The sequence below is a fragment of the Cryptomeria japonica genome, chromosome 8, assembly GCF_030272615.1.
Source record: "Cryptomeria japonica chromosome 8, Sugi_1.0, whole genome shotgun sequence".
NCBI classification, from domain to species: domain Eukaryota; kingdom Viridiplantae; phylum Streptophyta; class Pinopsida; order Cupressales; family Cupressaceae; genus Cryptomeria; species Cryptomeria japonica.
This window is the reverse complement of record NC_081412.1, coordinates 295295569-295439747: the sequence shown is the minus strand read 5'-3', so window position 1 is coordinate 295439747 and position 144179 is coordinate 295295569.

The following is a 144179-nucleotide window of genomic DNA, read 5'->3' as shown; positions in this document are numbered from 1 at the left end:
GGCGATCATTTTCACCTATGAAGAAGGAACAATTGTAGGTCTGCATTTTCTTCTTCATAGATTATCAGTATGTTTGACACCTTTTCTAGTATGGTACACATGTTGGTGATGGTTTTTACATATTTCTATTGGAGGATGTGTTAATGTTATCCTTGCGAGTAGTCATGAAGGGCAATGGAAAGAGAATGTGTGGTTTCTAAGTTTTCTAATTGTATTTCAAGGTGTTGCAATTTAAGTATTAAAACCCTTATGTACTGTTAAGATGAGGGCATACATCTCACCTTCCTCTGAAGTGTGCGTTGGAGAATTCCATCTTTATTCATGTCATTACTTGCATGTAATGCCCCACTAGGAAACCTCGAAGGGATAAAGCTAAAACATACCAATGGAGTGCAATAATTTTTTTTTTTTTTAAAGATAAACACAACATTAAGATACAACAAGATATCAAAGTTTCAGATTACATAGCGGAAGACATCAACTAACACCTAAAGAGTTTCCCAACGTGATTACTTAATTTCACATTAAACTTAACTCGCACAATTAATCCAATAAGCTAATTATCTTAAAAATGAGATAATTCTTAAATAAGAATAATTTCTTTCAAAAGATGAAAATATAAATCACATGCTAATGTTTATCCATTATGATTCATTCATACCTTACATTCAAGCTTTTCATTAAAATATAAGTCATGCATCTAATATTCTAACACGCAAGAATTTCATCATAAACTTATGAGATCTTTCCATGCATACTTAATTTCCTTAACAACAACTGAATATATTCCATTATACTAAGCTACATTCATTCATGATCCAATTTTAGCATTTAAAAGATGACTGCATACATGCATTTAAGATTAATTTCATCTTATCCACTTATACATTCTATCAAAATGTCATTCATACATGCTAACACTAAACATGAAACATAAGAACAAAAGCATCACATAACACCAAGATGATCTCGGAGTTCACCCCTAAAGGGCTACATCTCTGGGTCTGCTCAACTGCAAGACCCCTTTGATAATTAATAAAGTTAAGAATACATGAGGTTCTCATTATTTACAATCCTTCCATCAAGGTGAAACATAACCAATATACAAACGACCACATCGGTCAATAAATACATAAATGATCCCTGAAAAGGAAAGGATCCATCTAAAACATAAACGAAGCAAATACAAAGGTCCACTAGAGCATTCGCAAACTAAGTCATCGCAACCCAAGGTATAGCATGGAACTTGGTACTCACAAGGGCATAAACAATAGGACGAATCCACAAACATGCTCCTATCAAGACAATACAACAACACACTAGCGAACGTAGGGACAAGTGTCATCACACGACTTGGTATGGTTACCATGGTAGGTCTTCATAGGTTCCAGCCCCATGCACTGGGTTACCCTGGCAACCTAATCCGAACCTCCGGCCCATCCAAGCCTCATGTGGACCCAGACATCCTTTCGTGAAGACAAGGATGATGGTTTGCCATTTCAGGCCTTCTCACAGCATGTCGAGTCTATGTTAGCACTCGTCCCATGTGTGAGGCACAATTATCTTACTTAGAGATTAACATTCTAATCTACTGTTAGGTTATCACTTATTAGACTCACTTTCGATGGGTTACCCAGCAGCCACTTTGGGCGTGGCCCCCAATCGAAAGCCACTTTCCCATACGACACTAGAATAAACTAAGACGAACTCAAAAACCAAGGGACACAAATAGTCAAGCAAACAGAGTTCAAAAAGGAGGGAACAACCATTTGGTCAAACATGACTCAAAAGAGGTACACTTACTGACGGTACTCTAACCAGAGACCTGACCAACTATGGTCAACCACGAATCATCATTCGACACCCACATAAAGGATATGATCAATACAACATCACAACAAATAACAGTCAACTCGAGACCGAGGACAGAAACAGGTATCCAAGTCAACCATATGACAAGGTCCAATCAAACAAAGCAAGGCTTGCCATTACTTAAGCAAAAGCGAATACAAAAATTAAACTCGCATAGACAATAACCAGAGGATGCAATCTTTTCTGAATTGATTTAAATATTAAATGTCGATCAAGTTTTCTAAATGATCTAAGTTAGATTGCAGTTATCTACCTCATCTAAGTACAGGTTGTTCTTGGTTTTCTAATTCTCTAAGGTTCATTTGCATCGAACATACATAAATACGCCATTATGAGTTCTTAAACCAATTGCACATGAATATAATTAAACAACCATTAACCAACTAAATATGATATTTAATCTTCAATTAAAACATCATTGTCATACTGGTTCAAAAATAATTCCTCCAAATTCATCTTTTCAGAACCAAGTTAAACTATATGGATCAAGGAAACATAAACATATAAGGAATCCAATTAAAGATAGTCCATTCCTAACTTAACAATTATTTCCTTACACATATAGAAAATTACCAAAATTAAATATTAATGACTATATATTTATTAATTCACAATTAATAAAATATATACAATTGATAATAACAAAATAACCAATTAAGTATCTAATTAGAAATATGCATTAATAATAAAATACAATTTAAAAATTAATTAAAGTATATTGCTACTTATACAATTAATTAATTACAAATAATCATAATTTATTATTTAAATGCCATACTTAAACTTAATTAAAAACTTAATTTAAATTTACATTTAATAATATTAAATTATTATTATATATATATTTATTATTATTAAAAAAAAAATATTAAAAAAAACATTTTTATTTTTATTAAACAAAATAATAAAAAAAAACCATGGGGGGAGGGTACCCACGTGCCCCCCCCCCCCCCCCCCTTGGTAGCTCACGCTACTACCCAAAGGTAGCAGGCATTGTCCTTAGGCAATGTTGTTACCCAAAGGTAGTAGGCGCTGCTACCCTTGGAGCACGCCTCTCCCCTCCACGTGGTGGGGGAAACCTTGCCACGTGGGTGGGGGGGGTTAAGATTTTTTTTTTTTTAAATTGTTGTTAATTAAATGCCATACACAGCAAAATAAACAGCAGTCTCACAGAGACTTAAAAAGAAATTCCCAAAAGACCTGGTTTTTCACTTCTTCTTTTTTAATACTCAAATGAGGAAAAATTTCTTTCAATCAAACACCATCATGGCAAGGTAAGATTGATTTACAAAATTTTAACATTAAATCCGCCAAATCCTCAAACTAAAATTCAATTTAAAACTTATTTAAAAGAAGATTTATTGGAGTTTTAAACAAATTTCCTCAAGAACAGCCAAACCCCAATACTTGGTTTTAATTTTTGAGAACCAGTTTATACAAACACAACTGACATCTGGAGGTTTGATATGAGAGCAAGGAGAGTTTGAGTCTGTGATTTCAAGGCACTCTTCCATTTTCCACAAAATAAGAGATTATTTACAATCACAACCAGATTTCTACAAAACACCAAAACAGTCTTTTTAAAACAAAGAAACCAATGAGATTAACCAGAGGCCTACCTGGTTAAGCAATCCTAGCAAGATTGAAGAAGAGCCCAATTCTCCAGCTCAAGAATTTCCTTCTCCTCCCAAAACCCCCAAATTTTTCCATCCACAATATTTTCCAAAGAAATTCAACCTCCCATATTTTCCAAAAATCTAGGTTATATGGGAAATATTTGACCAAAAATTTTATTTTGGAATTAAAATTTTTATTTAAAATAATTCCTCAAAAATCATTATTTTCCAACTATATCAATAAATTAAATTTGCTTTTCAATTTAGAATTGATTTTTCCAAATAACTGAATTTAACCTTTCTATTTCCAAAATGCCAAGAAGATAAAATTAATTCTATTTCAATTAAATTTAAATCTTTCTTTTCATAAGCATAAACATAATAAATTTAACCATTTAATTGCACTTGCTACCAAACTGAATCGAGCACTTCAATTAATGATAATCGCATAAAGAAACCCTGTTTAAATTAGTTCATTAATCTTTAATGCACAAACACATATTTAATCGAATTAAATACTAAGGACTAATTGCTAAATTTAACCATACACACCAAACACGCAACCCAAGAAGCCAACCGGACAGACGACCCGCAAACCCAACCAAAGGGAATACCGATGATGACTGACGATGCTCACTTGAGCACGACTATGGTCAAACGAGGATATCACGACCACCTAATCCAACTCTAAGGATTAAAGAGGTACACTCAAACTTGCGAATCCAGGTGGAGACGAACCTCACACCCATGTGGTATTGTACCTGAAATCTCCTGCAACCAAGAGTCATACATGCATACATATATAAACTTAATGAAAGTGTTAGCCCGAGATAATAACATGAAATAAGAGAATTAATTAACTTGCATACAAACTGGTGCGAAAACCACAATAATAGGTATGCACTAAAATCAAAACATCTGACTATAACACTATAATATGTTAAACTAACTCAGGTCAAACCGAGATTAGAAATTGATTAGGGTAGGGGTACTACATTGCAATTGTTTGGATTTGAATATTCAAGGTTATTTTAGAGCCTTATGACATAGTTTCCATTCACCATGACAAGCATAAAACACTAGTGCTAAGAAGAATAATAGTGACAAAGGTTGACAATTCTAAACAAGAGAGAATGAAGATAGTAGAGGGGATAGTAAAGAGCACTATTATAAAAGGAAATAAAAGCATGATAGTGAAACCATAATCTGTCCTCAAGTATTGTCACAAGGAAAAGATGTGTCTCATGAAGACATAAAGGTAAGGACTTGTAGCTGCAAACTCAAGGAAATCATTGTTAAATTAGTCACCTTCATGAATATTATGTTTATGAATTGCCAAGATATGTCACGAGGAGATGTATATCATTTTTGGATAGCATTTAGAGGTTAAAGATTGTTAAGTTCAGTGAATAGTCTTAAGATTGTCCAAAACATAGTATGTTATCCCTTCTTTGCTACATCCTTATTGATCATGTAGTTGTCAAAGATAGTGAAAAAAGAAAATGACAATCAAAACTTTAAATATCATAGGTCCAATAAAAACGATAAGATATAGCCCTATGATTGTTGATAGCAACAAGAAGAAGACAAAATGAAGTTAACATATGGTTGTAAACATGTAGATAATAGTAATAGAGAACAAGAGGACAATCCTAGTAGACATGAGAGTTATTTTGCAAGATTCTATGAACCATTGAAATAGTGAATAGTGTCATGATAGAGATCATAATAATAACCATAGGCAACAAGGATAAATTTGTGATATTTAGAAACCATGAAATGCATGAGAGTCCATGAGTTAGTGGACAGTGAAGAAGAGTGACAATCATGGAATGTGAAGAAGTATCAGTCAAGGTAAGCCTATCACCCCAATGCACAAAGTACCTCATGTCAGATCTAAGAAAGTGACAACAAGCTCTCACAAGTATTATTATCATCCATGATAAAGATTAAAAGAAGTATCAATTTCACATAAAGGGGATAGCTCAAAGTTATAGACCAAACAAGGGCAAGACAAGGATAATTTTTTACACGAGAGAATGAAAAATCATAAGCATATAACACAAGGGCTATTGGCATTAAAAAGCATGGCTCTCTCCATAAGAAAAATTCACTAGTTTACTATAGGATCATTCTAGCTAACCAAATGAACAAAGGAATCTTAGAGGGAAAGTAAGGACAGAGAAATTTTCATTTTGTGGAATTCAATATTGGCTTGAAGGAAAAACACCTATACTACAAAATGGAATTGAACTTGAGGATGGTTTTCATAGTAAAATCGTGGCAATAACCCTAAAGCATAGACCCAAAGTACAAGGGAAAGCAGTAGCACCTCTAGAGCTACAAGAAAATGAGTTTCAACTAGAGGTTACAATTCTAAGAAAACATGAGACCATGAGAAGTACATGGCATGCCCATGAAAAAGGGAGCCAACAGTCAAGATGATTGTTATGAAATTTGCTATGAAGCATAAAGGACCTTCAGGTATGTTGATGACATAACACGTGGAAAGGTTGAAAGGATAATTAGAAGTAAAAGATGATAATTGACAGTCAAAGAAAGGTGAGATATCATGTAAATGCATGACACAGTGGATGGTATTGCAGGCATGTTGAGGAAAGACTCGATTAGAATGTATAGGGGCCCTAGCATTGATGAGAATGCAATTATGAGGAAGTGTATTCAAAAGGACAATATGCATAGTAGGTCAATAATTTTTAAGGTTTAAAATGGAGCATCACAATTCATAGAGGCCAATAAATTAATAAACTATTGTGTAGTAAATGACATCCCTTGGCTAGAATGAAGAATCATAGAACATAACATGATGCAAACATAACAAAGATATATTCCAAATGCATGAACAAAGCTTTAGATACTGATGCATGGAAATGTGGACAAGAGCCAAAAACAAAAATTCAATGTTAATATGTTAGTTTCTACCATAAAACCAAAACAAAGAACTAAAAACCATTCCAAAAACATATCAAAGGAGATTTAAAAGCATAAATGAAGCATGAACAAAACAAAAGAAAGGAGAAGTGTCTCCCTAAGATGCTTCCATGATGCCTTTGTTTCTCCTCCCTTGTTTCCCTCCTCTCCAAGTTTCGAATGAGTGTAGCTCTCAACTTTTAGCACTAACCATGGATGGCAAATGGAGATTCAAGATGGTTGAAAATGAAAACATATGCTATGCAAATGCAAAGAGTGATGCTATGAGAAATATCTAATTATCTATACAAATTTCACTATAATAACAATGCTCTAATGTTTCCTCCTTTGCTTAAGGAGAAGGTTTCTATTTATAGGCAAAATAGAAGATTGGATAGTCAAGATTGATCTAGTTTGTGGAGGGCCAAGATTGGATGATTCATGATCCATGTGATGTTTTTCAACCCAATCCCATGATGACAAGTGTCAGCATGAGATGGCTTGAGAGGACAGGGAAGGAGCATTTAATGTGTGAGAAGACATGAGGGTAACCTCATATGGGTTGGGTTATTGGATAAAGCTATTATCCAAGGGTAAGGTTATTATCCAATGGGTAAACTCGTATGCAAATTTTACCCATGGTTAAGCCTTGACTAAAGGGTCAAGACCCATGTGGATTAGTGTGTTGAATAAGGGAAGCATTTATGACTTTGTAAGAGTCTTAAATGGTTGAGATGATGGGTTGGGGGTTAATTTTGGTTTAGGATTGTGCAAATGATTAGAAGAGGGATTAGGATAATTTAGAAAGGCTTGGAAGAATCTAGAAGGGGATTAGTGAGCAAGTGAGCTTGGCAAGTGGGTAAGGATAAATAGGCCTTTTAATTAAATGTTTTATTTAATTAAAATAAGGAGTGCAACTTGCATTTGTAGGAGAATGCAAGTGGATGGTATTTTTAAATAAATATTGATTTACTTAAATAGGGGTTTGATGAGGGTTTTTAAATAAATATTTAATTTAATTAAATGAGAAGAAAGGGGAATTAAATAAATTTATTAATTTATTTAATAGATGGGACTATAGTTAGTAATTAAATAAATTTATTTAACTAGGATAGAAGAAGATGCTAATAGCAAATTAATTAAATATAAATTTAATTAATAGAGGAATATTAGTGTATTAAATAAATATTAAATGTTCATTTAATTCGTGGACATATTTATGTGTCTACAGATACTATAGTGTTGTAAATTGTACACCTTTATTAGTGTGTCCAATTTCTCACTTTGCTAGAACCTATTTTAGTATTTCCCATTCCTCTATTTATTATGGAGCCTCTATTGATTTAAATTAATATTTAAATCAATATTATGGGTCTTATTCTGCTTTATTACATCGTCACTATTATGGGATTTTTTCCCCAAAAGAGATAATAAAGTTATGAAATATCCCTTTTGAATTAAAAGGGAGATAAAAGTGTAATGCCATGCCAGGAAACCTCGAAAGGATTAAACTAAAACACTTGAAAAGAGTGTAAATAATTTATTTTTTTAAACTTTAACAAGTGTAATGATACATTGAGTTAACATTACATTTATATTACACAACGAAAGACTTAACTTAACACCTAAAGGGTTTCCCAACTTGGTTAACATGATTTAAACTAGCATTGCTTAGCACTAATTAATCCAATTAAGATTATTAAACATAAAAACTTAATTACATTTATCCAATAGTATACAATATTATTAACAAGTCTAGGTTTCATTCATGAGGATTCTTCTCATTACATTGCATCTGATAATCTAATAAAACATATGCATTTAACCATTTAGTTTCCATTCATACATTTGTTTTGCATCATAAGATAAAAATAACATTACATTTCCTTGAATCACTAAGTCTCAAAAGATCAGATAATGTTTACAATTTACATTTTGCCATGAAGGCATAAATATCATATAATTACAACTGACCATATAAGGTCCATGTTATACAAGGAATGATCCAAAATAACAAAAAGGATAAAACTGAATAACAAGACGCTCAAATCCAAGTGCAACTAGAACACCTATGAAGCCAACTCCTGCAAGAAGGAACAAACACACTCGATGGAAAGTGGCACTACCACCCGACCATGTGGCTCAAAAAGAACCACCCCACTGTGCTAGGAGATAGAAATAAGACCCACTAGCAACCTACAAGGTATGCACACACATGGTCGAAACACAACATCAGAAAGACTCACATGAAGTATAAAATCATAGAACATGACTTCATAACAAATTTCAGGTGATACCAACAAGGCTACACACTAGTGATCATAAGGGGAGAGTGTCATCACATAGCTTGGTATGGTTATACTGGAAATCCTCCATAGGTCCCAGCCCCCATCTTGGGTTATCCTGGTAACCTCTCACGAACCCCCAACTCCATCCAAGTCTCATGTGAACCCAAACAATCCTTTCGTGAGGACAAGGTTGTTGGTTTTCCATTCCAGGCCTTCTCACTGCATCTTGAGTCTGTACTATCACTCAACCGTGAGCGAGGTATAATTATCTTACTTAATGTTTCATCTAACCAATCCCCTAATATATTATTAAGTTATCACTTACTTATACAACTTTCGAGGGGTTATCCTGCTAACCTCTTTGGGAATGGCCCCCACTCGAAAGTCACTCTCCCTTATGGAACTAAACAAAAATGTCCCAACGAACTCCAAAACCAAAGTACCAAAATGAAGTTATACAATGGAGTTCAAGACAATAGAAAACACTTGGCCATACAAGCCCTTGCACGAAGGTTAAACCAATTGACAAAACTCAGCCAAGTCACACGACTGACCAACGAACAAGACCACATGGAAGCGTCTAATTTCATTAAACCAAGGACTTGCATTTTCCAAATTAAATGTAAAAATAGTCAAATTAAAACAAGCACCTTCGCTAATCTAGAATAACAATTCTTTTCTATTTCATTTAAACACAAAATTGACCAAGGTCTTCTTACTCCTCTAAGTTTCAAAATAAACCATTTAATAACAACCATTTCACTACAAATCCAAAGCCACAATTATATATATATATATATATATATATATATATATATATATATATATATTGTAGGTGTATAAAATGACCACTTTCCTAAGTGAATATTTAATATTCATTTAAACCTCATTCCTCTATTTAATTAAATTATTCACACTCATCTATTTGATTAGATTACTTAATTTATTTAATTAAGTTCGCCTAAGCCTTTCATAGCCTTTAATTAAATAAATCACTTTATTTAATTTATTCCCCTTTCTCCCTTTTTAATTAAATTTACATTTAATTAAATTGATCCTTGCAAGTAAATAAATCTAATTTATTTATTTAAATCCCCCACTTGTATTTATGCAAGTTGCATCTATTTTTGTTGAAATAAAGTAATTTATTTTAATTAAAATTCCCCTCCATCCACTTGTAAAATCCTACATCCCCCACTTTCCTCTCTAAACCCCCTTCTAGATTCTTCTAATCACTTCTAATTTACCCTAATCCATCTCTTAAATATTGTCACATCCCTAACCAAAGGGAAGTCACTTCTCAAACCCTCAAAGTCTTTGAAAACCATTAAAGGCTTTATGTATTCAACAAGTTAACCTCCAAAGTCTTCATAACCATTAATGGTTAACTCAACCTTCTTGCATGATTAGAGACTTTCTCTCTAACTCAACCCCCATCTAACCCAAGGGTCTCATCAAGCATTCATGGCTTTAGCCTTGGTTATCCCTTTAACCCTTGCACAAGAGTTTACCTCTTGGGTAAAATCTTTACCCAATGGATAACCCTAACTTAACCTTAACCCTTACCTCCTAGGGTAACCTTAATGTCTTCTCAAGCATTTAATGCTTCTTACATCTTCTCTCAAGCAATCTTTGCCGACAATTGTCACCATTTCATTGGTGAGAATTGTAAATATGGATTGATAACTTTCAATCTTGGCCCTTGTTAAGATTATCCAATCTTGACCATCCATCACCCTATTTTTCCTATAAATAGAGCTCTCATTCCTCATTTTCAATAAGGATATCTAAGTTTCATTCATCTAATCTATAGTCATTTTACTAAGGATTTAGCCTCTCTTTGATAAAATCATTTTAAATAAGCATTTTAGAAGTGAATTTAAATATCATAGCACACCCATGTTAGACTAGTATATATTGATAGGATAGGATTATACATCTTTATCATAACATCATATTCATGCTAGTTTAAATCTTTCTAGTTTTTGATGACTCAATGATGAACGGATAGTACCAAACTGGAACTGAGAGGGGGGGGGGGGGTGAATCAGTACAGACAAAAACACATTCCTAAAACTGGTTTATCAGCAGACAATGTGCTTTGGCAGACAAACAGTAACATCGGTCTTAAATAGAGTACAATCGGCAAAAACCCAGAGTAACTGAGACAAGCATTAACCGGTTGACACTTATCTTTTCATACAATCTAATACTTCATTTCCATTTCACCCTAGTGCATGAACAAGTAATCTATCATCAAAATGTATAAACAACTAGGTCGACATGATTTACCTTTAGACACAAATCACTTAAACCATCACATGTTTAACACCACACATGACACACATATTTTTCACATGGAAACCCAACTGGGAAAAGCCACGGTGGGGATGAATACCCAAAAGCTATTTTTGAACTCTTTAGAAGTCCGCAATGTTAGGAGCCTTGTCCGGTTAAAGACTGATACAATAGATTCTATTAGGAACCGATCCTGTTAGGGATCACCCGGTTAAGGGATGGCTGGAGTACTCGGTTAAGGGTTAAACCTTGTTAAAGGTTACCTTGTTAGAGGATTTCAAGAACTCAATGGTTTTGAGTCACCCTGTCAAAGGATTTATAGTAAGCCGGTTAAAGCTACCCTATTAAGGAATTTCCCAACTGTTGAAGTGGTTAAAGATCAATAGGTATTACAATGATCTAGTAACAACACTCAATGCCAATGCAGATCCGCTTTAGCTCCTCTTCACCTTCTGCACTTACACTCTGTAGGTATCACTTCTCTCCTCTGGTCTGGCAAGAATCACGTATCTCTTCACTTGGATACACACACACAACTTTTGCCAACAACCTCAGAAAGAAACACAACATCGACCTTATAGGAAACAGATAGGTCGGTAGCATAAACCCTAAACCCTAAACTTGTTAGGTTAAGCAATTCAAATAGTTCAATCCTGACTGTTGAGTACATTGCATTAAATGCAATAGTCTTAGACCAATCTCAAGACGTTCTCCATCATTTGTTTTCCACCGCTTTCATGGTGGCTGATAACCCATCACGCATTTTCATTGTTTACAGACTTCGCACATTCCCGAGGTAGACAGGAACAATCTCCTTCATGCAAGATCCTTCACGTGCACAAAGCTGACGTGGCAACATGATCTGTTCTTCGTTATAGTTCTAACTCATCACACAAAGTCACCAGTTGAGTCACACAGGCTTGAAGCACTTCAACCGGAAACCCTGAAGTTAAGACTACCAACCGGTAGTCATACAAAGCTTCCATGTACCAGTTCCCATAACCACATGTCGGTTCACCTTGAACAAACACACCGCTTCACTTTGGCACATATACCGGCTCATAATGTTATACCGGTTCTAACATATACTGGTTCTTGGTAACATACCGGTTCTCTCTTCTTCAGCATATTGACATCAATGACAACATACAATGTCATCATGTCCTCATACCGGTTCATATAATGCCAACAATCTCCCCCTTTGGCATTGATGGCAATATACAAAGATATCTCTCTGCTTCACATCTTCTCCCCCAATTTCTGCAGATATCTTCTCCACTTCACTTCTTCTCCCCCTTTGACAACAATGCCAAAGTGGAGGCACAAGATTCCCTATTCCATTATGCTACTCCCCCTGAGGAGTAGCATTCTTCAACACATCAATCCTCTTAAGTTCACCTCCTGAAGGGGCAGCACCCCTAATTCACCTCTTAAGTACATAAATGTAGCTTTTGGGAGAGGCTTGGTGAATATGTCTGCTAATTGCTTCTTACTAGAAACATGTTCCAGTGCAATCTCTTTGTCTTGAACCTTTTCCCTCAAGAAATGATACTTAAGCTCAAAGTGCTTGGTTCTAGAATGTAAAACCGGATTCTTGGAGATGTTAATTGCACTAGTATTGTCACAAAATATACTTACCGGTTCAAATATAGGAACTCTGAAGCCATTTAATACATGCTTCATCCAAATTGTCTGAGTGCAGTTCATGAAAGCTGCAACATACTCTGCTTCCGTTGTAGACTAAGAGATACAACTCTTCTTCTTACTCATCCATGAGACCAGTCTACCACCGAGAAAGAATGCACCACCGGTTGTGCTCTTCCGGTCGTCCACATTACCTACCCAATTAGCATCTGTGAATACTTTCAAGTTGAAATCCTTGCTATATGGATATCGCAATCCATAATCAATAGTTCCCTTCAGATACCTAAGAATCCGCTTGACTGCAACCAAGTGGGATTCTCTTGGAATTTTTTGGAACCTTGCAGTAATACCAACTGCATGTGCAATATCTAGTCTGCTATGCACTACATAATGCAACTTACCAATCATTGACCGGTATTCCTTCTCATTAACCAATACTGAGTCATCCTTTTTGGATAGTTTACAACCTGTCACCATCGGTGTACCAACCGATTTGCTATCTTCCATGCCAAAGGTTTTCAACACCTCTTTGACATACTTGGACCAAGTGATAAAGATTCCATATTTCATTTGCTGAATCTGTGGTCCAATGAAGAACTTAATCTCCCCTATGAGTGACATCTCAAACTCTTTCTTCATCTCATTTGCAAACTCATGACTCATCTTGTCATCTCCACCAAAGATAATGTCATCAACAAATACCTCACAGATCAGGATCTGATCTCCTTCAGATTTGAAGTAGATATTGCTATATTCGCTTGTTCTCTCAAATCCAATCTTCACAAGATGGGAGTGCAGGCGTTCATACCATGCTCTAGGTGCCTGCTTTAGACCATATAAGGCTTTATGTAGCCTACACACCATGTCACTGTCTTTAGATAGGGCAAACCCATCTGGTTGCTCTATATACACCTCCTCTTCAAGTACACCATTTAGGAATGCATATTTTACATCCATTTGATATACTTTTAATCCTTTAAAAGTTGCATATGCAAGAAGCATATGAACTCCTTCCAATTTGGCTACAGGAGCAAAGGTTTCTCCATAATCTTAGCCTTCTTCTTGGGCATATCCTTTACACACCGGCTTGGCTTTGTTTCTAATCACTATGCCATCCTCATTCAACTTATTTCTGAAAACCCATTTGGTACTTATGACATTTTTATGCTCCGGTCTGGGTACCAAAGACCATGTACCATTTCTCTCTATCTGGTCAAGTTCCTCTTCCATTTCCTTGATCCAATCTTCATCTTTATGTGCCTCTTTGAATGATTTAGGCTCAAATTCAGAGATCATACATGAGTTTTCTCTGACCTTTCTTCTTGTAAGGATTCCTACATCCTTATCTCCTATGATCTACTTAGGATCATGATTCAGCTTGACATACCAAGGAATGGTCTTAACAGGTTCCTCTTGATTTTCTTCTTCATCCTCATCTCCATCAGTATCAGCATCTACATCTTCTGGTGTAGGAACACTATTACTGGTACTTGGTTGACTGGCAACTAGTTCCCAGAAGGTTACAACCGGTTCATTTACCGCTCTCTTACTGCCGGTTTCTTCATTTTTCTCAGAGGTTTCATCAACTCTCACATTAATGCTTTCCATAATTCTCTGAGTCCTATTATTGAAACACTTGAGAGCTTTGCTCTTGGTGGAATACCCTAGGAATATTCCCTCATCACATTTCGCATCAAATTTGCTTTGGTGTTCGCTCCTCTTGATGTAACATTTGCTACCAAACACTCTAAAATAGCTAATCACAGGTGTCTTACCGGTCCAATACTCATAAGGAGTTTTATCCTTACCTTTCTTGATGAGTACCCGGTTCATTGTGTAGATTGCAGTGCTCACCGCTTCTCTCCAAAAGGTGTGCAACCTTTCCTTGAATTAGCATTATTCTTGTTGCTTCAAACACAGTCCAGTTATTCCTCTCTACTAGGCCATTCTGCTGTGGAGTCCGGGTGGTAGACAATTGCCTCTTGATGCCATGTTCTTCACAGTACTTGTTGAATTCACCGGAAGTGAATTCCCCTCCTTGATCAGTTCTAAGACACTTGATGATTTTACCGCTTTCCTTCTCCACTAATGCTCTGAAAGCTTTGAACTTTCCAAAATCTTCAGGCTTATCTTTCAAGAATGTGACCCACATCATTCTTGAGCAGTCATCAGTGAGAATCATGAAGTACCTATCACCCTGCACACTCCTAGTTTTCATAGGACCACACAAATCAGTATGCACAAGATCAAGTAAATTGTCAGCAGTGAAAGGTTTACCTTTAAAGGTTGAGGAAGATATTTTCCCCAGTTGACACTCTCTGCACAAGGTATTTTCTGGTTTGCTCAGCACCGGCAACCCTCTAACTGCCTTGATCTTACTGGTCTTCATAATGTTATCAAAATTTACATGGCAGAGTCTCCTATGCCATATCTAGTTGTCATCGAACTTGGCCATAAGACATGTATTGATATTTGCATTCAGCTGAAATAAATTACCTTTGGTCTGCATGCCAGTTGCCACCAATTCACCATTCTTTCCTTTGATTCTGCACACTCCATTCTTGAATTCCAGAGTGAGACCACTATCTTTCAACTGGGCAACACTTAGAAGGTTGTGTCTGAGACCATCAACCCAATACACATTGTCAGCACTACTCTTTCCATTCAGAGAGATGGACCCTCTACCTTTGACCATACATGGTGCATCATTACCAAAGCGAACCACACCACCATCATACTCTTCCAAGGATAGAAACTTGCTCTGGTCACTAGTCATATGGTGAGAACAGCTACTATTAATAATCCACTCATTGGAATTATCAAAGCAGGAGACAAGAGCCTTCTTGTCTGACACATCTTCCTTGACGGCAACAAACACAATATCTTCATTTTCTTCATCTTTTGATTCCTCATCTATGACACCTTCATCAACTGCCACAAAATAGTTTCTCCGGTTTCCTCCTTTGAATTTCTTGAACCTTTATGGTTTGTCCTTGTTGTCACCATTAGGACAGTTTATAGCAATATCTCATATCCGGTTACAAGAAAAGCCTTTCAAAGGGAGCTTACCTCTGCATTTACTAGTTCCTTTAGGAAGTTTCCTGGCAAGAAGAGTTTCAAATTCCATCAGAATCTCCTCATCATCCATTTCTCTGGTCTATCTTGGTTCACCACTAGTGCTTGCTTCTTTTCCTTTTCTGGATGGTACAACAGAAGCTTTAAAAGCTGATTCAGTCTTTTGAACACTGCCATCAAAACTATTTAGCTCATAGGCTGTCAACTTTGCAATGATGGAGTCTAGGGATACCTTAGTCTTGTTTATTGATCTCAACTCCTAAATTGCACCTTAGTCTTGTCTATTGATCTCAACTCCTGAATAGCATCAACCCTTATTGCATAGACCGGTAATAAGGATCTCAGAACTTTGCTTACCACAGTGAAATCTTCCATTTTACCACCTACACTCTTGATATCTCCGACAATAGTTTTGATTCTTATTCCATACTATTCAATGGTTTCACCTTCAACCATCCGTATGTCTTCAAACGTCCCTCTAAGCCTTTCTTCCTTAGCTTGTTTTACATGCTCATCACCACCATAGATATTTTCAAGAGTATCCCATACTTCTTTGGGATTTACTTTATCTTGGACATCAATAAACTCAATATCAGATAAACTACTAATTAGGGCTTCCATGACTTGCCCATTCTCCTGCATCTCTCTCTTTTGGTCATCGGTGAGAGTACCGGTAGGGGCAACATAAGCATTCTCAACATAGCTCCAGTGTTGAGCACCCATGCTTCTAATGTATATCTTCATTCTGTCTTTCCATATATTGAAATTATCTCTATTGAACTTTGGACCTTCCCTCTTCATCATTACACTGGGATCTTTTCCTCAAGCGGTTAAGCTTATAACACAGAGGACCTGGAGGACGCTCTGATACCAATTGATGAATCAATGATGAACGGATAGTACTAAACCGGTACTGAGAGGGGGGGGGGTGAATCAGTAAAGACAAAAACACATTCCTAAAATCGGTTTATCAACAGACACTGTGCTTTGGTAGACAAATAGTAACACCGGTCTTAAACAGAGTACAACCGGCAAAAACCCAGAGTAACTAAGACAAGCATAAACCGGTTGACACTTATCTTTTCATACAATCTAATACTTCATTTCCATTTCATCCTATTGCATGAACATGTAATCTATCATCAAAATGTATAAACAACTAGATCAACATGATTTACCTTCAGACACAAATCACTTAAACCATCACATGAATAACACCACACATGACACACAAATTTTTCATGTGGAAACCCAACTGGGAAAAACCACGGTGGGGATGAATATCCACAAATTGTTTTTGAACTCTTTAGAAGTCCGCTCTGTTAGGAGCCTTATCCGGTTAAAGATTGATACAATAGATTATGTTAGGAACCGATCCTGTTAGGGATCACCCAGTTAAGGGATGGCTAGAATACCCGGTTAAGGGTTAAACCCTGTTAAAGGTTACCTTGTTAGAGGATTTCAAGAACTCAATGGTTTTGAGTCACCCTGTTAAAGGATTTACAGTAAGCTGGTTAAAGCTACCCTGTTAAGGGATTTCCCAACTGTTGAAGTGGTTAGAGATCAACAGGTATTAGAATGATTTGGTAACAACACTCAATGCCAATGCAGATCTGCTTTAACTCCTCTTCACCTTCTGCACTTACACTCTGCAGGTATCACTTCTCTTCTCTGGTCTGGCAAGAATCATGTATCTCTTCACTTGGATACACACACACAACTTTTTTCAACAACCTCAGAAAGAAACACAACATCAACCTTATAGGAAACAAATAGGTCGGTAGCATAAACCCTAAACCCTAAACTTGTTAGGTTAAGCAATTCAAACGGTTCAATCCTGACCATTGAGTACATTGCATTAAATGCAACAGTCTTGAACCGATCTCAAGATGTTCTCCATTGTTTGTTTTCCATCGCTTTCATGGCGGCTGATAACCCATCACGCATTTTCACCGTTTACAAACTTCACACATTCTTGAGGTAGACAGGAACAATCTCCTTCATGCAAGATCCTTCATGCGCACAAGGATAACGTGACAACATGATCTGTTCTTCGTTATAATGCTAACTCATCACACAAAGTCACTAGTTGAGTCACACAGGCTTGAAGCACTTCAACCAGAAACCCTGAAGTTGAGACTACCAACCGGTAGTCATACAAAGCTTCCATGTACCGATTCCCATAACCACATGTCTATTCACCTTAAACAAACACACTGCTTCACTTTGGCACATATACCGGTTCTAACATATACCGATTTTTGGTAACATACCGGTTCTCTCTTCTTCAACATATTGACATCAATGACAACATACAATGTCATCATGTCCTCATACCGGTTCACATAATGCCAACAGTTTTAATATCATACACATCTAGGAATGCATTTATGATAAATAAATCAAACATCCCTCATTCTTGGAGTTGTCATTCCTAAGTCACTTTTCTCAGTGATATGAGAGCAAAGGAATTGACTTGAAGGATCCGGTGAGATAGAGAACAATGGAACATCCCTTGGGAAGTTGAGCTATTCAATATAGCTCCATAACTTGCACCAAGAGTTCCATTGGTGTGTGGACCCTTTTGAAACCAAATTTTTTGTTTCCTTGCACCACATTTCCCACACACATTTCTGGTGCCCACCGTGGGGAATAACCCCATAAAACATATTGTTTTTCAAGCAGGAGTAACATTGCAGGTATGTAGAAAAGCTGAGTTAGCGCATTGGAACATTTTGTTAGCGCATAGAAACCCTTGGCTCGCGCATCTGGTTTAATGTTAGCGCATAAGACTCTTTCATTAGCGCATTTGGCATTTTAGTTAGCACATAATATTCTGATTGTCAACTATAAAATTATAGCGCATTAAGAAAATAGACTAGTGTATCCAGTAATCAATTTAGCGCATATAGATCATTTTGTAGCGCTTCTGTGTGTTTCTGTAGCTTATAGGTGTAACAGTTTAGCGCATTAATGTAACACAAAGGCAAAATTTGTAAACGAAGGAAGATCACTTTAGGCTTGTATAAGCCTACACTAAAAATTTGATTGTTTTTGCTAACTGATTTTATGCACGTTCTAACCCTTTTGTGCAGGAGTGACATGAGTTAGTTTTTTGTTTTTTTTGCTTTCTTTCAAAAGTTGGTTAAAAAGAACTCGCTCTTTTTTTTTTTTGCAAAAGCTTAAAATAAACCTCATAATTTTGTTTGAATGCTTAAAACAAAATTCATACTTCCTTTTGGTGTTTAAAACAAAACTTCATCTTTTCCTCATTACATGGTAAAAAGAACAACTAAACAAACCTTTCATTCCTGCAAGTTAGGAAAAACATTTCATTTGGGGCTCTAAAAAGAATAAGCAAATTTACTTTTAGCAAGGTCAAAACAAACTTTGCCTTCCTTTGGTGCCTAAAATGATCAATTTCAATTCATTGCAAAATTAAAAGAACCCCATCTTTATTTTGTGCAAGGCAAATAAGGAAAGTTTTCGCTTATCGACTTTAATTTTGTTGACCAAACATCATGATTTATTTTGTTGACCAGGCTTGTTTTACAAAAGTTTTGGAAATACACACTTTGCTATGAAAGGTTAAAAATAACATCATGCTTGTTGGAGCAACATCTCCAAATAGAAGTTATCAAATCATTGCTTTAAAGGTTAAAAATAAGATTGTTTGCTTTGTCTCGAAAGTGAAAGGTATATGCTCTCCCCTTAACTAGGTGACAAAAAAGCCACACCATTCTTTCATGCTTTCTTCATTTCAAGTACTTAAAACCTTTAGAAGGCCTGCCCTCTCGAGTTGCTCTTAGAGCGCCATTTAAATGGTCAGTGAGAGGGGAACGACCTAAGTGGGAAACGACTTTATCGCCAAGTGTTCCAACCCACTATAATCAAAAGTGGAGGTTGACGAAAGTCCCTTCAACGGTTTTGCTCAACGATTAGCCTTCCCCCAGTATCTTTAAGATACGTAAAGCCTTTGTTCTAAAGGTTGGGAATCCTCCTGAGGGAGTTTATCACTGAAGACTGAGCGAAAGCTTGATTAAGAACTTTAGAAATAGAAACTTTGAGCTGAGTTAGTATCCAAACATCTTCAATATCATAGTGCAAGGGTGGGGAAGAATCCGCCCCCAAGATCACTCACCATATATCTCCCAACATAACTACTCAATTGTGAAACAATTCACTTTGAGTTAATTTCTAGCAAAAGGCAAAAAAATGAGTGCCCCCTAGGGGGTGACAAGGTTGTTTGAGCTGACGGAGTATCGAGACTAGTGGGCTATGATATTGATGATGACCCTTGAAGAAAGAGTCCATCTGATTCGTATTATTTGTTATCCAAACCTATGAAAACATTGGGGATTTGAACACATCCTCACAGAACATACACTATTTGTTTAACATAGACAAAATTGATTATCTCTTTTATGTCTTGTTTTCAAGTTATTTTCAGAAAATCATCCATCAAAACAAACAAGTGTTAAGATTTCTAAAAATAGCCAAAAACAAAGCAATTGATGCAGTTTAGCGTGTAGGAGCAACCTCCTAGCACGTCTCAACCATTTTATAGCGCATTCAAACCAGCCTATAACACTTTCATCAGTTAAACTAGTGCATAACCGATATCATAAAAGTTAGAATTTCAGTAGCACTTTGTGAGACCATACTAGCACTTTTGAGCATCAGAATAGCGCATTGGAGGCATAACTTAGCACCTTTAGTCTAAACTACAACGCGTAATCAGATCATATTAGCGCATAACCTTTCTAGTCAGAAACTGTTTTCAAAACTGAGTAGCGCGTAACATAGGCAACTTAGTGCATAGGGAATTTCCTGTGGTGCATCTAGATCATTAATTAGCGCATCCAGTCTTTGTTTTAGCGCAGGGTAAAAACACAAAAAATCAGAGAGTAAACTAGGCATTTTGGAAAAAAATTATCACCAGTCCTAAATACCCTTTTGGACCTTTTGTCAAACTCACCAGTCAAAATCCGAACCAGATCATCAGAGAAAACAAATCCAAAATCAAGCAAGCATCCTTAGAATGAATTTGTCGAATCTTAAACTAGCTCGAGATAAGACTTCATCCAACAAAAATCAGGCAATATCATCACATTGATCAAAGTTTCACCATCTAACGGATCCTATCACAAACAAAATACCGAGTTTAATCCTTAAAGCTATCAAATCGAGTTTCCATATCGGGAGACTCTTATCCATATCATTTGACACACTTTGTCATGGGGGTGAATCTAAACCTCTATTTGATAAAGTAAGCTTGATTTTTTTCAAACAAAGTATCACAATCCAACATCAAAGGAAATCATTGATCATTTGTGTATGACCACTCCTCATATTTTGAGAAGAACAAGTCTTCATCACAAAACTGAGTTGAAGAAGAGACAACCTAGTTCTAAAAATATCCAAGTTTCATGTATCTAATCTATAGTTATTTTACTAAGCATTTAGCCTCTCTTGATAAAATCATTTTAAATAAGCATTTTAGAAGCAAATTTAAATATCATAGCACAGCCATGTTAGACTAGTATATATTGTTAGGACAGGACTAGACATCTTTATCATAACATCATATTCATGATAGTTTAAATCTTTCTAGTTTCAATACCATACACATCTAGGAATGCATTCATGATAAATTAATCAAACATCCTTCATTCTTGGAGTTGTGATTCCTAAGTCACTTTTCTCAGTGATTTGAGTGTAAAGGCATTGAATTGAAGGATCCTGTGAGATAGAGAATAATGGAACATCCCTTGGAAAGTTGAGCTATTCAATATAGCTCCATAACTTGCACCAAGAGTCCCATTGGTGTGTGGACCCTTTTGAAACTGAATTTTCCATTTCCTTGCACCACATTTCTCTCACACACACATGTATATATATATATATACACATATATGTATACAGATATATACATATGTATGTATATATGTATATATGTATACATGTATACATATATACATATATGTATACATATACACATACATATGTATATATATGTGTATGCATATATACATATACATGTATGTATATATGTATATGTATATATGTGTATGTATATATATAAATCTATATATACATATATACATATATACATATACACACACACACATATATGTGTGTGTGTGTATATGTGTGTGTGTATATATATATATATACACACACACACATACATATATGTGTGTGTACACACACACACATGTATATGTACATACACACATATATATTCATTCATTTATTTACTAATCTAATATTTTCTTTCTTTTCCAAAATAAAATATTCATTCTTTTATTTCCCAAAATAAAATAACCCCCTATTTTTTATTTTCCGCATTTTCCAAAACACATTTTTTTTTAATCGTATAAAACACACACACACACACACACACACACACACAAATTAAATAATAAATAAATAAAACAATTTAAAAAAAATTCTTTTAAAAACATAACAAACCTTTTATAGGTGCTGCCACACAACCCCCTTTAAGGGAGGCAGTGGCTTGGGGGCCACGACGTGGTCCCCCACCCACAACCAAGGTTGTGGTGGGTGGCCACATTGTGGCTGACAACCATGGCGCGCCTCCCCCCCCCCCACCCCCCCCCCCCCCATGGGTTGGGGAAGCCACAACTCCCCACCCATGGGTACGTGGTGGCCCATGGCCCACCACGACACCCCAATAAAATATATTTTATTTTATTTATTTATTTTTTTTTAATAATAATTTTTTTATATAAAAAAACCCAGTTTAATAAGACATATGCACAGGTAACTTTAATTTTTTTACCAGTCACACCAAAAGACCCAAATGGAAATATTTTTTCAGCCACAAATAAAACTCAGTAGATATTCATTTTTAACCAGTAATTTAAAACAACCCCAACACAAGTTCAAATCCATTTTTTTTTAAACAACAGGGGTTTTAAAACACTAAATAGGGCATATGGTTATTTTTGTTTTCAATTTCTTTTCACAAACAATAATTTCCTATTTCCCCAATTTTCCTCGGTTTGCCCAAAATTAAAATTTTTGGCAGCATAACCCCCTATAAATCAATAATGGGAAATTTAAAAATAACAACTAATAGGGAATTTAAAATACACCAATTTAAATTTCTTGCAAAGATAACTTACAACTCAATAGAGAGCAGATTAAAACCAAAATTGTAATTACCCAAATAAAAAGAAACAATACACCAACTTGGTAAGCTTTTTAAGAAGACAGAGTTGAAGAAGAGAAAGCCTCAAAACACCAACTAGATTCTTCAACCAGTAATTTCCAGTCCAAAACCATACATAGAGGTTTGCAAATGTTTTTCCCAGAATGCATAATGAAATGTTTTTGAAAAATATTTCACATATAAAGAATTTTCTCCCCCCAAAAATATCTTTTAGGTTAAATTTTCATTTTTCGTCCAAGCAAAACTTTACAAATGAAAAATGAAAATATTTTTCCCCAAAATGAAATACTTTTTTAAAATTTTAACTTTTAAATTGAATTCAAATATTTTATAAAGCAAAAGTCCACATGAGTATATATTTCCTTTTCAAAAAATAAATTTATTGTTTTGACAACTAATTTAATTAGCTAGCTAGGGAAATTAATTTAATTGCTTTATAACATTTCATTATTTAACTTAACAATTCAATTTTAACTATTCAAATAGAATAATAGATAAATCTATTAAAACATTAAAATACACTTAATCATTTATTTTAAAATTAATTTTAAAAACGCATAACATGCAACAACAAAGCAAAACAGAAACATGATCTGCATACCAACAAAAGGGACGGTTGACCGATGACTGACACTGCTCAGTGACAAGCAAGGCTGAGGGTAAAACTCAGGGCCTTAAGACTATCTCCTCCACTTCCATTGAATTATTTAGGTACGCTAAGACCTGTGGGACCAGGTGAAGTTAGTACCTTGTACCTACAAATCCTGCATCACCAATTCTCCCATACATACATATATTCAAACACAGTAGACACACCGATGAAGGAGAATCATGACGTTCCATGTCTCACCGAAGTGAGTGAAGGAAAATCATCTCCTCACACCACATACACTTACAAACATGATAACATATACATAACGCATCTCACACAAAAGTAATTGTGTTAGTCCACGATCAGTAATCCAATAAAATAACATCTAACCATCAACGAGGAATAATGCATAAGCAACATACATTGAAACTCAAATCAAAGTATAACACATCATAGCATAATATCTGAGTAAAATATCACCATATAATGTATCCACTAATATCCACTGAAAAAGTCAACTATAGTCAAAATAAGTATCTAAAAAGTCTGATCGAAGGAGGGGTACTACAAAAAGTAAAAGATATTATAATCCTTTGATTTTAGGAAAGATTAATAAAGAATGTTTATGAGAAAACTCTCTTAAAAGATGAATAATTATATTTATTAAAAGATAATTAAAGGTGACCTTTTCGAAAGGGTGTGATGGTTTGGAAACTACCCCTTGAAAGGTTATATAATCATTTATGTGAGACTTGGAAGGGGGCATGAAGATCACTCAAGGAAGAAGAATAAGGTGGCTTGGTAGGTTATGGTCATGGGAGGAAATATAGGAATTCAAAGAGAACAAAGGAATGAAGGTTAAGGTCATTGGCTGGCATGGGCATTGGAGAAGGGGCACACATCGTGTGTCCAACTTGGGGTACGGTGTACACTCGGGAGTGTCCTAGGTAGGGCTATGTTTATTTCGTGTTGTGAAGGCATGCGAGGTTCCTGTGTAAGAACCTGTCCTCCTAGAGTGCTTACTTGCCATAAAAGATCCTAGACCTGTGACTATTCCTTTGGATTCTAGATAATATGTGAGGTTTTGTGTAAGAACTTGTTTCCTCCATGGAGTGCTATAGCCATAAAGGTCCCAAGGCCACTAGAATCTTCTTGAAGTGAGAATGACTATTCCAAGTGCTCGTGATTAAGATAAGTATTGGAAAACCTTGATGCTATAAGATATTGAGAATGCTTTATATATGACTTGCTGCTAATATGGTTGAATTAAGTGGTTATGTTATTCAATTTATTGTTTTATTAATTTACTTTGTAATTATTATCAAATTATTACATGTTATGATTACATTAGTTATTAATGCACGAACCCCTTAAAAAATGATTCCAACTCAAAGTAATGGAGTAATGGAGGAAGTACCCACTCTCAAAGGAATTATATAACCATGATAAGGTGTAGTGCTACAACAAATAATTCCAATCTCGCATTTAAGGCTTGGAGGGATTGCCAAAAGTAGTTTGGTCCACTGCAGAACCACCCACGTGCATGTAGCTATTGTACTGCACATTCACTGTGATCCATTGTGCACAATCAATGTTTTAGAAAACATGTATATACTTATCTTCTATGTGTTTCTTAGATTTTTAATAAATATTGGTATTGTAAAACTAAAAGGAAACCTTGCACCATCTGCACCACTGTTTTTTTTTTTTTATAGCATCTGTATGAACAACAATGTAACCCTGCATTCAAAAGAAGTCACCATTGTATATTAGGTGTCACTATTGTGCAAATAAGACCTTATAACATCAAGCTCCTTCATAACATTCTCATGTATCTGGAGTTATCGACAATTTAGTTAGTGAGGGGATTTGAACTTAGAACAATTATCCATTATTGTTACAACAAAACCACACCCTATGTCCTTTCTCATTTATTTCCATCTTATCATGGTGATTGAGTTCTAAATTTCAGTAATTCCCATACCACTATCTAGATTAACCTATTATGATGACACCACAGTCCCAGTTGTGTTCTTATTGAAATGAAGGAAATTGAACTTGGACAATTCTCATGGCTATCCCTTGAACAAAATCCAATGAAACTATACAAAAACTACACATATATCCCACTCGACAAAGACAATAATGGTGTCATTCCTTCTATTGTTAAAGACCTATACAAATGATGTGACTTTCTAATCAATGCTCAATTTTAAAGAACTAAAAAAGATGCATTTATAGATATAGGGAGACTACCACCTCAAGAAATAAATGACAAAAGGTAGAAGTCAACATGTTCACTTTGAATAAAATAAATATAAACCATGGTTTAAGATATGAAATTCCAAATTGTTCATAAAAGTATGTGCTTAAGATTTATAAAAATAATATTTTATAGCACTTTAAAATATTTTTGGAATTTGAAATAAATCTAGTAAGATGCCTTGAATTCCTTGATTTGCTTGAGATGCAAATATTTATAAAATTTTCAACATTGAGTCAATATAGGTCAATATTTATAAATCTCTCAAAAAGCTTGAAATAAAAAAGGATTATTCTAAACAAAAAAAAAAACATTTAGAATTATTTGGTTGTAGTTTAATTTGAATGATTCATATTTGTCTAGGTTAAGAGAGGTGTAGAAATCTTTTTTTCTTATAATTTTCAAATTCAATGGCGTTATATGTCACGAGCTTAGTGATTTTCTTATCTAAGTTTGATAGTACTAGCAAGGACCAAATTCTTCAATTTTATCTAAACATGTATTCCATATTTCGTTGTAGCATGGTGAATATTCACAAAGTTTCTATTCAAGAATATGAGTAAAATAATTATTTTATTCATTTATAAGACATTGAGTATATATTTAATGGACCATTTTAAGTTCTTTAGGATTCACATATTTGTATGAAGAATATTTTGGTGTAAACTTAATATACTCGAGTTAAATAGAAGACGTGTTCTTATTTGTTTAATTAAGCCTTAATATGACAAATTAGATGGTGTTCTAATAGGTTTAATCAAGAAAAAAGATAGATGAAAGGATGTTAGAGATTGTGAAGTGTAAGTCTCTCTCTTTAGAAAAACAATAATAGTAATAATCAATTTGTCAAAAAAAAAATAGTGTTATAAATGAGAATGATAGTTGTGCTTAAATCCAACCAAAGAAGAAAACTAACAACTCTAGTTGATGGTTCTAGGAATTATCATAGGATCAACTAATGAATTTAAGGAGGTTTATTTTCATATCAAATCAACCACACAAAAAGGGGAATGGTTTAAAAGTTATTTTATTTGTTCCATAGATAGTTGTTCACTAGCCATTTTGACTTCCCATCTAGAAGTGTGGATTAAAAGATATAGATAGAATCCTAAAAGGTAATTACATACATTACTAACTAATTTATTACACCATTTAAAATGTCATAAAAATAAAATTAAATAAATAAAATCTAATTTTGAATAATAGAATCCCAAAAATCAAATTTACATATATGCTTGGATAACTCACATAACTCTTAGAAGATAAATTTAGCTATGACAATATGTTCGAATAAGAGATGAAAACTTTTGTGGTATTAAGTTAGTATTTCTATTTTGATGCTACCCTCTTACATAGAAGTTGTCATGAGATAAGATTTAGTCTATTAGTACATTTATGATGAAATTTATACATCCATACTAATCTTCAATTGGTTTCATGTCCATTTTAGGTGGTTTTACTATGCTTATTATATTTATTTCAAACCAACATTGATATTTGTCTAACATAAGACATATTGTGAACCCATAACCCACAAGTCCGAAGATCAATTTCATAACTAACAAGATATCTAAATGAGTTAAAATATTTTAGGAGTAAACATGTGGACATGTTGAACTTTACAGGGGGAGAGATGACCTTTAAAATTTTATTTATTTTTAGACCAAAATTTAAGTTCAAATACCCTGGTTACTTAAACATAAGAAAGGTTAGAACCATTTTCTATGAAGTGCTTTGTGGGTTGTTATAATGCATTATTGCTTTCTTTTAAGATTTTGGTTACATTTTATTATTATTATTACTATCTTTATCTATTGTAATTTGTTATTGGACTTGATCAACCCAATAATTTTGTACGTGTGCTTTATTTTATACTAGAAAGGAGGATACTCATGTAGTCCGAAATGCATGCTTATCATCTTCGAATATATGTTAAATATATAATGATGAATGACTAGGTAAATGTTATGTCAACATAGGATGATACCTTTAAATTTAATGTTGAAGTTACATGTAATATCTATACTAAAGAAAATAGATTGCATAATAAGACAAAATGATGCAATTAAAATATATGAGAGAAAGCATCGCTAATTTTTACAAATTTATGATATATATTATAAGAAATATATGTGTTCTTGTCACAATTTTCATTGGCAAAATGATTCACTTGAAATTACTTTTTAATAAAGACATATCTATGAATTTAAAGAAAGGAAAAGATATATATGAAGTAAAATTAAAATATAAACATTATGAACAAATGTGTTCAATATAAGTTTCTTCAATTATTAATCATGTGTTTTTGAGTTGTGATGTAGATGCATCTCTTGCTACTAAGGACAACAAATAAATTACAGGGGGGACAAATGTTATGGGACTTTCTCCCCAAAAGAGATAATAAAGTTATGAAATATCCCTTTTGAATTAAAAGGGAGATAAAAGTAAAGGATATTATAATCCTTTGATTTTAGGAAAGATTAATAAAGAATGTTTATGAGAAAACTCTCTTAAAAGTGGAATAATTATATTTATTAAAAGTTAATTGAAGGTGACCTTTTCGAAAGGGTGTGATGGTTTGGAAACTACCCCTTGAAAGGTTATATAACCATTTATGTGAGACTTGGAAGGGGGAATGGAGATCACTCAAGGAAGAAGAAGAAGGTGGCTTGGTGGGTTATGGTTATGGGAGGAAATATAGGAATTCAGAGAGCACAAAGGAGTGAAGGTTAAGGTCAATGGTTGGCATTGGAATTGGAGAAGGGGCACACAAAGTGTGTCCAACTCAGGGTATGGTGTACACTTGGGAGTGTCTTGGGTAGGGCTGTGTTTATTTCGTGTTGTGAAGGCATGCGAGGTTCCTGTGTAAGAACCTGTCCTCCTGGAGTGCTTACTTGCCGTAAAAGATCCTAGACATGTGACTATTCCTTTAAATTCTAGATAATATGTGAGGTTTTGTGTAAGAACCTATTTCCTCCATGGAGTGCTATAGCCATAAAGGTCCCAAGGCCACTAGAATCTTCTTGGAGTGAGAATGACTATTCCAAGTGCTCACAATTACGATAAGTATTGGAAAACCTTGATGCTATAAGATATTGAGAATGCTTTATATATGATTTGATGCTAATATGGTTGAATTAAGTGGTTATGTTATTCCATTGATTGTGTTATTAATTTACTTTGTAATTATTATCAAATTATTACATGTTATGATTATGTTAGTTATTTACATCTAATTTAATGACAATTACCTTTAATAAATGAACTTAACATTAACATTTAATCTATCACTTCCATTGAAAATAATTAATTAAGTCTTGGAGAAAAGTGCCATTACAGTCACACTCTTATTTGAGTCCTTAATTCTAGGTGTGCCCTTTATCATTTTATCTCAATTTATCCTAAATCTGACCCCAATTTCAACTCTCGAAGCATATTTTGCATACCTATGCATTATGATTTGAGTCACTGAGATGGATTTGGCATTAGATCCTTGTTACCTCACATCCCTATAAATTCAACAAAAAGTTGATAGGACCAGGTGAATCTCTACTACCTAGTCGCGCACTTTTTTCCCCAAATTTCAGGAGGATAATTTGGCAGTCTTTTCTAATTCAAATCCTTCTCTCTGTCCAAATATATCAATTCTAAGTCGGCCTAAAGGTTATTTCAATTATGAAATATCTATATAAGGCATCCCTCTCAATTCATTTTCATAATCTTATCTTATGCTAACATTATCATCAATTCAAGAGCAAATCCGATTCAAGGAGTAGCAAACTACATCAAGGAATCTTTATATTATGTTTCAATAATGATTTCATGATGGATTTTATGTGATTTATCATCTTATTGCTTCAACACAGGAAATATAAATGGAATTGAAAGTGTTCCTTTTGAGGGAAGAGGCAAGACTTGGAATTAAAATGCTTGAATGTAGAAATGGAATTGAAAGGAAAACCCCTATACACAACCCACTTTCTTTCATTCTTGCGTGCAGTCATAGGTATCTGGAAAAGTGGGAAGATTTTGGGAAATCTCAAGAAATAGGTGCAAGTTTATTGTTATGAAAATCAGCTTGGCTTTTAGGGACCAATGTGCCCAATGGCCTGGTCCTCCCAGTTTAGTCTCATATTTTAGGGTTTCATCTCAATCTGCATCAAAGCCTAGACCCCATATCACAACTTAGCAGACCAGGGCATCCAATGCCCTAGTCCTATCATTTTTTCTCTAGATTTTGATCATGTGTACACTCAGATTCTCCTTTCATTTATGTACCTTTTGTCTTATTGTTGTTATTTGTTAGTCTATTACAATACCTTTACATTCACTTTTCTTTGTACTTTCATCATAATTTTACATTCTCCTATACTTTGCATATCCATTTCCATAGCAGCAAAGGAATATGAACCCTAGAAATATCCCTTGACTCTTTTTCACAAGAGTTAGTCAAGGACAATCACTCCTCTAGGTGATTTTGTATTTCAATGTTTGTGTGAAAGTGGTTTTAGGTCCTAATTATATCAGATTCCATCTGCATCCAATACATTTTGTTGAACTTGACTCTTCGTACACTTGCATATTTTTTATTTTGAGTTTAGATCTAGTTTTCAGTTTTAGATACATTCATTTCATAGTTTTAGATACATTCATTTTGTGTGTTTATATGTTTTATTACATTAGATCATTTCATTGCAATAGTTAGCATTTATTTTCAAAAATGTTAGATTACTCTTCACAATAATTTTGTTCCTTTGACAATCCATTTGCTTATGATGACTATCCTTTCAAAGAAGTATAGAGTAAATGAGGCTCATGATGGTTTCCTTTATCCTAAATCCTCTAAACAATCCTTTTGCCAAAGGTTAATTAACATAATGTGTATGTCATTTAGTAGTGATGACCTTGAGATGTTGGATGAAACTCTTGATGACTTCACCATTACCTCTTAATATCCCAAAAATCATAAGGATATTATCATGCATGACAATTCACTTTATGAATCTTTAACTTCTATCAATCCTATTTATGAAGAAGCTTTTGTGATAAAAGAATTTGATGTGGTTGACAATCCTCTTTATCACGCTTTACCTTCTAGAGATGAGGCCCTAATGAACCATGATAAATCCTCTTCTAAATCTTCTCTTGTTCATGATGATAATTTGGTGCAAGAAGAGATTATTAACACTTCTTTTACAAATCTTCTTCTTAGAGATGAAGTTTTGAAAATTGATGTTGATCTTTCTCCTACAATATGTCTCTCCCGTAAGGATATCCTAGGGGAAGAGGATAATATCAAAAACACCTCCCTTAATGTTACTTTACCTTCCATACATGGTACCTTTCCTAGAGAAGAAGTGTTGATGGACATTGCTAATCTTTCTCCCCAAGTTTGTCCTACCCATAGAGATGTTCATGATGTTCCCTTTTATGTATATGATGACAATTTAGCTATTTATTTCCTCCATAGCTATGATTTACCCTCTCCCAAATTTGTTCCTACTAATGAGGACACATTGGTGCAAGAAGAGGTTAAGAAGCACTTATTTCAAAGATCTCCTTCCTAAGGATGAATCTCTCAAGAATGATGTTTATCCTAAAATGTACCTCCCCACATTTTTTACAAGTGGATTTTATTGTAGCTAAATTTCCTAGTGATACCACACCCTCTTTTCATTTCAATGAAATTCCCCCTAGAGATGAAGCTTTAATGAGTTTTGTTTTTCCTTATCCTAAAGCTTGTCTTTACCATAAAGATACCTTGGAGAAAGAGGATAAAATCATTAGAAATTTCCTTGATGCTCTCCTTTCTAAAGATGATTCCTTGGAGAACAAAGAGTTTAAACAAGTCAATACCATTGATGTTTCTATTTACGAGAAGCCTAAGCCCAAGAAACCTCCTAATATACTCAAAGTTGAAAAATACATATGTGAAAGAGGTGATATGGAAAGACAACTAGAATAAAAATATGGTTCTAAAATACATCAAACATTTAATGCTTGTGTCAAAAAGGAAGATCCCAATATTCTTCTCACTTCTCTTCATTCTCCCCCTCATCCTAAGAAACATGTTGATAAGGAACCCAATCTTGTTGAGAAACTCCATGCCATCTCAGCTAAGATCTCCCTTTGGGATTTGATTCAAACTTCACCTTCATACCATAAGATTATCCACAAAGCTTTACAAAAGGTGGTTCATCATCCTTCTTTTAAACCAAATGATATTAAATTCTCACAAGATGAATTTCCTTCTATAGAGGTTAAAAATAGAGATGACCCCCTTATGATTACTCTATGCATTTATGAAAAAAACATAAGAGGCACCTTAAATGATAATGGAAGAGCCCTTAACATTTTTTGTGTTAACTTATTAGATAAGTTAAATTGGGATTACTCTTATATTCAACCCGATCCTCTATGTTCGTGTCTTTGATAATTTTCCTAGAGAGTCACTTGGTATAGTCATTTTACCTATCAAAGTAGGACCCGTGACTTTACCTACTCCTATTCATGTCATGCCCAACCATATTAATTATAATATTCTTCTAGGTAGACTATGGATTCATGCTATGAAAGCATTCCCTTCTATTCTTTATCACACAATCAAATTAATATATAACAATGAACTTCACACAATCAGGGTTGATCCTAACCCTTATGATTTTATTCGTGATGAAGTAGGATACATTTATCCCTTTAATACTATGATTAATTCAACAACATAATCTCCTATCAATGATACTTCCTTAGCAAATAATTGGGGTGCATTATACTTTGCACCTTCCTTCAAGGGGTATGAGATTCCTCAATCTAAGAATGAAGCCTTGAAGGAGACTTGTGTGTCATTTATCCAAACTTCTTCCAAATCCATTTCTACCTCTCCTTCCAACACATGTCTCAATGATGATGGGGGGATATTTAGACTTTGACACTAAGAATGGACCCTCTCCTCTAGACATTTCAACACATATATTTGATTCTAGACATGGATACAATGGACATGGATTAGGATGTGTACAACAGAGTTTTGACAGTTATGAGAAATTTACACCACACTTTTCCAAAGAAGGTCTAGGTTTCCAAAGTCCTCCTTTGTTAGCATCCCCTCCCCCATTGTCTAATACATCTATGTCTTCTTACAACTTCTCATCATAACAAGAGAGTATTTTGTATGAGTTTCTTAAAGCCAACTTTATTACTCTCCCGCTAAAAAATCAAAGAAAGAATCATAAGAAAAATCAACACAATCCTTCTTTTTGCAACTGTATCATCAAATCTATAGCCATTTCATAGATAAATGTCATGATTTAGCTGATAAAATTCATCAAATTATTGTAATTGGTATCATTCAAATACTCAATGATAATAAGTTGAACTCTCATCATATTCCTTTTACATAACATTTAAGTTCCTATTATATTGCTCCTCACTATGTGACATTAGTAGCTTACCTATTGGGGGTTCATTGTCATTCATGGTGGTACAATTTCATGTGCAATCATCCTTAGGTAGCAATATAATAGAATTTTTATTCTTATCTCCATACTTTGGGGGCAAGAATAGCCCTTCAATCCTTCTCTTTCTTAAGGACCCACTTTCCATTTATTAAGTGGTATCTTTTATAATGAACCCTTCTATATTTTGGACATGCATATAGATCTAATGAGGATATTTTCCTTATTCTAGAAGATTGTGTCTTTTATAAATGATCTCTCTTTGGTTTCCTTGTCTCCATGCTTGGGGGGAGGGATAATATTTTGATTATCTCTCCTTTTACAAATATTTCCTAAATAGAAATATGAGTAGAGATTTGATGAGCAGATTTTTCACTCAAAAATAGTTACTCTCGTCTCATTTTCATTCAATGAATATACATATTTATAGGATTTGAATCTCTTATTTGGTAGGAGTGATCCTATAACAACTCTCTAATATAGATGAGCTATTTTTAATAGCTCATAATACAACCAAATAATCATACTAACAAACCTAGCAAATAATAGAATATTCAACCACCCATAATTACGTGAGTTGTTAATACAACTCACCTTGCCATACCACATTATCATTTTAATGCATGTGAACACTAATTCCTAACACCTCCCCTTAGTGTGAACATGTGGAGAAAGAATATCACACAAGTTGAAAACAAAATTGTATGCCTATGCATACTTTTAGGTTTACATACTACTATCTGGATCTTGCTGCACATGATCACCTACTTACAATAACTTATCTCACTTTCATTTGCAATGAAATCATCAATGTCTGACTATACTTCCAAGAATTCTGATGGTCACGGGATCTCTATAGTCAGTGGTCCTCCTATACAACTATTTTTAATATTGATGATATCCATATTCTTCACTTCAGCACTTCCAATTGTAGTATGCCAACTCTTGTGGCTCATGATCTTGATTCAAATAAAAGTCTCTCTCCTTGAATGGTTTTAAATAGGCTTACCACAAACCTTGACATGAACAAGAACCCATCAATTGTTCACCTCGTGTGGTTTTTTAGATCCTCCAATAAACCCTTTCAAGATCCATGATTTATGGTGCTTTTGTTCACCACTATGCTTGTACATCAGGGAAATTATATAGAAATCAACATACATATTGCAAATGGGAATGGAACACTGGTTATATTCCCCCCCCTCCACAATGTGAAATTTCACTTATTCACATAACCAGGAACACTAAAAAATGAATCATATCATGCTACATAGTAGAAAATAAAATGCCACCAAATCTGATGAGTGGCTGCATCATTGGTGACTGATAGGAGGTCGCTAAATGCCCTCCAGCCTCCTGTACCTCCATCCTCCAATGAGTTTGCTACTTAAGTAGAAAATTTTCTTTGAGGCTCAATTTTCTAATGCATCCCTAATATGAACGTCGTGTACACGTGATAATGTGTCCAATGATAATTGAGGCAATTATAAATGACGACTCTTTTTTTATTGACATATTGTTGATGAGACAACAATTATTGACTCATAAAAAATGGACCCTAATCTAGACAAAATGATACAACTAGACTTTGATATAAAACAAGACAACTAAAACACTCTTTGAATTACCTAATTTGACCCTACCTTTTATAAAGGAATTGGAAGAAATTTTTTCCCAAGGCCAATCAAATTGTTTCTCAATAGAAGGCCTATCCATATGGACCCTGAATAATGATAAATGGCTAGGAATGAAACTGCACAAATAAAACTTAAACCATGTGAAAAACACTTCAATCGATGGAACTAGCCAAAACATAATGCATCCACTATTAAATAGATGTTTCCCATGTTTCACGTTCACCACACAGGTCTAATCTCGCTCACCCTAGATGAAAACGTCGATAAGGAGAAAAACCAATGTTGTTAGAACCTCAAAGACAATGAAGTCCACCACACAAGGAACAAAAACTCCACGCTACAAATGAAGATGTCGATGTATGTGATGGTCTTGCCAAGGGATTATAGGCCAAGCAACGAGGAATTTGATTGATGCACAAGATGGAAACAAAATAATATACCTCCTAACGAAGCTTTCAACTCGCAGGTGATGAATTGCACTTGGAGAACACTGGGTATGTGTACAACAAAAATGCCAATGAAAAAACTCTACTTACGATTTCCCAACCACTCTAATAATTAATTTGAATGAAAGACGAGAGATTTGTGTCCTTTCAAGGACAAGAGACTTCTGAAAAGTTAGAGAAAGAACTCAATACTATGCCAATAAAGAATGCTAATAAACAAGAGTATTATCGGGTTGATTGGAGTAATGACCTGAACATTGGTAAAAATAACTTGATCACACAATCCCAGTATCTTGAGAACAAAGTGTCGATATTCAAAGAAATCACCCCCCAATACAAAGTGAGGTTGCAATACAAATTGAGCAAGGAAATGCAGCCAGATCACTTTGCATAAAAGATGACTTCGAGCCTCTACAATCCACAAGGAGTAGTAGATTAGATGTCCATTCGATCAGATCAAATCTCCATCCTCCAGGAATGATGTGGGACTAACAATATAGATACGAATGGTCGAACACCTGGGGTATAGAATTCCAAATTGAGCATGGTCGAACACCTGGGGTATAGAATTCCAAATTATGCTCAATTTGCTCTATGTTTTTAACTAGGATGACCAAAAAAAAAGATTAAGAGCATAGGCTCCACGTTCTCCAAAGTAAATCCCATCATTGGCATCCCATTAAATGGCTTGCGTAAAATTATCTGATACCGATCAAAACCAAACTGAGACCGATCATTGAGTTATAGGCATAGAATTCTCTTTAACCCTTTAATCGTGCCTGGCTCTGATCTACCAAAATAGAAATATGGCTAGAGATTTGATGAGCAGATTTTTCACTCAAATAATACTTTCTCTCATCTCTTTTTTGTTCAATGCATATTACATATTTATAGGATTTGAATCTCTTATTTTGTAGGAGTGATCCTATTACAACTTTTTAATATGGATGAGCTATTTTTAATAGCTCATAATTCAACCAAATAATCATACTAACAAACCTAACAAATACTAACAAACCTAACAAATAATGGAATATTCAACCACCCATAATTACATGAGTTGTTATTACAACTCACTTTACCACACCACATTATCATTTTAATGCATGTGAACACTAATTCCTAACATTCATTTTCCTTTGTTGAGTTGCATCTTCCATTTAATGCCATTTCTTGCATAGAATTATCCTTTATGCATTTACATGTGTGTTCCTTGTTTATGACTTATTATTTGTTTGAAATAGTGCATCTCTTATGAATAAACTCTCCTTAGTGAAAGTGTGCAATCCTTAACTAAGAATCCACTTTTTTCTAAACATTGGAAAAGGTGTGTATTCTTAGTCCCCTTCTCCTTTCCAAGATGCCATCTTTGTTTGTCAATCATGCATCCATAAAAAGGATCCCTTTAGATTTATTGCAAGATATCTCTTTTACAATTATCTCTCCCTTGCTTAAAGAAACAAAGCCTATACATTCATATTTCTTCCTAGCTTAGAATGCATGCATTATTGCTAAACAAATATCTCCTTGGTGTTGAAGGTGGGTATCATTGTTTATATCTACCTTAATACATCAACATAGGACTATGTTGATATCTTGAAGGGGGGGGAGCGGGGGGGAGGGCATATATGCAACCTCCTAGTTGCAATTTCAACTATCAATTATCAACATGGGATTGTTGCATCCTCTTGCTTCATCCTCATTTTGGACAACATTTTTCACAGATGGATTGTTACATCTTCATGTTACATTCTTGAAACCAAACACATCATTTTTCAATTACATGTCTTATATAGGTTAATGCATGTTCGAAACCAGACTAAAGTCGTAGACGAGATGCTTAACTCCTGAAACCAAACGATACTTTAGCAAGATGAGTGGACCTAGCATAATAAAACTTGCTAGACTATTCTAACTCTTCCTACATGGATCACCTAGCATAAGACAACTTGCTAGCCCATGGAATCCATGTTCCTTATAGCTCTCCCATGAATTAATAGCATAACACACTTTGCTAGTGTACTTGGATCATGGTTTCTTGTACTTTCAATTGGTGTATGTCCTTGTTCTTTCTATAAGTCCACTTGTACTCTTGCAATAACATGCTTAGAATGATATTAGTGGTTGAGAAATTTTGATTATCGAGGTCTCTTCAACTAGTGACTTTGAGCTTTGTGTTTTGGTACTAACGTTGTTTTCTTTTGTTTATATTTGAAGGTTACTTGAATGTATTGATATGATCCTATGCTTGGAGGCTTGGTCATCCCTCAATATTGTCCTATCCCTAGTTTTTCTTGCTCTCAGATGCTCTATTTCTTTATGTTTACTTTACCAAGAGTATGATCACAAGATCATACTCCATAAAGTGGGGGCTAATGTAGTGTCGTAAATTGTACACCTTTATTAGTATGTTCAATTTCACACTCTCCTAGGACCTATTTTAGTATTTCCCATACCTCTATGCATTATGGGACCTATATTGATTTAAATTAATATTATGGGTCTTATTCTACTTTATTAGATCATCACACTCTTTTTTGGGCCCTTAATTCTAGGTGTTCCCTTTATCATTTTATCCTGATTTATCCTTAATCTTACCCTAATTTCAACTCTCAAAGAATATTTCACATACCTATACATTATGGTTTGAGCCATTGAGCTAGATTTGGCATTAGATTCCTGCTACCTCACATCCCTAGAAATTCAAAAAAAAGTTGATAGGACCAAGGCGAATCTCTACTACCTAGTCCTACACTTTTTCCCCCAAATTTTGGGAGGATAATTTTGCAGTCTTTTTTAATTCAAATCTTTCTCCATGTCAAAATATATCAACTCTAAGTCGGTCTAAAGGTGATTTAAATTATGAATTCCCTATATAAGGCATCCCTCTCAATTCATTTTCATAATCTTATCTTATGCTAGCATCATCATCAATTCAAGAGCAATTCTTCTTCCTCAAGAGAAGATCTGATTCAAGGAGAAACAAACTACATCAAGGCATCTTCATATTATGTTTCAATTATGATTTCATAATAGATTTTATGCGATTTATCATGTTATTGCTTTAAAACATGGAGGACTTATCTTAAGAACATTGCATCACCTATTATTTAGATATAATCATCTACATTCAAGCATTTCAATTCCAAGTCTCACTAATACATTTGGCCTAAAATTCCGACGGAGAAGGCATATTGTGACCAAATTTGATTTTTTTTGAAAAATGCCCGAATTCGTCGGAATTCCGACAATAATTTCACATTTGGTTTCGACGGGGAAGGCAGTACTAATGAAATTTGTTTTTTTTGAAAAAAAGTGCCTGCGTTCTGTTGAGCACCAAATTTGAATGTTTATTCGTGGAATTAAATCATAAAAGCTCCCTATTGTTAGAAGAAATCATCATTTTCATTAATACCATGATAGCCCACAAGTCATCAAGCAGGTATAATAGTGTCCTATAAAGATATCCGGATTCAAATATTATCGATGAGACCCAACGATGTCTCATCGATATAGAAGGGCCATCGAAGAAAGGAAACACCGATGAACTTCAAAAAGGACTCATCGAAGATAGTAATTCCATCGACAAAAGATATCGAGGAAAGTGGAGATGGTTTTCATCGACGAGAAAAGGTCTTCAAGGAGATAATACCATCGATACAAAGGGACTCACCGAAAGAAACGTTCTCATTGAAAGAATAAGGTCGATCAGACAAAAAGAAGTTACATCGATAAAAGATATTGATGAGGAAATAGGTTTCGAGGAGGCTAAAAGGCATGTCTCTGATATGCGTTGTTTCACCGATACAACTTTATTGGTGGAAGACGACAAGAGAGGATAATGAAAGGCTTCGGTGAGACAATAGATCCATTCATCGACGGGGCATAGTGATATCGATGGAAGAGGTATTTCGGTGGAAAAATAAAGGAGGTCATCGAAGCCCAAGGTTTCTTCAACATAAAAACCCAATGGATATCAGATAGGTATCGGTGAGGAAACGAAAATAATGACCGAATGCAGCATTTCGATGAAGGGAGAAAATACCTAGTCGAATTAATGGTCAAAACAAAAGTGTTAGTTAACGGTTATATGTTGAAAAGCCACAACACTCGGTGATAATGTATACTCTCATATAAAGGAGGGAGCTTTTGTAATATGGATAAGAATGAGAACAAGAAGTAGAAGATAGCCTCAGGCATACTATTGTACTATTTTTTGTGAATATATATAAAAACAACTAGTCGTTTTTCCTTTGTGTATATGTTGTGGATTACTGCATCTTTCTGTAGGCAGTTGCTTGTGATATTATCTAAAAGGAGATAAGGTTACTTGTGTTCTTCCAGTAAAACTCTGTGCTTTATATTGTAGATTTGAATAAAAGATTTACTTGCAAATTGTAATTGTTCCTTGTATTTCTTCCTTGGATGGTCTCTTAAGGTTAGAGTTAAATTCATTCAAGCGATTTACGACAAAGACATTGAAGTAGAGCTCATAAGAAACAATAATTGACAGACTCATTGAGAGGGGGTGGGTTTAAAAAATGTCTCATAAGTTTACACAATAAGTCCTAAAGAAATATAAAGACTCTGTAGCCCAAACAACAAAGAAAGGCACTGGTCAGTTACAAAACACAACCCATCAATTCAAATTTTCACTTTAAAAGTAATAAGAGTAGCTGAGTAAGAAATATAGAGTAGACTAGGAATAGTGTATACATATAAATTTCAAGCACAAAGATCGAATAGCTTCTACAACAACAATCTTGAACTCATCTGCTATATCTCCATCCTAGGAATTTATGCCATTCTGAGATAGGAGGAAATCAGATCAAGATACTTAATCTTCTATAAAAAGCATTAGTCATTAAAAACAACTAGTGAGTAGGTATACCCACCTAGGTTCTGCAGAGCCTTAAGTGAGAGAGTTAGTAACCAAATAGGTTCACTCTATAAGTTGGCCAAGTCAATTGGAAGGTTTGAGCACAGGAGTTGGCATTTCCTTAGAACCTATCCAATCTGTTGATTTGAGACCCAACAGATTGGTGACTCTGTTGGGGACATTCATTTAAAAAAGTACTCTGCTGTGCGAAAGAACTCATATACAAAATACAAATTCCTTTCGAGAAGAAAGGTGAGACTCTAAAATAAGAAATTTTATGTACGGAAGGAGGTCAATAACACAAGGCCACCCCATAGTCCAATCAAAATTTGATCAGAAGAGAAGTAAAAGAAATCCAAAGGAGAAATCAATAGATAGTCTGATGGAACCTAAAAATGGCTTTATGAATGGGAAGTATAATTAGCACTATTCTGAAAACCATTCACATCCGGCCTTGAGTAAACAGAATTATACAGTTCCCACATACCCCAGGGATGAGGATTTGGCAGCTGTGGATAGAGTGCTGAAAGGGAAATACCCTCCTGGCTTTGAGAATCACCATCCAAATTCAAGGGCAGGGGCTTCGAGCTCCTCAGGCTCAAGCAAGGTGGATGCATTAGACCATATGGCAGACTTGATGAAACAAATGATTGAAGGAGCCATTGAGATGAGAGATAATGGAAGAGTACAGGAGTGTGTGGAATTATGTGCTAAATTGGGTATAAATATCAATGAAGATGATATTAATCATGACTTGGAGAGATATACAACGAGAAGTGAATGTGCGGCCCAAGGACCAAATAGAGGAAGAAGCAACACAGATAAGACTGGTGCAAAAATCAACACCTACAGAGTATCTAAATACCCTTTATATGATGTTAGGCCGAATAATTTCTGATATAATAATATACCTCTTGAGCACCAACACAACCACCCCAACAACTTCCCATACCCCAATTTACCTCCAGAGTATCAGCATAACCAGTTCAATGCCTTTACATATCAAAACCACTTTCAACCACAAAACCAATTTCCTCCTAGTAATAACAATGTGAGACCAAACTATGGAAACTTTTTCCAAGGTGGATACAGGCTGATGAATACAAAATGCATCAGGCAGTTTGACTTTTAAGGGATGATGGTGTATCCTTATCCTATCCCTAATGAAATTAGGACTGCAATACCAGAGTTCACTAGGAGTAATGCCATCTCAGGGGAAGCACATTGCAAAGCTTTTGACATAGTTATGGAGGATTTTTGTCTCCCATATGAGGATGTCAAGATGAAGTTGTTCATGCAGTCATTGATAGAGGATGCCCAAGATTGGTTCAGAGCACTACCAGATTTTTCAGTAAACAACCTTACAGAATTCAAAAGACTTTTTCTTGAACAATACGAAGACCATAATAGCCTAGAGTTTTCCTTACATGAGATCATAAGCATCAAGAAGGATACAAATGAAGCATTGGCCAATTTTGATAAGAGATTTAATAGAGTTATGAATAAAATCCCTAATAGAATAAAACCAGTTCCTGAAGTTAGCATTTTGTACTACATGAATTCTTTTGACAGTAAAACAAACTATGAGCTCAAGACAAAGAATCCTACAACCCTTCAAGGAGTCATGAAAGCGGCCATAACTATAGAGAATAATAGAAAAGTAGTTGGAACTATAGGAAGAAGGGAGGATGCAAGGTTGTTCAATCCAAAGGCCCCTAAACAAACAAAGGACGATGACAAGTTGGACAAGGTGTTGAATGTTCTCAAGGATTTATCTGTCAGAGTGAATAAAATAGAGAAACAACAATTTTATCACCATGATAGGCCTAGATTGCATGATATGCCTTATAATACCGCATGGAAAGATGAAAAACCAGTGGACAAGAACCCGAAAGAAGGTAACCAAATACCAGATCCTTTGAGAAAAGTGGTGAACCAGGTGGTTGATGAAGATATATGGTGCTTAGCATGTGATATGCCTCATTCTCCTTACCAATGTGCGGTGGCAATGAAGTTGCAGGGAAGGGAGGAAGAGTGTGAAGAATATGCAGATGATCATGCGATAAACTTACTATCCTTTGAGGATTGTGACTCATCTAAGGGGAGTGCAGAAAGTGATGTAAATTCTAGGCAGATTAATCAGCAGTGCTGTATGCAACAAGTATTCTCAGATGAGGAAGATGAAGTCAGGCTGAGGATCCCTACTAAAGAAGAATTAGAGAGGATTACTACAGCTACTGTTGAACAAGCCAAAAGGACTTATATGCTAAGAAACATAATGATAAACCCTGAACAAGGAAAACCATCAGGCATGTTCATAAAGGAGATTAATAAAACATCTAAAATGATAACTAAGCCGAGTAGAACCCAGGGTGAAAACACAAAGTTAATTAAGGAAAAGGAGTTGCAAGTTTCTAAGATGCAAAAGGGTGATAAGGATAGGACAATGGACACTTCAGCACTGCCTACTACAACATCATTTGATATTGCCAACACCTTGACACAGATGAAGGTCTCTGTCCCACTACTTGAGATGATGAAGTTCCCAAAGTATCAAGAAAAAACCTTGAAGGTGATCAATGGTGTATCTAAGGAAGAGACCAAAGAACATAAACAAAATAGCCAAAATAATGATAACCTTGTTCCAACCATATATTTGGGGTCAACAATAACAAAAAATCCCTCTCAAGTAGACCCATTTTATGTAACCCTGATGATCAATAACAAGATGATAAAAAATTGCATGATTGACTCAGGAGCTGCTATAAATGTTATGCCAGTAGGAGTCATGAGGGAACTTGGAATGTCAGTGGACACAAATTTTGGTAAATGCTATGCCATGGATAACCATTCTATCCCAGTAGTTGGTGTCATGAAGGATGTTGAGTTCAAATTGGCAGCATGTCCAGAAGCATCGTATAAAATGGACATCATTGTGGTTGATGTCCCCCCTAGCTATGGTATGTTATTGTCAAGACAATGGTCGAATCTAATAGGAGGCCATGTCCAGCTAGATTTACCATATGCTACTATACCAGTAAATGGATATGAGGTAAGGCTTGAGAGAGAACCTCGCTCTGAATACATCATCGAGGAGGCGGAACCTGTTGATTCGGTATGTTTCATCCCGTCAGATATGGACAACTTCAAAGTAGAGTTGACGAAAACAAAATTGAGAGGATTGACCCCGATAGAGTCTACAGTCAAGGAGAGTAAAGATCAAGTATGGAAGATGTACTTTGATGGATCATGCAACAAGGAAGGAAGTGGGGCTGGGATCGTATTTATTTCACCAGATGGAGAGACGTTCAAATATTCTTTTAAACTGATGTTTGAGTGTACAAATAATATTGCAGAATACGAAGCTTTACTCACTGGACTAAATGTGGCTACCAAGCATAGAATCAAATTGCTCAGTGTCTTTGGAGATTCAAAACTAGTAATATCTCAAATCAAACAAAAATATGCCTCCAAACATCTCAGGTTGAAACAATACAGGGATGTTGTATGGGATACCATAGAACTATTTGATGCTTTCCAAATAAAATGGATTGACAGATCAAAGAACATCATGGCTGACTTCTTGGCCAATGTTGTTTTGAAGGAGAATGATATAACACTAAATGGAGTCTCAGAAATGGAAATAAAAGTCAGGCCTTTTGTTCCGGATAATTTGTACAACTGGCAAGTTTTTCATGATGACAACGATTTGTTAAAGTTTTTGCACTGTGTGGATCACTACCAAGCACAAGCTATCAATTTTAATAACTTTGTAGAGATGACAAATGGGAAGGAGACTTTGTTGGGACAAGAAATCATACAGTTAAAATCTAATAAGATACCTAGAGGATTAGTCGCATTAGAAAGAGCTTTCAACATATAGGACAAAGTCGAGATCAAAGGAGCCTCAGTCAAAGAGACTGATGTTGAGCAGATTGATTTGGGAAGCAAAGAATCACCAAGGCATGTTTTTATTGGTAATAAATTGACCCCTGAAATGAAGCAACAGTTAGTAAGGTTACTCAGAAAATATAAGCATGTATTTGCATGGTCTTATGATGACCTCAAAGCATATAATGAAGATCTTTTTCAACATGAGATACCTCTCAAACCTGATGCTAAACCATTCAGACAAAAACAAAGACCTATAAATCCAACTTTACTACCTAAAATGAAAGAGGAAATAATAAAGATGAAAGAGATAGGGATAATCAAACCTTGTAGATATTCTACCTGGGTTTCAAACCTGGTGCCTGTCAGAAAGAAAAATGGGGACATAAGACTATGTGTGGACTTCAGAAATCTGAACATATCATCATTAAAAGATAATAATCCTTTGTCAAACATGGATAATATGCTGCAGAAAGTAACTGGATGTGATTTATTGTCCATGATGGATGGATTCTCGAGGTATAATCAGGTGAAAGTTAAAGAAGCTGAACAATATAAGACAACTTTCACAACACCATGGGGCACATATGTGTATGCAAGAATGCCATTTGGATTTGCAAATGCAGGAGAAACATTTTAGAGGGCAATGGATGTAGCATTTGCAGAACTGATTGATGTAATAATGGTAGTGTATCAAGATGATTTAGCATCCTATTCAAAAAGGGCTGAAGACCATTGCGGTCACCTTGAGAAGATATTCAAGAAAGCCCTGGAATATGGAATTTCCCTCAATCCAAAGAAATGTCACTTTGCAGTTAAAAAAGGGAAGCTCCTGGGATACATAGTATCCAAGGAAGGGGTGAAAATTGACCCCAAAAGAGTAGCTGCAATAAATGAAGTGCCTATCCCAAAGACTGTCAAAGCTATTCAATCATTTCTGGGAAAAATCAATTTTGTCAGGAGGTTCATCCTTAATTTTGTAGATATCATAAAACCTATAGTGAGGATGTTGAAAAAGGAATCTAGAATTGATTGGGATGCAGAGGCATTAGATCCATTTATAAACATAAAGAGGGCAATATCTAAGGCACCGATATTGATATCCCCAGATTTTAATAAACCCTTCTTGGTTTTTTCATTTGCATCATGCCATACAGTAGCGGCAATCTTGCTACAAAAGAACTAGGATAATTATGAACAACCTATTGCATATTTCAGTAAGTCACTAAATTCATCTGAAATTAAATACAACCTAAATGAAAAGCAAGCTTATGCCCTGATAAAAGCAGTAAAACAATTCAGACCATATCTGGTAGGTGTAGAAGTCATAGCACATGTTCCTAATGCAACGGTAAAAGACATATTCAGGCAAACTGAGGTCACAGGGAAAATGTGCAAATGGATCAATCAGATTCAAGAATTCAATATTGAGCTCAAAATTTCCCAAGTTATCAAATGTCAGGGACTAGCTAAACTTATGGTAGGAGTAGAGGTTGAAGAATTTAAGGTAAATGAGGTTGGCATGGATGAAGCTAGCTTCAGTATTGAAAATACAGCCTAGTATACATACATCATGTACTATCTCAAACACATAAAATGTCTAGATGATATGACTGATAATCAAAAGAGAACACTGAAATTAAAATCTGCAAGATATGTGATCATCAATGGAGATTTGTATTGGAAGAATAGGGATGGGATATTATTGTTATGCCTAGATGAACACCAAGCAAAGAAAATCCTACAAGAGATGCATGAAGGGGTTTGTGGTGGTCATTTCTCAGCCAAAACTACCGCACACAAGATATTGAGAGCTGGCTATTTTTGGCCACGAGTCTTCAATGATTCCTATACTTATGTTAGGAAGTGTGAGGCCTGTCAGAAATTTTTGGGCAAAATGAAATATCAAGGATCACTCCCACTAAGACCAATGCAAGTTGAAGAACCATTTCAACAGTGGGGAATAGACTTTATAGGAGAAATATCAGAGAAATAGAGTGGGGGACATAGATGGATCTTGGTCGCCACAAATTACTTTACCAAATGGGTGGAAGAAACACCTACTAAATAGGCTGCCAGTAAGGTGGTGATAAGATTCATACTGGAAAATATCATCACTAGATTCGGTGTTCCTACAAGGATCATATCTGATAACGTCATGGCCTTTAGGTCTGAAGAATACAATGCTTTATGCAGGGATTATGGCATTATAATATCTCATTCATCCTCATATCACCCTCAAGATAATGGGGAGGTCGAGTCAAGTAAAAAAAGCATTCTAAAAATCATCAAAAAGATGTTAGGACAAAATAAGAAGGCATGGGATTCAAAATTGAATTTAGCATTATGGGCAGATAGAGTGATAGTAAAAAAATCTACAGGGAAATCTCCGTATGAACTCATCTATGGTAAAAGGGCTAGACTCCCTTTGGATAACCTCTTACCGGTATATAAATTCACAACACAAGGAGGGATAGAGATTGATGACCCTTTACAAGAAAGGCTGATGTATTTGATAGAGCTCGATGAAGTCGGGGCAGAAGCTCAGGGACAAAACATTAAAATCCAGAATCAGATGAAAAGGTTGTATGACAAATGAACAACAGATAGGAAATTTCAAATTGGTGATTTGGTTTTGATGTGGAATGCCAGGAGTCAAGATAAAGGTAAACATGGTAAGTTTGAAGCTTTATGGCTTGGACCTTAGGAGATTATGGATAGAGTAGGAGAGAATTCCTATTTTCTCCAAAATGTTACAAAAGAAGTCCAAGAATTGTCAATGCACGGATAATTCTTAAAAAAATTCTTTTCCTAAAGGGAAAAGGGGGGACCATCCTCATGTACAATAGTTTAGGTCTCATTGCCATTGTAAAAAAGCCACATTTTCTTCAAATCTCCTTTCCCTTATATAAACCAAAGAGTCTAGATTCTTGGAAATATCCATAGCATACCTCCATCCCCAGTTAGAGCCACTATTGAGAACCAAATTTGAATGTTTATCTGTGGAATTAAATCATAAAATCCCCCTATTGTTAGAAGAAATCATCATTTTCATTAATACCATGATAGCCCCCAAGTCATCAAGCCGGTATAATAACGTCCTATAAAGATATCCGGATTCAAATATTATCAATGAGACCCAATGATGTCTCATCAATATAGAAGGGCCATCGAAGAAAGGAAACACCGATGAACTTCAGAAAGGACTCATCGAAGATAGTAATTCCATCGACAAAAGATATCGAGGAAAGTGGAGATGGTTTTCATCAACAGGAAAAGGTCTTCAAGGAGATAATACCATCGATGCAAAGAGAATCACTGAAAGAAATGTTCTCATTGAAAGAATAAGGTCGATCAGACAAAAAGAAGTTACATCGATAAAAGATATCAATGAGGAAATAGATTTCGAGGAGGCTAAAAGGCATGTCTCTGATATGCATTGTTTCACCGATACAACTTTATTGGTGGAAGACGACAAAAGAGGATAAAGAAAGGCTTCGATGAGACAATAGATCCATTCATCGATGGGGCATAGTGATATCGATGGAAGAGGTATTTCGGTGGAAAGATAAAGTAGGTCACCAAGGCCCAAGGTTTCTTCGACATAAAAACCCAATGGATATCATATAGGTATTAGTGAGGGAATGACAATAATGACCGAATGTAGAATTTTGATGAAGGGAGAAAATACCTAGTCGAATTAATGTTCAAAACAAAAGTGTTAGTTAACGGTTATACGTTGAAAAGCCACAACACTTGGTGATAATGTATACTCTCATGTAAAGGAGGGAGCTTTTGTAATTTGGATAGGAATGAGGAGAACAAGAAGTAGAAGATAGCCTCAGGCATACTATTGTACTATTTTTTGTGAATATATATAAAAACAACCAGTCATTTTTCCTTTGTGTATATGTTGTGGATTACTGCATCTTTCTGTAGGCAGTTGCTTGTGATATTATCTAAAAGGAGATAAGGTTACTTGTGTTCTTCCAGTAAAACTCTATGTTTTATATTGTAGATTTGAATAAAAGATTTACTTGCGAATTGTAATTGTTCCTCGTATTTCTTCCTTGGATGGTCTCTTAAGGTTAGAGTTAAATTCATTCAAGCGATTTACAACAAAGACATTGAAGTAGAGCTCATAAGAAATAGTAATTGACAAACTCATCAAGAGGGGGTGGGTTTAAAAAATGTCTCATAAGTTTACACATAAGTCCTAGAGAAATATAAAGACTCTGTAGCCCAAACAACAAAGAAAGGCACTGTCCAGTTACAAAACACAACCCATCAATTCAAATTTTCACTTTAAAAGTAATAGGAGTAGCTGAGTAATAAATATATAGTAGACTAGCAATAGTATATACATATAAATTTCAAGCACAAAGATCGAATAGCTTCTACAACAACAATCTTGAACTCATATGCTATATCTCCATCTTAGGAATTTATGCCATTCTGAGATAGGAGGAAATCAGATCAAGATACTTAATCTGCTATAAAAAGCATTAGTCATTAAAAACAACTAGTGAGTAGGTATACCCGCCTAGGTTTTGCAGAGCCTAAAGTGAGAGAGTTAGTAACCAAATAGGTTCACTCTATAAGTTGGCCAAGTCAATTGGAAGGTTTGAGCATAGGAGTTGGCATTTCCTTAGAACCTATCCAATCTATTGATTTGAGACCCAACACATTCGTCGAAATTCTGACGAACATAGGCATTAGTTAAAAAAAAAAAACACCGCAATTCATTTTAACCCAAAGCAATCCTGCGCAAGCTTGGCGTCGACCTCTGGCCCTGATCAACCCAAAGCAACCCTATGTGTGATCTCCTGTGTCGAGTTAGGTATTTTGCGCAAAACAACTAAAAGTTTAGGCTCTACTTCATATGAATTTTGCATATGAAATTTAATTTTGGGGTTGCACATTATCGATTTCATTTCGCATATGAATTTTGTATATGAATTCTAGATGTGTTGCACATACACAGATTGAAAAAGGTAGGATAATTAAGCAAGGAAACTTTATCCCTAAATGCCACCTACAAATTGCACATCGACACACACTTAGATGGTGGTCCTCACACTTCTCTTGTCCAATCTCGCATCTAGGATTGAGAAGCACATATCATATTGCTCACACAAGACCCTTTCATCTCATAATGAAGAACAAATGCCATTAGAATAGTAGGGCCATAGAATAGTAGGGGTTTGATTTATTATGGATTCAAGATAGCGGGTGAGCACATAAAGGAGGGGTCTAGCAACTTACTGATGAGCATTGGACAACTATTACTAGCCATTTGTACTCAGGAATGCACTTATCAATTCCTCTAAGCTTCCGAGTGAGAAACTTCGATGTGTTTCATTGGCTGACTATCCTATCCCCTGCTACCCTCTCTCGGGGGAGGTTGGGATCCTCTGCAGAAGAATGGTATCTACTCTAGAAGCTCTAGCAAATTGAAAAGGGCTGCTACTATCTATACTAGCAAGATAGAGGCTAGCATTATCTAGAGTATATAGTAGTATCAAGAATAAATACTAGATCATTCTCTGTATTACTTCTAAATCGAATGGGGATTGTGGTTTGATGACATGCCCCTATCTTTGCATCATACACATGAGGCAAGGATGATAGTATGATGTGAGAACATCTTATATGGATAGGACACAAGAATTTGTACCAGATAGTGCTAGGTGAAATATATTTAATATCTTAGACTTATAGGGACATGTGGGGAAGTTTGCACGTGTGATGATGCCATGAAAGGTCTGATATCCCTATGTATCAGACTGAGAAAACTAATGAAAGGCAAAAAAAAATGTATTGAGAAGGCAAAAGGTTGAATTGCCTAATGTTTGGTGTTGAAGTGATGTGTGGAGACCCTGCCAAGTCAAATACCTTGTTGTAGTTTCAAAGGGTGGAAAAAGAATAAGCATTTTATTTTCTGTCCTAATAGACCATCCACAATGATTACCAACGATGTGTGTGCTGCAAACAAAGTTCTAGAGGAAGGATCTTTCTATTGTAATACCAAGTGAGTGTTCATAGACCTTGTGTAGGGCCCTCCAAGCCTAGAGTAAGGAGTTTGAAGCCTAGATACATTGATTTGGCCTTGTGGCCATCAATGAGTGTTGAACCAATAGGAGAAGTCTTGAGACTGACAATTTTGGAAGTGTGGCATTGTTGAGAGCCAACACTTGGGTGTGAACCTCATCTTCACAAATTATGATCACTTTCTATGATACTTGACCCTATCCTCATGGTGTTGGCTCAATTCATATTAGTTTTCCCAAGCGTAGAAGACAAGTAATGTATCCAAGGGTGTCTAGAAGAATGGAGTGTATGATCATTAACTTTGTATGTTGAAACCACTATACATGCCCCTACCTTTGCATCATACACATGAGTCAAGGATGATAGTGCGATGTGAAAATATACTATATGGATAGGAAACAAGAATCTGTACCAGATAGTGCTAGGTTAAATGTATTTAATATCTTAGACTTATAGGGACATATGGGGAAGTTTGCGCATGTGATGATGCCATGAAAGGTCTGATATCCCTATGTATTAGATTGAGAAAACCAATGAAAGACAAAAAAAATTCATTGAGAAGGCAAAAGGTTGAATTGCCTAATATTTTGTGTTGAAGTGATGTGTGGAGACCCTGCCAAGTCAAATACCTTGTTGTAGTTTCAAAGGGTGGAAAAAGAATAAGCATTTTATTTACTATCCTAATAGACCATCCATCATAACAATGATTGCCAATGATGTGTGTATTGCAAACAAAGTTCTAGAGAAAGGATCTTTCTATTGTAATACCAAGTGAGTGTTCATAGACCTTGTGTAGGGTCCTCCAAGCCCAGAGTAAGGAGTTTGAAGCCTAGATACATTGATTTGGCCTTGTGGCCATCATTGAGTGTTGACCCAATAGGAGAAGTCTTGAGACTGACAGTTTTGGAAGTGTGGCATTGTTGAGAGGCAACACTTAGGTGTGAACCTTGTGTTCACAAATATGATCAGTTTCCATGATAATTGACCTTATCCTTATGATGTTGGCTCAATTCATATTAGTTTTCCCAAGCCTAGAAGCTAAGTATTGTATCCAAGGGTGTCTAGAAGAATGGGGTGTATGATCATTAACTTTGTATGTTGAAACCATTATACATGCTTGCCCCTTTGTGGGTATTGAGGAAGATTGGGATTAGTGTGTTTTGGTGAAGAAACATGATGTGAAAAGTTTGATGTAGAGGCAAGGGTAGAACTCAGTATTTCATATTAGGATAGCAACCATATTGATTAGGCAAGTCAAATAAGGTCTCTCCAATGTTTAGGATACACAAGGGTAACATGGTAATGGCTAGTTACTTTCCTTTTAGACTAACTTGGGTCTATGACTCTCAATGGTGTTCATCCCAAAAGTATATGTAATATCAGTCACTTGCACCCAAGGTGTGACTGAGAATTTTGTCTTACTTGTCACTGATTTGGACAATATTGAGTGGATCCTATCAGGATGATTATCACCATACTATTGATGACTTCACAACATTGATAATGAATTCACATTAGAAACTCATGGATTACCCCAATTAGACATTAGTCAACTTAAGATACGATACAAGGATTGCATACCACAAAGCCATTAGCATATCACCCGCTCTAAATCACCACAAAGCCATTAGATATGTTTTGAGATGAAAAAGAAGAGTTAAATCATTTTGGTTCAATTTGCATTATTTCTATGTTCAAGTAATTTAATTTGGTATATTATATTGAAAGGTCATTTCATAACTAACATTTCAAGATCTATATAACTAGTTCTATAGCCTGATTTTTTTGCCTGTGAAGAAAGACCATGTCAGATAATATCAATGAGCAACAAAATAAGGAGACAATTGCTAGATAGTGGTCTAACTTGAAAAGAAAAGGTGATGGAAAATGTTATTGTCCTTGCAAAATTTGTAAGGGGTTAAAGACTAGAAGACTTCTAATCAAAACAACTAAGAAACATTGTAGTCTGCATGGTCACATTGAAGGGGGACATGGTTACCATCCATTGGTAAGTTTTTTATTATATCATTTTAACAATTTATAAACATAAGAAATCACTTGATGATGAGATCATGATCATGGTTTATATATTTTGATCATTTTTATATAGGTTGAGCACCCCAGAGCACATGATATGGATCAACACAACCCAAAGAATATGGTTTTCAAAGTGGAGGAACATGGAGGTGTGAATATCGAAGCTGAAGATAATGATGCCATGGTTGATGACGATCATGAGCCACACAACACAATTGAAGATGATGGTACAAATACATTGATCCATGACACATTTAGTACTGGCTCAACTGATCATGATGATCAAGATGACCTTGATGTTGTTCATGATTTACCTCTACTTGAGAAGGCATATGAGGCCCTTTACGAAGGCTCCCAAACAACTCTTCTCTCTGCTGTATTATTGTTGGTGAACTTGAAGGTTATGAATGGTTTATCCAGCATAACAATCTCATGTATGTTAAGGTATGCCATATATGTCATTATAGTTAATAAATGGTGAATCATGTACCATTAATATTCTTTATATTAACAAATTATATTTTTTTGTTGTAGATTGATAGGTGAGTTTTTGTTACCACCATCAAATATTCTACCTCGCTCACATCGAGAATTATCTGCCATTATGAAAGATATTGGAATGGAGTATCAAGCAATAGATGCTTGTCCCAATGATCATATCATATCAGTAGATATCAAACAGATCAAATAACAAAAAAGGTGCCTCGCAAGGTTCTTTGTTATATTCCCATTATTCCACGTATGCAACAATTATTAAAGTGCACTAGCTTGGCATAATTTATGGATTACCATGCATGCAATAGAAGTCGAGATGACATTATTCGAATGCCTGTAGATAGTTCAATATTTATGGACATAGAGAAAAAGTGGCCACACATTAAAGAAGAACCTCATAATCTCAGGCTTTCATTGGTAGCGAACAATGTCAATCCATTTGGAGAGTTGAGATTTGTTTACTCGGTGTGGACTATTTTTGTTATCAACAATAACATTCATCCATGGATGTCAATAAAGAGGGAGAACATAATGTTGGCAATGATAGTTCCAGGTATTTTATCATTTAATAGTCGTCTACATTTAATTATAAATATTGCAGTAAAATGGTCATAATAATTATGTAATGTTTTTGTTCATTCGACTAGGTAAGTACCAAGTTAAAGATATGAATGTATATATTGAGCCTCTTATCGACAAGTTGCTAGAGTTATGGAATGGTGTCACTATGTATGACATCTCTAGACCAATAAGACAAACACAATTTCAATTCCCTGTAATGCTTGTATGGACAATACATGCTGCCCCAGGGCTAACACATTTTTGTGGTATGTTAGTGTTCAAGTTGCGCATGATAATTATAATTAAAAAAATTAACATATTTAATCCAATTATACATTATCTTGTAGGTCTTCAAACAAAGGGAAAATTTGCATGTCCAGTTTGTGGTCCAAAGATGAAATCTCATTATTCAAAAAGTTTAGGAAAGCAGGTGTTTGATGAGTATAGGCACTTTCTCCACAAAAATCATAAGTATCGAAATACTGAAAAACATCTTTTCAATGGGAAATAAGAGAATACATCAAAGCCACGAAGAATGACACCTCACCTGTGGAAGTTGGAATATAATAGAATTAATCATCAAGGTAATTCCATTCCATCTAATGGTTTATGTCATAAAACATATTTTCTATCGTGTTTTGTTTACTGATGATGTGATTGATGATCGTGAAGGTCGTCAAGACATTAATGAGAACCTTCCTAAGGGACTAAAAAGTTATCCCCGATAATTTAGTAGGTTTCCCTACTATGAGCAGTTACAAATTGTGCATTTGTTTGATACTATGCATATTGGAAAGAATATAACAAAGACATTATGAAAAATATTGGATGGAAGGCGTGACAAAGAAAAAATGTCAAAATTTGTAGTGACATTCAGGAATCCAATCATGCAATGAAAAATGTCATTCAATCAAATAGCCATGGATACTAGATTAATATAAGTGACCTTCCTTGGTTATTAATGGACCAGTAAAGCAATGCTATAAAAGAAGTCATACGAAAAAATTCGATTTCCCACAGGATTTGCTGCGAACATAAACAATCTCATATCAAAAAATAGTGAATTTGAGCCAGGGATGAAAATGCAAAAATGCATGATTGGCATACCTTCATTAAGGTAATTCACATTCTTGTGTATTTACTATATATTTGTATACTGCGCATGTACTTTTCATTGTATTATGTTAGAAAAAAATGAAAAGATGATTTTATAATTGTAGTACATTCTACCTCTATCTCTCCTAGACCACTTTGACAATAATGTCAAGCAAGTCATATATGATCTTGGAAAATACATGAGGTAAGTAGTGATATTTGTTCAATTCATTTTAATTAATTTAAAATAGGTTTTTGGGAGGAACCTGGAACCTTGATTACATAGCGAGATAAAGAAAAAACATTAAAGTGACTAGAAATAACAGTGCCTGGACACCCAAACAAAGATAAATTCTTAGAAAAACAAAAAGGGATGACAAACAAAGAGAACAACACAAGACAACCAAAGGACAACACAAAGACAACACCGAGATAACACAAAGATAACACCGAGACAGCTAGATATTTCTTATGAGTTCTTTCGCATGTACCACCATCTGCTTCATATTGACCGCATAGTTCTTCATATCATCGAGCTCTTTTTACTTGATGCCCACCCATTTCCAAGTGTTGGCCCTTGTTCTATTTTCATGACCCATCTTCTCTGTCTATTCCTTCTCATCTTCCTTACCTTTGATCTATTCAAATTTGTTTATCAACATGTTAACATGATTAATAGTGGCCTTAAGGATTTGGAAATTTTGCTCAGCAATCTTCTTCATAGTTAATTCCATCTTATCCACCTTGTTGACAAGGTCGTTCAAGTTAATTCCTAGACCTCTATCATCTTTGATTCCTTCAAGCTCCTTCACCTTCTTTTCCATTTCTAAAATTTTATTGACCATTGCCTCAATAGCTTCAGCCTTATTAATGGCCACCATTAATTCTTTGACATTTTTAGAAAGAGGCTTCTCACCTATGGTTGCTCTTTTGATCATATTCAGATCAGCCTTCAATTTGCCAATTTCTTTAGCGATTTTGCTTATGACCTCACAAAAGCCCTTGATACTATCATTTCCTATGGTACCTTGGCTGACATTTTGATTGCCCCTGTTGTTCTCTTGATCTTCATTCCGCATTCTCTGAGTGTTCAGGTTCTCCCCATAGTTAGCTTCCCGCATTTCATCTTCCCCCTTACCCTTGTTCTTGTCCATTTTTCAACCTCAGAGTCCTCATGAGAAGATACAATAATCTTCCTTTTCACCTTATTTATCCCCTTACTGGTCTTCTTTCTCCTCTGGGTTTGCTTCCCCATCCCCTTTGTTTTCTTACTTATTATGATTTTATCATCAAATGACTCCTCCTCAGAGTCCGAGAGGTCAGACTCAATAGTAGTCCCCTTGCTCTTTCCCTTGGTCTTCCCCTTGTAGCTAAAATCTTCAGACTCACCCTCAATTTCAGAATAAAGATTGAACCCACTATCCTCACTTTCAGTTTCATCATCCCTAATTTGTTTTCCTTTACTAATGGGTTTCTCAATAATTTTCCCTTTCAACATCTTATAAACTAAAACCATTAAACCCTAGTGCAGGGCATGATCTTTTTGAGAATCCTTCAGCATTTCACAAATAGTATGATCCATAGAGCATGCAAGATAGTATGACAAACTAACCTTATCACCATGGTGGAAGTGGTTGAGCAGGACAAAGTGATGCCTATAAGCCCTTGTGAATCTCCCGTCCAGAGTAATGTAGCTGATGGTAGCAAACAACACAAACCTCCACGACCTACAAATGCGCTTAGGGGAATAGTTGGGATTGTCTGCCTTAACCAATTTTTTTCTTTCTCCATCTGTGACAAGAAACCTATCCGCAGCCTTGTCAGACACACTTCTATCTCTGTAGAATTTCATACCATCTTTCACCATACCCTTAGCTTCCGCAATGACATCCTCATCCACTTGCATCATCTGGGTGCCAACAAGAATCTTACCACTCTTCCAATTTTTTATGAAGTGCTTCATGAAAATAGGGTCTTTGCCACAAAGCCTTTTCATAAAAACATTCAAACCTCCATCTTGAAGAATCTCCCATAATTCTTTGTTTTTCTTCTAATCTGAGAAAGAAGCCGGTTCAAACCTCTTTTTATTGCCCCCCATTCTATCCTTGAATTCCCAGTTCTTCCTTATCGCAACTTTGTTATTTTCTCTACGAGCTCTATGGAAAAACTTAACAATTTTATTGTTGCTATGAAGAGCCACTCAGAATCCATGCCAAATAAATATGATATGATACATAAAACAAGTCTTGTCGCCGTTGTGATCAATCCTGGACAAGTGAGAATAAAGCATTAGAGATTATGATTAGTTAAGACACATTGTTTCATCTAGATCCGATCCAGTTCAAGCAATGACTTCACCTCACACTTGAGATTACTCTCACCATAAAGGGTAATAATTTTGTTAGAGCGACAAGCCAGGTTGGTAGCCTAGTCAGCACATTTGTTAGCTTCTCTATAAGCATGTGTAAAAATACACATTTCAAAGGTTTTACTTATATCCTTCACAGTTTCAATGGAATTTTGTATAGACCAAGAAGGCAGGAAAAAATTATTCTAGAAGTTAATAATGTTTAGAGAATCTCCTTCAACCCACACTTATGTGCAGTTTGAATCTTTAACAAGAACCAAGCCTTGGTAAGCAGCAATGGCCTCCACAACATGATTGGTTTGGTGACCTATAGGAATATATTTAATAGCTTTACATATTCCCCCTTCATCTCTTAATACCACACCACACCCTACCTTACCAGGATTACCCTTGGAAGCACCATCGAAATTGATTTTCATCCATCCTTGAGGGGGGCCTTCCCATCTCACCTCGTCTCTAGGATCAGCATATGTGGTTTCAATCCCCTTTAATCTCTAATTCTTAAAAATGATGTTATCCCCTTGATCTTTAGGATTCATTATTCCACCTATTATGTAGAGGTTCTCCACCATATTTCTTTTAATTTTCTCAAAAATAATTTGGGCTTTTGATGCCTTATCTCTCAACACTCTATCATTTCTCTCTTTCCATATTCCCCAACAAATATGTGGTAAAGCAAATTTCCATAGAAGATTAACTAAATTATTCCTAGAGGGGTGGAGCCAGGGATTGAAGACATCTTGGACAACTTTAGGGAAAACCCAACTAATATTGAAATTGTCTAGGCATCTGGCCCAAATATCCACTGAGAAAGGACAATGGATAAACATGTGATTAATGGTTTCCTCATTCTGCATACAAAGATGACAAATACTAGGCAAACAAAAGCCTCTTGTTTTGAGATTGTCAATCGTCAAAATCTTGTTTTGCAGAACGGTCCAAGAAAAAAATATTAATTTTGGGAATAAGACCTTTCACCTAAGCCTTAGCCCAACAAGGGCTTTCCTAACTAGAAAATTGCTGGAAATAAAGAGAGGAGACAAAAAATTTACCATTAGCAGTGAGTTTCCAGATAAGCTGATCCTCATCATCAATCACCACCATATAATTCATTATTTTATTCAGATGCTCAAGAGAAGGATCAACAATGGATAGGTCCTTCCATTGTCCTAAATTCCAGTAGTCAGCCACAGTGGTACCAAATTTTTCCTTACACTAATCCTTAAACTTGCCCCAATCAGGATTGTCACTAATGGGAGAGTCTAACAACCAAGTGTCTTCCTAAAATTTAATAAAATTACCCCTCCCCACCTTCCGCTTCACTCCTTTGAGTATTATGTCTCTAGTTCTTGTGACATTTTTCCAGATGTTGGATCCAATAGGAATATCTTCAGCCTTGAGGAAACTATGAAGGGTCAGAAGCTCTCTTTTGTACTTGTTATCCCATATCAGTTTCCACTCTCCCTTGGTTTTATAACATCTCCATATCTGCTTAGCCATGAGAAACTCATTCATATCCCTGATTCTTCTAAGACCAATTCCACCTTTTCTTATAGGTTTTTACACCTTATCCCATGCAATCAAATTCATTCTCTTCTTTTCCTCAACCCTAGTACAAAGAAAGGTTCTTTGGATTTTTTCAATAGCCTCTGCAAACTTAACAAGAATTCTAAAAAGACTAATGGCATAAAGAGGAATACTTTGGAGGGTAGATTTCATAAGCTGGACCTTTCCCGCTTGAGTGAGCAAAGAGCCTTTCCATCCAGCTAACTTCTTATGAACTTTATCCACCAGAGCACCCCAAAAGGTATCAGGAGGAACCTGACATAAAGGGAGCCCAAGATAGGAAGCAGGGAGATTCCCAATTTGGCTACCCAAAATAGCCCTAATCTTTGTTTATCTTCTCTATGGAGTATTTATGAAATAAACAAAACTTTTAGACCAATTAATCAGTTGACCAGTTTCACTCCCATATATATCCAAAGCTTTCTTTAGGCTTCTAGAATCTTTCACAGAAGAATTACCCATAATAATTGAATCATCCACAAATTGCTGATGAGAGCACACTTGGTATGCAGATGAAGGTTTAATCCCTCTAAACTCTCCCTTCTCAAGAAGATTTCCAATAAATCTTCCCAAGCATTCCACCATAATTATAAAAAGAACAGGGGAAAAAGGATCCCCCTATCTGAGACCCCTGGAGGACTTGAAAAATGTTGAAGGAGATCCATTGACCAACACAGAGAAAGAAGCAAAGGAAACCAATTGCATAATAAGATAGATGCTTCTTGAACAAAATCCAAAGGCTGAAAGAACAGTCTGCATAAAGTCCCAGTCAACTCTATCATAGGCTTTAGATAAATCAAGCTTCAGAAGAAAATCTTCTTTTTTAGCCCTAGAAAGAGAGTGAATGTTCTCATGAACCATGATAATCAACTCCAAAATTTGCCTCCCAGGGAAAAACCCACTTTGCTAGGGAGATATGATCAAGGGGAGCAAAGTCAAAATTCTAGAAGTCAAGACTTTAGAGATGATCTTGTATAGGGAGTTACATAGACTTATAGGTATACAAAGATCTATGGAGTCAGCCCCCATCTTCTTAGGAATAAGAGAAATGAAAGTACCATTCAATTCTTTTAGAATTCTCCTAGCACCAAAGAATTCTTTCATTGCACTGGACACCTCCCTTCCAACAATATGCCAATACATTTGAAAAAAAAACATAGGGTAGCCATCTAGGCCCGGGGCCTTATTACCATCAAAAGAATTGACAGCCTTCAAAATCTCATCATTAGTAGGTGTTAGGGGTCCCATAGATACTGAGAGGGGGGGGGGGTGAATCAGTATCTAACCGGTAATAAAAATTTCTTAAGTTAAAACATGCAGAACAAAATATAACAGTGTACCGGTATGCAAGAAATAATGCAATAAACAGAATCAAGAATATCCACATGAAAAGTACACCATAACACAAGATGTTTAATGAGGAAACCCGGTGTGGGAAAAAATCGGTGAGATTTGTGACCCACAATATTCACTCACTAGCCAATAAGAGAATATTACTTACAATAGGGGCTTGCACATGCAAGAAGGCCAACTGCCTAGAGCTCACTGCTCAATGGGAAGTCACACTGACTTACAATAAGGATTATACTAATCCAATGACCTGTACTACTTTACAATAGCATCTTCAATGCTAGATTCAGTACTGATTCTTTCTCTATTCTTTACATATACCCTTGACCTATAATTCGCACATTAGGTCTACCTAATAATTTTCTTTATACTTCTTACATTACCTTCTCAAATGTCTACAATGATCTCCTTTATATACAAGAGTCATTTTACAATTTGCCAAGTCGGCTTACAAAAATATTACATAACAAAAATCCTGTCGGCCTCTATGCCGGTATACATGTTTTCTTCTGTGCCGGTGCCGATACTGGTGCAGAGTGATCTATTGATGCCAGTGCACTGTCTTGCCTATGTCTTTTCCAGTATGATGTCTTGCTGGTACCATAGGATTGCAAGGTTGCCATCAATGACAAAACCTTCAATCACATACAATGTCTCATTGGAGTGTCCATATGCCAACAATCTCCCCCTTTGGCATTGATGGCAACACTCATGAGAAATTTCAAAAGTATCCAAAAAAGTGTAGTCCAAAAATGTTACCAAAAATGTTTACCAAAAATATGAGGGCATATGATTCCTGTATTTTGAACTTTCTCATCCCACTTCTCCCCCTTTGGCATCAATGACAAAGGTTGTCAAGATGTTAGTAGAGTTTGTAGTTACATCTATCCATATCCTCAACCCTGTAGTTGGGTAGTTATCATCTGAAAAAGATCTCCTAATATTAAGTTTATACTATCCATAAACTTTTTACTATCTTTTATTGCTGTTTCAATCCTCTTCACTGTATCGGTGAGATGCTGCAAATGCTCTGCCGGTGTTTTGCTTCCCTGTATTAGTGTCTCTGAAATTTCCTTCCACAAAGATGCTAAATAGTCCAATCTTGGACTTAGTTTAGACCTCAGATGTTTTGCCTTGTTTATTATTCTTTCTTTTTCTCTTTCCAGTTTGAGCAATTCTTCCTCAAAATTTGCTATCTTCTCTTCAAAAACTGATAATGAATCAGGCGAGTTTACAAAATTGTTTGCAATCTTATTTATCTCATCCTGTGTCTTGCTTATTTTCTTGTCAATATCTATAGTCAAAAATCTTGTTTTACATGTATCTTTATACAAATTTTTGTATTCTTTCAACAAACTACATAGTTCCGGTAGAAGTGTGCCAAAATTTCTGTTACACTTCTTTATTTCTTCATCAAAAAATTTTTGTTTCTCTTTTTCTACCTTGTCCTTTACTGATTCTTCCTTTATTTTCTTAATGTTTTCAGAAATATATTTACACAATGTGTCCAATTGTCCTAAAGAGTCTTTACTATTGCCTTCAAAATTGGTATAGAATCATCTATTGCTTTATAAGCCTGTGAACTGCAGTCAGTTATTTTCTTTATAGAATCTAATAATACCTCAGTCACATTTGATGACTTGAATGTTGATGATGATCCAATTATTTGAGTGCCGGTGGAAGTAACCATGCTTGTATTGACCTTTGGCAGGTGAGTTTGTGTCTGCATTTCTTTTAGCACTGGTTTTCTTGCTTCGCTATTTACCAGTGGCACTATTTCCTTATGAACCTGTTCCGGAGCCTTTAGCTTTGATGGTTTCTCTGAATGTTGTGTTGTTTCTGTCTGTGCCTCAGATTATACCTTTTTCTCTGTATCTTGTGCCGGTTTCTCTATTTCCCCTGCTACCAGAGGCTCTTTAGCCATATCTGACTTGTTAGTATCTTTATCAACTATTATGTTGATCTTTTGGGTATCAACATTTACAGTATACAAGACTTCAGAATTAGGATTGCTATCCTCTGCATCTATACTTTCTGCTGCCGGTTGATTTTCAATAGTTGTAATTTTCACAGGTGGGGGTAGGTTGTCTTTAACTTTTATGCTTGGTGGTGCACCAATTTTGCCTTTCCCCTTGTCTCTGTCCTTCTGATATACCTTTATAGGCTTAGGGTTCCTGTATTCTTCTTGTTTTTCCTTGTCAATCAGGAATATGTCCCAACCATCTTTTGTTTCCTTTGTTACTTCAGTAACTCTTCCTGCCATCAGTGAAATGTGCCGGTGTGCAGTAGAGAATACTAACCGGTTTGCCTGAGCAATCAAATCATCAATTTCCTTGGGAGAGTTTACTGGATATACAACAACTAGTTTCTCTATTTTTATTTTCTTATCTAATTCTATCACTGCTTGTCTTTTGGCCTCAAGTCTTTTGTACAAATCATCAGGAATTTCATTTGCTACTTCCATAAAAAATTTCTTATACATGTCCATATGCAGTATCACACTTTTCTCAACTTGCCCTCTCTCATCAGCAGATAGAGTGTCATAAATTTTCTCTATGTTTTTCAGTTTTCCTTCCTCTGTGATTTCATTTAACAATATATCGAGAGGTGCCAAGTCACTGTTTGTCCTTTTCTTTTTCTTTGGTGTTAGCTTCTTCTTGGGTGTGACCTTTCTAACCGGAGATCTCACTACTTGTTGCTTTTGCCTTGTCCTTCTAGGTGAAGGAGTGGTTGCCGATGAGGGATATCTTTTTCTAACAACTCTTTTAAAAGTTGATGGCATGTCACCTTTCGAAGAAGTACCTACCGGTGATAGATGAGCTTCAGGTTGTGGAGCTACCACCTCATCTTCTGTTATGCCGATTTTCTTTAGTACATCTTCTTTAATGGCCTTTGCTTGCCTGGATCCTTTCCTCACAAATGCCTCAACCTTCTTTACTCTTTTCTTTGATTGTATTTGGCTTTCTATAGTCTCAGCACTACCAAGTACTTCTTCCTTGGGTTCATTGGGAGCTTCCAGAAGTGCTTTAGCATAAGTTTCAACTATGTGATCATCTGTCTCATAGCCCATCTTGGTTACCCAAATTGTCCTTGGGATGACCGCTTCCATCCATATTTCATCTTTCTTAATAACAAAGCATATATCATCTATGTATTTGTCTACTATTTTCTGAGATAACCTTATTCTTTGCTTCATTTTGGTCTTTAGTGCTTGGAAAAAGTCATGAATATTGTTCTCCTTGTTCTCACCCATGGTATTGAACAGTTCTGTCAATTGCTTTCCTACCGGTATGTCATATCCAAGTTCTTTATAACCTATACCGAGAACCTATTTTGTTATGTGTAGCATTAGACATACTAATAGATTTCCAAATCTGAAAGTTCCTTTCTTGTCCTTCTTTATCTTTCCAAGGTTGTCTATTAATTCATCCTTTAACCATTCACAGATGTCAATTTTTGCATTGTCTATTACCATATCATAAGCACTCTTAATGCATAAACTTGAAACTAAGTTAAGTCTGTTAGCATGAGTGGTTTTGTAACCTAATATCATACTTATGAATCTCACATTGATATCTTTTACATCATTAACCCTTAGAGGTCTCTTATCGAATGTTGCACCTGTTAGTTTTGTAACTAGGTCATTTGGAACCTTCTTGGTTTTGTCTGGTCTCTTACCAGTGGTCGGTAACCCTCTGAAAACTTTCACAACTTCCTTGGTGATCTTATGGATTGCATCTAGCCAGAAAAATTCTCCATGAACTCTGCTTAACACTATCCTAATCATATCCTTAGGGAATTCAGGAATGCGAAGGATTTCTATGAATCCTAGGGTTTCAATAACCTTATGTTCAGCTTTAACATTGCCGGTATCATCACATATTATGGTTTTATACATGGTTTTGATTTCCTCATCTCCTAACTCTTCAATGTTGTAGTGGATGTACATTCTAGGGTCTTCAGCATATACAACACCTTTAGGGATTTGAGAAAATGCACCTAAGGTATCATCCTTCTTTGCTATCTTGGGGACTAACTGAAATACAGGCCTAGGTCTTTTGATTACTTCAACAACAGTAGGGTTTGCTATGTATTCAATTGCAGAGGTGGATGCCATGATTAAATACCTTTTTCTGCCTTGGATGGATGATTGCTTGGAGTGTGCTTGCTTCTTGCTCGAAATGCTTTAGCTCAGAATCTTCGCGCTCTCTGAAAATTTGAAATCACGGTGAAATGAAATGGAGCCAAAACCTTATTTTTATAATGTCTTTTCACCATCTACCATATTAATTGTATGCCGGTTAAGTATTCACTTAACATTTTCTTCCAGTAATAAGTAATTTTCAACTTCTTATCTCTAACCGAGGGAATAATTAGCATATGTGTCATTTGATTGCCAAACCCTCAAGGAAATTTTCTTCAATTAGATGAAGAACTTCCTGCTGGTGGAGTACTGCTCTGTCCTGCCAGTGAAGCATCACTTTGTCCTACCAGTGGAGCATTGATTGGTTCTACTGGTGGAGAAGTATTCCCAATATTTAGATCTGCTTTTCTAATCCATTGCTTTGAGAATTCTTGCTTAACCTCTTCAACTTTTTCCTTACCTTTCAAGCTAGCACTTTTGTTGTCTACCGGTGTACCTTTACTTCTACAAAATTTAGCAATATGCCCAATCTTGTTACATGCATAACAGGTTACATTATTCTTCTAAATAGCTTTCCCATAGCCTATGCCGGTTTGTATTCTGCATTGATTTGATAAATGTCCAAATCTTCCACAAACATAACATCTCACATTCATTCTGCAGTTTTCAGAGTTATGACCAACTTTGTTGCATTTTGAACATTGACCGGTGGGTGTATTGATATTTTGATAATTCCTAGATCTACATTCATTTGTTCTATGACCATACTTATTACAGTTAAAGCATCTTCCATTGAATTTATAAGCATTAGGTTGTCTTACCGGTTTGCTGTGATCCTGAGTATTTGTAGTACTAGAGCTTTCACAAACTTCAAAGCCAATTCCAGAAGTGTCACCTTTAGGTTTTTGATTCTTCAACAAGGTACCAAGTTCCTCTGAGCATTTCTTGAATTTTTCTTTGTGTTGATTTGCAGTTTCCAGTTCTCTTTCCAAGATTTCCTTTTGTCTCATTAGTTCATTTGAGTCATTCTGAGTATGCATCAGATCTATCTTCAACATGTCATTTTCATAGCTAAGTCTTGTGTTCTCATTTGCTGCATCGCTTAGTCTTCTGGTCAATTCTTCTTCATTCTTCTTCCTATCCTCAATCTCTTTGCAAAATCTCATAGTCATATCCTGCATTTCATTTTTTGTTTTCATGACCTCTTGTTTCAACTTGCTTATCATGTCATTGAGTGATTCCTTTTCATCATTCTCATTTTGCAATTTTTCGCAGAGTTCTCTTCTCTTATTTCTTGCAACAATAAAATTTTCTTGTAGTGCCTGAATGATATCCCGAGCTGCTCTCAAATCATCTTCTAATTTGATATTTTTCAGTTTCTCTGCATCATAGTCTGTAAGAGCTCCTTCAAGTTGCTTCATCAGATTTTCCATCTTTATCGATGTCAAGATCTTCCTCAAGCTATTAGGCTTCTGAAAATAGAGGACCAGGCTTTGATACCAATTGTTAGGGGTCCCACAGATACTGAGAGGGGGGGGGGGTGAATCAGTATCTAATCGGTAATAAGAATTTCTTAAGTTAAAACATGCAAAACATAATATAACAGTGTACCGGTATGTACCGGTATGCAAGAAATAATGCAATAAACAGAATCAAGAATATCCACATGAAAAATACACCATAACACAAGATGTTTAACGAGGAAACCTAGTGTGGGAAAAACCTCAGTGGGATTTGTGACCCACAATATTCACTCACTGGCCAATAAGAGAATATTACTTACAATAGGGGCCTGCACATGCAGGAAGGCCAACTGCCTAGAGCTCACTACTCAATGGGAAGTCACACTGACTTACAATAAGGATTATACTAATCCAATGACTTGTACTGCTTTACAATAGCATCTTCAATGGTAGATTCAATACTGGTTCTTGCTCTGTTCTTTACATATACCCTTGACCTATAATTCACACATTAGGTCTGTCTAATAATTTTCTTTATACTTCTTACATTACCTTCTCAAATGTCTACAATGATCTCCTTTATATAGAAGAGTCATTTTACAATTTGCCAAGTCGGCTTACAAAAATATTACATAACAAAAATCTTGTCACCCTCTATGCCGGTATACATGTTTTCTTCTATGTCGGTGCCGATGCCGGTGCAGAGTGATCTGTTGATGCCAGTGCACTGTCTTGCCTATGTAATTCTTTGCCGGTATGATGTCTTGCCGGTGCCATAGGATTGCAAGGTTGCCATCAATGACAAAACCTTCAATCACATACAATGTCTCATTGGAGTGTCCATATGCCAACAGTAGGGATAGCAGTAATATAGGAATTTTGGTAAGCATCCACGATAGAAGGGATGCAATCCAAAAGATCCCTTTGAGCTTGAAGGTCCATATTCTGATCCTTAGTCAAAATATTGGAGAAAAACTCCAGAGCAGCTTTCCTCATGGAATATTCATTATCAATAATTCTGCCATTGAATTTAAGCTGAGAAATCTTGTTGATTGACTTGCGTTTCAAAGTGGACATATGAAAGTATTTGTTATTTCTATCCCCCTCCTTCAACCATACATTTCTCGATCTCTATTTCAAAAAGGTTTCTTCTTTAGCTATGATATCATGATATTTCATCAGAATCTCATCTTCAGCCTCTCTAGAGACATTATTGTAGCCATTATTCTGAATCTCATCTTGGATATCTTTCAGATCTAAGAGAGTGGCAGATTTGGACACAAAAATGTTCCCAAAGGATTCCTTATTCCACCTTTTAACATTGTCTTTCACAAACTTCAACTTTTTAATCACCTTATACATAGCATTTCCTTCAACTCTAACCTGCCACCATTCCTTGATTTTTCTTTCAAGGTCTGGGTGTTTGGTCCACATTCTTTCAAATCCATAAGGGAAATGTCTCCTTCCTTGCTTGGGGTCAACATTAAAAGATATAGGATGATGATCCGACCCAGCCCTGATATGAGCAAATAAGGAACAAAAGTAGGAATTAAACCAATCATGAGAAATTAAAGCTCTATCAAGCCTAACCTAAATTAAGTCTTCTCCACTCCTTCTATTGGTCCATGTATATTTAACCCCTTGCAAGTCCAGATCATGGAGAGCATGGTTGATAATAAACTCCATCAAGTCCAATCTGCTATCCAGATTGGTTTGGCTTCCTCCCTTCTTCTCATTTTCTCTTAGAGGGGTATTGAAATCCCTCATAATAATCCAACTATCTTCAGCAAAATTACTTCTAATCGTAGATAGATTCTTCCAGAAAACACTTCTGCTAGCTTTAGTGTTAGAGGCATACACATTGGTCAAGACCCATGAAGTACCTTCTTTCAGATGATTAAATCTAATACAAGCCATATTGTTATTTTGAATCAAAACCTCACCCTTTACATTATTCTTATTTCAGAAAGTAGCAATACCCCCAGAAGCCCCTTCAGAGCTATCGCCACTAACTCCTCCATTACTAAACATTTTCAGACATTCAACCTTTTCCCTAGACATTTTAGTTTCCTGAATCATAATAACATCCAGGTTTTTTTCTCTACTCATACTTTTAATTAAGTCTTGTTTATGAGGATTATTCAATCCTCGAATATTCTAGGAGATAATCTTCATGATTTTGTAGAGATACCTGCTTCAAAGATGGTTCTTTGAGTACCATCTGCTAGATTCTTACTGGCTTCCATGGCCCTCTTCTTTGCATTAGAATATCTTCTAGGTGATGTGTGTTGAGCCCCCACATCCCCTAATCTACTTCTGGAGTTTATGGTAGTCTGATGGTTGTTATTATTATTTTTTGTTCTTGCCTTTTCTATTTTCCTCCAATGTTTCAACCTCTTCTTGATTTATCCCACTCTTTCTCAGGGCCTTGTCTATGTCTTCTTCATTTCCCCATATTGGAGCATTTTCCTCTGAGAAAGTCGACTTGACTTGAGTTGGAGAAACCAATGATATCTCTGAAAGTCCTTGCTCAAGAACATTATCATGTTGAGCATCTTGAAACCAACTTATTCCATTTTCAGACCCTGATGAGTTAGGAGCATCTCGCTCCTCCTTATTGTCTGTAGTTTGACTGTCTCCTTTATCCATCTGATTACTTTCCCACTTTTCACTCTCAGCTATATTCTAACCTTTTGTGTCCTTTTGGTCACTTATGTTAGGCCCAATATAGAAAGCTAATGTCCTGAGAGGGGAGGGGTGAATCAGTACTCCAAAATTTTTCTTTTGTAATAACCTTACTGTTATGCATAAACAGAATAGTGCAGTAACATAAAATAAAACTATAATCAACAGATAACAATCATACATGATTCACTCCATAACACATATATTTTGGTCATGTAGAAACTCTTGGTTAGAGAGAAAACTATGGTGGGGATGGCACCCACAACTTCACTACTGCAATAATAAAGAATGCTCGGTTAGAGCTACATTTAGCTATTTCTGATAGCTTACCCTATTAGGAGTATTAAGATTAGTTAGATCTACCTTACTAAAGGATTTTTACAACACTATATAAGTGTAGCACCTGGTTAAAGGATTTACAATTTATAGACTTGGTTAGAGTCTTTTACCCTATTAAAGGTTTCTCTTACAACTTCAAAATATTACAATATAATCATTACAAATATCTGCAACTTTACATCTGAAATGTTAAAGTAGATTCTATGTGCTCTGAATAAGATTACCTAGCTTGTAGCATACCTTGGTAACCCATAATGAAACTCGGTAAACCCTTCTATTTACTCTGTTCTTCGACTGTTCACTGATAACCTTCTCGGTGACCTCTCTGTGTCTCTGTAACAGTCTTCCTTCATGCATACACATTGCTATCTCATTGCATCTCTTATCACATCATATCATGTCATATATCTAACCCTAGAATCATGCTGTATATATAGATCTCTTACAATGGTGATTTGATTCATTGCTTTGATCTTACAAAAAGATTCTTCAAATGAATAACTAAACAAAATATCTCATAGGTTAGATTGGCCTTGTAATCATACACAATCTCATAGTGCAATTTCCAATGCAAAAACGGTTAGATGTGCCTCGATCTTGTAACACGTTTTCATGTGCATGTCTAGGTTCAATGTATCTAGTAAAACATTTCACTCGGTGAATATTAACTCAGTGAGTTAACTTTACCACTCGGTAGCCATGAACCTTTACTCGGTAAACAACTCGGTGAATACTATGTTCTGTGACTGCTTTCTTCAGTAACCAACTAGACTGTTCATATCAACTTCTCTGTGTGTACCGACTGCATGATTTGGTAATACTAACCGACTAGAATATAGTATGACTTTGGATATGAAACTAATGGCAATTTGATAAGTAGTAACAATCTCCCCTTTTGACATTAGTTGAGATGTTTGACAAAAACTACTTACAAAGTCATAACTCAAAAAAACTATATATTTGACAAAATGACTATACTTGACAATATGTACAATAGTTAATAGTATATGCAGATATACTCCCCTTATCATTATCCTGTACATAACTCTGAATTTTGCATGTTCGGTTCGGTTCTATACTGTACTTGTGTGCTTTGAATGCTCTGTATATTCTGCTCGGTATACTCCCCTTGTATACAATACTCAAAATTGTGTTATCAAAACTGTACTACTCTCCAAGTGTAGAATTACTCCCCCTTTGCTGGGCTTTCCTCCCCTATGTAGTAACATAATATTGCTCCCCCTTTTTGACAAACATTAAAAACTTAATTTGCATTCGAAGGTGGTAACTGATAAAAAATAGTCTTATACTTGTCCGGGCATCAGTGAGGGCGACTGAGAGTGAGTCCTTGAGACTTTCCATTAATGAGTTATGTGCTTGAATATCAGATAAGAGTGATATCAAGCCATCAAGAGTGCTTCCCTCTTGGGTAGTTGATAAGCTTGTAGCTCGGTTAAGCTGCTCTTGGACTAATGAGAGATGAGGAAGGAATAATGTTTGAAGGGTCATTATATCCATCCTAATGTTATGCTCTTCATTCCTCAGTTCTAGCTGTTGAGCCATGAGCTGTTGTAGGGTTTTGTAAAAAGTCTGAACTGAATTAGGCTCAGTGGTCAACTTGGATGAGAGATCGGTGATCTCTTTCTCAATTGCATCAGTTTTATTTTTGATGTCTTTAATAAATAAAGAAAATGTACACAATTTCTGGAATAAATAAAGAATGTGCTTGAGTTGAGGGGTCAACTCAGCAATGAATTTGACAAGTTTTACCTTGCCAACAGCAATTGATTTTTGGACTTCCTCTATCATTTTTGCTATGAGCTCTTTATCCTTGAGCTTGCTTAGGTATTCGGATGCATCAACTCCAGATGTTTCAATATGATTAAGGAGTTCATCCAACTGAATATGAATGGCTGCATCGGTTGACACTGTTGCTGATGGTAGCATTTCTGTGAGCAGTGTCCTAACCTTTTGAAGTACCTTGTTCTTTTTCTGTATTGCCAGTTGTTTCTCTTGTTCGGCCTTTGCTTTGCATAGTTCACTGAATTCAATGAGTGCTTGCCCTTTTAATTTGGAGATGTTGACATTGGGCAACACGATTGGTTTAGATAAGTCAAATTTAAAACCATTCTTTCTCACCTTTTTCTCTTTTCCTTTTGTCTAGGGCACTAAGACAAGTGCTTGTGAGGCTTGCTGTCCCTCGGTAGGTTGCTCGGTAGATGCAACAGTTTGCACTATTCCTGTAGCAGTTGCAGTGTCTTTGGATGGCTCGGTGCTAGGGGTCTTTGCTGTAATATTTGCTATGCTGGTCTATTCCTGAGACAATTGATCTTTTGTTGTGTCTATTGCAGCTTCAGACTTATTACTTGTCTCTTCTACAACTTTAGATTTATTACCTTTGGTAACTTGTTTGGTGTCCTTGGGAGCTTCAGTTGGTACTGTTGGCTTCACCGGCAGATAAGGTTGAACTTGTTCTAAGACCGATTCACTAGACACAAGTTTGGCATAAGTGGTGCCTTCAATCATTTCTTGCTTTGGTGCGGCTTCATCCATTACATCTTCATCAATTTGTATTGTGTCAACCGAGTTTGGACCTTGCTCGGTGACATTTGGATCTTGCTCAGTGACATCAACAATTTCAATTTGAGATTGTTCACTGACATCCTTTTGTTTGAAGATCTCCTACCACTTGGCCTTAGTCTCATTCTCCACATCAATATATAGCCCATTCATCAATCTTAAGGCTCTCTATTTCACAAGAAATTTTGAATTGTATGTGGACAAATGCTCCTTGATTTCAGCTACGGACATGTCAGGAAATAAGTGGACAAGACTTCTTTCTCTTATTTGTCTCTTTGAATCCATTGCATATTTCCATCTGTTATCAATATGTGAGTAGAGTTTACTTGGAAGTGACTTTGCTAGTTCCAATGGTGCTAACCGAAACTTCAGAAGTGTACATATGATAGCTTCTTCAATCTGTTGTTTCTCATCATTGTTCCTAGACTCATAGTTGACATATTTGAATCCTGCAAATCCACCGTATTTCTTAATATTGGCACAAAAGTTTTCAACACTGTGAATGTTTGCCTTTTTGCTCTTCACAATCTGGAATTTGTTAGTGTAAAGCGGAAAATCGCGATCGAACCCTAGTTGCTCTCCCCTCTTCCAACTCCAAGGAGAGAGAAGGGAGATTCACTAGGGTTGATGGTTTTCACTTAGGGGAGAGACTTTACATTCAAAAGAGGGGTTGAAACCCACAAGATCCAATCCCACACAAGGCAAGATTGGATGCTAAATGTGTTTCAAGGGTTAAGAAAGCAAGGCTACCCTCTTTTGTAAAGAATGTTGATAGAAGAATTAAGCTAGGAATGCATAGAAAGTGACAAAGATTCGCTTATAAACTGAGATAGGGATATAAGATGAAGCTGTGGACCTGGAATTAGCAGTAAAATGTCGATACGGCACTGTCCTACAAATTTGAGCAAAAGTTGTCAAGACGATGGCGCCCGGCGCCACGGTCCTTCGAAAAATCCGCGAAACGAAGGGGGATCTGTTCGTCTCTGCACAAGGATTCCAGATCTTCAATTTCAGCCGTGTACTTGCAACCTACACACAGAAAAGCGAAGATGATTGGGGGGTTAGGGATTAGGGGTTTGCCTTTAGGTCAAACCCCGGTTTTGGAATTAACCAAGAAATGAGAAATGATGTAAATGTAATGTAAAACAAGTACTAATACCTTGTTGTAAGGATGTTTGTATCCTTATGTGCGAAGGTATAGATGTTGTTGTTTGTTGTATGTTGTATGTTGTAGCATGTAATGTGTTGTAAGTGATCTCCTCTTCAATGGTTGAATCCTTGTCTTGAATGCAACACTTAGCCTTGAATGGAGACTTGAAATGATCAATTGCTTGAAGGAATGCTTGAATGCTTGAATGCTTGAGTATAGTTTCCATGCCTTTTCCATCATATCGAATGAAAGAGGAATATGTAGTTTATATACTTGTCATTTAGGGCTGATAGACTGATTTTCCTGACCTTAGGCCGACCAGGAAAGATAATTTCCAATTTGCAAACAAAAAGACCCGAAGTCCAAAAGAGACCGGGCCCAAAATAGGACCCAGGGACCAGGGCGCTGGGTGCCATGGTCCTGGGGGACCAGGGCGCTGGGCGCTTTGGTCCCACCTCCCGGGACAGCAGGGTGCAAAGGAGGTTCAGGCCAGGGTGCAAGAAAATGCAGTTTTCAGTGTCATAATCAGGTTTCGGGGTCTCCATTCAGGTTGCGTGTTGCGTCGCCATCGTGAAGACTGAAATGCAGTCGAAATTGCAAGTGTCGCAATTTTAGGATGCTACAGTTAGCATCATTAGACTCTGTATCACTCGACTCTTTTGCCAAAATGAGTCTCTGAGTAGATTTCTTGTAAGTCTTTGTTACCTTAGGAGTGGCAACAGTCTTTTGTTTCTTGCTTGGTGATGCAGCTGATGCTCTGGTGTTGGGTCTCTTTGTTGGTGGAGTCGACAAGGTCTTTGTGATGTCCCGTTTCTTTCTTTTTATAACTTTTCCCTTTGGCAACTCTGTGCTCAATGTTATTGCAGCCTCCTATGCTTTTGATTCTTCCTCGGTAATGGCAAGATTGCCTTTGATAGGTGTAGATGAGGATTCTTCTCTGAATTTCTTAGATAAAGCTTTTATCATCTTTGTAGCTTTCCTTGTAGCCTTAGGAACTACAATGCTCATTTTTACTTTCTCTTTTACCTCTTCATAGGTTCCATACCTTAGTTTAGTTACATGCCTTGGCAATGATAGGTAGGCATCAATTTGTTGCTATGTGATATCATAATCAATTTCATAACCCATTGGTTGCAACAACTACATCCTCAGTTCAACAACATTTACATAGCAATAATCAGTGTCGACTTCAAAACAAATATTGTCCTTGTATTTTTCAACCAGTTGTGGTGGGATCCTGTACCTGTTGTGCATTTTCTCTTGGAATTTGCTAAAGTAATCATCCATGACATCATTAAAGTTATCTCCTAACTTCTTGATGTAATCATTGATCTGATGGGTGATAGGTCAGTGTAGCTCCCATACTACTTTATCGACTGAAGGAAAGAACTTTTCAAAATAGAAAAACATACAGACAAGTAGTGAACCGAACTTGAGTGTGTTTTCTGAGTTGCTCTTCTTCGGCTTCCTTATTATGTTCAGGTTCTCAAATAAGTTCTTTAGTAGTACTTCACACAAGTCTACTTTCATTCCCTTCTTTACTATTTTGTAGGCCAGGTCTACTGCAACACATGGTACACTGTTTTCCCTTGCAGATTGGAAGAAATAGTAACCAATGACTCTGATTGCAAATTTCAGTTCAACATCAGTGACATTATTCAATTTTAGTCCTCGATAATCAAATTCTACTCCGATTAGACTGATTAGCTCCTTTTGTGATATCATTTTCTGTACATGAGCATGATCGTAGATGGGATATCCAGTGATCAGGTGAATGACTTCCTTCGTGATCTTGAACGGTTTCTCTTGTAGCCACATGAAATCGTCATGTACTCTGCTCAATACAAACTTAACCCATTGGGGTTTGAACACACGAGGATAGACTAGGGCTTCAGTTAATTCCTTGATTCTGATATGTTCAAATTTACTATCCAGTTTGCCATCAGTGCACAATTCATCATATGTGTCACTAATCTCTACATGACTGAGTTCCTCAACACGACACTTGGTAAAGAATCTGACATCTTCTACCAATAAGACTCGATCCGGGATGAGTGAAAATGCAGTTTTATCATCCGGTTCTGAGGTGACTTTAGGAGTTAGGGAATACTTCATAGATGGCTTCTCCACATTTTGGACAACTACAGGGTCTTGGATCTTGGGTGCCATGGTAGATCTCGAGTAAAAATTCAACAGGTTATCCTTAGGGTTTACAAGTGACTTACTCTTCACACTCGGTAGACACTAGCAATTTGACTAGATCAAAAACCAGCTAAACAGTGTGAATAGATTGATGTAAATACCTTGAAAATTCGCTCTGAATGAAGTTTGGTCACTTTGATTCGCTCTGCTCTACTTCTCAAAAACTTGGGTGAATGAAAATGACTGCGAAAACACTTTTAAGTACTCAAAAATACCTTATCGGGCTCTGTGCAAGTTAGGTCATGATATTAAATGCACTCGGTTCACCTTTTACTGATTTACTTCATTTTCTGTTTTCACAGAGTATCCAACTTTACTTTGTTAACTGACTTGACAGGTTTCCTGTATACACCGACTTGACAGGTTTCCTATATAGTATGCAAACTTTTCTAATTGCATCTTAACTATGCAGATTTTGAATTTTGTTCATAATAAAATAGGAACTGTTATGATTTAACTTTTAAAGAATGCAGTCCCTTCATACCTTTTCTTGATTAATTTGAAATGGGTGCACCTAACTCGGTAGGTAAGGTGCTTTCTTCATCAGACATAATTTCTTTCTTTTTCCAAATCATCGTGAATTTTTCTTTTATCTCCTTAGTGTCTCTTCTCGGTTGATCTCTGCAATCTCTAGCTAAATGTCCAGCTTTGTGACAATGAAAACATGCCATACCAGGATTTCTCCATGATCTCCGGTTGTTCATTCCAAACCTTATAAAACAGTTGGCACTTATATGTCCATATCTTCCACAACATTCGTACCATATCCTTTTATTGTAATCCCATGGTACTGCTGCATATTGTCGGTAAGAATCTGTGTGAGTTTAGTAACCTCCAGTGTTTTCTCGGTGTGGATACTTCATGTAGTTCTTTTGCTTAAACCAGCATCTCTCGGTACTATGTCCATATCTATTGCAGTTAACCCTTTGAATTTTGCCTTCTGATGGTTGTTAACAGACTTTCTCCTACATTGATTAGGTATGTGACAATATTTTTTGCAATTATAACAATATCCATTGGACTTAGAGATATTTGGTTGCTTACCTTTTCTGATCTGGCATATGTTAGCAGTATGACCTTTATTTCCACAGTAGTAGCAAACAGGCTTCTTCCTTTTGATGTTATTTCTTTTTTCAGCTTGTTTTGATGATTCTCCTCTCTCGGTAGTATTAATTCCTTTCTCAGTAGAGTCCTTTCCTTTGTAACCGAGTCCTCCATCTTTGTAGAGTCTTCTTGTATTCAGTTGCTCATCCAACATCTTTGATGCTTCATAACTTTTCTCCAATGATTCTTTGGATTTCTTTTCTGTTTCAAGTTCACCAGTCAACCTTGATACTTCAAGTTTCAATGATTGATTTTCATCATTCTTTAGAATTGCTTCATGATGAGCATAACGTAGTTGATCTGTCATATTTTGTTGAATACCAATTAACCTTATGATTTCATCATCCTTATCAGATACTAGAGCTTCAAGTTGTTGTTTCTCTCTTTGTAGGTCTCTTGCTTTATCCTCTGCTCTCCTTAATGCATCTAGATTTTCAGTCATTTGTGTACTGAAATGTTCATGTTCTCTTTTCATTGCTTTTAGTTGATCAGCCAATGCTTTGTTCTTTTCTTTCAACATTCCAATCATTTCTTCAGTTTCTTCAGATATACTGTTCTCAGATGATGTCTCGATTTGTTCCACTAGCTCTTGAGAATCCTGCAAGTCATCAGATAATCTTCTCCTTACTTTCAGAGATTTTTGCATTTGCCTCTGCATGTCTGCAATCACTTGATTTGCATTATCCAGCTCTTCTTGAAGATGCACAATCCTCTGAGATTGTTTGTAGCCTTCCATTGCTAAGATCTTTCTCTTTAGGTGGTTAAACCCTTTTCCAAGATTCAAGCTCTGATACCAATTGTTAGGCCCAATATAGAAAGCTAATGTACTGAGAGGGGAGGGGTGAATCAGTACTCCAAATTTTTTCTTTTGTAATAACCTTACTGTTATGCATAAATAGAATAGTGCAGTAACATAAAATAAAACTATAATCAACAAATAACAATCATACATGATTCACTCCATAACACATATTTTGGTCACACAGAAACTCTTGGTTAGAGAGAAAATTGCGGTGGGGATGGCACCCACAACTTCACTACTGCAATAATAAAGAATGCTCGGTTAGAGCTACATTTAGCTATTTCTGATAGCTTACCTTGTTAGGAGTATTAAGATTAGTTAGATCTACCTTACTAAAGGATTTTTACAACACTATATAAGTGTAGCACCTGGTTAAAGGATTTACAATATATAGACTTGGTTAGAGTCTTTTACCCGTTAAAGGTTTCTCTTACAACTTCAAAATATTACAATATAATCATTACAAATATCTGCAACTTTACATCTAAAATGTTAAAGTAGATTCTATGTGCTCTGAATAAGATTACCTAGCTTGTAGCATACCTTGGTAACCCATAGTGAAACTTGATAAACCCTTCTATTTACTCTATTCTTCGACTGTTCACTGATAACCTTCTCGGTGACCTCTCTGTGTCTTTGTAATAGTCTTCCTTCATGCATACACACTGCTATCTCATTGCATCTCTTATCACATCATATCATGTCATATATCTAACCCTAGAATCATGATGTATATATAGATCTCTTACAACGGTGATTTGATTCATTGCTTTGATCTTACAAAAAGATTCTTCGAATGAATAACTAAACAAAATATCTCATAGGTTAGATTGGCCTTGTAATCATACACAATCTCATAGTGCAATTTCCAATGAAAAAATGGTTAGATGTGCCTCGACCTTGTAACACATTTTCATGTGCATGTCTAGGTTCAATGTATCTAGTAGAACGTTTCACTTGGTGAATATCAACTCAGTGAGTTAACTTTACCACTCGGTAGCCATGAACCTTTACTTGGTAAACAGCTCGGTGAATACTGTGTTCTGTGACTACATGATTCGGTAATACTAACCGACTAGAATATAGTATGACTTTGGATATGAAATTAATGGCAATTTGATAAGTAGTAACAACTTAGGCTATTCTTCTCACCATCATTAGAATCTTCTCCACTTTTCCCCTACCCATTTTCCTACTGGGAAATCTTATCTTTTGTTCTATCCACCGTCTCACTTCCTATTTCCCTAGTTGATTCCTCCTCATTTCTTCCCATCTGGGATTGTTTCTCCTGATCTGAACCTTCAGAACGAGGAGCTTTCAAAGGTTTTTTCTATTTTTTTTATCTGGGTTTATTTCCACCTTTTTCTAGACCCTTGTTTAGGTTTGTGGTTTGGAAACTTTGTTTGGGCACTTTTAAGCCCAATGTCCCACTCTTTTACAGTGAAAACAGGTGAAGGGGATAGTTTCATAAACAATATTTTGCATCCATTTACCAGGTTTTGAGTCTATCTCCATTTCCTCTGGCATATCCGTGTCAGGTCCTACCCCTACACAGATTCTGGCATAAATGAGTCTTCTTCTAGATGCCATCATTGGGTCAATGGAAAGAAGCTCCCCGAAAGCATTAACTATCCCAACAAATACATCTTCCTCCTAGTACTCCAGTGGAAGACCTGGAAGCTTAATCGAAACAAGCACTTGGACCACGAACTCTTCATCTTGACCCAAGTTAGGGTACCATTTCTGAATATACATTATGTATTTACCTATCATCTAGGTTCCATTATAGAGGATCTGTCTGCGATCTTCTTCACATGAAAAGGAAAAGGAGATACATGCTTTATTCATAGCTACTACATCCACCCGACCTTTTAGATTCCATTTTCTCTTCACAAATCCTCGAACAACCTCAATATTAGGTCTCACCCCAAAGAATTTTCCTATCAGGGTGCTTTCCATCCGAGCAATATTATGATCTATTATTTGATCAGGAATGGAAATGGCGTACTTTCCCTTTGAAATATTTGATATATTCTCAACAGGGGCAAAGTTGACTTAACTTTAGGTTTGATTCCAAATAGAGAAGAACATTTACCAATATTCTCAAGCGTAGGTTCACATGATTTAGGACCCCCACCTGGGTCCCCCAAATCCAAAGGAGCATCGAGTTCCAAACCTTTTGGTCCCTCCCCCTCCAAAGAGTCAGAAAATCTACTTGCTACCTGCTATCCTGATGCTATTTGTTCAATTTGTTGTATATATGTTATATTTGCGATTTGTTTTACTTGTTACATAATATATATGTTTGCATCTTGAATATCTTGTAGGTGGTTGTCATATAAATAAATCCATAAAGAAGATATAAAATATTGGAAGAGAAAAATTCCTCATCTAATGTGTGAAATGCAAAAGTGTCTACCTTCAACGTTTTTCAATGTACAAGTACACTACCTCATACACCAAGCTGAGGAGATTGAAATGTGTGGACTTGTACACACTAGGTCAATGTGGATGGTTGAGAGGCACTTGAAATTTTTGAAGGCTTTGGTTTGACAAAGAGCACATCCTGAGGGTTCTATGGTGGAGGGATATATGGTATACCAGACTATGGTGTACATTTTTGAATATCTTCCTAAGTTTGCAGCAAAGATCCACGTGGATCACATTTGGGATCCCAACCCCATTAACAAATTCAAAGGGGAGTGATTGATGGGGAAAGGTAGATTGAGGAAAGTGAGAGGAAACTATAAGATGTTATTGTAGTTAATTAATTCTTAATCTTCAAAATAAATTGGTTGTAAGTCATCTATTTATTTTGTGTACAGTTGGTTGAAAGTGGGATGCATTGTATTTTTATATTGCAAACAATCTTGATTGGGTGATGGTATGGATTGAACATTGTCAACATTCTAGTTGCGCATTAACATCGGAAGGTGTGGCTTCATTGGTTAAAGAAGCTCATCGTAATGGAGTTTCCAATGTTACGCAAAGGAAAAATGATTTAGAATATGGTTTAAGAGATAAACATGTACATATAAATTTATTAATCACCCATATGTTTATCAACTCACGTTGCAATAATTTTTACATGTTTGACATATTGCAGGTCAAACACCACAACGCTATGTGCTGCAATGGTCATAAATTTTGCATCAAAAATTTGGATGCCACGAAGAAAACTTGTGATTCTAAGATAACTGCAATCTTTGAGGTGACAAATATTTCATCGAGAAATGACATACATCCTCAAGAGTCTCAAAATCGATACTATGGCATTTTGGATGATATACTTGAGTGTGACTTTAATTCCTTCAAATTAGTTTTGTTCGTCGTCAAATGGTACATGCTACAACTGAATAAAAATGATCATGATAGAACTGTTATTGAACATGATAATGGATTTACAATGGTTAATACAAGGTCATTTGAACCACTTGGGGATGAGCCCTATGTTATTCCAAGCCAATGTGAGTAGGTATTTTACTCAGAGGTTCCACATAAACTGGGTTGGTCATTTGTTGTTAGACATGATCCAAGAGGAAGGCCGATAAAGTATAATGTGATGGAAGAAGAAGATACCGAAGAAGTAGAAGATGATGTAGATGATGATCACGATCGATAGTTACTCGATGATGATGATGAAGAAGAAGCTTATGATGATGATGGTGATGGCAATGGTGATGGTGATGGTGATGGTGATGGTGATGGTGTTGGTGATGGTGATGGTAATGGTGATGGTGATGGTGATGGTGATGGTGATGGTGATGAGGATGAAGAAGATGATGACGATGGTGGTGGTGGTGATGATGATGATGATGATGATGATGATGATGGTCATGATGATGAGTTGGATGAAGAAGAAGATCAATGACATGAATGAAATTTATGAGGTATGCGATTAGTATATTATCTATTTAATATTGATTTCTTGATAGAAATTTATTTGAATTATATGATTACATAATTAATTCATTATGTTTTGAATTCTAATGCCATTACATAATTAATTCATGATGCACCTTTTAATGTTTTTAATTCATGTTCCACCTCTAGCAGGTCCTAATAGTAGAACCATGCCACCCCGAGGAGATGGAGATAGGGAGAGTGACTATTTATGTGACATTTTTTAAACTTTGTGTTTATTTATGGAATTTGGACTGTTTATTAGCTATGTGATGGGTGTTGATTTAAAATACATATGTGATGGATTACATGATTATGATGATACATGTGACATTTTTTGAACTTTGTGTTTATTTATAGAATGTGGATTGTTTATTACCTATGTGATGGATGGCGATTTATGATACATATGTGATGGATTACATGTTTATGATGACACATATGTGATGCTTATGATGCTCAATTACATATATGATGATACATATGTGATGCTTATGATACATATGTATTTATTGTTTATCAACTTACAAATGTAATGCTTATGATGCTCAATTGATGAAGCTGATTTTATGTATATATTTTGTGTGATACTATCACCCTTGGTGGAAACAGGTAATTGACTATAGACATCGTCAACCCTTTAGTTGAGGATCCTGCATAGTCTACATAAAGTAAAGGTAAGGAATTAAAAAATTTACAATGATTATGATGACAACACATTTTTTTTTAATACTCTTCTTGTCTACAAAGTTCATGTTGTGTACTATGTAATTTTTAGTATACGTATCATGTAATTTTTAGCTAACATAAGATAATTGAATTACATGTGTAGGAACCTAAACCCCTTTGACAAGGATCCTACACAGTCTCATGGATCGACAGGTATAAGTCAATACACCCTATAGAAACAATTTATTTTAAAAAAATTATTTGTAAAACAAACTTTATCAGTTTTTCAAACCTCGACATTAGCAGCAAATCTAATATAGTATCAACACTTGATGCCCCAATTGGACTTATTCAAATTTAAATCTCAACATCAACTTTAGGGCTGACATCTTCATCAACATTACCCTCATTTGCAAAATATCTCTCTCATTACCAACTAACTCTCTCATTTGATAGAGTGCAGGTACCATCAAATAGGTATTTGTCAGATGTGTCTTCCTCGAGTGAGGGAAATGCAAGAATAGAAAATGAAAGTGAGACATGTAGTAAGTCTACAATAGGGAGATCAAATAGAGGTCAAAAGATTAGAAGAAAATTCAATGAATGCATGAAATTTTTCCTTGCTCAAGGGGGGTCATGTTCTTATGATGATGAGACCAAAGACTACATCGAGGTGCCCTTGAGGTACAAACATCTACAGAAATAATGGGTACCCAAGGAAATTCCTCCAATAAACACTAATTTTAGTGTTAACGATAGGATATATCGTATAGCACCATTGTCTTTACATGGTTTGGGCCTATTTTCCATGGATGGTATAAAGGTCTGTTACAACAAGGTTGTTGAATTGATGGAGTTTGTCAGACCTTGTTACAATTACAAAAATTGGATGCAGATTGTTCGATAAAAAAAAAGTATGCATCGGTATGCACTGTCAAAAAATTATATACAATAGAAAGATAATAATCAAAGTAAACGAGTGGCTATATACATTAATGGAAGGCCAAAAGCAACAGGGAATATTACAGGTTTTATAAATAGTATGTAGCCTGGGTCAACTAATAAGCAACCCAATTGCATATTTGAGGCGCGCGAGGGAAATCGTGTATTCATATGTGTGATAAAATTAATAAGTGCAGGGGAAGAGTTGCTAATCGATTACAATTTGAATCGTATAGATACAAAGAAAGTTACTATCATGGGGGTGGTATGTACTATATACCATTTAAACCAACCTCCAATTAACGACTCCAATATACCATTTTATTATTAAGTTTTTTTTCTAAGTCTATTGGTTTCATTTCGCTAACATTTTTTATATTTTTTCTTTGTCACAGGGTGACATGGATCCATCACATAGCATAGACAGGGATGTAGGTCACGTCACTTCCATAGAGTAGGTAAACCTCATTGTAATTGTACAAATTAGATAGAAGCAAACTGCTACATTATTATGTTATTTTCTTGAGTGTTTTGGAGTAATTTTGATACTGTTAATGATATTCTTATCACAAATGGATGTTCGGGGAAAGGGAAAGGGAGCTGCAATACCTAAGCACCTCTCTAGGGATTGTGGACTCAATAGGATTAAGCGATGATGACATCACAAATTCCACAAACCCTATAGAATTGATAAAAAAGTCTATTAGAAAAATTAGTAGAGAGATTGTTGATTTGGCATCCGTGGAGCCTCAGACTGATGAGAGAGGATGCAAAAATTGATACAAACAACAAAAAACTTGCAATTAAGTAGTAATGAAAGCTTTAATTATAACAAAACTTCAATAATGGTTTATATTTTATACTCTTTTATGTCATTAACTAAAATATGTATGTGTTGTTTTTACAAAAAATTATGCGTTCTCATCAACCTAGTGGCCATGATCAGGGTATTGCAAGTAGTTCAAGTGATGGTGATTTTCTATACATTAAAACTGCTCCTTCTTTGGACTTGTGAACTTGCTTTTTTAATGCTAGTGTTATTGCTCATATATTTATTATGTAGTTGATGCAGAGGGATCTAGTTGATGCTCTTCATGACTGATCATTCATACCTCAGGGCAACAAACCCCCTTACACATCCATTCACTTGTTCTCAACAAACCTCCAACACATCCTTTTTCTAGATCCTTAACTTGGATCAACCCCTTAATCATAGGACCTTGGCTATTTATCCGACTCAAAGGAAATTGCCTCTTGCACTTGCTCTGACATTTGACTCCACTATGTGCCAAGACAACAGTAATAATGAGATCACTGTCTACCTCTAATGTAACTATCCTACTATGATCCTATTGGCATACTCATCTTTCCAAAATCCATCTTGAGGACTTTCACTCTTTGAATCACTCCAACTCTCACAATTTGACTTCCATGCAGTACTAATTCTAATTATGACCACTAATGGTTTAAAGATGTATCTTCCAATGCTCATTTGTCACACACCAAACTAGTGGTTAACAAGGACACATAAATGGACTTCTTTCCCATGAAAGAAAAATGCAATTCTCAACCCTCCCAACCACCCTAAGAAACATCTTGACCCTCTATTCTCTTCACACTGTTCACAAAGATAAAAAACACTAATGGGATAGTTTTACTTCATTGATCCATTCACTATTTTATAACACTTCAACTATTCTTGGAAAAGACATAAACTCACCCAAACATTCCCCTAACATTCAACTCCAACACCATTCCTAATAATCAGGTTGATCTTACAAAATGAAAAGATTTCAGTCTGCTGTCCTTTTTATGACAGTCACTCACAAATTCAACAAACTCTTCCTTCCATTGTTTTGAAATACTGAGACACAAATTTAGTCTTCTTTTACATGTTCACACATGCAAACTCCATTAAGAATCTACAAACTTCCTGATAATGTCAACTTCCAACAAGACAAGTTAAATGTTCAAGCAACTCCATGTTAGCCTTAACGTTGTGAAAATATCAATTATTTCAACCATCATACCTTAACATATACTTACCCCTGTCCTCCAAGAGTGTTCTTTCACTATCCTCATCTCATTAATGTTTGCTCCAACTGCCCAACTAATCATAATATGCACTTATACAATAAGGAACCCAAATTCTAAAAATGCAAAATAAGGAACCCAAACTACCATTCATTGTGACTGTCATGATCGAACTAGTAGATTGAAACTTGCTTGGCTTATCACTTTGAGTACCCAAAACACATCATACTTGACACTATCAATATTCATAATAAAGGTTCATCCTTGTTTACAAATAGTTTTCATATATTTACTATTTTATATATTTAATGTATTATTCTTCAGGTGCTATCAATGTTCCTGTGCAAATGCCACCTCATCAGAGGTTAGATCCACTTGTATTGCCGACTGTAATGTCAGAAACACACAACATACAAACATCCTCTACTGCACATCATGTTGGCCCGCCCACTATTGGTAGATCCCTCCTTTTCTCTATCTTCTGTTATGTGTTTATTTCCCTTGAAGCGTTCTTTCTTGGGGGCATTTCATAGTGGATTCTGCTGGTATTATGGATGACTTCGTCATGTGTTGCATTGAATTTGTCATTGATGTCAACACTTATCTTTCTTGAGGTCTACATTGTTGATTTGGCACTTTGGTTATATTGGTTTATTATTGAACCAACACATTGTGGTCCCAGTATGAATATTGGCTTATGCACAGTCACTGGTATATGGTTCACCGACAGGATATATGTTTCACCAACAAATCAGGAAGTTGATGATGACTTGTTATCATCTAGAGATCATTTGGTTATGTCGAAGACATTGATTGGATGTTTACATTTGGTGTTTTTCTTATTGGTCTAATCGGGTTGACATATTTGCTTTAACCGATAGATAGGTCTAGGTTATGGACCAGTACAAGATATCATGTTCTAGATCAGCACGACACGTTTTGGAAATGGTTTATTGATTAGATAATGTGTAAATGTATTGTGGCCAACATATTGGATCGTATCAAGACTTATTTTGTAATTGTAATATCTGTAGTGAGTCAACCTAATTTTAAGGTCTTAGGTTTTGTATAAATAATTGTAAGATCTTACTTGAAGATCATTATGAGTGTATGCGAATATTGAAGATCATTGTGAAGAGCGAAAATAAGCAGATCCTTGTGCGAATCATGCAGATATTATCTGAAGGTTGAAGGAAAGGTTATGAAGGTGTTTGACACTCATGGTCATAGCTTAAATTGGTATTGAATCCAACATTGTAGATGCTATACTGAAGTAGTACATTGTTATTAGATTTAACCATCTAATTGTAGTCAGTGTGACTCCTATTTTGTGATTGAGCAGTGAGCTCTAGGTGGTTGGCCTTTCTGCATGTGCAGACCCCATTATTGTATACACTTACTATCTACAGTAGTATCATCTAATTGTGGGTAAGGTTTCCCACCGTGGTTTTTCCCCTTACAAGGTTTCCACATCAAAATCTTCGTTTCATGTGTTGTGGATGTTGTTTTTCTTTCTATTTCATGCATTAAGTTATACCGGTCTTGCTATAATTGTTAATTTGTTTTACCGGCATTAAGTTTGTTTTACTGACATTGAGTTTTAAGTTGAAATAATTGGTTTTGGGTTATAATTTATTGACAACTGCATCACCCCCCCCTCTCAGTTGTCCTTCCCGGTTCCTAACAATTGGTATCAGAGCCTAGTCCTCTTTTTGCAAAAGCTTAACAACTTGAGGAGATCCTATGGCAGAAAATATTTTCAGGAAGGACAATCCCAAACTCGATTGAACTAACTATGGTATATGGAAGATCAGAATGGAAACACATCTGAACTACATTGGAAGAGATATATGGGATGTTACAAAGAATGGCTATGTTGGTCCTACTCCGAATAACCCTCATCCACTGACATTGGCTAAAGACATGGAGAATGATTGCAAAGCAAGAGAAGCACTTCTAAGCGCATTATCAAATCAACAAATCATGGGATTATCAGAGAGATCTACTGCAAAAGCTATTTGGGATAAATTGGAAACATTGAATGAAGGAGATTCCACTGTCAAAATTGCAAAATTGGAAAGCTACCAAGCTAGGTATGAAAATTTAAAAGTGGAAGAGGATGAAATAATTTTTGCATTTATGGAAAGAGTTAATGAAATTGTTTTAGGAATATAATGTTGTGGAGGATCTTTAAGTGAAGATGAAATTGTTTCTAAAGTTTTAAGAGCTTTTCCATTGGCTTACAAAATGAAAGTGACAACTATTAATGAGTTGAGAACAATGCCTTATACATCAGTTTCTAGAGATACTTTAGTTGGAAAACTTTCAGCATTTGAGCTTGAAGAATTTGGTCATGTTGCTATAGTCAAAACTGATATAGCTTTCAAAGAATCATCATCATCATCATCATCATCATCATCATCATCATCATCATCATCATCATCATCATTATCATCATCATCTAACAAATTTGATTGGAAAGCACTTTATGCAAAAAAAACTTGAAGATATCAGGAGAGAAAATGAAGAACTTGAAGAACTGGAAGCACTATTTGCAAGGAAGATGCCTAAAGGTCCAGTAGGAAGTGAGTATGAAGGTAAAGCACCTTTCAAATGTTTCAATTGCAATAAAGTTGGTCATATGGCGTCTAGGTATCCTGATAGAAATTCAAGACTAAGGGAGGAAGCAACAAGAACATATAAACCTAACCCTGAATATCAGAGATACAGATTTAAGAAAAACAAAGATAAGTCATGTTAATATGCAGATGAAGGTGTTACAGATGACTTCAATGAAGATCCAATAGATAGTGGATGGGCATTTGTTGCAATAAAAGAAGATCAACCGACACCTATTGTCAAACCGGTAGAGTAGGCATTAGCAACAAAAAATGAAGAAAAGGATGAATGAATCATTGATAGTGGTTGCTCACATCATATGGCTGGTGATAAAAACAAATTCTTATCATTTCAGGAAATTCATGGAGGTCTAGTAAGATTTGGAGATGATAAAGCTTGTTTAATCAAAGGAAGAGGCACTATATCTTTGGATGGTAAGCACAATACTGACAATGTTTATTATGTTGAAGGTTTAAAGCATAATATTTTGAGTGTTGGTTAGTTAGTGAAAAAAGAATTTCAATTACAATTCAAGAATGGAAAATGCAAAATCATGAACAAAACTGGATTGGAGATTGCAACCGGTAATTAGACTAAAGGTAATATCTTTCATTTGAATACCAGTGATAAGACATGTTTGATTGCTCAGATTGATGAAAGTTGGTTATGACATAAAAGACTCTGTCATGTGAATTTTGATTACATTGTAAAGATCAGTTCAACCAAGGTAGTAAGGGATTTACCTAAGATTGTGAAACCTCATAATCCAGTATTTAAGGAATGTCAAATGGGAAAGCAAGTTAGAACAACATTTAAGAGTATTTATGAGAAATCCAATAATATTCTTGATTTAATCCATACTTATTTATATGGTCTAGCAAGAACAAGAAGTCTTTAGGGTGATTGATACTTTATGCTAATAATTGATGATTATTCTAGAATGTGTTGGGTTACTCTTCTTAGGGAGAAATCAAAAGATTTTGGGAGATTCAAGATATACAAGGCAATGGTAGAGAATGAAACCGGCAAGAAAATCAAATGTTTGAGATCTGATCAAGGAGGAGAATTTACATCTAGGGAATTCAATGCATTCTGTGAGGAGAATGGAATCAAAAGACAACTATCAGCACCCTAGACACCCCAACAGAATGGAGTTGTGGAAAGGAAGAACAAAAATATATTGGATGCAACAAGAACCATGATGATGGAAGAAAATCTACCTCATGTGTACTGGAGAGAAGCAGTGAATACAACGGTTTATACTTTCAACAGAGTTCACATCAAAGGTAAAACCGGTAAGACCCCTTATGAATTATGATTTGGTCATATTCCTACTCTTAAATATTTCAGAATATTTGGAAACAAATGCTATATTAGGAGAGATGAGTCTATTGGAAATTTTGATCCTAGAAGTGATGAAGGAATATTTCTTGGTTTTTCAACTAGAAGCAAGGCATATAGATGTTATAATAAAAGACTGCAAAAAATCATTGAAAGTACTAATGTGAAGATAGATGAACATTTAGAGGAGAATCAAGATCTTTAGGTTCTGAACTAACAGTAGAAATGATTATAAATGAACTGGCACAGACTGCACCAGAACATAATGAAGAACTAGTGACATTGACATCATCAGAAAACTCAACTGTGACTAAAGAACAATAACCTGTAAGTGGAAATCAGAATAAACACAGGTATGTAAGATTGAATCATTCAGAAAACTAGATAATTGGAAATAGAAATCAAGATGTTATGACAATAGGAAGATTGGCAAGTGAAGAGGTATGCTTAATTTCTCAAGTTTAACTAGCATTAGTTGTTGAAGCATGTCAAGATAAACATTGGATAAAAACAATGGAAGATGAATTAGAATAGATTGAAAAGAATAATACTTGGACATTCGTTCCCCAACCTAAAGACAAAAATGTAATTGGAACCAAATGGGTATTTAGAAATAAAATTAACGAGGATGGCGAAGTAATTAGAAACAAAGCAAGATTAGTTTGTAAAGGTTACTCTCAGAAAGAAGGAATTGATTATAATGAAACCTTTGCATCGATAGCCAGAATTGAAGTAGTAAGACTATTTCTTGCATTTGCAACTCACAAGAACTATAAAGTTTATCAGATGGATGTAAAATGTACATTTTTTGAATGGAGATCTTGAAGAAGAAGTTTACATTGAACAACCTGATGGATTTTCTTTAACATATGATACAGATATGGTTTGCAGGTTAAGGAAAGCTTTATATGGATTGAAGCAAGCTCCCAGAGCTTGGTATGCTAGACTGGTTAAATATATTCTAAAACTTGGATATACCAAAGGTAATGCTAACAATAATTTGTATTAAAAAATCACCAATGATGACATTTTGGTTATTGAAGTATTTGTGGATGATATCATTTTTGGAGGTGAAGAAGAGTTATGTAAAGACTTTGCTAACAAGATGCAAGAAGAATTTGAAATGTCTATGATTGGAGAGATAAATTGTTTTCTATGTTTGCAGATTTCACAAACATATAAAGGTATATTCATATGTCAAACAAAATACTTGAAGGAAGTTTTGAAGAAATTTGGAATGGAAAACTCCAAACCGGTAAGCACTCCTATGACTACAACTGATAAATTGACATTAAAGGATGATTCGGCTCCTATTAATCTGACAATGTACAAATATATGATTGGAGGATTACTGTATTTCACACAAACCAGACCTGATATAATGAATGCAATGTGTATTGTATCAAGATTTCAAAGCAATGCTAAAGAAAATCATGAAACTGCAGTAAAAAGGATTTTCTGGTACCTACAAGGCACAACAAATCTTGGTTTATGGTATCCTAAGAATGAAAATTTTGAGTTATGTGCATATACAGATGTAAATTGGGCAAGAGATATGGATGAAAGAAAGAGCACCATTGGTGGAGCATTCTTTCTTGGTAGAAGGTTAATTTCACGGATCAACAAGAAGCAGACTTGTTCATCATTATCTACATCAGAAGCAGAATATGTCGCAGCATCAACTAATTACACTCAGGTATTATGGATCAAGAAAATGTTGAAGGATATAAAGGTAAAATGCAAAGAACCGATAATTATTCATTGTGATAATTCAACAACAATTGATATATCAAAGAATCCGGTATTTCACTCTAAAACAAAGCATTTTTCTATTAAGTATAATTTTTTGAAAGAATATGTTGAAGCAAATGAAGTGAGATTGGTTTATGTGAATACTAAAGAGAAAATTGCAGATATCTTTACAAAGCCTTTGCCTAAGGAAACATTTGAATATCTCAGAGAGAAGCTTGGGGTAATTTCCCCACTGGCAGAGACTTGAATGATGAAGATTGACATCAAACCAGCAGAGACTAACAGAAAAATATTTTTCCGGCTTTGATGAAGGAGAGCTACTTCTTAGGGGGAGTAGTTAGCTATATTTTATGTTCTGATTTTGATTCTTGACTACTTTGGTATTTGATGTCAAAGGGGGAGAGATTTCTATGGAAAAACATTGTACTTTGAAGATTGGGGAGAGATGTGTTTTGTTTTGGTTATATTGTTTCTATTTTTGGTAAAAAACTTTGTATTGATCTATTTTGGGAGATTGTTGGTATTTGGCATTCTGTTTTTGGCACTAGATGTTTTTCCATCTAGTGTTGCCATCAATGCCAAAGGGGGAGATTGTTGGTATTATGGATGACTTCGTCATGTGTTGCATTGATTTTGTCATTGATGTCAACACTTATCTTTCTAGAGGTCTACATTGTTGATTTGGCACTCTGGTTATATTGGTTTATTGTTGAACCGACACATTGTGGTCCCAGTATGGATATTGGCTTATGCATAGTCACCAGTATATGGTTCACCGACAGGATATATGTTTCACCAGCAGATTAGGAAGTTGATGATGACTTGTTATCATCTGGAGATCATTTGGTTATGTCGAAGACATGGATTGGATGTTTACATTTGGTGTTTTTCTTATTGTTCTGATCGGGTTGACATATTTGCTTTAATTGGCAGATAGGTCTAGGTTATGGACCGGTACAAGACATCATGTTCCAGATCAACACAACACATTTTGGAAATGGTTTATTGATTGGATAATGTGTAAATGTATTGTGGCCGACATATTGTATCATATCAAGACTTATTTTGTAATTGTAATACATTTAGTGAGTTGACCCAATCATAAGGTCTTAGGTTTTGTATAAATAATTGTAAGATCTTCCTTGAAGATCATTATGAGTGTATGCGAATATTGAAGATCATTGTGAAGAGAAAAAATAAGCAGATCCTTGTGCAAATCATGCAGATATTATCTGAAGGTTGAAGGAAAGGTTATGAAGGTGTTTGACACTCATGGTCAGAGCTTAAACCGGTACTGAATCCAACATTGTAGATGCTATACTAAAGCAGTACATTGTTATTGGATTTAACCATCCAATTGTAGTCAATGTGACTCCTATTTTGTGATTGAGCAGTGAGCTCTAGGTGGTTGGCCTTTCTGCATGTGCAGACCCCATTATTGTATACACTTACTATCTGCAGTAGTATCATATGATTGAGGGTAAGGTTTCCCACCATGGTTTTTCCCCTTACATGGTTTCCACGTGAAAATGTCTATGTCATGTGTTGTGGATGTTGTTTTTCTTTCTATTTCATGCATTAAGTTATATTGGTACTTCTATAACTATTAATCTATTTTACCGAAATTAAGTTTGTTTTACTGACACTGAGTTTTAAGTTGAAATAATTGGTTTTGGGTTATAATTTATTGACAATTGATTCACCCCCCCTCTTAGTTGTCCTTCCCGGTTCCTAACAGATTCATTTTTTGCAGCAGGAGATGCACATGAGCATGTGCCAGAGGCGACTACTGTTGATAACATACCATCATTTCCTGGATCTTCTCGTATTGCTAGTACGGAAACGTTGCAGGCCACATTGATGGTGAGTGATGAAGAACTGATTCCCTTAAAGATAAAGAAGGTTCCAGGTACTTTAAAATTATTATTATATATAGTCTAATTGTAATTTACTTATTGATCACTCCTTTTGGACTAATGATCCCATGAATTTTTTTTGCAGGAAATGATATTTTTTATAAAAATCTTAATGACATTGCATTGCAGATATTTGGGCCCACCATACGTAAAAGGTGGAACATCATATGTGAACTAACCCTAATCCACTATTTTGATTTCATATCATTTCTAGAATAATTTTCCTTTGATCCATTTCTTGAACTATATTAAAGGTAGCTTCAATTCATTTTTGAATCTAACAGGTTTGTTTTTTCTTTAAAAGGTGGAAGGACCAAGAAAAAAGGTTAAAAGAGGAACTGAAAAACTGTATGGTTGAGTTATTTGGAAATGACACATTTGACAAAACCAAGCTCCTTGAAAAAGATGGCACATATCTAAAGTATGTGAGGGACCAATACAAGACACATTTAGAGAAGAACGTAAAGTATGAGCAGCCCCCCATGATTCCAGAGAGGGAGTGGAAGGACCCAATTTTGGATGCCAAGGAGAGAATTGAAAGGAAAAAAGGAAATACACCACTAGACGCTAGAAGAAGGTATGTGATACTATGAAGAATGTAATTATATACTAATTACTCTTTATATTTATATAATCTAACATATTTCAAACTTTTCATAGACTGAGTGACATGTTAAAGGAAACCAAGGCAAGACAAGAAAAGCATGAGCAACACAAACTCGGCTCTGGTGGTTATGTGAAACTTGCTGCACAAATTGTAAGTATTAGTAAATAAAATATCACATCAAAATATTTATAAATTGCAAACAATTTCTTTTTTTGATCAAACAATGCAAGCAAAATTCACGATACTAAGCAAAAATGCAGGGCTCTGAATTCAATAGAGTGCCCACAGAAGATGACAAGAGAATTTCCTAATAGCAAGGCTATACAGCTGTGGCTGAGTGACTATGAGAATTGAGTGGGAAAACACAAGATTCTGGTGCATCTGTCACACAAGTAAATAAGCTAAATGAAAATTATTTCAAATTGAATACTTTACCAATAATCTAATTGATGTTGATTTCCAACATAAAGTGACTATATTTGTTTTAAATAAGCAAGCAAAGATAACAATGCATATGACATTGGAATGGAGCTTGCTAATCGTGAAACATGACCTGCACATGAAGGTCCAGATGTGAAATTTATTTATGTAATTATTAATACAATTAAACATCTTAAATGTAATTAGTGTAGTAATTAATGTAACCTTTTTTGTTAATATTTTAGAGCATGTAGTCAATGGTGACCAAGTGGACCATGATCTGGGTACACAACATCAGGAACATGATGTTCCCTGGTCAGGTAAAGAGGACCACTATTATTCTATCAAACAAATTTAATTGCAATTGGTGTTCAGCATTAATGTAATCTTTAGTATTTCAACTCTAGAGGATCTAGAGGGTGTTCAACATGTTGAGGTTGAGGCTAAACAAAATGATGTGGCCCCATCAGGTAAAGAATGCCACGGTTAAGTTCTTTAAATTAATGAAATACTTGTAACAATAGTAAAAAAATGTTTTGAATTTAACCCATTTCTTTGTTATTGCAAAGGACCCCCCTTCGCTTTAGTGTCCTCGTCCTCAATATAGGACTAGGCATACATTGAGATCACGAGTAGAGGGCAGAACAACTGAAGAGGGGGGAAATGATGAAGAAAATGATGTTCTACTTATTCTTTACATAGATTCAAAGAAAAAATAAAAAAATAAATGATTGTAATCTACCTTATTTGATAATGACTAATTTTTATGTGTTAATGAATGCAATTATGTGCTAATAAATGGTTATGAATGATATGTGTTAATGAATATTGATGAATGCTGCGTGTTAATGAATGTTAATGAATGTTATGTGTTAATGAACATTATGTGATATTAATGAATGAATGTTATATTTTATTAATGGTAGAAAGAATGAATGAATGTTAGATGTTAACAGGGAATTTAGAGTGATGTTAGGGGGGGGGAGAGGGGCCAAATGAGCTTCCACCTTCACGTGGTTGGCCCTGTTAAGTAGATAATATTAAACTATTCTCGAAACAAAGTGAAGCTCAATAAGATAACACAATTTTCAATATTTCATTATGTTGCACAGTTAATCTTATTAAAAAATGTATATTGAATCTTAATTGCAGGGTCCAATAGAGCCAATACGAACAACAACACCACAAGTTGTTGGGTATAATGAACTCCCATATTGTCTTGTATGTACACTAACACCATGAGTTGCTTCTAGTGCTAATATCGGCCATGTCGCGAGTAAAAAAGTTGTGAATATGCCTCATCCTTGTAAGTTTTTTTATTAGTTGACATTTTCTTTAGCATTTTTTAATTTTCCTTATCATTTTCTCTGCCACTGCATTCTATGACATTGTATTTGATTTATTTTCTATACTCACATGACCTTAATAGTCCTTTTGAATACAATATTCAATGATACCAATGGGGTACTACTCTCAATTGATTGTTCCAAATGGTTTTGGCACCTCATTACTATTCTAAATACCTTGTAGCAAACTATGTTTTCTCTTATGTTGAAATAACCTCAATCACTGTCTTATGTTTGTCTACAAATGGTGCTCATTAGTTATTTCTTGTGTTTGATGGTTCATTTCATTTCCATCCAATGTGATTGTTGATCTCTAGTTCTATAAATGATCCTTATAATGATTCTCTTCAATGAAAAACAACATTGTGTTGTTGATGACCATTTATGATTGCTACCTATTGAATCTAGCTCTTGCTGATAAGTTTCTTTCTTGTATATAATAGTGATTCTTGATTGCTACCTATTTAATCTAATGCTTGATGTTGTCCTATATGCTATCAATTATTGTTGGTAAAAGACACTGACCTGCCTTTGCTTGTACACCAATCACCAAGCTTGGTGTTGTTAAAAGAAACCATACTTTCATAGTAGGAACCACTGTCAAGATTGTTTTACTAGAAAATTCCCTATTACTAGAGCAACAAAATAGTCTTTTGATGGTCAATCACTAATCTTTTGATGGTCAATCACTAGTCTTTTAATGGTCAATAACAAACTCTTATTTCTTTGATCTTGTCACTATATTTGAAGCCTTGAAGATTTGCATATGATGTTGCTCTAATACTATTTCATTTTGAGTTTATTCCCTTAAATTATTGTAATCTCTACTCTAATACTGGAAAATAATTTCAAATCTACCTCTAGTCAAACATGTCTAGACCTAGGACTATGAACCTTAATCTTCCTATGGCTTACTATGTTCGATGTTTCTCACTGTGTATATTTGTATCGTTGTACTCAAAATGGAGATGGATTATGCTATCACTATTGCTATCATCAAGTCTTCTCTTTAGGCACTCTTTATGTGAAGTGTTCCTATCAATATGTCCTAATCATGCCTTATGAAGGGGCTTAGTTTTTGTGTGGGATTTCTCTTCACTGGTGAAAGGCTCATGATTGTATTTGTCATTGGGAAGGTTTGAGAATATTTCTTCTTCCATTATAAAAATCTTCTCATGGCACCATTTTATCTTTTCTTGCTAATGATTTCTTGAATACAATATTACTCTTATTCATTATTTGGGACTATGAAAGACAATGATCAAATTATAAAAACCTTATTATCTCCCTTGAAGATTGCTCTAGCTTTGAAGGCCAAATAAATTCTTAGCTGATCCAAGATTTATTATATTTGTCCTTAACTACTATGACTTGGTATGTGTATTGTGTTTTTGAGGAATCATGATGTAGTTCCCAGATGGGTTGGTCCCAAACTTGATGCCTTAGTGATGCAGAGATAGGGGTAATACTCAACTCTTCATGACAGGGCAATATTCAATAATAACAAGATAAAACAATTTTGGTGACTCCAATCCTTGATTCAACCAAAGACAACATTAGGAGGTCTAACATTTTGATAAGGGATGATGCCAAGTGTCTTTCATCACATATGTAGGTAGGAATAAGGGTGAGATTAGGCCTCTACCTCTCCTTGACTGACCTAAACCAATGAGTTTCATAAATACTCAACTCCAATGGTTTGGTGGAACATCACCAAATTGGAATCAAGACATGACTGTGATAGGTTTTAATGAATACTAATATACAGTGTTTGCAGGGATAATTTTTTTTACAACAAAGGGATTAGTATGAACTAGAAGTCAAAATACTAATTGCACGTCCCTTTTAAAATATTCAAAAGTTGAATGAACATTAATAATAATAAATTATGAAATGATAAATGAAATAAGTTGTTGGTGAAGTTAACATTGAAAGATGTAATAACAAGATGAGTGCCATTAAAGTTCCTCATACTTGAAGCTCACATGCTCCATAATCCTTTCCAAGAAGTTCTCTCAAGCCTTATATCATCTATGGAATGTGCAGTTGGAGGTAAATCGTCCAAAACATTTTGTGCAAACCTCATATATCTACAATACGAGAGAACACAACATATTAATATATTTGATGGATTATAAAGTATATCACAATTGATGAATACATCTGTGTGTGTTTCTTATCTTTTGAAGCTGACATGCTCTATGATCCTTTCCAAGATTGGAATTCTCTTAAGCCTTATCATCTATGGCTTGCGTAATTAAAGGTAAATCAGCTAGGCCATTTTGCTCAATCCCCCAAGACAAGAAAGGCATCATTTGTGAATTAGTCCTATTTCTTAAAAGGATCTTCTTGCAGTGTTTATTTTTTGGTAAGATAAAAAGTTGATGCAATGATTATGTGGTTGTGTCTTTACTATCTTTTACCCAAGACAAGTCTTCCTCAATGAGTGCAAATGGAACAACTATTCTATATCCCTTAAATAAAGCTAGGATTTTTTTATTTTCTTGAGAAAATAAAATTGCTTTGGCCACAAGGAATAAAAGAACATCGAGGCAAATAAATTTAATGGTTTGGTGCAAAAGATTAAGATAAAATTAGACACTAATATGTGCTAGAAATAGAAAGATAGCCTTAGTGAAGATATTCTAAACAATTGATAAAGGCCTTCCTTATACCCAAAATTCTAGTAAATTAGATTAACTCTTGTAAAATCTGATTATAGAAAGATTGTCCATTGGTTTTAGCCTAAAATGGTTATAGTGTGTAGCTTTGTTTTAATTAGAGAAACTCAATGCTTGTATAAATAATTTTCTTCCAACAAACATAAAGGTATGCTACATATTTATATCTACAAATGTTAAAATGCTGAATGAGGGTGCAACATAATCCAAAGGACAAGGCCAATTGCAAGTTTTGGGTAAATTAGATCATAAGAGATGCCATTGGTCCCTTAGTCATGGCATCTAAGTTGAACACTTTGCAAGGAGAATTGACCAATTCAAAAAAAGAGCATCTAGCTATTATATCTATGATGTTCCATTCCAAGGCATTTCGGCTTATGTAGAAATGGTGAGCTTATGCATTAAGTTAATACATAGCAATGGTTGGGTGTGGACCTTAAAATAATCTCTTATTTTTTGTTCTACATATGCATATATGGATGCATTGGATTGTAATATTGATAAAAACCCAAATACATTTAATATAGAATTAACATATTTTTAAAGTAGGATGGTCATAATTATTTAAGTCGTTGAGATTTTCATAAAGGAAACCTATGTTCAAATTTCCAAGAGGCATATTATTTATATCTACAAACTTTTGTTGTTTCTGTCTCTTTGATAATCTTACTACTAGATGTGACATAGAAATAATATATTTTTCAAATGGAATGATCTTAAGCATTAAGTCATTGGAATTGAGAATTAACCAATTCCAGAAAGATACAAATTTAATTACCATATTTGTGATATTCCATTTCAAGACATTTAGACTCATGTAGAAAGGATGAGCTTATGCATTGAGTCAACACATAGTGATGGTTGAATGGACTTCAAAAAACTTTAATATGTTTGCATGGGTGCATTGTGTTGGTGTTTTCTAGCTGAGTCTCTTAAAACCCTCTAAAGGTTAGCCTTTTGTTATGATTAAGGGCTTCTAGACCAATTCCCAATGAACAAGATAAACCCTTGCTTAGACCCTAAGGCTTAAACCTTCTACACTTTTAGCTCTACAAACCAAGGAGGGTGATCCCATGACGATATCTTCTTGATTCAATCTTTAATCATTGATATTGTATTAAAAAGAAGATATATTCTCATGCAAAATCCAAGTTTTAGATGTACTATTCAAGGCTAGGCTATCTCGGATTTGATTACTTTTAGGATCAGAGAATATCAAATCCTATACTAACAAATTGAAAATAAAGAATCTGAAAGGAAATGAAACTTTTTTGGATTTTTGAATTTAAGATGCCTTAAAACCCTAAGCCTTGAGATTGTTGAGACCAATGCTTGATAGGGAAATAGAGTCAAGCTATAACAACATCATTTGCAACCTTTACACAAACTTTCAATCTAGGGCTAATTGATTCAATGTTTTACACCAAACCACCCAATGTTATTTGCAATGAAACTCTACTTAAAGATCCTAACATCACATTTAACCCCTTGTATCTTGATTAGAGTATCTTTAACTATTTCCTTGAAATAGAGAAAAAATCAAAATACACAATGCATTATAGAGTTGGAACAATTAATCCTTACTCAACTATTCCAAAAGGTTCAAACATCATATGAGGAGACAATTACACCAAATAGTCTTGAACACCATTTTTCATTATATGATCTAAAAATATGCTTTACAATAGCAGAATGATTTGTTTGTCATTCACTATCAACTCCTATTAAAACACTACTTTGAGCTCTCCTAGAGATCAAAATTTCAAAAGCTAAGAAGAAGAATACAATGGATTTGATTTCCGTTTTTATAGGAACAAGGGAGTGAATAAGCTTCAATCCCATTGTACATGTGTCATTCATACATTGAAAAATCATAAATAGCCACCATCCTAAGAATTAGGATGTCAAACAATAGTGGAATGTCAAAATAGAAAAGGAAGTTAGAATAAGGGAATAATCTCCATTCAATTACAAAATCTATGATTCCACTCCTCAAAAGAGACTGATGGCTACTGCTTAAAATAGTTTGTTGACATGTATATTCAAAGTTAGTCTTCTTTATATTTTTCACCCCACTTGGCAAATGTTGCATCATTTGGCCAGGAGTAATCCAACATCAACTTAAAATTATCAAGATATATATGATATTTTAAATCAAGAACTACTTTTGAATCCTTTTGATAATTAGTAGCTGATTCAACTTTCCTACTCTTAATTCATTATCATCATATATAATTAACACTTCCCTTGACAAAAATGAACTAACTTCTGACTTCCATTGGTCCAATGACTTTGGACTCCCCTGATCATCTTTGATGTTGGGAAACACTTTGTACTCCATTTGTTCTATCATCTTCCATTTCCATTCCAATTGTGTCCTTAGCTTCATGCAAGATGACACCACTTCCTCAAGGATCTTGAAATTGTCAAAAGTTTCCTTTAACTCTGGTGGTTTATCCCTATCATGCTTTGACATGTTAATCATGTCAATCAAAAATTGGGTCCTATTGAGCCCCCATTTTTTTATAGGATCAAAATTTTGCATATCTTGGTCAAATTTCAACTTTGCATTTACAAGGTCGCAGTACCACTTGTATGCATTATCAATCTTTTGATTTATCTTTGATAACCTATGACTGACTAAACTAGTCACTAGATCCATTGTGAATTGCTTCTTTTATGCCCTCTCCTTTTCTAGTTCATCTTTCAATTCTTCGATCTTAGACATCAAAGAATCCCTATCTCCAAAGTCAGATGCTTGAATTCCAAGAGCTTGAATGAGACTGTGTCTACCTCTGATATCTCAATCGTCCTAGGAAGCTTTTGGTTTTCAATCACTTTTTGCATATGTTTCTCTTTCAAAGTCTCAAAATTAGTATATAATTTATTAGTAACTGCTTTGTTGAATAAAGAAGTGTTCACCATCAAGTATGTCACCTCAGATGTTGAAGTATTATCCACCCTCTTGATCATTGCACTCCCTCTGAATTGGTCATAATTCTAAAAATAGTCTGGCTTGTCAGTGCTTCGTGACAAAGCTCATATTGACCATAATCCAAAATTGGGACTTAAAAACCCTAATAGATCCCACTCCACCTATTCCTTTGAATGATATATTTTCTTTTTCTCTTTTCTTGTAGTATGAAATGCCAAAGCAGTGGCAATGTCCCATCCAGGCATCAATAAGGTTCCTGCATATTTCACCATTCACTTGCCCTGTTTAGGAGTGATGTTTCCAATACTGAAATCAAAATCCTTCATCAGTTCCTTACTTATTTTATTCCACTCAAATGGTGGCCTTTTATTTCTTTCTTATTCACAAATCATTTGGTACTCTTCTCTCCTCCTTGTGACCAAAAAATCTTGAAACTCTCATGTTTTCACAAATTCATCATCACTGATGAATTGATTGCAAGCAAGAGCCCTAAAATCCCCAATGAGATCATTTTCAATATTCAAATTATTAAGGGCTCTGCTTGGGGAAATTATTGGTGCAATCACTCTTATTATTTTCCCTATTAGAGATTGAGGTGTGGATTGGGATTACTTCTTCAACATCAACAATCTTTATCCCCTTCTCCTTCATAGGCTACTCTTCAATTTTCACCTTCTTTGCAGGAGGATCCTCAAAGGTGTCTGGTTGCTTTCCCTTCTTCACCATTTGCTTGATGCCTCTGCGCTAAGCAACAACTTCTCCATCTTCACCAGGTAATCAAGTTCATCATGGAAAATCCAAGGAAATATGGCTCCATTTATCTTTTGATGGATTTTTCTCTTTGGAATATGTTTCATTTATTCCTTCTCTCATATACTTGCTCAATTGTTGTGCAATTTCTAATGATATCTTCATCAACCAAGTCTTCATGTAAGCAACAAATTCCTAAGGATTTGATAAATCCTTCTGGATCATTTATAGTTCCTCAATTCCTAATTTTTATTTGATTGAACTTTAAAGAGACCAATGAAGATGTAGTTGGCATATTAAAAGCAATTTATATTTTTAATGAATGTGGCATGGGCCAACAAAGTATTTGCAAGTTGACTTTAGAACACATAATAAGTGCAAATCCTATTTATAGGTTGCAATCTCTAAAAATCAACATCATTCTTTTAAAAAAAATTAATTTAAATGTCCTCGGAATTTCGACGGTAAAGACTGACACGTCTGACAGGTGTGCTATATGCCCGATGACATTGTCTCGTCAGATGGGTGGCAGAAGACCGTCAGAATTCTGACGGTAAAGAATAACACGTCTGATGGGCGTTCTATATGCCTGACGACATTGGCTCATCGGATGGGTGGTAGAATACCATCAGAATTCTGAAGGGAAAGACTAACACATCTGACGGGAATACTATATGCTTGATGACATTGGCTCATCAGAATGGAAGTCATGTTCACCATCGGAGGTAACCTGGTGTTCGTCAGAATTTCGACGACCTTGAGTAAAGTCAGAACATCCGATGACAAGTTTTCAACGATGTTTTTTGTTGGTTGTCCGACGAAATGCAGTAAAAAATCCGACGAATTACTGTCAGAATTCAACCTTAAATGTACTAGTGTCTCGCAACTACCCTCAAAAGGCATTATTTCAATTCTATTTCTATTTCAATTAGGTTTAATTCCAAACCCAAGGTTTGACGTAAAGAAAACCATTATCCACAACCCCCTTTCTTTCTTTCTTTCTTATGTGCAATCATAGGTATCTGACAGAGTAGGAAGATTCCAAGAGATCTCAAGTTATAAGTGTAGGTTTACTATCAGAAGTTCAACCTAGTTTTCAATGACCAAGGTGCCCAATGCCCTGGTCCTCCTAGTTTGGTCTCAAATTTTAGGGTTTCATCTTAGACTGCATCAAAATCTAGACCCCAGATTACAACTCAACAAACTAGGGTATCTAGTGCCCTGGTCTTGTCAATTATTCTCTAGATTTTTATCCGAGGTGTACACTCAAATTATACTTGCATTTATGTAACTATTGTCTTAGTTTTGTTATCTATTACTTTTTTATAGTACCTTTACATTCACTTTTCTTCATACTTTCATCATAATTTTGCATTCTCCTATACTTTGCATATCCATTTCCATAGCAACAAAAGAATAGAAACCCTAGAATTATCCCTTAAGTCTCTTTCACAAGAGTTAGTCAAGGATGATCACTCCTCTAGGTGCTTTCATATTCCAATATTTGTGTGAAAGTGATTTTAGGTCCTAATTATATCCGATTCCATTTTCAACCAATACAAATACATTGTGATAGAGTATTTGCATGAGATAGAAGATACAAAGAGAAAATGGAAAAGGGCCTTTGGAAAGGTGGGGGGAATCATCAAGAAGATAATGATATGAGAAGTTTCTAAGGATTAGTCAAGAATGATATTCCTTGTAGTAAGGAAAGTGGAAAATCACAAATGATTGAGAGGAGATCATAGTTAAGCAACATTGGAAAAGAAATTTGATGCCAAATTTGTACAACCGATCATCTATCATGGAGTATTTGGTTCATTTGTCCTAAGTGATTTACTTGAGAAGTGAGGAGCAGGTACATTTGGTTAATGGTGAGAGAAGTATCAATATGTGAAAGTGAGTAGTGAGCACCAATTTGAGAAAGCTACTTGAGAAACAAATAGATTTATCTATGTTTGAATGTAATGAACTTTCAAATATTGAATGGGATACCAATAAGTTGTCATTTGAATAATTCAAGAAATAGTGAAAACTATCATACAATTTTTTTTTTGGTCTCATTAACAAGGACAACAACTATGATGATAAAAGAGTAGCCAAATCATAAATTTCATGAACACAATCAAAGAGGTAGATATCTTGAAGGCTACAAGGAGGTCATATAGGAACAACTAGCTACAAAGAGAAAACACCTTAGTTGAGCTAGATGCCACTCTTAAGGAGGAAAACATATAGATGATAAGGAGAGACAAAATCCATTATTGAAAGTATGAAGGCTTAGTCATAAGGCTAGCAATGAGAAAAGAGTAGAAAGAGTAACAACAGACCAAGACATGAAGTAAATGTGATTTAAATGATAATAAAGAGAAATTTTAGGGCTTGTTAATGAATTTTTGATATGTGTGGAGGTGCCCAATATATAGGAGTGCATTCAAACTATAGTTTTGGGCCATTATGACAAGTTTTGAAGTAGTTTTGAGAGATTTTAATGGCATATTGCATATTCATCCAACCCCAACATTTTTTCAACTATAAAACCTCTGAAAAATACATCCTATGAGCAAGGAAGGAGTTGAGAAGTTAAGAAAATGATATAGTACAATTTGAGGACTTCTTCAAGTGGTAGAGCAGATTTAGGAGATAGTTTTGACCTTTTTCAAGCCAATTAAAAACATCTAGAAGAAAAATAAGGAGACTCATCAATAGATGGGTCAAGGAATGGGATTTTTGTGCATCTTTTCACCTTTCTAGAGAACTTTTTAGACCTAAAAAATAGGGCCAACTTAGTTGGATGCCCAGAAGATTTGACCAAGCAAAATTCATATAATACATGTTTTCCCTTATCTTTATTTCTTCAGCACATGTTCCTAGCATGTAGAAGGTTGTTGTACATTTAGGATTTTTTTAGTTAGTTCCTTCTATTCAAAACCAATAGTGTAATCTAAAACCATTTCGTTATGATATTGTAATGAAAAAAAACTCATTTTCAAACTTATGCAAAGTTATGTAAACTCTTTTTGATCAATAAAATAAGCTATTTTACCTTTTCTCATTGTTGCTTATTATGCAAAAATACAAGATAGTTGATGTAATCTTATGGTGAATTAATTTTTCCTTTGATTTATGTCCTATCCTCTTTGCCTTTATGCAAAAAGTATGTACTTTTGCAAGTCATATCTTGTGTTTAACCAACGAAGGGTAAATTTTAAGTTGTGATTACATTTCTACTTCCTTTTAAATGATGTCATTGTCATATTGAACCTAGTTTTGAAACATTGTTGTAAAGTTATATAAAATGTTGAATTGTGTATACCATGATTCAAGAGTGATTATATTGTGAGTTTAAAATAGCAGTATAGGTTTGAAGTCAATTTGGTGCATCACCTTAGTAATATAGGTTTCATTTTGAGCTATTCATTTTCCCTTTTCCCTAGCAAGTAAACTAGTTTTAAGTGAGAATCCAAGGGAAAAAAACCCTCTCTAGAGATTCAATCTAACATTCGAGCAATCTATAGGCACAAGAGTGTTTCTATGTTACAAGGTTGTTGAGTTAATAGCTCAGTGAAGGGTGCAACCTTGTATGATAACAGTTTCTTGCACGCCTAGTGTAACAATTTGTATTATTTTAGTTTGTAACTCTTCCATATAATGTCACTATTTTATGTATATCAATAATTTTTACCTTTGGAGGCAAGAAAACAACACATCTGGTGACTCCAAGCTCAAAGTTACTAATTTTAACAGTCAAAGTGCCGGTATGTTTTAATTTTATCAACAAGAAAATGTATCTTATTTTGATTTTATAACTCTTTGAATGAGTGTGCATGTCTATGTTTCATGGGAATATGTATTACCATTCTTTGTTTCATGAATGTGTTGCTCGTATTCCTTCTTACTTTCCATATCAAGGTGAACAAGTTGTTGCCCTTAACCAAAATTACTCATTAACAAAAAGTTATCAGTGGTTTCAATATGCTTACCATCCACCCACCCTTGCACCAATCTTTTGTGAGCCTATATATGATCTTAATTACACTCAAGAGACCAATTTTATGCCAAACCAACATGGTTATTATTTGACCAATATGGAAGTTAGTGAGATGAAAAGTATGCTGTTGGACTTCAATAAGCAATTGGGTGATATCGTGTAGTACCCTTCCATGTTTTCTTTGATTGTTTCCTACTTTAACTTGATAGAATCATGTTTGACTTGCTAAGTGTCGGTTAGTTTTCTTGTGTGTGTGCTTATACTTTCTCTTTATCTATGTTGTTGGACTATCTATGATGACAAACACTATTGGACATGATTATTACTATGTGTTATTCTATGAACATACAAATGTTATTGATATACTATGTGTACAATTATGTTTCTTCATTATTATGGTATATGATGATGGTTTATTATTATTGTTATGATGCACTAACCCATGTTTCAAGGGATACTCGTGGAGATGGTATAAGTTTACTAAGGTGATTTAACGTTATGGATTTGATGTTTAGACTAGATCATTTTATGATGCTTTACTATAATTAGGGGTGGGAGGAATGATATTGCATTACTCATTTGTGAGAGCCATGCAATGTCACAGTTTCCTTTCACTATATTTGAATTGGTTTATATGTATATATCTATTTTGCAAGACGTTTTGTGTTATGCAAGATGCAAGTACTAGACATCAACTCCACCTAGCTTCATAGGTCTGAGCATGTCTTTATTCCCAATGGTGGCTATGTAGATAGCATTAAGGCCTAAGATTATTCCTAGCCTTAGTCATTGTCTCAAATTAGGGACAATTATCTTGTGTTGTCTTACCTTATTGGATTGTCATCAAGACAATATCCGAGTATCCTTGCATCAATGGTTGTGTTGTGTTGTGAGGTTTTGGCTTATTGCTCAAATAGTATAATCTAGTAAGGTTGTGGTAAATTATTATTTAAGTTGTATAATTTATTAATGTTGGGATTAATTATTTTTGTAGTGGTATTTATATGTATTAAGATTTAATATAAAAATAACCTAAGTGGGATAATCATATTAATAATTAATGAATTAATTGATTAAATATTTTAAAGTGCTCTTATTCTTAATAATAAGTATATTTATATTTTATTAATTATTTTAATTTTTAATTGTTATTTGGTAGAAGGATAAATTATGAGTTAAAAAATAAATATTAAATATATGTTATATTTTGGGAATTTAAATATTGTTTTAATGGGATTTTTGAGTGGGATATTAATTTAATATTCTTGTTTTTATGTTTTTTTTGGATTTTACATGTTGGAGGATTATTTTTATTATTGGGAAAGTCTTTGTAGGATGTGGGAGAGTTTTAATTATTTTTCAATAATTTTTAGAGAGCTTCTTTTTGGGATTGTAACAAGACTTTGGAGAAATTGTATGAGAATTTTGGAGATGAATTTTTTTTGAGAATTTGAACCAGTTGTTGAGTGGATTTCTCTTTCACTGAAGATTGCTTGGATTTATGATTGGAAATTTTGGCTGGAATTTCTTTTGTTGAATTTGTTTTATTGCTGGTTGATATCTTCTAGTTGTTCATAGATTGTGTTTGAGTTTTAGTTCTTCATCAACCTGCTTCAATAATGTTTGTCTCCACAGGACCTGAGGTAGTATTTGAAATCCATATTCAATTACCTTTCAATATTTTTTTGTAGTGTGTGTGAAGAGTGGTTTATTTATCGGTTTTGAATGGTATTTAAAAGTATTATGAAATTTTGGTTTGATTGTTGAGTATAAACCTTGTACGCGCTCTCTTTCCCCATGTATGTAATGATCTTTACAAAGGGTTTTCAATAATTTAGAAAATTTTATTATTGGTTTTGGTGTTTGAATGGATTTTTTTTTATGTATGTGAAGCTTTAATTTGTTATCTAGAAGTTTAATTTTATTCTGGTTAGGAATTTGCAGTTTTATGTTCGAAACCCCTCTTCGAATGGAGTTTTAAGGGACCGATTTTTGAATTTTGAGTCTTGTAACATTAATTTCAAGTCTTCACGGTCAATTTTTTAGTTTTATAGAATGTAAAGAAGCCCTTTTAAAATGGGTCTTTTCCTATTTTTAGGTTTAGGTCTCGAAAGTGTGTCAATTTTGTTCTCTTACTAACCCCTTCCAATTGTGCAAACCTAGGTTTCAACTACACAGTTACAAGGCTCAACTGCACAATATAAGCCCTCAAATATGTTTAATATGGCTCCAACTATGTATCTTAAGGCATCAAATATGCATCTTGTCAATCCAATTGTGCAATAGTAGATTTTGACCTTGTTTTAGCTCAATTTGTCTTCTGGTTTGTTCGAGCGGTTACCAAATTCTTGAGGTGGGTTAGTTAGTTGATGCATCTGTTATAATGGTCATGTTAGGATTGATTTTTTTTTTTTTTCTCCTTTATTGTTTGTATGTACTTTCAATTGGTTCTACATTTGAAACCCCCTCATTGATGCATCTTGTTGGATAAGGATAAGAAAGCATGATGTGAAAATCTAATTTCATTTTCAAACCTTGAGTCATGTGTGATTAATTTGAGACATTCTTATTATATATTCCTATCTTATCTTGAAATTAACCTTAGAGGTTAGGATGACTAGATGCATTTAGGGAGAGTGGCTCTCAAAGGGGGTTGGGGTCCTAAAGTGGCTGTTAGGTAACTCATTGGAGAGTTTCCTTAACAAGTGATAACTAATAAATTGGGGTAAACACATTAACAAGATAAATTATGTCCCCTACCCATGGCCTTGTGTTCTTGTAAAAACAAAGGATGGGATTGGGAAGGCCTGACTGCCTAGAGTGGTGTTGATTTGGCATTATTGACTTCCTTGTCTTCGTGAGAGGATTGTTCAATTCTGCATGTTTTGTCAAATGGGGGCCAGGGTCGAGAGAGACTACTAGGGTAGCCCATGTTGAGGCTATGTGATGACACTATTTCCTTCTTGTGTTCTAGTATCTTGTTTTGATAGCTTGTGAGTTATAGCTTCTTGTGGATCATAGAGTGTATTGGTACTTATCCTTGTTTGGTGTCTTGTTCTTGTTGTGGAGTGTTTTCTTGGTTGTGGTTTGGTTCTTGTGAGTTCACCTATTATCTCTTACCTTCTTGCTTGTTGTTTGGGGCCTTGTTTTTATCTTCAAGCATGGAGGCTGGACCTGTGGGTACCACATGGCTGGGTGGCATTGCTTTTTCACCCATTGGGAATTTGGAGAACTTGCTCGTATGTGGTTGGATGGATTCATCATCATCTTTGTTGTTTGAACAATTTTATATCTCAGTTTTAGGATAGCTTATATTTGTTCTATATCTTGATATTTATTTATTGGAGGCCTTGTAATCATAACTGTAACTATGGATGCTTTTAAAAATTTAAGTGTACTAATATTTGGAACACTCCTTATGGAGGATGAGGTTTTTTTTTAAAACAAAAGACCGAAGCCTATAATATGTTAATATAATAGAAAGAATTCAAAGAGAACAATATAAGTTAAGTCAAAGGAGGGAAAATAAGACACCCTCAGAGATAGAAGACCTTGATCTAGAAATCCTTTGAAGGGAACATATATAGAAGAAAAACATTCAATTTTTCCAAATATCAAAAACTCTCCAAACATATGCCAAAGGAACACAAACCACAACCCAATGGCAAATCAGGAAATGTTCACATATACAAGGAAACCACCATGAACAAAAAGATAAGGAATCATTCACCAAAGTCTTGAGCTTCAGCCACCACACAATCACAAACAAAATAGGGACAAAACCCATCATGAGCTAGATAATGCACTCAAAAAGGCATGTCCAAGTTCGAGGTATCCCAACCACGAACCAAAAAATCCTTCTAAAAACCTTCTTCAAGTGATGCATGCACAATCCAAGTCCAATTGATAAACAAAATTAGAGAGCAAAGAGAGGCAAAAATAGGAACCTCAAATCCAAAATTGCTAAAAATCTCTATGCAAGAGCAAAACCAAACGATATGAGGTGGTATATTATAAAAGAAAACATGATAAAAAGGCCACATAAAACCAAACAAAGACCAGAGAGTGAGTTGTGGCAAATTCTAGCGCTGCCTAGATTAAGATATGTTAGGACAAAAAAAATGACCCATTTGGGTTGAGAGATAAAAGACTCAAAAAAGAGTGGTCCAATTACAAATCCATGAGCTATCTATATCGTAGCAGGGCCGATGACAAAATTGAAATACAATAGAAAGATGCTTCCAGAGTAGACAAAAACTTGGCAAAAAAACCATGCTCTCTAACTAGCAAATTCTTTAGAAGAAGTAACATCTAGCGGGCAAGGGAAAGAAGAGGGATAACCATGGCAGTCAATAGTAGCATGAGAAAAGAGTTCCCATAGAGCATCAAATTTAAATATTTCTATGTAGAACATTTATTCACCCACGACAATAGCATAATAATATAGCCAAGAGTAGAAAGGAGCTAGTGAACTCTACCTCAGTCTATTGATGAAAGACATTATAAATAATCTAGACAAAGAATCTGTTATAATTTCAAACTTATTTAGAAATCCCCCAATCCATGTGTCCCCCATGAAGACATTATAAAAACTCAACTGCCAATTCAATTCCTCCCATGTGAACAAACCAATATGAACAAAAGACCCTATAATTAGCTTTGTGAAATCAATAGACCAAGATAAATCCATTACCATAGTGGAAAAATGAGAAACCACCAGCGAGGGGGGAGTGAACAAGTTTGCTTGTAGCTAATCTTCACCGATGAGAGAATGAATTTCCCATTCAACTTTCAAACAGGGAATGGAAAAAGTCAAGTGTTGGTCAATCTGGGCATTATTCCCCTAAGATTGAAGAACAATAAAACCGCCTTTAATATTTATCCTGTTCTCCATGGAGAAGCCACAGAGAACAAAAAGAGAAATGAATCATATTCCGCTGCAATCTTCCATGTTAAGATATAGCTTTAAATCCATGAGTGAAAGATCGATAAAATCAATCAATTTGATCAAAATACTTGCAATGTTGCATAGTTTTTGGGGGCCCATGCACGATGAATAACAAGTGTCCATGAGAAAGATGGTAGTTTTGAATCATGGTAACCTTATATGACAACATGTTCTCAGTCCAAAGAAATTTGGGATGCCCACATGAGTCATTATACAAATTTCAAACATGGGACGAGATGGCTTCCAAGTTTGAAATAAGGAGGGTAAAAAAAGGATAGATTTTCCCTTTTAACAGCGAATAAAAAAAAACTCACATGGATGAGAGTATTTAAGAATAAATGTTAGCAACTAAAATTTGTTCCATCAAGATGACAAGTAAGATGACCTCATGTACTATGAAATAGTAGGATACGAGTTCAACAAAAGGAAATGAGAAACAAACTCTGCACATGAATGTCAACCAACGAGAACACTACAAAAGACCACTCCCAAATAGGAGGCTAGGAATGTCATTTTTCCTATTCCTCATCAACTAATTTCTTAAGATCTAGATTTTGTAACACTTCAATAGAAGAGAAAAAAATTCACCTTTCTGTAAGCTACATCCTTGATTAGCAAGGAAATTTGCTCCTCGATTGGCCTCTCTAAAACAATGCATAATTGTGGACCTTTGAAATTTATGCATAATTGAAAGGGCTTCTTGAATGATGTAATTCATCTTCCAACTTGGGGAAGAAAATCCTTCGAGGGCCAAAATAACATTCATGGAGTTCCCCACAATCTCAAGGTTTTGAATTTGTTCACCCAATGATAGTTTGACACTAAACAAAAGTGCATTAGCTTCTACTATGTTATTCGAACCATCTTGAATTCTGGCTATCCCTACTAAAATGACATTACCCTTGTGATCTAATACACCCTATTCTAGAAACACCAGGATTACCCTTAGAAGCCCTATCAAAATTAATCTTATAGAACTTTGAAAGGGGGGGGACTCCATCTTATCTCCTTCCTATTCACCTTGTTAGTTGATTACAAAGCTGTTATATTACCAATTCTTCTAAAACTAGTTTGTTGAGATCTGCATTCTTTAAAACTTCATTGAGAGATAAGATCTGATAACCTTCTTGAAGGATACAACCTTGATTAGCTTCTCTAAAATAATGCATAATTGTATAATTCTTAAATTTTTGCATGATTGAGATGACTTCTTGAATAATGTAATTTATTTTCCAACTTGTCGACTCAAATCCTTTAAATGTCAAAATAGCATTCATGGAGTCCCCCTTAATCACTAGATTCTAAATTTGATACTCCAAAGCTATTTAACACCCAAGAATAGCGCTTTAGCTTCTGCTATATTATTAGGGCCATCTTGAATTCTTGCTTTCCCCGCTGTAATGACATTTGCCTTATGGTCTCTGATAACACACCCAATTCCTGAGACTCCCAAGTTTTCTTATGAAGCACCATCAAAGTTTAGTTTGTAGAGCCCAGTTAGAGGGGGTGCCCATATAATCTCCTTCCTATTTATCTTCTTTTTTGAATTATTCAAAAGACTTCCTTTGAAAGGAAGTTTTACTAGCTTCCATTTTGAAAGGATCTCACTATCCCAAGAAGTAAATTGTGAGTTAAGTTTATTATTCCTCATTATATGAGCATTTACAATCTTTGAAACATTATTCTCAATTCTAGAGGGTACCTCCTCAAAACTACTTTTTTCCTTCTTAAAGATTTGTCTATTTCTTTCCCACCACACATTTCCAAATGATGAGATCAAGAGAAGCCTCCAAAAATTACTAATAAAAAAGACTATCTAAACCACTGTGGCCAAGAGTCAAATACATCTTTTAGTTTCAATTGCAATGGGGATTCCCAGTGAAGCTTTCTCAGAACCCATTTCCAACAACCTTGCACATAGTCATAGTTAAGAAGAAGACAATCCACTGTCTCAACAATTTGATCAAACAACACACATTTAAAGGGTTGGGAAATGCCAAGAAATGTAATCCTATCATTGGAATTTTTTTTCCTTTTAAAGCCAACCATGGAAAGGTCTTGATTTTTGAAGGCCAGATGTAGTCCAATAAAAAGAAAAACTTCTAGATTCAGAGTCAATACTTGAGCTTGTTAGAGTCTTAAAATCCTATTTAACTGAGTGTACCAGTTGTGGAAGGTAACTAAATAAGTTCATCTCTTGAATTATCAAAGTGAATCACTCTCTTTTTGAGTTCCTTCCATAAGAACTTCTTTTGAATATTAGGAGCAGCAATAAATTCCAAATCTTTTCAATATACAAACCAATACCCATCCATCCAAGAACTCAGAAAATAATCCTTAACCAAACAACCCCATGAATAATTCAACTAAGCTTTTAGATCCTCAATACCTTGTAATTGTTCTGAAGGGGGAGACCTATTATGCCTAGCATATCTATTTCCCCATTAGTCTCCTTGAGTCAAAATGTGGGCCCCTTTTTCTTTTTTTCGGTCCTTTTTGGTTTTTACCTCGGAACTCCGGAGTCCCGGAGTACTGAGGTATTTTTTGGTTTTTACCTTGAAACTCCGGAGTCCCAGAGTCCCAAGGTCTTTTTGGTTTTTACCTTGGTACTCCGAAGTCCTGAGGTCTTTTTGGTTTTTACCTCGGTACTCCAGAGTCCTGGAGTCTCGAGGTCTTTTTTTTGTTGACCTCGGTATTCCGGAGTCCTGAGGTCTCGAGGTCATCTTTTGCTTGCTTGCTTCAGAACCCTGGACCCCCGAAGTTCTGGGGTAGGGTGTTTTCCTTTGAGCTCAGAACCTCAAGACCTCGGAGTCCCCAGGTCATGTTTAAGGTTTTTGTACGGACGGGTTTGTAATGAGATATAAATAGGGTTGATGGACTTTTTGAAGTTCATTTGTGCATTTAGGGCTCCTCTTTCCTTCCTCTGAGGTGTGAACCCTTGGACTTCTGAGTTTTCCTCATCATTTTTTGGGTTTTGTGATTCACCAGGTTGGTGAATTTCCTTTTCTTTTCTTGTGGTTTCTTGTTTAGTTTTTCTTTCTTTTTGTCATTTTTGTTTTTTGTTTTTGCTTCCCTTCATTTTTTCCGCGTGCCTTTGTTTTCCGTTGCGTGCCCTAGTTTTTGTGCCTAGAACCCCGAAGTTTCAGGCAGCTTCCATTTCATGACCCCAGAACCCCGGATCCCCGGAGTTCTTGGCCTCACCATTTCATGACCCCGGAACCCCGGATCCCTGGAGTTTCGGGCAGCTTCCATTTCATGACCCTAGAACCCCAGATCCCCAGAGTTCTGGGCCTCACCATTTCATGACGCCAGATCCCCAGAGTTCTGGGCCTCGCCATTTCATGACCCTGGAACCCTAGATCCTAGGAGTTCCAGGCCTCGCCATTTCATGACTCCGGATCCCTGGAGTTTTGGGCCTCACCATTCCATGACTCTGGAACCCTGGATCCCCAGAGTTCTAGGTCTTTCCATTTCCATGACCCTGGAGTTCCGAGTGAATTTTGCATACACCTAACCTCAGAACCCTGGAACCCCAGAGTTCTGAGCCTTCTCCACTTATGCCTAGCTCGGGACCCCGGGACCCTGAAGTCGTGAAGTAAATCAAAGTTTATCCCTGATATTGAAGACTGAAGATTTACATTTTGCTTGCAGGTTTGAGTGGTTATATGGACTCATCCTCCAACAAAAGAGGAAAATAAATTGATAGACTTCTAGCCGCCATGAAGTATCATTATCAAGGAGAGGTCTACATTTCAAAGTTGGAAGATCAAGTCAAATGGGTGACCGATATGGAAATAAGCAACATAGAAATTGAGGATATCAAGACTCAACTGGACAAACCTAGTTTGGAGGCCCTCCATGAGAGAATTAAGAGATCCATCTTAGTGGAGGCTATTGTCTTCCCATACTCGTTATAGGCACTAGAGTTCATAATGGCCATTGCCGCGTTCTATAACCTAGAAACTAGAAAGTGCATAGATGCATAAGGAAAGACGATCATAGACTTGTCTCCAGATATGTTGGTGTTCATCTTTGGAATCCCAACCAGGGAGGAGGTATTTCTATTAACTAAAGAAGAGGCCTTAAAAGCATGGAATGATAATATATCAGCCAGCAAAAGACACATGAATACAAACTGGCTAGAAGAAGATAGAAAGACAGGTCTTAAGGCAACAGAGATCCTGAGGGCAGATTTCAAAGAGCCTCAAAGAGATTTATTCATTATGCTTAGCAGGGCCTTTGGCAAGCCGAATTGCAAGCATTTTCATCCATGGATGCTCCAATTCATGACCACCATTTTAATAGGGAAACAATACTTTGACTGGCTGCAGATCCTTTCAGACAATATCTGTAAATAGATGAAGGAAGTTCAACATACCCAGAAGTTCTTTTTCACTTCATATGTCATCTGGGTAGCTGTTAGGGTTGGAAAGTTTCCAAGGCTGTAGGTAGAAGGACAATTGGGAGGGGAGGAAGGATAGAAGAAGATATGGGGGTATTATCCTCAACTCACTCTAGCCAATGCCAAGACTCACTTCAAGAGAGTTAATGATGCTTTCATCTATTCAATAATAATCAAATTGACAGGAGATGCAGGATATCGAATTAGCTCGAAGGCCATGGCTATTATCCGAGAGTGGGCATGTTGGTTTATCCAAAACCCATGCTCTACTTACATCAGGGTTAGTGGATTCACAGGTAACCCAATGCTCCTACCTCGATACTGTAATGATCAGATAATCTTGCTAGAGTATGTGAGGCAGCTTGTGGGCCTCCAGTCACTATTGTTTTCAAAACATAAAATAGGTATCGATTTCTCAATATCTATTGGATACTTTGCATGTTCTAAAATACAAGTGGCAAAATTAGCAGAACAAGAGCTCCAAGATTTGAACTTGAAGGAGTATGACCATGCTAGGGAGTTCTATGATCCCTACGGGAAACTTAAACAAGCTATGCCAAAGTCATATGAGGGGCACAGGCGTAGCTTGGAGGAATTTTGGGCCAACTTACAAGATAGTTTTGAGGTTAGGGAGAAGAACTATAACAGGTTATCTGTCCCACAGGTGAGAGATTTTGGGATTGAGATTAACCTCCCTAAAGACCCGAGGGATGATGGAGAGTTACTTGACCTAATTTATAGGGAATTAGCGATAGATAAGAGGCCCCTCTCCCAAGTAAAATGGTCTGCAAATGAAGATACAAATATGGAGAAGGTCTCCCAAGTGGTCATCAATAGGACTAAACAATGGTTAAACCAGAGGGTAAGACCCAGTGTCTCAAAGAAAAAACAAAAGGAATTCACCTCAAGGTTACCACAGTCAAGAGGCCATAAGGAGTATGCTCAAAAGATAAGGTCAGCCTCGAGGCAAAATACGTCTACTAACGCAGTTGAAGAAGACAAGCCTCAAGAAAGAAATGAGGACTTATTGAAGAAACTCCAAGAGAAGATGAGGGAGTCTGAACTATTGAAAAAGGTTGCAGACCTGGGAGTGACTGACGGATTAGGAGTGGTACCACTAGCCAAAGTTCTTCCACCAAGGATGGCCATAGGGAGCACTGAAGGAGAGGGTACCCAAGGACAAGAAGAGAATGTAGAAGCTACTGAGGAGATAACCGCTCAACCACCTTCAACAGATGCCAAAAATGCTCCAAGCACCATTGCTCCTACAACACCATTAGTCAATATATCCTTAGGGCAGCCCGAAGTGAAAGGCTTCACATCTACCATTGAAGGAATGAGAGTTAGAAACATCAAGTCTGATTCTGATCAGGAAGAAGAGGATCTTGAGCAGTAATGGTTGCTAGAAGGCGAACAAGAAGGGGATGAGGCAAAAGACATTAAATGAGAGATTGATTCTAACTCCTCAAGATTAGGAGGACCTTCTTAAGGATATAGTAGCCGAGCAAGGGGAAACAGAGCCAAGTGATGAAGAAATGACATTTAACGAGGAGGTCAGTGGAAAAATAGGAGAGTTGCACAAACAATAGGCTCTGCAAATTAACCTAGCCCACCAGATCTCCTCACCTCAAGATCTCAGGCAAACAGGAGTAGAAGTAAGAGATGAAGTAAAGGAGCAGGCAAAGGTTCAAGTTAGGACTGCGGATATAGTATCACATCAGGGTGATAAAGATGAAGATATACCGCAATGGATGGAGTTTACCTTTGGAAAGAAAAAGAGAAAAGCAGAACTCCCTAAGGTCACTCTCCAACAAGTTATCACTGAGGAATCACCAAAGGATAAAAAGCTAAAAACCATCCATCATTTATCAAAAAGAGATTCCGATGAGGTGATTGCAGATGTGGTAGTTCCACACAAAGTTGAAGGATAGGTTTCTCCCAAGTATCAAATATCCTAGGTAAATTTGGGTAACCAAACCAAGTGGGGAGAGCTAGATACTTTGGAGCTAGCCACAAGTGTTGTCAGAAGGCACATTGAAAATGAGCACACCTCAAATATGGAGCTTAAGGTGCAACTTGGGCAATATAAACAGCTTCCATGACCTCAGATCCCCAGAGTTCTGGGTAGCTTACATTTCATGACCCCGAAACCCTGGATCCTTGGAGTTCCGGGCCTCACCATTTCATGACCCTGGAACCTTGGATCCCTAGAGTTCTGGGCCTCGCCATTTCATGACACCGTATCCTCAAAGTTCTAGGCCTCATCATTCCATGACCTTGGAACCTCGGTTCCTCAGAGTTCTAGGTCTTTCCATTTCCATGACCCCGGAACCTCGGATCCTCGGAGTCCTGGGTGACTTTTGCATACACCTAACCTCAGAACCTTGGAGTTCTGAGCCTTCTCCACTTGTGCCTAGCCCGGGACCCTAGGACCCCGAAGTTTGAAAGTAAATCAAAGTTTATCCCTAATACTGAAGAGTGAAGATTTGCGTTTTGCTTGCAAGTTCGAGTCGTTAGATGGACTCATCCTCCAACAAAAGAGGCAAAGAAATTGATAGACTTCCAGCCACCATGAAGTATCATTATCAAGGACAGGTCTACATTTCAAAGCTAGAAGACCAAGTCAAATGGGTGACCGATACGGAAATAGGTTACATAGAAATTGAGGATATCAAGACTCAACTGAACAAACCTAGGTTAGACACCCTCCATGAGAGAATTAAGAGATGCGGCTTAGTGGAGGCTACTATCTTCCCACAGTCATTATAGGCACCAGAGTTCATAATGGCCATTGCCCCATTCTATAACCCGGAAACTAGAAAGTGCACTGATGCACAAGGAAAGATGGTCATAGACTTGTCACTAGATATGTTGGGGTTCGTCTTTGGAATCCCAACCAGGGAGGAGGTATTTCTATTAACTGAAGAAGAGGCCTTAAAAGCATGGAACGATAAAATATCAGCCAACAAAAGACACATGAATACAAACTGGCTAGAAGAAGAAAGAAAGACAGGTCTTAAGGCAATAGAGATCCCGAGGGAAGATTTCAAAGAGCCTCAAAGAGATTTAATCATTATGCTTAACAGGGCCTTTGACAAGCCGGATTGCAAGCATTTTCATCCTTGGATGTTCCAATTCATGACCACCATTTTAATAAGGAAACAATACTTTGATTGGCCACAGATCCTTTCAGATAATATCTGTAAACAGATGAAGGAAGTTGAACATACCCAAAAGTTCTTTTTCACTTCATATGTCATCTGGGGAGCTGTTAGGGCTGGAAAGTTTCCAGGGCTGCAAGTAGAAGGACAATTGGGAGAGGAGGAAGGATAGAAGAAGATATGGGGGTATTATCCTCAACTCACTCTAGCCAATGCCAAGACTCACTTCAAGAGAGTTAATGATGCTTTCATCTTTCCGATAATAATCAAATTGACAGGAGATGCAGAATATCGGATTAGCCCGAAGGCCATGACTATCATCTGAGAGTGGGCATGTTGGTTTATCCAAAACCCACGCTCTACTTACATCAGGGTTAGTGGATTCACAGGTAACCCAATGCTCCTTCTCCAGTACTATAATGATCAGATAATCTTGCTAGAGTATGTGAGGCAGCGTGTGGGCTTCCAATCACTATTGTTTTCAAAACATAAAACAGGTATCGATTTCTCGATATTTATTGGATACTTTGCATGTTCTAAAATATAGGTGGCAAAGTTAGCAGAACAAGAGCTCCAAGATTTGAACTTGAAGGAGTATGACCATGCTAGGGAGTTCTATGATCCCTACGGGAAACTTAAACAAGCTATGCCAAAGGCATATGAGGGGCACAGGCGTAGCTTGGAGGAATTTTGGGCCTACTTACAAGATAGTTTTGAGATTATGGAGAAGAACTATAACAAGTTATCTGTCCCACAGATGAGAGATTTCAGGATTGAGATTAACCTCCCTAAAGACCCGAGGGATGATAGAGAGTTACTTGACCCAGTTTATAGGGAATTAGGGATAGATAAGAGGCCCCTCTCCCCAATAAAATGGTCTACAAATGAAGATACAAATATGGAGAAGGTCTCCCAGGTGGTCATCAATAGGACTAAATAATGGTTAAACCAGAGGGTAAGGCCGAGTGTCTCGAAGAAAAAACAAAAGGAATCCACCTCAGGGGTACCATAGTCAAGAGGCCATAAGGAGTATGCTCGAAAGACAAGGTCAGGCATGAGGCAAAATATGTCCACCAGCCCAGGTGAAGAAGACAAGCCTCAAGAAAGCATTGAGGACTTATTGAAGAAAATCTAAGAGAAGATGAGGGAGTCTGAATTGTTGAAAAAGGTTGTAGACCTGGGAGTCACCGACGAATTAGGGGTGGTACCTGATAACTTGATGATGAACCACTAGTACCAAATTGATACTGAGAGGGGGGGGTGAATCAGTACAGACACAAATATAGTCCAAAACCAGTTTGACAACAAACACTCGCAATGACTGATAAATAGAGATATCGGTAAAACAGAGTGCAACCGGTAACATCCAGTATAGCTCAGTCAGTCATGAACCGGTCACTCACTAAGATTTTCTCTTAGCTCAATACCACATTATCATAATATTCTCATGCATGAACTAGTAGACTTAACCATCAAATCTTCACAACAGTGAGTTCAATATGTTTTATAGACAGGCATAAAACATACAAACTTCATGTGCATAACAGATAAAACAAAGCATCACAAGACAAAAACATTTCACATGACACACATATTTTTCATGTGGAAACCCAACTGGAAAAAACCACGGTGGGGATGAATACCCACAAACTAATTTTTGAACTCTTTAGAAGTCCGCTCTATTAGGAGCCTTGTCCGGTTAAGAACATTACAATAGGTTCTGGTAGGAACCGATCCTATTAGGGATCACCCGATTAAGGGATACCTGGTTAAGGGTTAAACCCGATAGGGTCACCTTGTTAGAGGATTTTAAGAACTCAATAGCTGAAAGGATATCCTAAGCTTCTCTAGCTTCTTAGAACTCATTAGCTTCGAGTTACCCGATTAAGGGATTTACAGCAAGCCGGTTAAGACCACCCAATTTAAGGGATTTTGAATCAAGCCAGTTAAGGCTACCCTATTAGGGGATTTTACAACTGTTGAAGTGGTTAGAGATCAACAGGTATTACAATGATCTGTTAACAACACTTAATACTAATACAGATCCATTTATGCTCCTCTTTTGCTTCTGCACATACACTTTGCAGGTATCTCTTCTCTCCTATGGTCTGGCAAGAATCTTGTATCACTTTCATTGGATACACACTCACAACTTTTGCCAACAACTTCAGACAGAAACCTAACATCGACCTTATAGGGAACATACAGGTCAGTAGCAAAAACCATAAACCCTAAACCTGTTAGGTTGAGCAATTCAAACGGTTTGATCCTAACCGTTGAAACATATTGCATTAAATGCACCAGTCTTGAGTCAATCTCAAGACATTCTCCATCGTCCATTATCCACCATTTTCATGGTGGCTGATAACCCATCATGTGTTATCACCGTTTGACAGACTTCGCACATTCCCGAGGTAGATAGGAATAGTCTTCTTTATGCAAGATCCTTCACGCGCACAGAGCTTACGTGGCAACACGATCTGTCCTCCATCATACTGCTAACTCATCACACAAAGATCACCGATTGAGTCACACAGAATTGAGATACTCCTACTGGAAATTGCGAAGTGGAAGCTGCCTTACCAACCTGTAGTCATACAGTGTGTCCATGTGCCAGTTCCCATAACTGCATGCCGGTTCACTTTGAACAAATGTGCCGCTTCACTTTGGCATATACCGGTTCACACATATGCCGGTACCTCTTTCTTCACTTATCTCATGTGCCGGTTCACACTATGTCTCATATTGACATCAATGACAACATACAATATCATTACGTCTTCATGCCAGTTTACATAAGGCTCATGCCGGTTCACATAATGCTCATGCCGGTTCACATAATGCCAACAATCTCCCCCTTTGGCATTGATGGCAATATACAAAAGATATCTTCTCTGCTTCACATCTTCTCCCCATTTGCTGCAGATATCTTTTCGCGTCACTTCTTCTCCCCCTTTGACAACAATCCCAAAGTGGAGGTACAATCATCACTATTTCCTCATGCTGCTCCACCTAAGGAGTAGCATCCTTAAACACACCAATCAACCAAAGATTTGTCTATCTAGTACCTAATTGATATGGAACAACCACTTTTAGTTCACCTCCTAAAGGGGCAATACCCCTAATTCACCTCTCAAATGCACAAATATTGTCTTTGGGAGAGGCTTGGTTTATATGTCTGCTAACTGCTCCTTACTGGACACATGCTCAAGTGCAATCTCTTTATTCTGAACCTTTTCCCTCAAGAAATGATACTTAAGCTCAAAATGCTTGGTTCTAGAATGTAAAACCGGATTCTTTGATATATTGATAGCACTTGTGTTATCACAGAATATACTTACCGGTTCAGATATAGGGATCTTGAAACCTTCCAGTACATGCTTCATCCAGATTGTCTGAGTGCAGTTCATGAAAGCAGCAACATACTCCGCTTCCACTGTAGACTGAGAGATGCAACTCTGCTTTTTACTCATCCATGAGACCATTCTACCACCGAGAAAGAATGCACCACCAGTTGTGCTCTTCTGGTCATCCACATTACCGACCCAATCAGCATCTATGAATACTTTTAGATTGAAATTATTGTTGTATGGGTACCACAATCCATAGTCAATTGTTCCCTTCAGATACCTAAGAATCCGCTTGACTGCACTCAAGTGAGATTCTCTTGGACTCTTCTAGAACCTTGCAGTGATGCCAACTGCATGTGCAATATCTGGTCGGCTATGCACTACATAATGCAACTTACCAATCATTGATCGGTATACCTTCTCATCAACCAGTGCGGAATCATCCTCCTTTGTCAATTTGCAACCGGTCACCATCGGTGTACCAACCAGTTTGCTATCTTCCATGCCAAAAGTCTTCAACACCTCTTTGACATATTTGGACTGAGTGATGAAGATTCCATCTTTCATCTACTGGATCTGCAGTCCAATGAAGAACTTAATCTCCCTTATGAGTGACATTTCAAACTCTTTCTTCATCTCATCAGCAAACTCATGACTCATCTTGTCATCTCCACCAAAGATGATGTCATCAACAAAAAATTCACAGATTAGGATCTGATCTTCTTCAGACTTCAAGTAGATATTGCTATCTTCACTTGTTCTCTCAAATCCAATCTTCACAAGATGGGAATGTAGGCACTCATACCATGCCCTAGGTGCTTGCTTTAGACCATATAATGCTTTGTGTAGCCTACATACCATGCCACTGTCTTTAGATAGGGTAAACCCATCTGGTTGCTCAATATATACCTCCTCTTCAAGTACACCATTTAGGAATGCAAATTTTACATCCATTTGATATACCTTGAATCTCTTAAAAGCTGCATATGCCAGAAGCATACGAACTCCTTCCAATCTGGCTACAAGAGCAAAGGTTTCCCCATAGTCTTCACCTTCTTCTTGAGCATATCCTTTGCATACCAGTCTGGCTTTATTCCTAATCACTGTTCCATCCTCATTCAACTTATTTCTAAACACCCATTTGGTGCCAATGACATTTTTATGCTCTGGTCTAGGTACCAAGGACCATGTACCATTTTTCTCTATCTGGTCAAGTTCTTCTTCCATTGCCTTGGTCTAGTCTTCATCATTATGAGCCTCTTTGAATGATTTAGGCTCAAATTCAGAGATCATACATATCATTCTTCTGGTAAGGAATCCTTATCACCTATGATCTGCTTGGGATCATGATTCAACTTGACATACCGAGGAATGGTCTTAATTGGTTCTTCTTGCTTTTCTTCTTCATCCTTATTTTCACCAGTATCAACATTCACCAGTTCAGGAACACTGTTACTGGTGCTCGGTTGACTGACAACCGGTTCCCAGAAGGTTGCAACTAGTTCATTTACAACTTGCTCACTGCTGGTTTTCTCAGTCTTCTCAGAGGATTCATCAACTCTTACATTGATGCTTTCCATAATTCTCTGAGTCCTATTGTTGTAGCACTTGAAAGCTTTACTCTTGGTGGAATATCCTAGAAATATTCCTTCATCACATTTAGCTTCAAATTTTCCCTGATATTCACTCCTCTTGATGTAACATTTGCTACCAAAGACCTTAAAATAATTTACCACAGGGGTCTTACCGGTCCAATACTCATAAGGAGTTTTGTCCTTGCCCTTTTTGATGAGTACCCGGTTCATAGTGTAAACTGCAGTGCTCACCGCTTCTCTCCAAAAGGTGTGAGCAACCTTTCCTTGGATCAACATAGTTCTAGCTTCTTCAACCATAGTCCGGTTATTCCTCTCTGCTAGGCCATTTTGCTATGGAGTCCGGGGGGCAGACAACTGTCTCTTGATGCCAAATTCTTCACAGTACTTGTTGAATTCACTAGAAGTGAATTCCCCTCCTTGATCAGTTCTGAGACACTTGATCCTTTTACCGCTTTCCTTTTCCACTAATGCTCTAAAAGCTTTGAATTTCCCAAAAGCTTTAGACTTGTCTTTCAAGAATGTGACCCACATCATTCTTGAGCAGTCATCAGTGAGAATCATGAAGTACCTATCACCTTGCACACTTCTAGTTTTCATAGGACCACATAAATCAGTATGCACAAGATCAAGCAAGTTGTCAGCAGTGAAAGATTTACCTTTAAAATTTGAGGAAGACATTTTCCCCAATTGACATTCTCTACACAAGGTATTATCCGGTTTGCTTAGCACTGGCAACCCTTTAACTGCCTTGATCTTACTAGCCTTCATAATGTTGTCAAAGTTTACATGGCAGAATCTCCTATGCCATATCCAGCTATCATCAAGCTTAGCCATAAGACATGTACTTATATTAGCATTTAGATGAAATAGGTTACCTTTAGTCTACATGCAAGTGGCTACCAATTTACCATCTTTACCTTTGATTCTGCAAACTCCATTCTTGAATTGCAGAGTGAGTCCACTGTCATTTAACTGGGCAACACTTAGAAGGTTGTGTCTGAGACCATCAACCCAATACACATTGTCAGCACTACTCTTTCCATTCAAGGAGATGGACCCTCTACCTTTGACCATGCATGGTGCATCATTTCCAAAGCGAACCACACCACCATCATACTCTTCTAATGATAGAAACTTGCTCCGGTCACCAGTCATATGGTGAGAGCAGCCACTGTCAATGATCCACTCATTGGAATCATCAAAGCGAGAGACAAGAGCCTTCTTGTCTGTCACATCTTCCTTTACAGCAATGAACACAATGTCTTCATTCTCTTCATCTTCTAATTCCTCATCTGTGACAAAACAATTTCTCTGATTTCCTCCTTTGAATTTCTTGAACCTTTCCAGTTTGTCCTTGTTGTCACTATTAGGACAGTTCATAGCAATATGTCCTATCCGGTTGTAGGAAAAACATTTCAAAGGTAGCTTACCTTTGTATTTACCAGTTCCTTTTGGGAATCTCCTAGCTAGAAGAGCTTCAAATTCCATTAGAAACTCTTCATCCTTCATTTCTCTATTCTGACTAGGTTCCTCACTAGTGCTAGCCTCTTTTCCTTTTCTGGATGGTATAGTAGAAGCTTTAAAAGCTGATTCTAACTTTTGAACACTACCATCAAAGCTATTTAGCTTATAGGCTATCAACTTGGCTATGATGGAGTCCAAGGATGCCTTAGACTTGTCTATTGATCTCAGCTCCTGAATACCAGCAACCCTTATTGCATAGACCGGCAACAGGGATCTCAGGACTTTACTTACCATAGTGGAATCTTCTATTTTGCCACTTGCACTCTTCATTTCTCCAACAACTATTTTGATTCTTATTCCATACTGCTAAATGGTCTCTCCTTCAACCATTCTCATGTCTTCAAACTTTCCTCTCAAGCTCTCTTTCTTAGCCTGTTTTATATGCTCATCACCACCATAGATATTTTCAAGAGCATCCCATACTTCTTTGGGATTTGCCTTGTCTTGAACATCAATAAACTCAATGTCAGATAGAATACTGATGAGGGCTTCCATGACTTGCCCATTTTCTTGTATCTCTCTCTTTTGGTCATTGGTGAGAGTACCGGTAGGAACAACATATACATTTTCAACATAACTCCAGTGTTGAACACCCATGCTTTTGATGAATATCTTCATCCTGTCTTTCCATATACCAAAGTTTTCCCTGTTGAACTTTGGACCTTCCCTCTTCATCATTTGGCTAAGATCTTTTCCTCAAGCGGTTAAGCTTACAACACAAAGGACCTGGAGTGCTCTGATACCAATTGATAACTCGATGATGAACCACTAGTACCAAACTGGTACTGAGAGGGGGGGGGTGAATCAGTACAGACACAAATACAGTCCAAAACCAGTTTGACAACAAACACTCACAATGACTGATAAACAGAGATACAGGTAAAATAGAGTGCAACCGGTAACATCCAGTATAGCTCAGTCAGTCATGAACCGGTCACTCACTAAGCTTTTCTCTTAGCTCAATACCACATTATCATAATATTCTCATGCATGAACTAGTAGACTTAACCATCAAATCTTCACAATAGTGAGTTCAATATGTTTTATAGATAGGCATAAAACATAGAAACTTCATGTGCATAACAGATAAAACAAAGCATCACAAGACAAAAGCATTTCACATGACACACATATTTTTCACGTGGAAACCCAACTGGGAAAACCCACGGTGGGGATGAATACCCACAAGCTGCTTTTTAAACTCTTTAGAAGTTCGCTCTATTAGGAGCCTTGTCCGGTTAAGAACATTGCAATAGGTTCTAGTAGGAATGGATCCTGTTAGGGATCACCCAGTTAAGGGTTAAACCCGATAGGGTCACCTTGTTAGAGGATTTTAAGAACTCAATAGCTGAAAGGATCTCCTAAGCTTCTCTAGCTTCTCAGAACTCATTAGCTTTGAGTTACCCGGTTAAGGGATTTACAGCAAGCTGGTTAAGACCACCTGATTTAAGGGATTTTGAATCAAGCCAGTTAAGGCTACCCTGTTAGGGGATTTACAATTGTTGAAGTGGTTAGAGATCAACAGGTATTACAATGATCTATTAACAACACTTAATACTAATACAGATCCATTTAGGCTCCTCTTTTCCTTCTGCACATACACTTTGCAGGTATCTCTTCTCTCCTATGGTCTGGCAAGAATCTTGTATCACTTTAATTGGATACACACTCACAACTTTTGCCAACAACTTCAGACAGAAACCTAACATCGACCTTATAGGGAACATACAGGTCGGTAGCAAAAACCTTAAACCCTAAACCTTCTAGGTTGAGCAATTCAAACGGTTTGATCCTGACCGTTGAAACATACTACATTAAATGCACTAGTCTTGAGTCGATCTCAAGGCATTCTCCATTATCCACTGTTTTCATGGCGGCTGATAACCCATCACACGTTATCACCATTTGATAGACTTCACACATTCCCGAGGTAGATAGGAATAGTCTTCTTTATGCAAGATCCTTCACGCGCACAGAGCTTACGTGGCAACACGATCTGTCCTCCATCATACTACTAACTCATCACACAAAGATCATCGATTGAGTCACACAGACTTGAGATACTCCAATAGTGCTTACATGTGCCAGTTCCCATAACTGCACGTTGATTCACTTTGAACAAATGTGCCGCTTCACTTTGGCATATACCGGTTCACACATATGCCGGTACCTTTTTCTTCACTTATCTCATGTGCCGGTTCACACTATGTCTCATATTGACATCAATGACAACATACAATATCATTATGTTTTCATGCCAGTTTACATAAGGCTCATGCCAGTTCACATAATGCCAATAGTACCACTGGCCAAAGTTCTTCCACCAAGGACGTCCATAGGGAGCATTGATGGAGAGGGTACACAAGGAAAAGAAGAGAATATAGAAGCTACTCAGGAGATACCCGCTCAACCACCTTCAACAGATGCCACAAATGCTCCAGGCACAACTGCTCCTACACCACCATTAGTCAATATATCCCCAGGGCAGCCTGGAGTGCAAGGCTTCACATCTACCACTGAAGGAATGAGAGTTAGAAATGTTGTGTCTGATTCCAATCAGGAAGAAGAGGATCTTTAGCAACAATGGCCGCTAGAAGGTGAACAAGAAGGGGATGAGGTAGAAGACATATTAAATGAGAGATTGATTCTAACTCCTCAAGATCAGGATGACCTTCTTAAGGATATAGCAGTTGGGAAAGGGGAAACAGAGCTAGGTGATGAAGAAATGACATTTAACAAGGAGGTCAGTGGAAAACTAGGAGAGTTGCACAAACAACAGGCCCTCCAAATTAACCTATCCCACCAGATCTCCTCACCTCAAGATCTTGGGCAAACATGAGTAGAAGTAAGAGATGAAGTAGAGGAGTAGGCAGAGGTTTGGGTTAGGATTCCATATATAGTATCACATCAAGGTAATAGAGATGAAGATATACCACAATGCCTGGAGTTTGCCTTCGGGAAGAAAAAGAGAAAAGAAGAACTCCATAAGGTCACTCTCCAACAAGTAATCACTGAGGAATCACCAAAGGATAAAAATCTAAAAACCATCCATCATTTGTCAAAAACAAATTCTGGTGAGGTGATTGCAGATGTGGTAGTTCCACACAAAGTTGAAGGACAAGTTTCTCCCAAGTATCAAATATCCTAGGTAAATTTGGGTAAGCAAACCAAGTGAGGAGAGCTAGATACTTTGGAGCTAGCCACAAGTGTTGTCAAAGGGCGCGTTGAAAAGGAGCACACCTCAAATATGGAGCTTAAGGCACAACTTGGGCAATATAAATAGCTCCTGATTGAAATGAGTAAACCTCTAGACTCTTATAGAGAAGATGACCTACCTTCAACCTCATCACTGGCAGAGGGAGAAGTGAAGGCACTAGTAGAGGTGAGATGAGTGGCTACTGCCGCCAAGTCTTGGACTTAGGTAAATGCGGCTAAGATTAGGTTGTTCTTGCAAAATACAGTAGAAATATACCGTAAGGCAGTACAGGTAGGTGGAGCTTTGGCAACCTGTTCCACACAATGGGAATGGAAGGCAAACACTTTCAATAAATAGTTCTGAGTTTTGAAAAGGATATTGTGGCTAGGAGAAGAGATGGTAATAAAAGAAGACCTCTTAGGAGGCGACAACTATAAAAAATTACAGTCCTATGTATACATTTTGGAGCTGAAAATTGAAATGTTTCAGCAATATATCAAGGATATGACTGAGATCCAGGATCCTCTCCTCAGGGAAATTTTGTCATATGAGAATTTTGTAATGAATATGCTTGGACCTTTTGGCCTTAGAATAACTGATACAAGAATAATGGACCAGCAACAAGTTTTGAATTAGTGGGATGCATATGAGGCACAACACCTAGCACCCGCGGCCTAGTTCAATGTCGCCCTTATGGACAGATTCACATATCTGATTACTCAATGTCAGGAGGTGGCGGACATGGTGAAGGAGTTAGAGGAACAAGGAACACATGCGGATGAGGTTTTGAAGAAGTATAAATTTAGAATTAAGCATGTAGCTAATCCTCTAGTCCAAGCAGTTGCATGTATAATTGAAAATTATAAAGCTTTTACGAAGAAATAAGGCAAAGCTTTAATTTTGTATTTTAAGCTGCATCTCCTACTCGAGTTCCAATTTTGAGAGAAATTCTGCATGATTATGAAAATGTGGCTCACCTAGCAGGGTCTTTGTAGTTCTCATGCAATCCCTAGTTTGTAGTTGTTAAGTGGAGTTTCAAGGCAGAAACTTGCAAGTTAACTGGGACTCCTAGGGTCAGTTCTTAATTTAGAATAGAGTTATTTCCTAGATAGTAGGGTAAAGAACTTCTATAAATTGAGAAGTTTGATTCATTTGTAGGGGTCCCAAATTGATTATTTGTGGCCTACATAGAGATTTTAGAAGATTTTGTAGATTGATTAAGAAGTTTGAGTTATTTTTGTAATACATTCATGGAGATTAATATGAAAAGCAGCTTGTAGATTGCCTGATCTATGTTTATATTCTACCAAATTGTTCTGTGTAATCTGGTAACGTCTATTGTTTTGAGTTAGAAACGTGGTTTAATCTTTTTGTCTATCACTCTATGAATCATATTGTGCATGTTATTGGTGTATGAGAACTATTGTGATAGGTCATATTGTTGATGATTTTATTTCCATAGATTTATGAAATTGATGATTTTGCAGGTTTTCAAGAGGTCTATTGTTGAATGCTAACTTGGATAATATTTGATAATTGCTTGGATTATAGGGAACTAATTGAGTAGTTCATTAAGTTGTCATGATATTGGTCTTTATTGTTATTTTCTTGTTTCCCTTTACGCTTTGCATTTTATTTCCCAGAGAATCTTAAACCATAAAAATACAAAAAGAGAGGAAGTGCAGTTATCCATAACAAGTGAGATTTAGTTCTAACCAATAGGCCCCTTTACAGGTATAACCACATCAACCATTGAGCTACCCATCACCGTCGAGACCCGACTATAGAGACCTTGGAGTAGTGAGTTCTTCTAGACTCGTTACTTTTCAGGAGAGGTCGTGAGTGTTTGCATAGACTACCTGACTGTTGGTGAGTGTGTCAAAACACCAGTCAACAAGACCATTCCTAGAGTCCTCCCAAAATCTGGTTGAATTACCATCATATACAATCCAAGATAGGTTCACTAAAAAAATTGCTCTACATTTCACCAAAAGATTCCACATCTAGCTTCCAGAAGGAGGATCTAATATAGTAAAAATTCTTTCTGGATCCTCTTAGTCTAAATACTTTTCTTTAATAATTGTTGACTAGACTGAATTAACTTCCTTATATAATTTCCAAACAAGCTTCTCACCCAAAGCTAGATTCTTCTCATCAAACCTGTGGATCCCTGCACCCCCAAAGTCCTTTGAGGAACAAACAAAATCCCAAGCCAACAAGTTAATTTTTTTTTGGGTTTCCTTATTTCCATTTCAAAGAATATTTTTCAATATAGATTCTAAATCTGACTTAATCTTCTTAGGCATAGGAAGAACAAACATTACATAATTTGGAATTGTTGCTAGCACTATTTTGATCAATAGAATTCTACCTGCTAAAGAAAGCCAGGTATTCTTCCAAGATGCAATTCTACTCTTAATTGAATCTACAATGGGAGACCAAAATCCTACTTTGTTAGCCCCTAAAAATAAAGGGATACTAAGATACTTATAAGGCAAATTTCTCTGTTTGAAACCAAGAATAACAGTTAATCTATTCATCAAGGTAATTGAGTAGTTGAAGAAAAAAACCTTTGACTTAGATGCATTCACTTTCTATCCTAAAACTGTACAATACAAATCCAAAGCTTTCTTAATTACCTTAGCTTTTATGGTGGTAACTTCCCCAATAGCATGGTGTCATCAACAAACAATACATGAGTTACTGATAGTTGAGTTTGTGGAATCAAAATCCCTTTCTGGGCCTGAGGATTATGCAATGCCAAAAAATTTCTACTCAATGCCTCTACTAAAATTATGAACAAAGAAGGGGAAAGAGGATCCCCTTGTCGAATACCTTGTGAAGAGGAAAATAAACCAACTAGTTTCCCATTCACAATAACCAAGAACTTTTCTCCTGGTACAAATGAAATAATCTACTTGCACCATTTTGATGAGAAACCAAACTTAAGTAGAACTTGATGAAGAAATGGCCACTTAACTTTGTCATACGCCTTCATCATATCTAATTTGATAATCATTGAATCCACATTGTGAGAGGAGATAGAATGAATTGTTAGGATTTAGGCAGATCTAGAGAAAATACAAATTAATAATTATATGTAGATTTAATTATACAAAGATGAAGAATCATACACAACACAAATAACACAAATATTTAACGTGGTTCACCCAGGATGGGCTGAATCCACCATAGAAACAATCGTCCAATCTTTTCTTATTATCCAGTAAATCATTACAACTCCATTACAATGCCTTATACATTTCAGCCGCTTATAACAAGCAATTTTAGGGCAACATACAAAGTCAGCTAACAAAATTAACCCTAACCCTAAAAGAATATTCTTGTAATCTTTTCCTCTTACTTGTATTCTCATACTCGTAATCGTATTCTTGTATTCTCTTACACACAAAAATTTCTCAAGAATGTCATAAATCAGCATTATTGATGTCATAAATAATATGGATGGTATGGATTTCTATATTTCTCATTATTGATGGGCCTCTTAATAGATTTAAAAAAAATCCAAATACCCGTGTTATATGTCATAAATCATCATTGTATCTACATGTGCCCAACTATGACATTTATTTTTCTCAAGAATGCATTGTGTAGAAGTTGATGCCCACAACCCTAAAGAATTCAAATAAGAAAGGGAGATGAGTTGCAATCTTTCTCTAATTTTGTAAGAGTTGGTATAGAATTCTCCATACCATGCAAGATGGGTTAAAGATTATAACCACCTAAGATCTAGGTACTTCATGAAATAAAAAGAGATAACAACTATGAGAGAATAATGTTATTCAATCAAATGAAATATTTATGACATATTGCAATCCATTGTATTGAGATTATTGTTACTTATTTTTTCTTCTTATGTAAATGTGGACCTGATCCTTATTTTTTATTTTGCATGTTTTGCTACATGTCTGAAATCTTAGTTTAGTATACTAAAAGGGGGTTCTTGAAGATAATTTAATAAATGTTGGTTAAAAGCTTAGCTTTCTAGTTTAATCCGTGTCTTTTTTATACTTTGATCCATGTCTTGTTCATACCCCTCCTTGTGTGGGGCTAGTCAAAGATATATTTTTTCTTGGTGAAGAGTAGTATCAATCTTCTTTTTTGCAACATGCTAAGAAGAAAACAAAGATGAAAATATTATTTTGGTATTTTTTCTCCACTCATATTGAATGGGTTTAGGGTTTTATGGTGGTGTTCATTGAATAAGTCTCTCCATTTTCACATAACAAATACAATCTTTCTCTTTAGTGAAACACCATATTGTAGGAGTAATGGAATATTTGTCATGTTACAGTAAGGTGAGAGATGTTCAAGGGTTCATACAGCTCATACACACATGTTTAAGATATTTTAATATGCAATTAAAACATGGCTTAATACATATTAATAGATATACTACCCATTGAAACTTTCTCATTAACGTAAAGAAATATAGTTATCGATGTAGGGTGTATTTGAATGACAACCTTCTCTTGCAAATGATGTGTGATAGTTTCTTTTATCTATTTTGGTGTAGTCTTACTGTCAATGTCTTCATTGTTTGTATGATAATGAGTGATATGGTATTGTCAAAATTTTGTCAAACCTTATCAAAGCCCTACATGTTTCTGTTGGCAATTGACACTCATCCGGTTGTCACCTTTTGAGGTAAATTGCATTTTGGGTTGTCATTGATTGCAACTCATCTTTAGGTGCTGGTATTTCTCATCTGGAAGCATTGCTTTATCATTTTTCCTTGATTGGGTCAATCGGTATACACACTTTACTTTACTCTTGTTAACCAGTTAGTCTTGGTACCGGTAACGTATATTTGGGACCCGGTTAAGTATAGGACATAGTTAGAGTATTTTGGGATCCGATAATGTCTTTGAAGGAGTTTAAGGTAGTGTGTGGGCTGACATCACCAACAAGTTTATTTTTCATCTTGAGGCTGACATGATAGTCAAGTTACAAGGGTATTTAAGGGAGATGAATCTTAGCGATGGATTTTATATGTAAGTGGATATACAATTTGAGATGCGAATCAGTCAGAGATTGATGGTATGTGAATCGATGTGCAAGTGATTGCATTTGTGTGCAAGTTACACGTGCACAATCCTAACTGATAGAGCAGAACATAGCAGAATAAAGTATCAAAATAACTGATTCAGAGGAGGATGTCAGAGCTTAAACCGAAACTTATCCAACATGGTTAGATGCATTATATAAGTTCATTTTGTTTGTAATCATTGTGTAATGTTGTGTAAGTTAGTGAGATATTTGTTTGAGTAGTGAGCTCTAGGCGGTGAGCCTGATTGCATGTGCAATCCCCTTTATGTAATATTTGTATACCTTGATCAAGTATATAGATATTGTGGGTATTAGCCCCATCGTGGTTTTTCCCTTTGTAGGGTTTTCCACATAAAAATATTGGTGTTATGGTATTGCTGATTTATGTGTTTTTTGGTTTATGCTCTTTAATTTTATATTTTGTTAACCGGTTGATTAGCAATAAGTTCAAAAATTCACTTATCGGTAGAACATTGATTCCCCCCCCCCCCCCCAGTGTTCTTGGATTCCAACAATTGGTATCAGAGCTTAGTTCCTCAGAAGAAGTCTAACAACTTGAGGAAGATCCGAAACTTGGAATCAATGGAAACCGGTTTGCAAAACCAACTTCAACTTGCTCTTGAGGATCTTGATAATGAGAAGGTGGAAAACAATAAATTGAAGAATGAACTGAGGCAAGCCAAATAACACATCATTTCATTATAAGGAAAACTATCAGCTTTTCAAGCTAACAGGAAGGAACTCTATGATCAACTGCAAAATCAGAGTAGTGAAGAAGAAGATTCCTTGAAAGATCAATGTCAGAAACTTACTCAGGAAAACACTACCTTGAAGAATGAAATGCAAGCCCTAACTATGAGAATGTGCAAGGAGATCGAAGATAGGAAGAAGAATGAAGAAAACCAAGCTCATGCATTGAAGGATAGATATAATGAATGCAACAGACTAATACATGAGAATGACATGTTGAAACTTGAGTTGATTCAGTCCTAGAATAATGAACATGAACTTGAGAGACAAATCATAATCATGAGAGATTATTTAGCCACTACAAATGAGTAAAAAGACACGTTCAAAGCCAGCTCTGCAAGACTTGATGAATTGCTGAAGAGTCAGAGAGATGTTAATGACAAGAGAGGTCTTGGATATGAAGTAGGAGAGAGCTTTGGTACTGCACAACAAGATCAATCATCCAATCAGAAGCAAAATTATGCAAACAACTGGAACCAAAACTCACTGGTAAGACAACCTAATGCTCACACATTCAATGGTACATGCTTTGTTTGCAATAAATATGGTCATATAGAAAGTCAGTGTAGAAATAGGAATAATCAGAATAGTGCATCATTCATCGGTCTTGGAAATGTCAGATGTCATGCATGTAGTATATTTGGACATATGGCTAACCAATGCAGATCAAAAGGAAATCAAGGAAATCAAGGGTATAACAAAGCAATTCATAAGAACAATGTTGTTTGTTATGCATGCAACAAGATTGGACATATTGTTAAGTATTGCAGGAGTAAGAATCCACCGATAACTGATGGAAATGGAGATGAGAAAGGAAAGGAAAAGGTTGAAGATATCAAAAAGCAACATGAGAGAAGATGGGTTGGGAAATCAGATACTCCACTGACAAATCAACCGGTAGAGTCAACAGGTTCTGCATTGGAAGTAGGATGTAATGCCCGCCAAAATACCCAAGAGAAACTAAGAATCTAGCATACTAATGGAGATAATAATAATTTTTTTTTTAACATCTATGATCAAGTAATGCAACATATAACTCCATTTTTTAATTACACTCATTAACCAATTAACCATTATGAACACGCATCATTACAAATTTCATAAATTTATGCAAGCGAAAATAAAAATAAACAACATTAATCTTTCCCTAGGGTACTTCAATGTCATTACTTAATTAACTATTATAATGACATCCTACTCACATGATAGTCACATTCCATTCTAACTTAATGCATCATATCCATTTCCTAACCATGAGATATGAAATCTACTATGATGTTTATCCAATATGATATGCATACTATTCTATCATTCAACTAGCATGATTTGTATTCTTCTTTTAAATGCGAGACAACCCCTTTATCTTACATTCATTTTATGCACCAAATCCAAATGTGTCTTAACCCAACAATTCCTATCTACATGCTCTTTATCATTTTCCATGATAATGCAATCCTAATGCATAGGTATATTCCATCTTTACTAATCCATTTAAACATACTTCAATTACATCTAATTCCAAATGCATAATGCAAGAATTTTAATGCAAACTTCTAACTTAACAATCCTTTACATGCAATGCATAATTTCCTTTCTACCAATGCATCTACATGAATCATTCATTTAATCATATTATCTAACATTCTCATTAATACTAACCCATTCATTAATGTTCCTTCATATTTTAATTACATCCTAATAATTTCATAGAATTCCATTTCAACTAATACAATTAAGCCATAGTATAAATCCATTCCATTTCATTTATCAATACACTTAAAGACATTTCTTCCATTCTACAAATACAACATGATACATCATATATTCTTATTACAATCCATGACATAATCCTAAATTCCATCTACTACCTTCTTACAATTACGTTTACATAAAATACATCATGAGCATAGCTCTTCCAATTACAAGATCCCAACTACTACATACAAGAATATTATATTACATGAATTGCATCATATTCATTACATAAATCTGCTACAAGGTACATCCATAATCATCATGAAGAAGAATCCACATCCATGCAAGAATAATCCAAGAGAACATCCCAATGGCTAAAAAGCACCAACCACCTGACCATGTGGAACCAAAGGAACCACCCCTTGTGCTAGGAGATGACACAAGGTCCCAACACACACTCTAAACCTAAGCTGACACCTATAAACAAAGAGACTAATCACACAAGGACTCTCATGCAAGAACCAACACAAAACAACAAGAATAAACTCCCAGAGGCATAGACCTCAACAAGACAAAAATGCAACCAATAAGGCATAATGATAAATCATCAAGGGAACACATGTAGGGGTGGAGTGTCATCACATGCCATCCTCAAAACATAACAACATAAGGCACTAGCCTAATGGACATGTGGAGCCATGTCAACCTATGAGAGATCAAGGGAGAATGACTTGTCATAGAAATGACCTTCTCATACTTATCCTAAAACATCCTCCCTAGGATCAAGTCATGAGGCTCACATCAATTTTTATCTTTATTAATGAATCTAACTACCCAACCCATAAATTATTAGGTTATCACTTATTTACAAATCATGGTAAACTCCCAATGTGGCTTGGCAGTCTAGACTCCATGCATCCTTACAAGGAACCTCATGCAAGCCTATCTTTCGTGACCCTAGTCATCACAAGGAGGCCCACTCCCCCTAACATGGCCCAACAATAAATCACAAGAGGCTCTAAACCATAATGAAATATGAAAATATAATATTCATATGCAGCCAAGAACATCCACACATATTTTTACAACATACACAAGGCTACAACAACATCCTGCTCTGAATGGAGAAAGAACGAAGAAGTCTGGAGTATCCTTCAGCAGGGGGGGCTCAATGTTTTCATGTAATGACTGAATGTGAAGGACCCCACAATTACCAGCTACTTCATCAAGAACTAGAAAAATGGAAAAGTTCTGATTGGATCAAATATGATGAATGTAGACGAAGAGGTTATCACCGAGGCCATAGGGATGACTACTGAGGGTATGAAATTTTATAGGGACAGAGGGATATTAGATAAGGTTGCAGACAAGTTTCCTGTTATGGATGGTGAGAGAAAAAAGATGTTCAAAATTGACAACTCCTACCACTCCCCGAAGAGAATTTGTAGGCCATGGAGGTTTGTCTTATTTGCTTCTATTGAATATATTACCTTAGATGGTAGGTTTACCAGGGCTTATGGGCATCACTTCGTCCTTCTTAACCATTTCCATCATGGTGAAAGGGTTAGCCTTCCCTATTACCTGGCTTGTTCAATGGATCATACTATAAAGGAGATCCAGAAGGACCCTAAAGGCAATCATGCCCTCCACCAGGGGCTCATGGTCTGGTTTATAAAATGCTAAAGGGGAAGTGCATTGAAAAGCCTATTAAAGGCAAAAATGGCAGAGATGAGACTACAGAAAGTAAGGATAGTGGTTTCAACTTTGATTCTGAGATTGAGGGAGAGTCGGAAGAAACTAGCAAAAAAGGGAGGATTAGGGCTAAGAAGAGGAGGATTATTGTGGAATCTGAAATGTCAGACTCTGAAACTGATTCCCTTGAGGAAAAACCTATTAAAAAGAGGAAAGGGAAAGCCTCTAGAAAGAAGGCTCAGAAAAAGAACACTAAAAAGGGTAGCAATTCTGATCTCAATTATGTTCTGGTTGAGTCTGAGGAGGAGGATGATGATAATAAGAGGATTGATAGTCAGGACAAAGAAGGGGAGGGTAACCCAGTTAAGGATAATTTGGAAACCGTGGAGACCGTGAAAACCACTAGACTGCATAACGAGGAAAAAGGGGGTCAAAGTGATAGTGGTGACAAAGATACCATTAAGGTTTTCTGTGAGACCATCACTACTTTGGTGAAGGATATTAATAGTTTGAAAATAGATACACAGGCCATGGCAAGAATTACAATTGGTGACAAGCCCTTGGCGGAGCATGCTAAAGAGTTAGTAGCCGTTTTGCATAATGCGCAAGCTATTGAATGTATGGTTGGAAAAATATTAGCCATGGAGAAAAAGGTCAATGAGATGGGAGATAGAAAGGAAATGGACAACAAATTGAAAGATTTTGGCAGCAGAATTGATAAGATGGAGCACAATGTCAAGCAACTTGCTGATCAAAATTTCTAAATTCTTAAATCTTCGGTGGACAACATGAACATCTTTATCAACAGGTACGAGAACAATGCAGAGAAGGAAGGTGATAAAGAGAAGGTGAACAAGAAGGGTCATGAAAAGAGGACTAGAGCCAACACAAAGAATAAGGTCAACATCAAAGGTCGTGAGCTGGAGGATATGAAGACCTCATTGAACAACATGAAACAAATGGTTGTTCATGCTGAGGAGATCCTGAATAGTATTTAGTTCCATTTGTTGTCCTTGGTTCTATCTCTTTGCTATCTTTTGCTTTCTTGTTGCTATCTGTTCTGAGTTTTAGGTAATTATGTTATGATGTTTTAAGCTGTGCCCTTCTGGTGGTTCATTTTGACTTTTTGAAGTGATCAGACACTTTTTATGCTATTCTGTTCTCCTGGCTTGTAAAAGGTTTGGGTACCTTTCAAATGCCTATTTTTACTTAATCAAAACATCATGTATAACAATAAGCCTCTTGGCCAACAAAAGGGCATAATAAAGTCATCAAATATGTTGTCAATCATGAAAACAAATCCACAACAAGGCCAACTCATTTGCTGGTCCAAAACAATAGCATATCCAACTCACGAACCATGGCATATCAACATGGAGAGAGTGCAAATACAATCACAATAACATAGAAAGACAAATAAGCATAAAACCATGTAAAAGCATCAAATTTGATGAAGACCAATTCTGGAAATCATCAACAAACATCAATCAAGCCTATGGTACAAAAATCCAATTGGAAAAATTAATCAAAATAAGCAAAACTATGAAAAACACACAAATCAGATAGGATCACACATTCACATAATAGATTAGCGCATTTACACAATAGATTAGCGCATTTACACAATAGCTTAGCACATATACACAATAGGTTAGCGCATGTACATAATAGGTTATCACATATACAGAATTGGTTAGCACATTTACACAATAGGTTAACGCATTTACACAAACAACACAAATACAAAAATTTCCACATAAAACTCTCGACAAAAATATTAAATCAAGTCTTTAACAAAAGGGCTCGAAAATCATATGGAAAGAGTCACCCAAAAACAAGGAATAAGAGAGCACAACCAAAATAAAATATAACCAAGTATAAACCAAGATATATTAAAGTTTTCCTCACGAAAAAACTCACAGAGAAAACCAAAACACTCTACAAAACCTCCAAACAATCCAACAAAACATACACACAAGATAATCACACATAGGAAGGGGATTTTTAAGCACCCCATAAAACAAAATAGATTCACAGAGAGAAAAATATGATCTGAGAAAAACATACAGAGCCGTGAACGATATTCACAGGGAAACCAAAATATATTTTCCTAGAAAATTGAATAAAGCTCATATAATATAAAGTTCTCTCCCTAATATTATTTAGGAAACTATATTAAAACTATATAATATGCAAATATTATTTCAACCTATGTCCCGCAAACAATGTGCATACACAAAGCATACAGGGAAGCCATTAAAATAAAAAATACAAAGGAAAAAGCTCCAACCTACAACCCGTGTAATGGAATGTAGTTGTTGAAGAGCTCCCCACAAAGCCAAGACAAAATCCAACCAAGCTCCAGCCAAAATCCCCATGCAAAATCAAAAGTTCAAGGGAAATACTTGTAGAGAAAATTTTCAGAGAATAGCCAACCCGAAAAACATCACAAAAATGAAAATAAAAACCAAACAATAACTAAAACCCTAGCCTCCATACCAACCAATCAAAATATTCAGTTTTCAATATATTTTACCAACCCCACCATATAATATGATTTTACCTCCCATTTCAAATTCAACCAATAAGAGTAAAGGGTAGGTAAGGTAAATATAAAATATGTTTATACAACAAAGTGGGGGGGAATTATATTATTATTTTATTTTAAAGTGTTTATACACCCCACTTCAATAAAGGTCAAACTTTATAAATATAAATAAGCTATAAACATAAATAATCAAATGGGGAAATTAAATTAAATAAACCAAAGGCTCATAAATAAATTAAAGAACCAAATAAATAATAAATATCAAATAAACAATTAAACCATAGGCAATTCAATAAATAAATAAATAAATACCAATTTAATAGTCAAACCCCAATAAAGATTAAACCATAAGTATAAAATAAATAATATTAAACAATTGTAAAATCAATAAACACTAATTATTAAATAAATATAAATACCCAAAACTAATAAATTAACCCCAATAAAGATTAAACCATAAGTATAAAATAAATAATATTAAACAATCGTAAAATCAATAAACACTAACTATTAAATAATTAAATACCCAAAACTAATAAATTAAATGCATTAATATAAACATTATTAAATATAAAGCCACACATCAAGAGTCACATAATTAAACTAAACATACTCAAATAAATCAACCATCACTAACATACTCACAATGATGGTATGATGAAAGAATAAGTATCCGGTAGAATACTGAGAGGGCGGAGGTGAATCAGTATACTGAAAAAATGATACAAAGTTCCCAAACTCAAATTCAACCACACAAAGTAAACATATCTCAGTCAAGATCAATATTCATAAGAATACTTGACATCAACCGGTTTGACTGTTATGACAACTTAATAGTAAACAACTCCAATCTTGTGAACATCAACAATGCTTAATCATATCTCAATCATATTCATCTCTCAATACTTCTAGGTATCATGCCTTATAAAAAATTAATCAAATCAACAAATAAGATCATAACCACAAAAGAATTCACCACTTGACACAAATGTTTATACATGGAAAACCCAAATAGGTAAAAACCACGGTGAGATGAGACTCACAAGGATAGCTATCTAAACTCTTCTAAAGTTCGCCCTGTTAGGAGCCAAACCTATTACAGCTTTACAATAAGCCCTGTTAAGAACTAATTCCGGTTAGGAATCACCCGGTTAAGGGATTTACAAATATGCCTTGATGAAAAGAACAATACCCTATTAGGAGTATCCTCACTAGAGGATTTAAGAATCCAAGTTAATGGACCACCTTGTTAGAGGATTTAATAAGTAACCAAGCTTGTTAGAGCTTACTCGGTTAAGGGATTTCACTTCTGCTGTAATTGTTAGAAAACAACAGGTTTTCTTGATCTATCTGAATAGCACTACATTTTATTGATCGGATCCTTTTAAGCTTCAATCTGCCTTACTCAAAGTGCAGATCCATTCACCGGTTAGGTAGCTACACACTCAACAGGTTTCTGCTAATATTGCCAACAACTTTTACAAGCAACTTCATTGACCTTAAATACAAATCAATTAGGTCGGTAACACAACAAAACCTAATTCTCATCATCAAGATTACAAAAAAGTTGATACAATCTTGACTGTTAGAAATCATAACAATCTCTTCACATTCTTCAAGAAAATTCCAACCGCTCCATGATCACCGCTTCATCAGACTTTATAACTCATCATGCATTGTGCATTAGATGCAATCCACTTTGCTCCTTCCCTAGACAATAAAAAAACATGCCAAAACAATCTAAACTTATCCTCATACAATGATCACACGTGTCTCCATCATTACCGCTCATCAGATAATAAACCAACAAACTTGATCGGTTAGGGTTTAACAACTGATAGAGTTTACTGTTTACATTGCATAGAAAGGTTTAAGCCTTTACATCAGTTTACCAGTTCAATTCACAAACTTAACATACCGGTTTACAACATCTTCCACAAATCTCTTCTTACCGGTTTCTAGCCAATATCAAAAATAATAATATCAACAATAACATAAATACCATTACTGGTTCAATTGACATCAATGACAACATATCATTAATGCAATCTATATGCAAAATGCCAACAAACTATAAATGCCAACAATATCCCCATTTGGCATTGATGGCAATACAAATATCAATGCCTTTGATTGTTGCTGAGATTGGTGAATAGGAATCCTGGTTTACATTACCAAGTATTCATCTTGCTCTGTCTGTCTTTAGCCTGCAGCTGGTTCACCTAATCAGACACAAAATTCTTCTCCTCAATCACATAATTCTTCTCCCCCTTTGACAACAATGCCAAAGTGAAAGTAAAAACATGCAATTCTTTTCTCATTGTGCATCAACATCATACTGCAACTTGATCCTCCCCCTGTGGAATACATCCACTTCTTCATCAATCCATGTAAAATTTTGCAAGTGGTTCAAGGATTGATGCAATCAACATCATGCTCAATTAACTTCATGAAGAGGGACAACCCCCAATTGACTTTTAAGATACTCGAAAGTGGTCTTAGACAGATGTTTGGTAAAGATATCTACAAGCTGCTCCTTGGTAGAAACATGCTCCAAGATAACATCTTTACTTTGAACTTTTTCCCTCAAGAAGTGATACTTCAATTCAATGTGCTTAGTCCTTGCGTGCAAAACATGATTTTTAGAAATGTTTATTGCACTTGTATTATCACACAAAATCTTTATTGGTTCTGAGATTTTCATCTTCAAACCTTCTAAAATGTGCCTCATCCACATAGCTTGTGTGAAATTCATATAAGCTGCTACATACTTAGCTTCAATAGTAGATTGTTAAGTACAACTCTTCTTTTTACTACTCCATGAAACTAGCCTTCCTCCTAGAAAGAATGCTCCACTGGTAGTACTCTTCCGGTCATCAATAATTTCTGCCCAATCAACATCTATGTATACCTTCAAGTCAAAATTTCCACCATATGGATACCATAACCCATAGTCAACAATACCTTTCAGATATCTAAAAACTATTTTGCTTGCCATCAGATGTGCTTCCTTTGGATTCTTCTGAAATCTAGCAACAATACCAACTGCCCGGTCGACTGTGAACAACATAGTGTAGTTTTCCAATCATTGACCTGTATTATTTTTCATCTATAGAATTAGATGCATCTCCTTGGATAGTTTACAACTTGTAACCATTGGGGTTCCAACTGGTTTACAGTCACTTATACCGAAAGTCTTCAAAACCTCTTTCACATACTTGGATTGAGTAATGAAAATACCATTCTTCATCTACTATATCTGCAAGCCTATGAAAGCCTATGAATTTTTTTATTTCCCCTACTAATGACATCTCAAACTCATTCTTCATTTCTTCTACAAAACAATTACTCATGTCATCATTACCTCCAAATATAATGTCATCAACAAATACTTCACTGACTAGTATTTCATTTCCTTTAGACTTGAGATAAATGTTGTTGTCATCACTGTTTCTAGCAAAGCCTATCTTCATCAGATGAGTATGAAGCCGTTCATACCATGCTCTGGGTGCCTGCTTTAATCCATACAAAGTTTTATGAAATTTGCATACCATGTCTTCCTTATCTGTCAATGTATAACCATTAGGATGCTCTATATAAACCTCTTCTTCCAATATCCCATTCAAGAATGTAGACTGAACATCCATCTGGTATACCTTGAACTTATTATGAGCTACAAATGAAAGTAATGTTCTGACACCTTCCAGTCTTGCTAGTGGTGCAAAAGTTTCTCCATAATAGTCTCCTTCTTCTTGCGCATAACCTTTGCAAACTAATCTTTCCTTGTTTTGAACTACAACACCATATTCATTTAACTTGTTTCTAAACACCCATTTAGTACCTATAACATTATTGTTTACCGATCGGGGTACCAGGGTCCAAGTGTTGTTCTTCTCAATTTGATCCAACTCCTCCTCCATAACTTTCACCCAATGATCATCACCAAATGCCTCCTTAGCACTTCTAGGTTCAAAGGTGGATAACATGCAAGAGTTCTCTCTTATTCTCCTTCTAGTTAGTACTCCAGCATCCTTATCCCCAATAATTTGTTCAGGACTATGATTCAGTCTCACATACCTAGGAATAACATGATCATTCTCTTCAGGTTTAGCTTCTTCATTATCATCTTCTTCTGAATTTATTTGTTCTAGTTGAACAAGTACATCAAGATTTTCTTTACCAGTTTCTAACTTAACAATTTCAGGTTCCAAAAGCAAAATGCAAGGATCTTCATCCTTCTTCTCTGAAGTGGCTCCTTCTGAAACTTCAGGACATTCATCTACATGAACATCAACACTCCCAACAATTTTTCGTGTCCGGTTGTTGAAGCATTTATAGGCCTTACTCTTGGTGGAATAGCCAAGAAATATTCCTTCATCACTCTTAGCTTCAAACTTGCTTATGTAATCACCTCTTTTAATAAAACATTTGCTTCCAAATATCTTAAAATAGCTAAGATCAGGTGATCTCCCATACCAGTATTCATAAGGGGTCTTGTCCTTACCTCTTTTCACTAGAACTCGGTTCATTGTGTAGACAACTATACTTACAAATTCTTTCCAAAATGTTTTTGCTACACCTCCTTGTATCAACATTTTCCTAGCAGCTTCAACCATTGACTGGTTGTTTCTCTCTGGTATACCATTTTGTTGTGGTGTCCTTGGTGCAGAAAGCTGCCGCTTGATACCATTCTCATCATAGTACTTAGTGAATTGCTCATAAGTAAATTCACCACCTTGATATGTTCTTAGACATTTTATCTTTTTTCCACTCTCTTTCTCAGCTAAGGCCTTGAATGCCTTGAATTTACCAAAAGCTTCATTATTATCCTTCAAGAATGTGACCCACATCATCCTTGAACAATCATCAGTGAAGATCATGAAATATCTATCACCTTGAATCCGTCTTGTTCTTATTGGTCCACATAGATCTATATGAACCAAATCTAACAAGTGCTCTGCTGAGATGGACTTTCTCTTGAAAGTTGAAGAAGTCATCTTTCCTAAGTGACATTCTTTACAAAGAGCATTAACTGGTTTGTCTAGCTGAGGCAGACCTCTTACTATCTTAGACTTGCTTACTTTAACAATATTGTCAAAATTTATATGACAAAATCTCCAATGCCAAACCCAACTATCATCTATTTTTGCAATTAAATAGTTGCTAACTTTAGGATTAAGATGAAATAGATTACCTCTGGTCTATTTCCCAGTTGCAATCAATTCACCTTTGTTGTCAAAGATTTTGCACATACCATTTCTAAACTCCAGTGGGTATCCTCTATCATTAAGTTGTGCCACACTCAAAAGATTATGCTTTAGGCCTTCAACCCAATAGACTTCGTCAGCACTACTCTTCCCATTAAGAGAAATAACTCCCTTACCTTTAACCATATAGGGTGAGTCATTGCCAAATCTAACAACACCACCATCAAATTTCTTCAGGGAAAGAAATTTGCTTCGATCATCGGTCATTTGATGTGAACAACCACTATCAATGATCCAATCATGAGAGTTATCCATCCTGGATACTAGTGGCTTCTGATATGATATTTCTTCCTTAATAGCTATAAACACAATATCTTCACTAGCATCATCATCAGATTCTTCATCAGTAATACCACTATCAATAGATACAAGACAATCTCTCTTGCCTTTACCCTTATAATTCTTAAATTTGTCTCTCTTGTATTCATTTTCATCAGTAGGGCAATTAGCTTCTATATGACCAATCTTGTTGCATGCAAAACATTTTAAAGGTAGCTTATCTCTATATTTACTAGTGCCTCTAGGCAGTCGTTTTGCCAATAATGCTTCATGTTCCACTAAGCTATCTTCATCATCAACATCTCTGCTGGATCTAGATTCATAGCTATGGCCAGTATCTCTACTTCTTCTCATAGATGGGTTAGAGACAGAAGCTCTGAATGCATATTCTGATTTCTGTACACTACCATCATAGCCATTTAGTTCAAAAGTAGTAAGTTTGCCAATAATAGAGTCAAGAGTTACCTTTGTCTTGTCAATGGATTTCAGCTCCTGAATAGCTACAACTCGGATAGCATAGACCTGTAGCAGGGTTCTCAGTACCTTACTGATTACTGTGGCATCTTCCACTTTCCCTCCTTCACTCTTTATTTCAGCAACTATCTCTTTAATCCTTTGACCATACTGTTGGATATTCTCACATTCAGACATTCTCATGTCATCGAACTTTCCTCTTAAACTCTCCTCTTTTGCAATCTTAACATGTTCATCACCGCTATA